Here is a 119,103-nt window from a genome sequence, read left to right as displayed (position 1 = left end):
GCTAGCTGTCCTCTGTCTGGTCGTCTTGCACATCTCAATGCCCAACTACTTCTCTGTCTCCATTTCATTTAAGAGAGCTTGGTAGGGGAAAAAATGGCAGTAGACTAGTAGTTACTAGTTACTGTTCAAGAGAATGAGCACGAAAAGAGGAACGAAGAGAAGAGATGGCATTGGTCTTGCAATAATTGAGAAGAACTTTTAGAAGAATCTTGAAGTTGATGCAGCTCTGGCTCTACAATTGGTGTGTACGTGTGTTGTAGAACTGACAGCAGTGGTGGTGGCCATTAGCACTAGCAGCCTAAACTGTTTTTCTGAGCATTGCCAGAGCTTGCGACGAATTTTTCTGGCATTCTTACTGACTGCGAATTCCTCTCTACCTGTGCGCAGAATATTGTTAGAAATAATCTATTCCAATAAGTTATTGCATGTCAATTTCCATGATTATTTTTTTTACGAGACTTGACTCATTTTTCTCATTCCACCTTGTCGTCTCTTCCGATGTTGGTTATCTGTATATATCCAGCTAGTAACATTGGCATTGGCCATGTGAACTACACATGGGGAGGTTCCGTGATCTTAATGTCATGAGTAGTACCAACTACCAACATGGCTTGGTGGATGTTTACATGAGACAATTAGATAAGCTATTCTATGTGAAAAGGGCACTTTAATATTTCAACCATTAACTTGAGAAATCCTATAATTTTCGAACAAATGAATTGCTAGTACTCTTAAGTTAATGGATACTTAATATGGGCTGATAATTAATATGAGAGCTACTTCTTGAATCACTCGAGTCGGCATCAAGAATTAATCAAGTAGATCTTCAGGGGTTCTCCCTTTGGTAATGCATGCCTTCCCAGGTATCATGAGTAGTTGAATAATTATATTAGATGTTGAATGTTATTATTAAGACTTATGCATCATATATATATATATATATATATATATAATGGCTATGATGGTGATATGTACATCCGGAGAAGTGGATATATGGAGATGAGATCAAAATGTGCATTGCCATATTATCTCTTGAATGCAAAGGCCAGCAGATCATCACTATAATGTGAAGGAGATGAAATAAATGTCACACCCAACTCCCTACTGTCCTCCCCTACCAATATTTATGCTCATGAATGCAGTGGCACCGGTCTCAGTACAATTTATATATATGCATGCTCACCCCCATAGTAACCATCGATCACAAGAAGTGTAACGATCTACTACTCTACCACGTTCATCTCCTCTTTCCTTTGCCTTTGTGGTGCTTCTCAGGATAGTAGAGAGCAATGGCGAGGAAAGGGAGTTCTCTTCTAATGAGTTTTGTTTTATTAGGGTTGGTTTCCCAGAGCTTCATTGCTCCAATCTCTGCTCGGAAACTTGAGGAGTTCTCTGATGAGAAGAGCTACTACTCTCCTTCTACTCCACACCGTATTGATCTCTCTCTCTCTCTCTCTCTCTCTCTCTCTACAAAGCAACAACTATGCTTTCAGTTTAAAATGTTTGATATGTACTGCATATAAGAATTTAGTTTTTTTTCTTCTTTTGGTTAGACTAGAAAATATACTTAAATAATTATCTGCATGTATACAGACTCAAGCAAGCCAACTTCCCCTACTCCCACTTACGGTGGCCACACCACACCAACACCAACACCCAAGTACGGCTCACCGTCACCAAAGTATGGCTCACCGACACCATCCGGCGGCAGCTACACTCCCCCATCCGGCGGCAGCTACACTCCGCCATCTGGCGGCAGCTACACTCCCCCAACAACTACCCCATCCACCCCTATCCCTTCAATCGGCACGTGCGAGTAAGACTAACATTTCAAATTTGTCCATATATATATATATATATTCTTGTTATATACGTAGTTGTACAGTCTAACACTAATGTACTACGTACATGGATGTGCATGAAGTTACTGGAAGAAGAACCCGGATCTGATCAAGTCCCTCATCGGCTACTGGGGCACCGTCTCCCAATTCTTTGGGCCGGCGTGCAGCGTCGTCTTCGGCGGTAACCCAAGCCTGATCGACGCGCTGGGGAACAAGCGGACCGACGGTATCGGCGCGCTCTTCCGCGAGGGCACCGCCGCGTTCCTCAACTCCATTGCCTGCAAGAGCTACCCCTTCTCCACCCCGCAGGTCAAGAACTCCTTCGCCGCCGCCATCATCTCCGACGGCGCCGCAGCAGCGCAGGCCGAGCTCTTCAAAAGGGCCAACGAGGGCAAGTTCAAGCTGTAGATGAACGATGAGTATGGACGGAGATTTATTTATTTTGTTGTGTTTATTTGTGGCTTTCGTTGTTTGATCTCGTTCCAACTGTTTGATGTGTCGTGGTGAACGGTGATGTTATTGATTTGTTCTGTATTGTGTACTTGAGATTTGGTTAACTTTAAGTATATCTTAAATTTGATGGAAATAACAGGCATCTTTGCTTGGTTATGAAAGAATATGGTGACAGGAAAAAAATGAAAAGAAATTCAGGATTAGATTTGTCCTTGGATGTTTATCCTTTGTGGATAAATTGGAATCTAGTGTACGAATTGAATTTAGATGGGAAATGAGAATGGCCCACGGCCTTCTAAACAAGGCCCACGCTGCAGCCCTTACATCTATTTGAGATACCAACCTTCAACTTTTCATTTACAGCCCTCCCTAGTAAATGATGAATCAGAAAATACTCGTGAAATACAAAGTACTGTTATGTTAGAGGGATGTAGACGCAATTTTCAAACTATAGATGGCTTCCACGCAAATAATCAAATTAACTGCCACATTCCATTCCTCATCAATGGGAAATATTAAGCCTATTCTCTCTCTCGGCTCGATAAGGTGTCCGATTTCGTCCGCTTCGATCTCGCTTTCCTCGAAAAAAGGTAGATCCGATTTGAAATTTTTGCTCCTTTTCTATCCCTTGCGCTCCAAGAATTTTTGAGTTCGATCCATAATATTTGGTTTTGTTCTTGGAGTTTCTACGCTGCATGTTGTTGATCCGGACCGTGGTATATGATTAGTGTTCGCTTGGTTATTAATGAGAAGATCGCTGCATTTGATCTGTCGCTGCTGTAAAAAAATCTCATTCTTGAACCGTTAGTGTGATATCAAAAATTTGGTACGATCTTAGTGCTAGGATTCGTGATTTTATTACGCTTTGATGTGGTGATTTGGATTAAGTATTGTTGAGATTAACTATTCTGGGTTCCATTTAGATATCCCAGTTTAACTTTTTTTTAAAGGTAATTGTTTGTATCCGAGAAAGAATGATTTCCTAGCATTCTTTGATGTATCTGAGGAATTAACTATTCTCCTTAATTAACGCATTCATAATCGGTTTATGTCTTACATAATATGTATGTCATAGAGTTTCCATGAATACTACAGGTCGAAGAGCTTCTGAATGAGTATGAAAACATCTGTACTCTTCGAATTTGGATGCCAATATCTTCACGAAGATATCTCATTATGTCCAAGTGGTAAACATTCCAAACAGCATGACTGTCTTGGATGAGCTTCTGCCAATATCACTTGAGATGACAAAAAGGAATTGTACAGGCATATGGAACTTCACTAATCCTGGTGTTATCCCCACTTTAAGTGGTCCAACTTTACACTCGAAGAACAGGCTAAAGTAATTGTTGCTCCTCGAAGCAACAATGAGATGGATGCTTCGAAGTTGAGGAATGAGTTTGCTGGATTGCTATCTGTCAAAGATTCATTGATCAAATACGTATTTGAGCCCAACAGGAAGATCCAAGTTGGAGGGTTAGCTTGTTGACTTAAAACAATGTTCCTAGACTTCGACACTAACCTTTACCTAATGCATTAGCCGGTCGAACATTGAATTTTTGCAAGCATTTTTGGTCATAATGTTACTATATCACTATTGTCTTGTAGCTTTGGCTCTCTGTCTATACTGTCACCTAACTTACGAAATAGTAGTCATGGCCTTTTCTCTTAGGTATTTTTGACAAATTCTGCCTCTCTCTCTTTGCTGTTTATGATTATATAGAAAGTATTCTGGATGGCTTTATCATGTCTGTGGCCTTTACATGGAGTATAATGTATACACTTTCAAGCCATGCAATTACAAGATCTCGCTAAGTTTGGTTCTGGTGGAAAATAGTACACGCAGAACAACATTCCAGTTTATAGGGAGATGAAAGTTGTAATATAATATTGAGCTTCAATCAGAGATATGCTGATAGGTTTAACTGGGTTTGTAGACCAACAAGCTTTAAATAATTTCATGGGTGTGTATATGTGTGTGCGCGCGCATGCATGTCCAAAATTTTCGACTACTGAAATTTACATACTTTTTATACTACACGTAGTACAATCTGTAGAACCATTTTAGTCTTGCAGTTTCAAAATAGATTATATATATATATATATATATATATATAAGGCAATGATGTAGGTTTTCATGACCACACAAACTAAGTAGAAGCACTCAGCTCTTATGCCACAATACTGAGTGTCCAGATTCATATATATAGCATACAGTCAAGTGGAAATCCTTACAAGATATTAAAAGAGAGGCTCTTAGTTCAATCTATGTTTGCACATATTCTTCCTTAGATTCCTCATAAAATCTTGCCATGAGCTACTTTAGAGCAGTCAGACTCTACATCTAGAGGCTTAAATTTGCAGACACACCATCTGTAAGAAAGATGAAAAGGAATTAGAAAAAGTAGTGGATTTTCCAGAAGGTGATATGTGACAAGAGTAATGATTTGCATTAATGCAGAGCTGGTGACAAAAAAGATCCATACTCAAGTTCACTAAGGCTGCGAGTAATGCTGATTGGATTGCAGTAGATTCACTTGCAGGAAGTTCCTTGAATCAAACAACGGCATTTCACATTCGTTTGCCGATGACAACATGTTCATGTGGTGCTGTGCTCTCTCATTTTCAACTATCTGTTTCATCACAAGCTCCTAGTGAAATTATTGCATAAAGATAAAGGAAAATATAATTTCCTCATTTATCCTGAGAAGAAAGAGATAGAACCTTGTTCCTTAGGTACATGTTGACATTTTGCAGCTCCATCTCCTGAGAAGAAATTAGATTTTGCTCAGTAACCAAATATGCTCATAAGAACTGAGACCAGCATAATTGTTGAGTCATTATTATTTACCCTTTTCTGTGTATACTCGATTTCAGCGTACAACAACTCGTTCTGGGGAACAATGATCCATCAGTATGAACATGTGAAACTATGCAAAAGAATAGAAGAAAAAAGAAGGAAGAAGATCAAATTGAACAACTATTGGTGAGATTGACTATCAGAAGCCTACTACCTTTCTGGTTCTTATTTTGTTTACACCTTTTTCTAGCCTGGTCTCTAGGTGCTTCAGATGTTTAAGGTCCATGGTGCTAATATTCTCACCCAGCATATTCCTACAAAACTGCAGTTCTTAGAACCACCAATTCTAGAAACTAAGCATAGTTTTCCTTTAGCAGATTACCTGTTTGTTTTCTGTAGGTTGGTAATCTCCTGGCGCAACTTTGATGCTTCTTCCTGGTAGTACTGAAATGACAACATGACGTTGATTTCAGCAGAGCATTACTTTTGCACACAAAAAAAATAACAATTGGTATATCCAACGATATAAGGACCAAAAATAAAATGATGAAGAAGCTCTATTACCTATAACTATGTCCATGCAAAATGAACACTCAACTTCTCATATCTGAATGTTGTAATTGATATGGTAGAATTTCACTCTCAATAAAATATAACCACGATTTTTGTGTTTCTTTATTTCTCTTTCTTGACTAGTGAACTATTTTATTGTAGCTGATGCAATGAGTCAGCCATTACATATTCTGTAGTTCTTTTTTTTCCTCTCTCTCTCTCTCTCTCTTTTTGAGAAAGTACAAATTCTCTAGTCTGGTACTGGAAATTCTTATCAAGCTGGATTACTTTGCTGTGCAAATCCATAAAATTTCAGTTATCACACTATTCTGAAGTGTCCGATATGCATGAGGTTTTTCTAAAATTCAAAATAGAACTAATATGTGAGGAATGAGCATTTATTTGTTAGTTGAAAACACGTAATATATGGTATTGACCTTCATTTACAAATTAAGTAGAAACGCATACAGATCTAAAGTAATTAATACATTTCAAGTTAGAGGAAGTGCATAAACTTGATTGATGGTTATGTTCCCAATTTCATTAAAATAAAACTTGCTTGATTTTAGTGAAATTGGATTGTATTCGCGTAGTTATATGAACATATCTGCAGCTTCACTGACTTCCAAAAATTCTAGGTTGACACTTTAAAAGAAACTTAGCATCTTAAATTTCCAATTATAAGAATGGGAATTTGAAACCTACAGTTCAAAGAATAGGAACACATAATGCTTGTTGATCTAACTAATAAGGAACAGGAGCACAGAATCCATGGTTGGTTGAGCGAGTTAAATTGAGTATAAGCCTTAACCTGTGCTACCATTAAATGTTTTCTTGTGTGTTATGTAAAGTGACTTTTTTCTTTGTTGGTTTTATATTTTATTTCTATGGGAACTCTTTATAAGGTTTGGTATATTTATGGTATTCCATGTAAGGTTCTATCCACATTAGAGCACCTTGCTCTTTGGAACTGCATGTTAAAGACGTTCCTTCAGGAACTATTAAGTTACTATGTCTTCTTTTTAATTTTTCAAATGAAGGTGTAACAGTTCTTTGCGCATCTACCTTCGAGGAAAAGAAAATGAGGCGATGCATATATTAGAATATTGAGGATTAAAACAACTGTTTTCTAGCAGCTCGAGAATTATGGAATGCCATATCTGCAAGTAGACAGAACCCCCTCGGTCTGTATTGTTGTCTACTCTTGGGGCCATTTTCTACTATGAATTTTCAAAAACTCGCAGTATCTCCAACATAGAAATAATACCTGGACCTAAGATTGCTATCTCTTATGGAAATTGGAAAATGAGGTGAATAATATTTCAGAGAAGTTTGTGACAACTCGCATAAATACAGGTGGAAAGAACATAATTCTTCTCTACATGAAGATTGAATCACTATTTCTTAATGATTTTGAAACTAATTACAATACAAATAGTGAATGAATTCCATTAAATTTCTAGTCCAGTTCTGCAAAGTTTATGTAGGCCAATGTCTTCAATATGAACTTTAAAAAATGAACACTTAATCACCCTGAACAAAACTAAAACTTAATCACTTGTGTACATAACATAAGCTTGTTGATCATTATTAATTAATTTCTCAATTGTAGACATCTTATTTGTTCAAGTCAAATTCAACCATTGCATTGACATTTGAATACGATCTGTTATAACAATTAGCTATTCTTACATCTTAGTGATCTAAAAACACCCAAAAGATGTGACTTTTGAAAGACACTCAACGAAACTTTGACAACTGAAGGAGTTTATTTGCTTTATCGTAGTAACAATCAGAGTATTGGAGAGATGAACAAAATAAAATGAAAAAAAATATGCAAGTCACACCAAGTGTGATATCTTCAAGAAAAATATTTTTTCCACTGGAGGTGCATATGCACTCAGAGAATCCTTTCTCTATAATTCTTTTTAGATGAAATTACTCACAGATGATAGGAAATAGTCTTATGGGCTCATTTTTAAGCGAATATAATCATTTTCATGAGACATTTTGACTAGTAGGGGTAGCATTAGTCATCTGAATATGCATGAAAAAGAATTAGGTATAAGGTTATTTAATTATAGCTTATATTATCATCCTTCTAGGCCATCAAACCAGGAAGCTATAGCTTTTACAAGGTAATGAAGGTGTAAAGTAAGTGAACTTTATATCATGTTCAGGAGTTTCGTATATGTGTATGTGTGTGTGTATACATACTACTTAATGGCGTCTTCTCATAATATATGGAAGTATAGAAGTTTGGATCAGAGGAAAAGGATGTGAAAAAATGATGAGAAATTTGAAATGGAGATGCGTGTTAATTTATATTAGGTCTATGAAGTTTTGTAGGCCAAATTCGTCCATTAGCTACTTTACTTGAAGAATGAAGGCAAAATAAAGGTGCTCGTTATAATTACATCCGATCAAGTTACAGGTACTCTATTTGTTCATGGAGGAAATCTTATAGCATTTCTTAGTTCAATCTTAAATTCACATTTCACAATGCAGAAAGTTCGCAGGACTCTGGGTAAAGTTATGGCAAACTTTCAAGAAATTGGTTGGGAGAAGTCATAATCTATGAGCATCAACACATGAAGAAAATCTTGCAGCAATTTCTACAAGGTATAGAAGAAAAGAGAGAAAGGAAGAAACTATGGCTGGTTTGACTAACTCGAGTAGAATTATTTATAAAGCATGCTTGCATTATTTTAGTTTTAATGTCTCTTCCTTAATTCTCTTTTGTGATGTTTTGTAGGCATCATCATCAATTGAAATAAACATAAAAAAAATGTCTGTCAGAAAAGTAGAAAGTCATATTTCCTTAATTTTGAATTGGAAAATTAAATGCGGATAAAAGAGTAAATCTGGGATAAAATAGAAAGCTTATAAGATATTCAAATGGTCAATATGGACTTCATTTTCTTTTTTCGCCACATAAAACAATTCTCCATTTTCAGATTATTTCTGTAAGAATAAATATTAACTGAGAATGAAGGAAAGTTATGAATAGAACTCCTCTACATTATTTTTCATGAACATAAATGTTCAAATGTTGCACTAAACCAGTGATAAACTAAACTAAGCATTAATTAGAATAACTGCTCTATATTTTTTCCTTACGCACAAACTAAGTGGGACCTAAGCGATGAGAATGGCTACTTATACATTTTATATTCTAATAACATATCAAGGGTTCAGTTGAGAAGACAAATGCATAACTGTAGGACAGAAGAAAATAAGGAAATGACTGGTTACTGTGGTTGGCTCATAGTATAATATGTTTTGGATCTTACAAACTTGGGATTCGGGGAAGGCCTGTCTTATGCAAGTTGGCCTAGGCGGGTCGTCAAATGCATGCCAGTATATTAATCCTGCATACTGATGACTCTAATCACATTTGCCTAAATCCTATGGTCTTCTATATTCTTTTTGGACATGATCATAGTCGTCAGATATATGATCCATACATTAGCACACATTAAATGGTCACCTACTGCACTCCTAATTTGATTGTACCGGTTAGGAAATACAATAGTGTTATTGCTCCAAAATCTGTAAATCTGAGAATATTTCAAAACACTTATAACTCTCTACACATTTACCAACAACTTTTTCAAATTAAACCAGGAAGAGGGCTTCTCTAGTACTCTACTACTAATCGCTACCAGAAGGTATCATAATAAGAAGTGGTGCACTAGTCATTCCAAGAGAAAGTTGCAGGTTTGTCAATTAAATGCTATCATAACTAAAACATGGAACGGGTACAACGGAGGGCATCAGAAAATATTCAACCATTATTTAATGCAATTCCCTAAGAAGAAGCCAAAAGAGTCCATGTATCATTATTGCTTCAAAAATCCATAATCTAGTTTCCCTGAAAGGACCAAAATTCAATGTCTGTATACTCTAGCGTTAAGGACTGGTGAATAGACATATAATGGGATCACTTAAACTCAAAGCGCCAAGTTTCTGTCCATGCAAACTTACAAATGATACATTAATATATGGATGAAATATTACAAGATGTTACCTGGGCATTAGCTTCAGAGACAGAACTTGAGGAGGTACCACTGCAGGCTTTCTTATACCTTTCAATTGTAGCTTTCACACTGCAGTTAGACACAATACTGTTGTTATTGTTGATGGAATAACCAGTAAATCTTTAGGAACAACTAATGCAGCATAAGTTTATATTTGTAAGAAAAAATTGATGACCAATTAGAGAAACTTCTAATTAGTCTCCAAACATAGTAGACAATCTCGTGATATCTGAAGCCAACTTTTCTTTTCTATTCTTTTCTTGAGAAAGATATCTTAGACCAACTTGATCAGCAGATCAGCTGATAATGTACATCTTATACTGTGCTGCTTTTCTGAAACATTTTTAGCATTTTATTGAACTTGATTTCTTTTCTTTTCCTTTAGATGTCTGATGTAACAGGCTTAAACAAATGACAGAAATCAATAATAGTTATCTCATGCAGAATTTAGAGCACATCTCGTATTTGTATTAATATTGCAAAGCTTCTATAGATATGCCACAGAATAGAATATGTATTCCGATGTGTGTTATTTGGCAATCTCGTGCTAGATCTGTGATATTTAATTTGTACTTCTCGTGGTCAAATATATCTGTGAGTTTTTTGTTTTAAAATGTCAAACTATCATATATTTATGTATGATCCACTAAGAGGAAGAGGAAGAAACTGAGTTATGGAATTTGTAGCACAATAATTACCTTCTATGTTATAAGGCAGGAAAGCAATATTTTTATTGAAGTGGTGCATCCTCCATGATTGTCAAGTTGAATTAATTTGGAAACTAACTTTGTTTGGTTTCTTTGTCAGAAAGATAGAACTACTATATGACTTTTTATTACAAATTCAGCAAATGAACAATATATATAGTTGTCAATACATAACATTTATCCTTCAAATTTCACAAATAATCGGAACCTACTAATATTATGAAAGCCGGTTAAAACCCGTGAACAAACAAGCATAACCAGATGCATCTGAAAAGGATTTCTGATGTATCGCTTCAAAATCTAACTAGCAAGGATCATGCACCCAAGAAGAAAGTGCCAAATTTTTGTTTGACAAATCTGATTGTCTTAAAGGCTGAAAGTGGAAAAGTCTTAACATTTATTTAATTTGTCCTACCCTATCTAAAACAAAGCTAGTTTAGGCACGGTTTTTCTTATGAGATAGATGTGCGTGGTTAGGTAATGAAATTAGTTTGGAGACTTTATATTTAGGACAGGAACCCTCTAATTATTGTACATATAATACTTAGTCAAATAGGGACACTCACGGTAACAGTACAGCAAGAAAATCAGTGTCAATTAAAGGCTATGAAACAAGGGACTTCGCAACCAAGTAATATGAGGTTTTCTATTTAGCCTTGCTTTTGGAGGAAGAGTGCAAGAAATCAGGATTTATGAACATAAAGAACAACACGTAGTGAGATTTCAAAGTCCTCTTGATCTACTAGGAAAAAGACTTCCTTCAAAACTTTTGTTTTCCAGCTTCCAATTTACAATTTTATCAAAAGTAAAATCTTGGTGGTCTATTACCTGGCTTTTCTAAATTACTCATTTTAAGCATTGCAAATTCCGTTCCCCTATATACTTGTTAGGAACAGCAGGAGCATAAAACAGAAATTATAAACTAAATTTTAGAAAGATGTTAATTATGCCTCGTTAATTTTCTAGCAAGTCAAAAATCTAGAGTAGCTATTCTAATTTCTTACTCGTTAATTTGATGTATGATTGTAAACTACAATAGTGGTATAACAATTACATTATTAATGTGATATAAAGTTAAAATAAAAGTTTAAATAAGAAGTAAAATTAACTCAAATACTTTTAATTTGATATATAAATTTAAATTAAAGCATTCTCATTTTTTTATAGAATTGGAATGCATACTTGAGTAAGAATAAGATAGATGAGTGATAAAAGAGTTGGGAGATAGATGAAAAAATTGAGCGAAAATTTTTATTTTGTGAAATGAGATAGGTGGATAGTAAAAAAGATAAGAGATTATTTTTTAAATAACTTTAATCAAATCGAGAGTAAAATTATAACTGAGCTTGTGTGTGAAATAATTTACATATTATTTTTAATCTAAAGTAGAGATAATTTTAAGTTTGCTTACAAATTTGGAGCAGTATTCTTTGATATAGAATAGAGAAAAAAGACAAGCTAGGACCAAATGAGGGCTTAGAGTCCTAAAGCTGACCAAATCTTCCTTGGTTATAAGAGTATCTCAAATATCACGAAACATAATATACAAGCAATGCTCGAGTTACCATACTAATAACCATTGTTGTTGAGATATTCATCTCACTTTGAAGCTATTTAGATTTAATTTGATGCTGCTTGAACAATGAATGGAACTTGTACAAAAGGAATAATCTGAGATGACTTAACTTTAAATTGTGGCTGTATATGGAGGAAGAGAGAGAGAGAGAGAGAGCAAATAAAGGAATCCAAGATTTATCTCCATCATTATTCTTTTCGTCCAAAATTTTATTCCATGTTAAAATCACATGACCAACAAAACCACCCAAAAGATATTCCCAGACCAAATATTCCAACTGATCAAGATGGAGAGATATCATTGGAGCTGGGTCTTTTCATCCCCAGCTCGACTCCCTTTGACTCATTCACCGTAATAAACTCTACATAAAGCCATCATAAATTCATGACAAACATAAAAAATACTACAACATAAATGCATTTGGGCAAAAAAGAAAAAGGGGATGTCATTTCTACGCTGTAACCAATAGAATAATGATATCTGTCCTATTTTGCGAGGACCAATGAATTGAACCTTAGTTTCCCCGAGGATACTATTGGCTCCCTGCTGCCACGCTGGCGCGCGATCCCACGATATGATTGGTCCGACCGCCTCCACAGCCACGTGGTGGCCTCTACCCTTTACCCACTGGTACGACCACCGATACGTACCACCGCGCACCCCCCTTTGCCCACCTCGATCCCCTCACGAGTCACCCCATTGGTCATTTTCCCGAGTCCCCGTACCATTCTCTCACTAGGCCTCTATCTCTCTCTCTCTCTCGCTATAAACGCCTCTAGAGAGAAAAAGGCGAGCTGGGTATTGCAGCAGAGACGGTGTCAGGAAAATCTCGTGATGGGCTCGGTCGCAAGATTCGCAGCTATCGGCAGAAAACTATACGTGTACACAGAGAGAGAGAGAGAGAGGAAGGGCATAATGGGAATAAGAAAATAAAGGCACAAGGAGAAAACCCTAATCCAAATGCAAGGAAACCCTAGCTTCCCATTGGTGGGCTCTAGAATGAGAAAGGAGAGAGTTAGCAGGAGGAATAAAGGAGAGAGAGAGAGAGAGAGAGAGAGAGAGAGAGTAGTCTTTACCAACCCAACTGCTCTCTAACAAAGCTAAAGGGAAGGAAAGGAAGCAAATTGCTTTCTTGCAAATGAGGTGATGAATCTATGCAGAAGCAGCTCCCAATTTTCCTCACACACCATAGTAGAAAAGATATTTATATATATAGGGGAGGACCATGTAAGCAAATATAATCTCAGCTAGCCTGTACTAAAATCTATCTAACTATCTCTCCCTACCCATTTAGATCTCTCTCTCCTCAGAAGCACCAAAATAAACAAAGACAAGTGATCCTAAGAGAAAAAGAATGACACCCATCTAACCTTTCATATTATATATATACCTTTCTACGACTTTCATTCATCTCCAATTAATTTGGAGCTTGTTCGTAAATATGAAATCTACTCGACGACTTGCTATTTTGTTACTTTTTGTTGGTTGTTAGGTAGGCTAGTTATCAAGTAACAAAGGAAAAAGAAAAGAAAATTATGGTAGATATAGAGATGAAAAGGAAAGAAGAAGAAGAAGAAGAAGAGAGAAGAATGGGGGTATGATTGACCTATTGTTTGCGTACTCGTAGAGGCGGCCCCGGCTGGAGAAGATGATGAGGGCGAGCTCGGCGTCGCAGAGGACGGATAATTCGTAGGCCTTCTTGAGGAGGCCGTTGCGGCGCTTGCAGAATGTCACCTGCCTGTTGGTGGTGTTCTCAATCCTCTTGATCTCGATCTTTCCCCTACCCATCTTTTTCTCCGACGGCCGCTCCAGCCTCTCTGCCTCCAATCCCTTCACCTGAAACAAATTAAATTGAGAGAAGATCATATATATATACACACATATATAGAACTCACTAATGATGGTATCTATTACTAGTGGAGCAAAAAACGAGTTGATCACATCTAGTGTTCATCTATTTGGGCTCTTGCCTATATAAGATTGGAAGGAGGAGGAAGAAGAAGATATGAAATCGAGTGGTGAAGGGTTGGTTTTTTTGGATGTCTCCGGAGCACAAAATCTCTCTCTCTCTCTCTCTATCTCTCTTACTTGTCTTCCTCTTCTTCCTCAGCCTCCTACTTCTCTCATTCTATGGTTCTATGATCTCTATCAATCATTAAATGAAAAAAGAAACGCTAGTTAAAGGTGAGGCATCCATTACCATCAGTCCCATTGTTGGATGATGGGTGGGGACAAGAGAGAGAAAGAGAAAGAGAAAGAGATGTAGTGAGAGAGCGAGAGGACTTTGCGCCTTTGAGGTAGACAGGGACTACTAATGAGGAGTGTGAATAAGAGTTGGGATTTGAGCTAAGCTGCGCTAAAAACTCAGCACTATTGAGAAAATAAAACAAAGTGGAGAGAGAGAGACAGAGAGAGAAGAGAAAGACTTTCATTGCAAGATTTTTATTTTTATTTTTTTAAATTTTAAATCTTATAGCGAGTGGAAATTTAATTAGGAATGTGACATCTATCTTTATTACACCAGCCTCTCCCTCTTCCTCCCTCAACCAGTTATTTGTTTTAACTCTTGAATATGAGTATTGTCAATTGTGAACGGCAACTCCCATATCCCCAAATATTGCCCCACTTTAATGTAATGTATTAGAATGTAGGATTAATTCACTCATCCTATAAGATTGCTAAACAATTGATCGCCTTTAAATCATTATCTTGAGGACCTAATAAATTTAAGACGACATGTTTAAGAATATGAATTTAATGATTGCTGATCAATTGCTGCAGCGACGATAAGGACATTTCATTGCTTGATCCTGACCTGCCTCAAACCGTTGGATTTTTCCCTCGAGTAAAATGCCAAACTAGTTCTGTCTTCATGGATGGCATCATGAAGCCATCAAACTTCCCACTTACTTTTAGATGCTCAATGGTATTCCACTATTCCATGAGCTTTTTATCTTGGAGATGATTCTCCATTTGATCACATCTACTTATCTATCTATATATGTATTTATGTAAAAGAATCTAGTCGATGGAATAAATGTTCTCATCATATTTCTCTAAAGTTTTTTATTTCATACCCACGAATAACTTTTGGTTCATATGACAATTGATCATCAAGAAAAGTATTGCATATCTAAACACCGTCAGTTGTCACTTACAACTAAAAATCAAATTAGTGGAAAATGTAGTGCTAAATACACTTATACTAGGGAATCATACAGGAAATGCGGTGAAGGGAATATTGGGTGGTATTACATCAGTGTTATATCCATCATTTGGGTAGAAAAGGAGTGGTTCTGCATGCACCTTGTGGAATATTCATCACCGATACCTCGGTAACACAGCGAGCCAGATCTTTTCATGCCAAAAGGTTTGGAAAAAGGATGGTAGCGCATGCTACTTTCAGCTTGGTGAAGAAGGTGATCAACTCCACTCAGCTTTAATATATATATATATATATATATATATATATATATATATATATATATATATTTATTTATTTATGTGAAAAGAAATAGTAGAGCAAACATGGACTACTGAAACAATTGATCTCTTTCCATATGAACAGAGTGGAACAAAGGGATCACTTTTTTGTGCAACATAAGGTAAGTACTGTAGATTATGCAAGCTCGTAGAGGACCTTGTGCTATCCATATGAACAAAATGGATCTTTTAATTTATAGATCACCAGGGAAAATTAAATACCAAGTTTCTGATGATGAGAAATCAAAAGAAATAAGCTAACTTTATGTTCAAATCCATCATAGAATGATATTTTTCATGCATCTAATTGGTTCATAACTCGCAATTGATAAAGTGTTATCTTTGCTGAATGCAACTATATCTACTTTTTTTAGATTCAGCTAAGATATGCCAAAGTATCAACTATCCTGCTTAGATGCACCAACCTCCTTACTTGTTTATGAGTTTTGGATGGTCTAATAAAGAAAATGATTGAAGTTCTTCTGAGTAAAACGAGCAAAATCCTTTCCCAGCGATCCATGCTTAGAGAGTATGAGACAAGATTGCCTAAGAGGTAAAATCCAAACAGTTTTTCCTAACTTTTTTTTATGCTTAAATTCGATATGCCAGTTTATTAGCTTCTATGTGTTTCTATATTGTCACCGTGTCTGCATCTTTTCTTAACATCTTTATTCATAGAATTTAGCTGGAATTATTTTGTTAACTTCCTTTTTATTTACAATATTAACTTATATGTCTGGATTTTTTATATGTCAGTTGTTTTCCACAATGACATCTTGCAATTTTCTGTGAATATGATAGCTGAACAAAATTTGGTAAAAGATATTGACAGCCTTGAACTTTAAAAGACAAAGTCAGAACCCGCATTCCCTCATCCATAGAGGCTAATTTCTCCATGAAGATATTCATAATTATCTTTCCTTCTAAGCTGACATAGACACAAGAAGTGAATCCTATAGTTTAATGCATCAATTTCTTGGAAAAGAATTATGTCCTAGTCCAGTAAAGAATTCTATAAACTTTAGTTGAGACTAAATATACCAATATACACTATTTTTTCTGATTACGAATTGCGTCTATCTATAAAGTAGGTAGTTAATTAATCCATGATTTCCATAAACACAAAGTAGTTCATCGTATCCTATGATAACCATGTGTGTGACTGATGCACAGGAAGTAAAATAAGTGAATGGATATGGGGAACCATCAGTGAGATACTATTACAAAATTTCTCAATATATCAACTTTAACATCATATCCTCCAAGACTCATTTTGCCTGCCTTCAGTCTTCTGCCGATTTGAGGGGCAGACGTTATTACTTATTAGCTCGGTTGTTTGGTCAAGGCTCGTCTTATAATTAGCACAAGTTTTCTTTACGTTGGATAGAAATACAATGGTGCTAAATGCATCAAAATTGTAGGAAGACTAATGAAAAGAAAATTCGTTATGGGAGCATTGACGCCTACCGCTGTCGTAAAGGTTACGGTTGAATGCTCTTCCTACCTTTCTATTTTGTACTGCTCATCTGGTGTGGTTCAACTTCAAGATAGCAACAGGTCGAAGAAGGTGAAATGAACATAGTAAAAGGATGGAGCAAAAGAAGGGGAGGAAAGAGACTAGTTAGTGTCTGAGAGATCTACGTGGTCCATGGACTTGTTTGTTTCCTTTCCTTTTCAGCATAGGGTCCCAGGTGCTTAAAAACTTGCCACTCCCTCCCATCTCTTTCCACCACTTGCAGAGTTGCCACCACCTCTTCTGCCAATTTGACATGCCAGAGTTCTACTAGGAATATGAAAAGGGCAGCTCACATGTATTGGAGTTATACAAGTGATAGAAACCAATGTGCGAAAATGAGTTCAATGAGTTATACATGCAAATGACAGCATTATAAAGGATAAAGTGCACCAAAAACACATTATTTTCTTTGTAGATACCAAATCCAATTCTCCTTTTTAAGCTTTTTAGTTTTGGGGATTTGAAGCTGTGATGTGGTTCAGTGCAAACAACCCTTGACTATGAGCAAATTCTTACACAAGAAATCATGTTAACAATCATATATTTTTTGGGGCATGAGAGTAATCACAAGTATGGCACTCTAGAACACAGATCCTAACACCTAAGTTAGACAAACAACATGCTCTGTCCATTGAGATAATCAACAACGCAAGGGTGACAGTTGGTTTGATTCAGCCTATCTTGAACTCGGCGCATAAGGGAAAAAAGGACTCAAACTTCCTCACTACTATAGTAGGCGAGTGTTGGCTTCGATATTATGGATTCGCGATTGGCTATCCGACTAATTACAGTGAGCTTCATTTATGTGGGAATACCAACTTATTATACTATACATATGTAGTGTAATGGCGTTATATAATTGGATCATCAGGAAGCTAAATTTGTTGGAGTTGGCACCAAGTTGGGCATGGAGTTTTGGTTGATTATACTAGGCTATATCCAAGCCTATATTGATATGGGCACACTCCTCTTGCATGTCATGGCCTCATAGGCATAGACCATATAAATTTGCTCATGTGGATTTCCCACCTGATGCTGCTGCAGCATATATATTTAAGTTGGGATAGATCGACTTCCGGACTACGGGAGGAATAATGTAGAAGATGTGGATGCAATCAATCCACTCTTCCACAATGGAAAAAAAGAGGCTTTAACACAATGGATCTATTCTCTTCCCCTACAACCTTTTCTTTATGTTCCTCTCATGAAGGCCAACATGATGCTGTACCTGCTATTTGCTGCACATCTCTATCCCTTTTAAAAGTTGGCCAGCTTCCAAACTATACAAAGAAGCAGCACATGTGTGCTTACAAAGGTACAACTTGACACTTTGAGGAAAGATCTTTTCTTGTTGAATTGATTCCCTAATTGTGTTGCCTCATTTTTTAGTTGCATGGTGTTTACAGTGTAGGTAAAGACTGACTTCAATCTCTGCCATCCATATTTGTTGGATCCTTGATATTTACAGAGCTTTAAAAAAAAAACACTATCCACCAGGCAATTTTTCTGGAGTTTAAATGGTTGTCTCTGTTAGTAGTATTATTTTGATCCACAAATATCAATTCCAAAATTTGTATCATGAAATCTTCAGTACCCAAAACATCAATACTACACACAAGGATCAGTAACAATATGCCAACGCTTCAAATCAGTTTAGTATTTCAACTTCAAAAGGAAGAATGAACCCTATCCTTACAAGAAGTAAATAGAAGTAATTAAAAAGTTTACAGTTGCCTATTAAATTGCTTTGCTAGTCCTAAGTCTTCCAATTATGAAATGGCACAGCAGGTTAGACCATATCAGCTCAAAATCTTATCCAGCTGAGATACGTTCTGATATTCTACTGAAAAGCAAGGTATCATTATGGTAATGAACTCTAATTGGAAATTAAGCAGTACTAAGCCTGACAGTATTATGGTACAATCGCTGATACAGGAGGATTATCGTCAACTATGCAAATAGAAATCAGATGATGTTTTCAAATATAGATTCAGCTCTCTTTGGATTTCATAACAACTCTTACCTTGATTAGTTCAAAGAATTGCAATGACGTGATATACCCATTGATTTTTACCCACTACCACTGACAAAATAACATATAAGAAACTAATATCATAACTCTGAAAAAAAAAGCAGCATAAGCATGATGTATCATTTGCTCTAATCTATCTTATCTGGCGTTTTAGTTTTCCTCAGATATCAAACGTATTCATCTTTAAAAGCTTCTCGGCCTAATTAGAATTGCGCAGTCACAGGCTAGTGTGGAACGAACTAAATCACTGCGAGAATCTAAGTATATTATTAGAAATTCTTTTGAATATCTTGCAGATAGATCAGCAAAAAGAACTTCATTAGAACCACTTCGTCAAAGTATGAATTTCTTTATAGACTTTGATAAGCCTTGTGCAAATGCTCATACAAAGATTCTAGATATTTTTATATATTTAGATTATTTTGAAATACATTGTCAAATACATAAAATCATATTAATCGATTTTGAATGGAATGAAGTATTTGCTTACAAATTTTTTCTTTCTCAAATATAAAAAGAGTCATACTTCAAATCTACAATTAACATATTGTAGTTGTACCCTCTCAAAAATTTTAAGGCCATACCAACTCAATTGACTTTGGAATAGCATGACTAGAACACTTTAAATAGAGCTTTTTATTATGTTTCTAAAAATGCAACCGATGAGTAGAATATCTTACATGACGAGAGTAAGAATATATCACATAAGAAGGTGGAGCGTATAATACGAATAAAAGTGCAATGCATATGATTGTGATGGTTGTCAGTTAAGTTAAATAGTCAGTTATAAATCTATTATATATGATAACTTATATTGTGGTAATATTTACAAAAATACTACAGACCCGAAGTATTTTTCTCTAATTTTTGATAAATTATGAAGTCATATGTTAATTATAGACTGACAAACACACAGTGCTTTAGTAAAAAAAATCATAAATATCAACTATAATTAAAGAAGCTCATATTGTATAACAGATCCTAAATTTAAATCTCATTAGTAAGGGATAACTCTATACCTTCTCAATTGGAATGTATTCTTAAGTTTGAGTCATTCAGCATAAGTACTTAGTAGCTGGGTCTTAACTCCTTAATAATAAATAAATAGAGAAAAATCGAGAAGGATGCCTACGTGGGAAGAGCGTAAGGAGTGACGTGTTCTTTAGAGATTCTAGTTATTTCCGAGATTCTAAATGGAATCACTAATTAGATATTATTCTCGGTTCCACGCAAGCAATCACGCCACGCTCCAAGAGCTACGCCCACTCGTGCCTCTCGGTAGGAGAACTAGTGGCCCACTGTCGGATAACGTGGCTTAGATTGATTGGTTATCTCTCGCGGGGCCCGGTGCTACTCGAGCGGAAACAGTTTTAAGTATCGGCCTCGTAGGGAAGAACAAGCGACCGGGCAAAGAGCAGTCGAGATTTTTTGTAACCGCCATAACCGGCCGTGACGGGAAACGGGGATTCCGTCCGTACAAAAAACAGGGGCCACGTGGCGGTCCATTTGTCGGCACTTGCTGCTTTACGACTCATTGAGTCCATCCCCCCCCCATACTGTACCTTTATTAATGTATTCGGTAACGGATCGTCTGCAGTGGGAGACCAGGAATTTGCTAAAATTTGGGTTTCATCTACATACAGGACTAGGAGCCAACTATTGAACGAAAAGTAGTTGGATAGCAAAAAAATTCCTGCATTTGGTGATGCAGACGATCCGCCGTGATACTTTTTCATAGGATATTAGACGAAGTTGAGGGTCATGGAGATTGAGTAGTCTTCTTCGGGTAGATTGTTAGGCGAAAGAAAAGGGTTAGGGTTCGGTTTCCAACACCAAGATAAGAGGAGAGTTCTCGATTAGATCGGAGGAGGAGCCATGAAGATCCAATGCAATGCATGCGACGCGGCCGAGGCGGCGGTGCTGTGCTGCGCCGACGAGGCGGCGCTTTGCTGGGCGTGCGACGAGAAGGTGCACGCGGCGAACAAGCTCGCCGGAAAGCACCAACGCGTCCCTCTCCTCACCGGCGACACCGGCTCGCCGTCTGTCCCGAAGTGCGATATTTGTCAGGTTACCATATCTTTCTATGCATCTCTACATCATCCTTAAAATGTTTATATGTATCGTAAGAGTACTATTTGTTAATGGTTTGGGAATTGGGTTTTGTTTCGATTTCTTTGGAAATTGCTCTGTTTGATGCAATTGCGGCCTTCTAGTGGACTGTTGAAATTTGGAATTTTAACTGGATTCGCTGTTATGCGGAAGTAAGTAGTTCTAGCTTATAATTTTACCAAGAGTTGACTGGGATTAGATGAGAAGAGGGATGAAGATGCCTTTTCTATTGATTCCTACAAGTTGGAGAGAGAGAGAGAGATCTTGAATGAGATATTCAATTCCAGAGATGAATCAAAATAGAAATCCTTATTGGTTCTACCTCCTCCTTTTTATGAACGAATGTATCTTTTTATCGAAGGATCAGAAGATATTATTGGCATTAGTTGATTATGTAGTATTCTCAGTTCTGACTTTGTAAACCTTCCCTGGCACCGTACTGTGGCAAGTGTTTATGAACTCATCAAAAGGAGCGCTGATTCTTGTTCTCTGTTATTACTCATGCAGTTATGCTTAATTTTGAATAATAGGCTTTTGGCTTTTATGATCAAGACATTTAAGACTCATAATTCGTTCTGTGGGATTATAGATTGCAGCTGAAATGAGGATAGTTTGCTTCATACTTGGGAATGACTTTTTTAGTGTTATTATTACTTTGATCAGTAATTGGATATCTTAAATGGATAGTTATGTATTGTGCTACAAGAATTGATGTGTTATTCCATCTGTAAATTACATGGAGGGAGTTCTGGTACACAGTTTATATATTCTGCTGGGTCTACAAGATGCAGCTCATTATCATTCTTTGCAGAATCACATGCCCACTTATTGGAAAAGAAAATGGATTCAGAGTTATTGTTGTCAGGTCCTATTTTGTTCTCAATTAGATTTATTCTTACTTCTTCCTAGATGTTGGGCGGCAGACTTCTTTGAAATGTTTTGGCCGCTTTTCTCTGTCATTTTCAGTGAAAATTACAGATGCAGAAGCATTCTTGTGGGCTTTAGAATTTGTTGTCATTTTGAAACCAATTTTGTCTGAGGTCTAAAAGTTTTCTTTTGTTTCAGGAAGCTTCTGGCTATTTCTTCTGTTTGGAAGACCGTGCCTTGCTCTGTAGGAATTGTGATGTTTCTGTTCACACAGCAAATCCTCATGTTACTACCCACCAAAGGTTTTTACTAACAGGAGTGCAAGTTGGACTTGAAATCACGGAACCAGTTTCTTCTATTGCTAATGAACAGTTGAATGCTGCGGATAAACTTATAGAATCGCCATCTACATCTTTAGGAAAAAGAAGTCATATGTCGTTACTTGGTGAATGTAATGCTGCAAACTCCAACAAAGTAGGCAGGAATGGAGATTTAGCAAGTAACATATCATTCTCTGGTGTTGCTGTTGCTGGAAATCTGCCTAGTTGGCCTACCGCTGATGAAAAACTGACCTCTGTGGTTGGACCTGTTGAATCATCATCTAAATCAGTGTCAAGAAGAAGTCCTGCGGCGTTATCTGGTGAGAGTACTGCAGCCTTTTCCAACCAAGTAGACAGTGGCGGAGGTTTAGCAAATAAGATGTCATTCTCAGGTGGTACTGCTACTATGGTTGGAAGTCTGTCTGATTGGTCTATGGACGAGTTTTTTGATTATGCAGAATTTAATCACAACTTTGGGTTCATTGAGCGTGGCTCATCAAAGGTCAGGTCTCAGTTATCTTACCTCTTAGCTTTGAAGAGAAACAAAAAGTATGACATTTTCATGGTTAGGATTTGGAACTTGTTTTTGTTTCTTTTTTCCCAGCATTCTGTTAACACTTCATGTAAGAGCTATCTTTTATAATGTGTACTTGAGTACTTCCTCCTCCTAGATCTTGAATCTTAATGTTTATTTTGTGCATATAATTTGGTATGAATCAATTTAAAGATGCCACAACATTTTGAAGCTCCCTTCATGTTCTAACTTCTATTGGTTTAATCCTGTTTACTTCCTTTTTGAAAGCTTAGAATGGAGATATCTATTGACATATATGAATTATGGCAGTGCTTAGAACATTTTAGGCTGCTGTTCTTGCTTGAGTGTCATTTATATTGCCAAATTCATGCGACAAATATTAGTCTAGGAGGTCAAACAGTAGCTCAAGTAGTCTTGGAGGTGAAAGAGCAGCTCTTGTTTGTAGCAGACCATCACTTTTGGATTGAGAACTTGAAGACATCTCTAAGCATTCTCCTTGTGTGACTAGAGTTAGTAGTTCATGATTAAGTACCCGTATCTTAAGGTCTTTTCTGATACTATTCTTGGGGTTTAGGTTCTCCATTTAATCTTCGTATCACGTATATTAGTAGATATCAACATATTTTGAATGATCAAGACTGGTTCAATTATCAAGCTTATATGTCATCTCTGTTGGGGTTGATGAAGTTTCACAAACTGACCTTGATTTGAGAGGTCAATTTTGACAATATTTTTGGAATTTGGTCACTTGGTCTGACTGGCTCCTTTACAGGCTCTCTACACTGATTTTAAATCACTGAGTGGGGAATTCAAACTTTAGAACAACCTGCCAAGCATATGTTATAAGTTCTATAAATATTAATAACTGCCATTTATCAGACTGCATACCTCTAATTTTTTTAAGGGTTTGGCAAACTTTCAGATAGAAACCATAGGGTTAGATTTCTTTCGAGCTTTGGCAGTTATCATATTATCATAGATTGTCTGAACCACATGAATCACACCATCTCAACCTTAACTTGTGTATTCGGGGCCTTGGAAACCAAGCTTATAGAAGGATTTTCAGCCTACATTTGAGGTTCAAGTATGATGAAGTCGAGTCTTGAAGATTTTCAGCCTACCAAAGGTGGTCATCAAGCAAGTTGTGTGTGGAGAATCTCAGCCTGTGAGTTGAAGAAGTTTTTGTCTTGTTCATACAAGACAAAGGGATATGGCTGTCAGCTAGAGGTGGATGTGTGAGATCAACTCATGTGTCCGTGATACAAGTTGTGCTCCAGTTCGGCCACATTGTTGTTCTAGTGAGTTAGCTCTGTGGAATTGGTCCCGGGTTCCCTGACAAATGGCTTTTCATGTGAAAAGGAATATTGTGTCTCCTAATATTAATACATTATGAATTTCCCCACAAAAATAGGAACTTGTTCTCTAAGTGCATAGCGTATCAGATCCTCTTGAAAAGGAATTACGCATTTTTATGATATTCTTTTTAATATAGAAGGACCTTCCTTATTTGCTGATTTGGAGCAACTTTGACAGGCTGACAATGCTAAACTTGGAAGTTCTGAAGGATCTCCAAATTATCGTTCTGCTGATGAGGACGTGGTTGCTGATGAATATTTGGGCCAGGTGCGTGAGACACTATGGACGGTACCAGAGATTCCATCACCACCAACAGCTTCAGGGCTTCATTGGCAAAGAAACTTACACTACCCTGCATCTGAAAAGGTTGCCTCTGTGCCTGATATATGTTCTCAGAGACATTGCAATACCCAAGGTGATTGGCTTGAAGAATTCTAGGTAATACTGGCAAGACAGGAAAGCTATACAAATGCTCTTCTGAGAGCTCTTATGTAAGTTTTGCTATCACTAATATATAGTGATCATTTCTATTAACATCTAATGGTGTAGAATGTGCTTATATTTTGCACCTTGGATTAGCCTGTTGATTCTCAACCAGCACTGCCTGAATGGTTAGTTGTCTTGACCCAATTGAACAATGGATATTCTTTCTGCTGAGGGTACTCTTTTCGATGACAAATCGGTGACTTGGCAGTTGGGATGTTCTCGCAGGCTCTCTCAGGTAAGTTAGAAGCACAAAGTCACCGACCTGGGTTGAGTTCTGCTGCTCTGAATAGCACAAGTATGCAAATAATGAGATTTCAGGATCATATTTATTCAGGCTTCACTAAGTATGGTGTGATCATCTGCGTAAGCAGTTGCTCCTGCAGGTGTTTGAAGTTCTGGCGGTGGCATCTTGTTAGCTCTTAGCCTGAGATTTGTTAGAGTTGGTCTCAGTTAGTGATAAACGTGCAATTCTTTGAATGAAATGCTTATTGGATTGAAGGATTCAGGTGCACTGTGATCGTGATACTAGACCACCTCTATATTTTCTTCTTATGTAGCTTGAAAGTGCAAGATATTGAATCAACAAAATTTGTTCGGATATGAGAAAAAAATATAGAACATGGCATGATGGAAGTTAGTCGGCTAGGATTACATTCCAGATGTTGATCTCAGCAGACTTATTTATATATGTTGGATTGGGTTTTAGATCACGTTCAAAACACCTCTTCAAGTGTTTTGTCTTTGTACCAGTGTGCATAGACATCTTTATAGTACTGTTATATCTTTCTCTCTTTTTTTCTCTTGTGAGAAGAAGTGGACTGGATTTGTGCTTGTGTGTGCGCGCTTTTATATGTGTATGTGTATATTATTGGGAATTTAGGGTGACAAGAAGATATGGTTGTGTGTTTCTTAGTAACAATAATAAATGATGATTTCACGAAGGTTGGAACTGTCTGTTTATTACTTTTTTTTTAGAAGGAAACATCACCTTGAGTAAACTCCATGAACGGCGAATCGAACCTCAGCGTCTGAAAAGATTACCTGAATAATCCTCCACACTGAATTACCAATTAATTATATTTTATTCTTTTGGTAGAAATTAATTAGATCTCTAGGATTATTTTTGTTGAAATAATTAAGTTTTTCTGGGCGTTTGTATCAAAAGGTCGTATATTTAATAAGATTGCGCTCTCGTGAATATTTTTCATGCAAGTTAAGCGCACTTCGTTATACAAAGTCATGTCACAGGGCAATTAGCAATGTTTATGTATACTCGTAAAAAGAAAAAAATGGTAAGAAATCGTTCGAACTTAAGCATTAGTTTGCCGTATTTGTTTCTTTAGTTGATGATATATATAAACTTGTTGATCAACGGCCGCTATCTATTGCTAACAAGTAACAGTGTAACACCCTTTTAAAAACCCACATCCACCGCAACTCTGCAAACCGGCCACCGCGAAAGTTACATTTCGGACTCGGATCCTTCTAAACTCGAGTCTCTGCTCCCTCGTCCTCAGCAAGGAAATGGCTTGGAGAAGTCTCTGTCTTCCGCGAGATCTCTATCGTCGTCTCCGAAAACCTAACCCTTTTCCTCTCTCCTCTTTGATTTCTTCACCTTCTCGTCCGCCGCTCCAGTGGAGATCCCGCAGTGATGCAGCTCCTCCCCTCCCAGCACCGTTTCCGAGTCAGCGCACTAACGCGGAGAATGGGAGTGGAAGCGAAGCGAAAGGAGGAAGCGGATCGACTGCCTTCGTTTCTTCGTTGAATCCGACTGAGGTCGCTAAGTTTGCTGCCTTGGCTGAAACCTGGTCGGTTTCTCTCTCTTTGTTTGCTTTTTATATTCTTCTTGGTATCTATCGAAATGGTGGGATTTTCTTTTTCAATAAAGGTTTGATATTTCTTTCGGAGGTTGATTGAATTGTCTGGTATTTCGAGCATGTTTGGTTACTAAACCAAGAGTAATAAAGGCTTCATTTTTTAGTTGTGGAAAATGTAGATCGTGCTGATAGGAAAGAGTTTACCGGGAGCTATATATCACCAGTTTACCTTCTTTCCGCTTCCTTCAATTTTCCTGTTTTTTTATATTATTTTTTAAAAGATGCAAACGGTATGATTTTGAACTTCTTCAGTTATTTCTATGTAGATAAGTATATAAAAAGGAAAGAAAAAAATCAATAAATTGGGATTATGTTCTTCAATAGGAGAACTATTGACATCAACCTAAAAAGAAAAGAGTTTGAACTAATTGAAATATAATAATTAGTGTTGCCTGTAGGAATTCTAGGAGCCTGAACTTTCCAAAAGTTACGGTTTTTAATGTACTTCAGCTTATCTAGATACCAATTCAAGGATCTTCTTAGCCATAGTTTGTTAATTTCCAAGTTCTGCTCTTATTTTTCTTTGTATTATGCTATTCTAACTCGAGCTGTGTGCTTCATTTTGCTGCAATTCAAGGATCTTCATTTTGCTGCAATATGATCATGCACGTGCTTCTGTACTATTTGTTTGGGAGGAACTTTATCTATCTTTTGCTAGTAACTCGTTTTGTTCTTTTACCCTCTAAAATCTTTCATCATGGTCATTTTATAATAGTGAAGGAAAGGGAACTATGAGAGGATTAAAATATAGAATCACTTTAACTAAAGGCTAATAGTGTTCACACTATTTCTACTTGTTGTATATATTACGGTACTTATAGATGGAAACTAGCTAGTTTCTGATTTGACCCATTTGAGATTACTAGGTCAGTTCCTTAGTTTGATAAGTTATTGTCTATAACTGTTGAGATCCGATCCACCAATGAGATATCAGTTCCATATGAAACACATCGGGCTTGAAGTGCAGACCAAAAACCAAATGAGATTTTGGTAAGCTGGTATTTACATATAATCTAAACCTGATAATTTGGATCATATTTCTACCAGGATAGCATGTTTAGTAAAATTCATGCCATCCCTAGAGTTCTTACTACTTGTGGATACGTATTGCTTAATATCTATCTGATTGATAAATCTTAGCTAATTTCTATTTGTTTCATACTTGCAACTGCATTCTGATGAATATCTTTTGATGGATTTAACAGGTGGGATTTTGAAGGTCCATTTAAACCATTGCATTTAATGAATCCTACTCGAGTGTCTTTCATTCGCTCCACTCTCTGTCGACATTTCAGGTGCATTAAGAACCTTCATCTGCATAGGTTACTTTGCCAGATTACTCTGTACTATCTGTTACGATAGCAAGAGCAGTTATGTAATGTGAGAACATCATGTCTAATTTATTTCTTCATGTTTTTGCTCTTTAAAACTGTTGTCAAAATTCTTGTTGAGGAATTGTAGAATCAATATCCTATAGAATATACATTCCTACTTCAGTGTCCCAGCAACACCTTATTGTTTGCTTTAACTACATTCTGTTGGAATGGATCAATCATTTGTACTACCAAAATTTCTCATCAAGGGAGATTGTTCCATTTATGAAGAGGTGCTGAGCTCTATCCTGATGGTAAATTATTAGACCATTCAATAACTTGTAAACTATAGAGGAACTGGACCAATTACTTCAATTGTATGAATGCAATACTCCACCCACTGACTTAGAAGGTAATTGATCACCACAATTCAACCAAAAGATAAGCTAGATCATGTACTTTCCACTGTACAAATTGCATAGATGGACCTACTGATGCTTGCCTAGCCAACACCAGATCTGTCTTAAAATTATGCACGAGGCACCTAGAGTTTCATTCGAGAGGATAAACAAAGTTATTGGTGTTTTGGGACCATTGGTTGACATTTTTTGTATATCTTTTAGTTATGTGACTCGTGCTTCAAGTATTCGTGGAAGATAATCTAGTACTAATGATTCAATGTGTACATACTTGTACCAATGGATGTATTATCAGCATAAAAGTTTGTCAACATAGTCAATCATCAACTTAGTTTTCTTTTGTTTGATGCTAACTTCTTGCCCTTGTTTCCAGGAGAGATCCATATTCTGCTAGGCCTCTTGAAGGATTGAATATTATTGATGTTGGATGCGGAGGTGGCATTCTCTCAGAGGTACGTTTTTCTTGATAAGGGATTGGTTTCTTGAAAATCATCAAATTGGTATATTTGTCAAAGCATTCATTCTGGTTTTTGTAGTTTTAAAGATACTCATAAACTGTCTTGCAGTATTTTAAATTGGTGCTTATAAGTTATAAATGCTAGGTAAATATAGATCTTCCCTTGTCATCATAAGGCAAGCTGAAATATCTAATGGTTAAGTATGTGAGCAATGGGAGTCTGAATTTCACCACTTGTAACAATAGTGGTATCCTGGCGCACCACAAGGCTCCCACAAATGCAGGGACTCTTACTCTCCTTGTTGGAGAAGCTGTTGCCATGAGTCCACGACTCCAGCCTGCAACCACAGATAAAGCCTTACTGTTTGGATGCTGTTTTGAATCCTATTGCTACACTAGCTTCTTTACTGCTATGCTATTTATCATGGTTCAAAATATCATATATTTCAGCTGTCAATTTCTATTTTAAGATTCCAAAATCATTTTCCCAAGATACTCGTTGCTATATGACAATGCTGTTTCTTCTTTCTCAGCCTCTAGCTCGGATGGGAGCTATTGTTACAGGCATTGACGCTGTGGATAAGAATATTAAGATCGCTCGCATTCATGCTGTATGATTAATCTCATCTTTATTATTGAATTATGTCTCTGTCTGTCCTGTGTTTGCTTCTCAAAGTTAACTTAGTGAGCATAAAAGAAGATAATAGGATACTAGCTATTACCATTGTAGTCTTGTTTTTTCTGCATGAGTGAAGCTCAGACAAAAACCAAGATCACATAGCAACCAGCCTGCCAACTAGTATAATACATATTCAAGAATACAACAACTATAACTCCATACTCAACAATTTGAAATGTAAAGTGATAAATTTCTTGGACCAATAGTTTAAGAATAATCCCAGGAAGAAACTTTCAATGTTACAATTTCAAATTCTGTTAATAGGACATTATGTTGTTGTGTCCAACATTTTCACATGCTAAAAGAAATGAAAATTGTAGTGTTGTTGCAAGATGGAATGAGAATAATATCACTTATATAGAAAGTTGGCATTCAGATATGTAGTCTGAAGCTTATCTGGGATTTTCTTATTTAAGAAACTATTCGTCTAGGTTGCCCAAACTGCTCTGATCTTGCAAAGGGAAAGCATTGTCATCTCATGATGAGGACAAGTGATGTAGAAAGATGCTGTGAAGATACTTTTTGATTCCTTTAATCTAAGATTTTGAAACTTTACAAAGGTATGATCAAGCATAAAGAAGGGTTGTAAAGAAACATCTTTCTTCCCTGATCAATGAAACTAGAAAATGTCTCTCATATTTTATTTTATCATTACCTAATTAAACCTACATCTTTTCATCTTTAGATTTTCGGACCCTTCTGGTTAGGATGCTAATCATGGTTTTGTTGAGACTGAAAAAGAAATTAAGAATTTTGACTAGACTTACCTAACATATGATTTTCAATTTTCATATATATAACGAACATATAAACATCATACATGTGTCTCTGCCCCAGCCTTAGATATTTCATTAGGTACCTGAACAACAAGGTGAAGTTTTTTTTTTAATTTTTTAAATCAAGCTTTAAGCAATTTGTGATGTCAAACCTTTTTTTGGCTTTGTTCCGCTTTCTATCTTATGCTACTTCCAAGTACCAACTATGAACATATAGAAGTTATGATATTATCAAAATTATAAGAAATTTTCCATATGGACTTTTTACTATTCATAGCATGATATTTTCTGAGTTTATGTTACAGTAACATGGACCTTGTTATCTTCTTTTTGTATACAGGAAGCAGATCCACTGACTTCATCAATCCAATATTGTTGCATGACTGCTGGTAAAATCTCTCTCTGTTACTCTTTATTTGTATCTGCATGTCGAAGAGGTTTGGTATTGTTGCATGACTGCAATTCGGTTTTTATTATCCTTGAATTCTCTGGACCATAATTTAGTTGTTACCATAGTAGCGGGCTTCATTAGTGATACATTCTTTATTACTCTTCTCACTTTCTGCAGTATTCCAGGAAACATTTGTTGCTGAGCATTAACATCTGATTCTTTAATATGCACATTTTCTCATCATATGCCTCATAATCTAATGAGGCATAGTGATGTAAACCAGATATAAGGAAAGCAAACAATTCAAGGTAGAAAGTCCAAGATGAGAAAATATATAGATTTTAATAGTAAAAACAGCAATAGACTAGAAAAATAAAGAATAGAAAAAAAATATCAGATCTAATATCTGATTTTAAAAAGAAAAAATTGATATGAACTGCGACAGTACCTGATAGTATCACGCTATAGTACCCCAGTGGTATGGAACTGCCACAGTACCGAAGTCCAATTCAGCACTGAAGAGTAACTAAGGAAGGAAAAAGTGATAGATTAGGTACCTACTAGACTCATTCTAGCTTGTTGGAATTTCATTGAAGGTCTTGGCATCACACCAATATACACTTCACACTTAGGAAGAAGAAAGAGAACATATTTTTTCTTTATTTCTATGCACCATACATTCGTTACAAAAGACCATATCTATATTCCTAGTTGAGTTATGTCAAAATAGACCATATCTATATTGGAAACAGTAAAATCTAACCAGCTCCTAAATTATTAACTCAAAAGCCTCAAATTGAGCCCAAAACAGACCCAATATAAAAGTTATGAAAATACATATATATATATATGCCAAATAAATGACGAAAAATAGAAAATTACCTCTAAGACTCAATAAAGACACCTAAAGACTAGCAATCAACTCTCTAATCTGAAATATGCCTTTAGAGTTAAGTATTTATGCTCCTGCATCACATAGTCTTGAAGTTGCATTGTTAGTAGTTTCAGTTAGCAAGGAGACAATTCTAGGCACCTTTTCTGTGAGCTAGAAAGTTGGAACTTTACTTTTTACTTCATCAAATTTTCTCATTCCAAAATCCCAATAAGGGCGGCTCCAAGTTCCTTCTACTGTTATAGAGTTTATTATGTTTGGTTGAGTCACTATACCTTGAAACAGTTGTATATCAATTTCATCATTCCAGCAGTCAATCTAGTTTATTGCTTTTCTAGTGCAATAGTTCTATTATAATATTTTTGCTGTAAAAATTTGCTAAGCTTGACATGCAAATTACAAAAGGAGTTTTATACTCATTGAACTAGTCAAATTTAGAATTTAGATTAGCAGTAATTTACCTTGATATGTGTACACGATAAAAAATCTTATTATGTACAACTTTGTATGTGCAGAGGAATTGGTCAAAGTTTATTATGTTCGGTTGAGTCACTATACCTTGAAACAGTTATATATCAATTTCATCGTTCCAGCAGTCAATCTAGTTTATTGCTTTTCTAGTCAGATAGTTCTATTATAATACTTTGCTGTAAAATTTTGCTAACTTGACGTGTTGCAAATTACAAAAGGATGTTATACTCGTTGAACTAGTCAATTAGAATTTAGACTAGTAGTAATTTTACCGTGATATTATGATAGAAAATCTTATAGTGTACAACTTTATATGTCCAGAGGAATTGGTCAAAGTGAACAAGCAATATGATGCTGTGATTGCTCTTGAGGTATGTTGTCAACTGGGTAAGGAGTTTCTTCTCTTGCACTCTTTTTCTCCCACCTACCTTCTACCGACTCCAGTAACGACTCCTCTTCCCCCTCCCTCCCTCTCTCTCTCTCTCTCTCTCTCTCTCTCTCTCTCTCTCTCTCTCTCTCTCTCTCTCTCTCTCTCTCTCTCTCTCCCTCTCTCCCTCCCTCTAAGATATGCGATGGGGCTTGAAGTATTAGCAAGTGACGGAGCAAACATGAAGAAAATGATTTACAAACAATCACATCAAATATAGTGATATTCTTGTAGCAAACAAAATTCAATATAGTGTAGTTTACTGGGGAAAGCTACAGTTATAGCAACTTTCGTTAAACTTGTCTCTGGTATTGGAACAAATCCTCCCGGAAAAGTCAGAAATTCCACATATTAACAAACAGAAGTTGGTTTCTGTTATTACATCCATCTCTAATAATCTTGTTAGGCATAATCCAGTTCATTTAGTAAATTTTCTTCAAGAGCATGTATTATAGGTGCATTATGGTAATTTTATCAGCCTAGCCCCACTAGTATTTGTCCTGCCTTATGGATATTCTCGCTGTCCAGTGTCCACAGAGTTTTTGGATTTAGTTGTATTATTAATTTATTATATCTGAAAAGAACCTGGTCTCCTTCTAGTATAGGCAAATAGTAACATCTCGACTTCTAAGAGAACAGTATTTGACTGTGTGATCATTTATCTCTGGTATTACATTCATGTTTCTAACTAGCATGCGATGTCCCACATATGTTTCAAGTGTGTTATGGATCATCTTGCAATCTAGGAAGATTTCAAACTTTGAGGAATCATCTGAAAGAATCTAGTGCTTTTCTGGGACGAATATTCTATAACATCTTAATATTTTATAAGCCCAATATTTGACTCCATCCCAGAGTAATTGAGTAACATGTTGCATTTAATAAGATACTTGAATCTTTAATAATCGGGCTACTCTGCTGCCGTAATATTCAGGTTTGCTGGTCACGGCTAAGTACTTAGTGATAATTGACCGAGTTGATATTGGATTGATATTTAGATCTTTTATATGATGTATGACTTCTCCGACGGGTTGTTTTCTGTAAAAATGAAAACAAAGGATTGGACTGAGCTTCATGCTAGGTCCTTTGCTGTAGATATTGAAAAGAAAATAAAAGAAATTGAGGTGCATGCTTGAACAGACATAGTTTATACATAATTTAGGACATGATCGCATTCCAGGTAATTGAGCATGTTGCAGACCCTGCAGAATTTTGCAAATCTCTTGCAGCACTAACAGTTCCTAGTGGCGCCACTGTGATCTCTACTATCAACCGTTCAATGAGAGCATATGCTACTGCCATAGTTGCTGCAGAGTACCTTCTTAATTGGGTTTGTCTCTTTTTCTCTCATAGCTATTTTGCCTTCATTTACAAAGGTATTGTAGGAGAACTGTTATGTCGTATTCTACTCTTTCATAGTATCTTAAGCTACAATGATCTGTATCTGATAATCCAAAGTTGGAACAGCCAATAAATCTACCTTATAATTTATTCATTCCCTTTTATATCCAACTAAAATTAGGTTATTTTCATGTTAAACTATGTACTATGCATGTTTCTCTTTTAGCTTCTAAATCAACAAAAAAGTTTATGCTAGTTCTCTAGCTCATTAAAGAAACTTCCTTTTGAGTTTGGAGAAGAGCATTTCGACACTATTGCTAGAGTTGATATGCATATTGACTACGTCTTGCCAAAACCTGTTCATCTTCTGCCTGAAAATGACATTTATGTGTCTGCGTTTGCCTCAATCTTCTTTGAGCATATTCATGGTGGTCGTTACTAGAGCGAGAAAGGTCACATGTATGATTTGATTATAAGGTGAAAAAGAAGATACTGGCTGCCAACAAAGTTTTGGGTCTGATGTAGTGAATTTGGTGCTGATGCTTGTGACAAGGTTCACTTTCCTGTTACTAATCTATAATTCTGCATTCCTTATCTTGTTCAAGTAGTGCTACCATGTGGGCTTTTCATTAATCCAGCAATAGGACAATGTCCTTTTCCTGTTTCTACATGATGATTCTTTAGGTCATCATCTATCTTGGTTATATTAGACTTACATATTGTAATTAACATTTTTAATTATTTAAATTTAAAAGAAATTCTGAAGCTTTTCTGATTACGGTTGGACTGTTGGATCGATTAACATACTCATGATGTTAACTTCTTACTATTTATGCTTACCTACTCCTAGAAGCGAGCACAAATTAGTTCTCTGAGGCATAACTTGATTTTTTTTTCCAACTGTACAGCTCCCAAAAGGCACACATGAGTGGTCCAGATTCCTCACACCAGAGGAATTAGTCCTGATACTGCAAAGAGCTTCAGTCTCTGTAATACTCAATTTATTGAACAGGATTGGACAGCAATTTGTTTCTTGAACATACATTTCAGCTGAACCTGGTTTCTTTTGCGGATCTTTGTTTTTCAGGTACAGGAAATGGTGGGGTTTGTTTATAACCCGCTTACTGGAGAGTGGTCTGTGTCAGATGATATTAGTGTGAATTTCATTGCTTTTGGTGTCAAGCAGACCGAGTGAGACATTTAAAGCAATAATCTATTATTATCTGATATCCCAAATAATTATTTGCAGTGGAGCATGTTAAATTCTTTGGATATATTGCAGGGCTGCAGCTGAATAACAGGCAGTTCATACTCCTGATTTCTTACCTGACATGCTTGTCCTGATAAAAGACGCAAATAGATGTAGAGGCTCATCGCAACTCCTTAAGCTGGTTGACGGGATATTCCACTCGAAATGCTTATTGTTGTCTTCCTCATACAATGACTTCAAGGTCGTATCCTTCTCAACAATTTGTATTGGCTCTTCTTTTCCATTTGAGTCAATTGATTTTGTAATTCTCCATACTAGTGGTCTTACAGATGTCAATAAATGAAAATGTCAATGTTGCCTCTGCCTATAGGATGAATAAATAAGAAAATAGTTCAAATATGTGGAATAGCCTGAGAATTTTTGGTCATTGCAGCAATTTGGGAGACGGGTTTTTTTTTCTTCTTTCCCATTAAACATGAATCTTGAACAATTTTGTTTGGCAGGAATTTTGGGTTTCAAACTCACGTCCTTTCCTTTCCGGAAACAACTAGAGAGCATTGCCTGCTTGGGTTTGGATTTTCCAAGATGATTGGCTCTCTCCTCTCTCCTCCGCCTAGCCAAGGGCCAGGCAGAAGAGAGAGTCTTCTCTCCCCTAGTGGACTTTCCCGTCGACAAGAGGTTTTTCTCCCCCGCCTCCAACGGTGTCTCTACTCTCCCCTCCGCTTAGCCAAGTGCTAGGTGGAGGGAGAGTGGTTCTCTCCCCCAAGTTCACTGCTGTCTTTTCTTCCTTCTCCCCTCTCATTTTTCCTTGCTTACCTCCTTTTTCCACCCCAATTATCATCAACCTCACATCCCCTCTCTCATTCACGCTATTGTGGTCCTTCTCATCACGACTCCCTCCCTAGCCATCTGCATTGACACTGTCGAAGCCGAGCACCGTGGATTTTGCCTCGAATCTCCCCTCAGACTTTCGTGTCACCATGGACTGGGTTGAGAGTTGTGGGATCTCGTCGGTCCATGTCTCCCCCCACTTGCAATAGTCACTGCCTCACTTCTAGCTCCGTCGCCTCCTAAAATCTACCGTGTTATGCCCTAGTTGGTTTTCTTCTTCTCTGAGAATGATTGCCAGTATGGTTGTATTATGGTTTTATTAGGCAGATCGGTTGCCTTTGTTTGTTTTCTTTTCTTCTTCTATGTTCCATCTCTGGATTCTCAAGATTTCTCAAAGGAGCCTTTCAAGTGATTTGTTAATTCACTAGACTTTGTCGCTGCCGAGCTTGAACTTCTATCTGAGTTTGTTCCTTGATGGAATGCTCAGCTTTTTAAGACTTATGTTGTTCTAAGCGTAGTGCCGTCGGCTGGCCAAGCAGGAGGTTGCTCCTAGAGTGTTTATTTTAACTTCTGTAATACAACAAAATATGGGGTTTGTTCTTAGAGCTCTTGCCCTATTTTCTCTTCCTCAATAAATAATGTGATCCTACAAGGTCACCGGTGGGCTTGATGCATTTTCCAGTTTAGAGAGTTATATTAGCATCCTCAACGAAGTTGTCCGGCTGTCAAAATATATGGCAAGACCTGCACGGCTGATTCTTAAACAGAAGCGGTCGTGCAAACAATCAAGCATTTCCTACCAACACAAAATTGACGGGTCTTGTCTAGTTTTTGACTGATTGGACAGCTCCAATCATATGCTTGTAACAAGTGTTTATTGGTGCAGCTCAGTAACAAGTGTTTATTGATATATGAAGGACAAACAGTTTAGTATTCCTGCTCAACAGAGTGCTGTATTACATTCCAAAAGCAAAAATTCAGAACCTCAGAAATACTAATAACTTGTCACAGACATACAGAAACAATGGGATGAAATTTCCCACCGTCAACAATTTTCACACCATACGTAAAAATATGGGCATACATCTAATTGCAACATTTTGCATGCTACATAAGCTTAACTACGAATCATCTGATTACTGGAAACAAGCACTCTGACCCTAGACTGTTTTCAACATAGACAAACTTAATGAAGAGTGACACCGACATTACACATCTTTTTTTATTTTTTTATATACAGCGAACTCTTATCCTCCAAGTAGTAGATGTTTAGGCACCATCATCATCTTCAAGATTGTTCACACGTTCACATTCATCTATCCATTCGCTATATCTGTCAGAAAAAGAAGTTCAACTCAGAGACTTTGCTATAAGCATTTATAACAAAGAGCGCAACATGCTTCAACTCATCAACTTACATGTCTATAGGCTCAGTCAAGGCTGCAACAAAAGAAAAACAAGAAATAATTAGAATTTTAGATATTTAAATAAATGCCTTCAAACTGGAACAATAATAATTGCTACACAAAAAACAGATAAACTTCAAACATGTAATAATTTCCAAGCTACTAGGTTGATTCAGTGACTTTCTTACTTCCGCAAGTACTATAAATTCATAACCAATATTCTTATACCTAAACATTGACTTCTTAAGATACTAACCTCTACATGTGGCTAGATTATAATAATGTTTTTAAAATCAGTTTTAGCAGCCACCATGCTATGTGGGTTGGCGTCGGCATGAGGCAGCCAACTGCCATTGCAGGCCGCCTAGGCACCGAAAGGTGCTAGGCAGGCTAGCATTTTGGACCAGCAGCTACTGAAGCACGTTGGAAGCGGGTCAGATGTGGATCGAGTTTAATAACTAACCACTAGCCGACTATATATTTTAAAAAAACAAAACTCTTTTGTTGCTCTCTCAATCGCTCCTCTTATGTGGTGGCTAGCGGAGGCAACAAGCGGTGGTGAAAAATGACGGCAGCAAGCGGCAACGCTAAGCAAAGGCGACAAGCGAAGATGGCAAGCTGTGGTGGCGACCAAACAATGATTTTGTTGAAGCCGTGAATTGCCTCATCTCCTCTTCTTCTTTTTCTTCTTTTCTTTCTCTAACATTGTAAACCACCAACTCTTTTTTTCTATGTCCTCTTTCTCTGTGCTTTAACCGGTAGGAAAAAGACCATGTGCTCTCATGTTAACATTGGGAACCATCAACTACTAATGCATTTCAGACCACTAGCTATTAATATTATTTCAAATCGTGATAATTTACTACTAAGATGTTAATGAAATATGTATACATACTTGTGAACTATAAATTTGTACTCTATTATTTTTATGGTTGTGAATTGCACTATTAAAATTTTATAATTATTCTTTATTTTTTATATATTAAGATTGCTAGAACGCAAGACGGTGGGATGATCGCTCGCAACTCGTGGCTGCCTTTCAATACATTAGATTATATATAACTTCAGCAAATATTACCTTCTTGGTCTCTCTACTTCTAGTTTTTCATCCCTCTCACACACCCCATGTATTAGAACAAGTTTAATAGGTAAGATGGTCTAGGTACACCGACAGATCCCCTTGTATTAGAACATGGACTAGCTTCAAGTTAACCCTGTTTTCTAAGGGAGCACAGATATTTTACCAATATTTAGCAGCATTGTAGATGAATGGGAAAAAAGCCAACCCAAACAGTTGGGACTAAATGCTTTGTTAGTATTGTTGGGAATAAAAGATGTGTAAGTACAGGTTAATAACAGAAATTGCATAGGAACTATTACATCCTATTGGCAAACTTCACTTAATTTTACAAATTACTGCCATTTTTCCATGTTGCCCAACAAATGATGGTTTAGTAGCCTAATCTTGCCAAGGTCCATGTGTGCGCTTTTGTATTGCTTTAAATTATCTTTCCAGAGTTGAAACAAAAATAGGTACACTAAGGAGTTAAATGAGACCAAGCCCACAAAGTAAAACAGATATAGTGATAAGGGATTATAAGAGCACCATGTCATGAAGATCCTAAAAATATGGATTAGTAATATTCAAATTTTTATCAAATTTTCAACCAACAGATTTGAACATACCAGTAACCGTGGTGCTGAAACCTTCCTGACAGATCCTACATGTAGCCTCGCCAATCAGATTCTTCATATCACTATAACAACAAATAAATGGACAAACACTGTCATTCTACATAGCAAACATTAGCACTAAATATCAAATAGAAAACAGGATAAGGTTGGATGCTTACATGCGACATTCAACACTACTCCCATGGTTGCAAAAAGGGCAACAAAAGACTGTATCAAGCTTGTCCATTCGCTTCTTAGGAGGTGGCTTCGCCCTTGACTTCCTCTTCCCCATGATACACCCTTTTTTGGTGTTCCTGTATCACTGCTCAAGCTCAGTAAAATTCCACAAATATAGAGTTTACAACGTTATGCAGACACAATCGTTATGCATTGCATGAGGTTTTCAGAATATTCCCAAGCTGAAAACTGGCACTGTGATAAAGTGAAGACAAAAATCTAATTAAGCAAGCAATTTGAAGAGAGCAAAAGACCATCAACATCAAGTGAACTTTTGTTACATCACGATCCTAAAAAGCTCCAATCAATTGGTCTAGCGATATAAGAACCGCAGCGTTAACAACAATAATTTTCTATATTAGATAAGCATCACCATTGCTTTCCCTGCAATCTAGGTTCATATAAGGCACAAGTCCAAAAGAAGAATAATTCAAGAGAACCAATATAGTTTATCATTCTCTGCCAATTGGCATCAACCTCCAATATGAGTTCCCAACAAAAAGAATAATTGCATGATACAGGGACTTCCCATAAATCAACCGTCTCTCTCATGAGCCCTAACTAACACCGATCACTTCAATCAAGCTAGATACAGTAATCCCAAATAAGGCCTCATCTTGTTCTCTCCCCTATAATAAAGCATGAAACCTACGATCTAAACAACCTTACAGAAAACAAACAAGCAATACATCTACGGCAAACAAGAACCCTAAAATAACAATTTGGACGAAACTTTCGAAACCCTAGCCGCCTCATATCCTAAATCAATAAAAATCGAGAAGATATCATAAATGTCAAGGAAGTAATTAATACGAAAAGAAACTGATTGCAAAACTCCGAAGCCCAAAGTTTTCCAAATCAACAAGAAAGTTTCACGCAATTCTCTCAACCAAAAAAAAATCGAGAAAAAAGCGCACGAAACCCTACCGACATGGGCTAGAAGAAAGCAAAGGACGATCTTGAGGAGAGAGAGAGAGAGAGCGGAAATCGTTACAAAAATTACCTGGAAAGAAGCAAGAATCCGCAACGGCGAGGAGAGCGCGAGGAGATCGAGCGAACGATCGAAGAACGAAGAATAATGGTGAGTCTTGGCCGACTTATATAGGATAATAGGAACCCAGGGGCAAAACCGAAGATCCGACCCGTCTTGTGGATATATACTCCCCTTATATTTGGCGTAATATTATTTTGTATCACTTAACCATCTTCTACGGTTCTACTTATGATAAATATAAATTAAAACACCATTAAATTATATATATATATATAATTATTAAAATATAGTCATTATATTTATTAGAATATAATCTATTCAAGGAGAAAGGTTTTTGTTTAAACAATAGTATCCCTCTCTTTCCTTGTGTCCTTAATTAGATATGGATACTTGTTCTTTAAATTATATTATGATAATAGAAGAGTATTCTAGTTTATAAAAATAAAGAAATGATGAGAATATAGATGGTCAACTATTTTTTGAAGCCTATCTTATTTCGGATAGAGAACTTAACAATTTCATATTAGTCATAAGTAGAGGGCCGTTAAAATTTCACATCAGTTATAAATTAAAAATAGTTAAGTTATACAAATTAAAATAAAAAAAATTATGCAAAACTATAGAAAGATAAAAATAAGAGGTCGGAATAAAACGGAGAAGAGTAGACACTGAGATCTTAACTACGATTAAAGGAAAGAGGAATGCCATGAGAGTCCAAGGCGATAGTGGTAATAACAATATATGCATGCAATAGAGGATGGGAAGGGGAGAGAAGTTAAAGTAAGAGATTTCAAAATGTCACCCTCACTAATGGTCCCTTCCCCTGGAGAAAAAGACTTATAAACTAATTTATTTAGGTTATAAACAGATTTGTAGGGGTGAAAATTGAGTTTCTTCTGTTATAAATTAAATGGGTTATTTGGGTGACAAACATGTTATTTAGGTTACAATCAGATTACTATGTTATAAACATATTGGTAGGTCAGATAATAAATAGTTGAATTGGTTTAAATAATAAACACGAACACAATTAATTGGACTAGACGAGTTAATTTATTTACGAGATGAATCCGATTAGGCTAGAACTAAATATGTTTAAAAGCCAAGTTATCATGTTGTGTTATAGAGTCGATCAACTTTTATCATCGGTAGTGTTTAAGACCAAACTAGTTATTAAATTGAATGTAGCAATAACAAGATGAACTTATTTATCATTCGTTGATACTCACGAATATATCTGTAAGATATTTTTTGCTCAAATTTAACTCGTAATATACTACTTTTTATAATTAATTTTTAATCTCCGTGACTCTCGAGATTGATTTTTTTGTCTTACTAATCCTCGAGATGAATCTATCAGTATGCAAAGAAGATGGAATTTCAAGAAAACAGTTCAGCACCTTCTATTCCAAACTCTCCTAAAATTGTGATCTTAATTTTTTTTTCTCAAAATTTTAAAGTGAAGATAAGAATGATACAACAGAGATACATTACAGTTAGGTCTGACACTCACTGATACGTTCGAACTCACTTTGAATTACTATAGCATGAAAAATAGTCTGTGGTTAGAACCATCTTCTAAGGTCTGGCTCTAAATACCATAGGAGTTCAAACCACTGTAGGCAGAGTTAGAATAATAACATAAAAATCCAATCTTCCCCTTTGAGTTTCTTTATAGAAACTTCATCAAACCTGTGCTAAAGTTTATATATGAAATTCAATTTTATAACAAACACATTGAGGATTACATAATCAAATCCAAAAAAAATAAAATAAAGATACACTTTTTTACAAAGATTAAAAAAAAAAAAAGTGCCCCTAGAACCCCTAATATATACTATTTTAATACCATTTGTAAGGTTAAATTCAATCAGTGACAAGTACGTGCAAAGTTCGTACGCGCACACGAGAGAGATAAGTTAATTCAAAGGAAGTAATTAATTAGATCATCTTTTGACGTACGTTTTCATTAACGAGTATCTAACGATTGCAATGTGGTATAAAAAATATATAATAAGAAGATTAAGTACTTACAAAGGACCTAGCCATATTAATAACAACTACTCAAGCCTGCATTAATTTCACACTATTACACATCTAACAACACACCCATTCATAAAAACCAGAAGCCATGCCATTTAATAAGAAGCATACATCTACAAATCTAGTCTCCTTCCTCAGATCTACTACTTTGTGCCAAAGGCACTGCATAAAGATCCATTTGGGTATATAATCCCCATGGCCTTGATGTTAACTACTTACTTATATATTAGAATTATTCCTCCCAAAGCTCTTCAGAAATGAGCCACTCTTGGTGATCTCACGCAGTGGCTTGTTGGTGAAACGGATCAGGTTGTAAGCCCAAGCTCCGGCCACCGTCCCACATATCGGCCCGACGACGTAGACCCATATTGCCTCGTACCGGCCAGCCACGATCGCCGGGCCGAGGCTTCTCGCCGGGTTCATCGATGCTCCTGATATAGGCCTGACCCCCAAAAGTTAACATACATTACAACAGCTTTCTGCATGCTGAAATAGTGTATAAAAACTAAGTGGTACTCATAAAGAATAAGAGTTGTAAGAATACCCTGCTATGAGTACGTTGAGTAGGATTGTAGCTCCCACGGCAAGCCCAGCCAGTTCTCCAATCTGGACGGGTTAATATTTCTACTCAATTGTACAAGAAATGGTTGAAATTTTACTGCTGCAAGCTAGTTTAAGCTACTGCATGGATGGATATAGAAGTCACGTACTGCTCTGTTATCAGTTGCCACGCCGGAGATAACAAACATGAGGTAGAAGGAGATGATGAACTCGAGAACCAACGACTGCACGTCGGAGCCGGTCGGGATCGTCCCCGGGAAGTGCTCGTGCCTCCCGCCGAACATCAACCGCAGCGTGCCGCTCGCGAGGGTCGATCCTAGCACTTGGGCTATAATATAAGACGGCACCTGCGTACATTATGTAAAATAGTAAAATCTCGCAAACGTAAGAGTTTTTCCACACACAAAAAAGAAAATTAATTCTTTTAGACCTGTTTCCATGGAAACCTTCCACAAGTGGCAAAGGCAATGGTGACGGCGGGGTTGAAGTGACCGCCGGAGATGTGGCCGACGGAGTAGACCATCACCATGACGACGAGCCCCCAGACGATGCATACGCCGGGGAAGGTGATGGTGCCCTTGCTTAGATTAATCGTCACCGACGCGCAACCGGCAAATATCACGAAGTAAGTCCCGAAGATTTCAGCAATGATCTGATCGATCGATCGATCGATCATGGGAGTAAATTGTTAAATAATCAGTAAGAGAGCATGGAGATCTATAGAAACAAATCAAGTAAAACATCTTCTTAGTGGATGACAAATTGCACAGGGGAAGAACTCTCACCTTCTGCAGGAACTGAACAGAGAAGACAAGCCCACAAGCTTTACTGTTAGAATTCTCATAACCATCTTGCCCTCTTCTTCCCTCCTCCACATCCCTCTCCTGCACTCCATTAGCTCCAGAGTTCTCTTCTTTCCCAGTGGTACCCATCTCCAACCCCTCTCAAGCACAGAGAGAACTCCCCCAGCTGGGTACCTATTTATGGCCACCAGAAAAAGGAGGAGGAGTAGGCGAAGAAAGACCCAGCTGAACTTATTGCTATCTCTCAACTTGTGGGCATTCCTTTTCCCCTGTGGTTATCTTCTCTGAATTGACCAGTGTAAAATTTTCTTTCATCTTGATTAATAAATGGTAGTCATGGGTAGGAAGGGAGATGAAGAAGTGGGATTTTTATTTGGATACGGTTGAAAGGCGTAGAGAAGAGGAAAACAATAGAAGAAGGGGAGGAGGAATGCATTAAAAGCTGCTACAACAACCCACCAACACTAGATTCTTTTCTTCTTCTTTTTTTAAAAAAAAAGGAACAATGACCATTAAAGTAAATTGGGTTGGATATTAACGGCGAATTTATTACTGAGACTTATTCAAACATATCCAAATGTTAAATTATATATCTTATCCTTTCAAGTTGCATTTAATTTGTTCTCATTTTGATATAATTATTACACTAAGATAGTCCGAACTATTACATATTTTCATATACTCAACTCCTTAACTTTGCTCCCTTTTTTTTCCTAAATCAAGAATAATAGATCACATATTACTTTTTAATAAAAAAAAATCTAATGTGTAGCTAATGAAACGAGTATTTTAGATGTTTTTAATAGTTAAGAAGTTCAATACATTAAGAAAAAAAATGAGAGTGTATGTTGTCACAGTTGTGTAAAAGATCTAGATATAATTCTTTTTTATTTGAAATTAGGAAGGTATATACAAATAAGTTGACATGAGTAATGTGATGTGCAAGAAATGAGATTAAATTAAGTAGAAAGTTAAGCAAAACTTAATTCAGACGTATAACTAACACAAATGTTTGGATTTGGTTTTTTTGGTTATTCACGGTAAACTCTACGGCAGCTCATAAGTTGGAAATAATAATTAGTTGCTGTTATATTAGATACACTATTCTTTTCTTTTCTTTTCTTTTCTTTTCTTTTCTTCTTAAGAAAAGAAACACTTTTCTTCTGTAATCTTTCATGCAATGGATTCTATCTATTTCACATGCGTCATGCTAGTTCTACCAACAATAAGCTTCTTTATTATGTCCATCCTTTGTTTTATTTCCACTTGTCAGAGAGGGTGATTCATGTTCTCTTCTACTACTTTTTCCTTGAGAAAAGAGAGGTAATTCTTTCATACCTTAGTATATTTTGCTGAAATGATTGTTCTCATTTAATATACAAGTTTGTTGAACCAATCAAAGCTTAATTGCCATTCTCCTTAATTCTTTTAATTTTTGCTGCAAATAGTAGCAATCATATTGTTTCATTAGATTAGTGTTTAATATCATTCACTAGATTGACGAATCATAAATAGTGTGAGAAGTTGGTAGTAGGTTAATTACAATTAACCGGTGAAAGTTTGATCCTAAAACATGGGAAGCTCATATGATTCCATAATGGTGAAATGGTTTAATTCCTGCCTAATGAGGTTTAATTTCTAACCACCCTATTGTATATGTAAACTAAACTTATAATAGTATTAGGTTGATATGTTGTGTATAATGATATCATCATGATGGTAATGCATATAAGTAATCAAATCATTAAAATTTATATAAGTTATTCATATTGCAAACTAATTAATCCTACTATAAGCAGGGGTTAGCAGTTAGGGTCATAAATTAGTTGAGATAACAAATCCGAACACGATCTATTTAATAATTAAGTTAGATGAGTTGACTCATTTATAATTCGAGCCTAATTAAACTAAATTCAAACTTGTTTAAAAGCCATGTTGCTGTTTCGGATTATTTAGGTCGAGCTAGGACCCTTGTCCATCAACAATGGCACATCTAGTGAGGATTAAGCATTCTAGGTTATCTTTTGATTAATATTAACTCATAGGTTTTACGTGAGTTAAAACCACATGGTCATCGAAGACTCCCAATCACAAAGCCTTACTCACGTATTATTACTATTCAAACTAATTAGCGTAGTATACCCGGTCGTCCTCTCTGCATTACTGCACTTTTAGTTTCCACAGTCGCCGCCAAAGAATCTTTCCTCAGAAGTCTTCATATCCGCCACATTAATCGCCGTCTTTTACCGGCGACCGACAACCCCCTCTCCCCTTCCCACTTTAATGGGACCCCCTCTCCCCCTCCCACTTTAATGGGGAGAGTGAAGCGTGGGAGATTTTTCTTCAAAAGAATCCAAAATCTTAGCACACTCATAACCACCCACTTCTTCTTTACATTAATCTCTTTCACACAAATCCCTTCTTTCTTTCTATTTTCTTTCTTCTTTTCTCTTTTGACTGTTACTATACACCAAGATCACAGTTGAATCCATCACCAGTGGAGACGCATAACTGTACTTTTGCGTGTCCACACTCTACAGTCTTGATTTCTACGTGTTAGATTATTAGACATATATAGAAGAAGCGAAAGTGAAATGTCCAGGCTTGGCTTGGCTTGGGTTATAATTTTTCTTCCATAAGATCATGAACTCAGACACTAATTATAGACTAAATAGAGAGGTTAACTAGTTCTCTCTAATATAAATGTTTAGCAATTGGGCTAACCCCTCTCGAAAAATAGACCATAATGCTTTCGTTACTAAATATCAAACTCAAATGTCTACGGGTAGGGCCAAGGAACTGTCAAAGTTTTCTTGTTACTATCCTTGTTGGTTCTTTAGTGACTCTTTTATAGTTAGTCAAAAACTGTTAATGAGTCAAGTTCTTGTGCCCCACTAGTCTCTCTCTTTGATAATCTAGAAGTACTTTTAGGTAGATATATGTGTCTATCTGTACTAGAATCTGTTTCACTAGCTGGGCCAATAACACTTTGGCAAGCCTAGCCATTCTTATTCGTGTTTGAAAAGAATGGGTTGAAGCACCTTCATGCCTTTGTAACATTGAGTTTGAATTAATTTCATTAGTCTATGAAAATCTACTTGGATTATGAATTTAGGTTACATTGTAGCAAAACTTTCTACAAGTTTGTGATCGCATTATACGATTTGGTTAAGGAATAGGTGGGGAAATTATTTAATTGATATTAGAAGTTTTGATATTGAATAGGGTGTGTAGGTCACAAAGTGTGTTACACACTACTTTCTTTATCTTAGGATATGATATTAAGTAAAAATGACCATGGCAACATAAAAAATTAAAGCTCTACTTTGTGGACATTTTGACCAATCTATTATTTATGATTAAAAAAAAAATCAATCACTTTGCTATAGTTTCAAATTATTTATTAAAGTACTAATAATATTGTTATGTGAGCTCTACGCAAGCAAGATAAATTAAAAAAAAAATTGTTTCATAGAATATATATATATATATATAGTAGTATATTTAAGAATAGTCAGTTTTTGTGAAATATTTTATTTTCCTAAGAAGTTGTATTAAATTAATAAAAGTTGCTGGCAAAGTGAATGAATTTATAAACCATATTTTCCAAGAGCAATTTATCTAAGAAATCGTGCGGCTACTTTTAAGGAGAGCAATAATAAAAAAAATTTTAAATTTATATTTTATCTCCTTGTAGTTTGGTCTAATTGTACAAACTCTTTTTTTTTTTTTAGCTTAAGTACTTAATTTCTCTGTTGTTTGAACTAAAGTGCAACCCCACATTTATTTCTATCATATTTGACGATACCAACTATTGACTAATTTCTCACCCTAGCTATATATATACGTAAGGACACAATTATCACTTCACTAGAGGTTAAATGCCTCAATTGAAAGTATAATAAGTTTTATGCAACTGGGCCAAACCACTAGAGAGCAAAGTGTAAATTTTCCCCAAAAAGATTAACTCCAACATCTCTTTGAGAAGCCATGATGGTATCCCCTCCATTCAAACTACCACCACAACATTTTTATTATTACTTTTAAAAAAATATTCAATGTATTCACCAATTTTGTAGTATATGCATTTATTATAGTGATCGCAAAAGAATCTCCTTGTCCATAAATTTGAATCGAACCTGACCCGCATATTCTCTCACCCATAGGCTATGATCGAGTCCGAGCTTTCAAAATAAAATTTGACCCTAACTCAACCCGAAGGGTTACTAGATTTCACATGGGCTTAAAGTTGGTCAGATATTTTTTATCCGAATTCAATTTGCCTAGCTCATGGCCACCCTGCTTTGTGAAGAAGATACTTGTATAAATTGAACAAAGCATTCTGACCCATTTCATACTTCAATGTCAAGAACCCCCTTTAGTGGCAAGAGTAGAGGTCTTAACCACAAATTCTAGATGCCAAGCTCTTATTCAGCCTCACAATAAGAGCATTTGGGAGTTTACACAGGAATTACAGAACGTGAGAATGACTATCCATTTCGAAAGCTTTGGTTCCATACTAATAGGGAGAAAATATACTTTAATCCTTTTATAGTTAGATCAAATTCTTAAGTGTAACTTTTATTTATATCACTTAACTATGTTTTAATCTTCATAAAACCATAAATTTTTCCGCCAAAACTGTAAGTAAAGATAGCTTTTTTTTAATTAAAATTGTAATACATTTAACCATTTTGCTTTGAATATTTGTAATATATAAAAGTGTAAAAATGAGAAAAAATGAGAAAAAAAATTAGGGTCCAAGAAGCACAAGCATAATAATTTTCACAAAATTTTTAATAAGTTGCTCTTAGAAAAACAAGCACTTTGGTCTTTTTATATTCAAATTAGCTTATGTTAAATAATACATATAAAAAGTTAAGTAACCAAAGCTCGGCTCTAAATTTTGGTCCAATCAAAGGATATAAATAATATTTTCCCTTAATAATAATAATAGCGAAGTTTGTTATTTTAGTTCTGAATATATATATATATATATATATATATATATATATATATATATATATATATATATATATATATATATATATATATATATATATATATATATATATATAGGTAGTATTTTTCAGCTGCAGTAGTCATGAACGTCATCATCTTATGGTACATCATGGTGCAGGAGCACCTCATGCTTAACCAGTCGCCAGCTCATCCTACACAGCTTGAGATCTAATGACCGTTGCTCTTGCCTCTCTAAATTCAAACTTTTGAACTCTCCATGACCGTTGAGCAACCCCCAAACAAAACCATCTATCCCCTCCGCCCATTTCCTCCCTTTCTAACAGAGTGAAACAAACCCATCTCCTCCCTTATAATCTCTCAAACACGCACGCTCTACCTAAAAAATCCCAACTTAAAAAAAAAAAAGAAGGAAAAAAAAGGAAATTCGAGAATGGTGTCCAAAACGCCCACAAAATCCCCGAGAACTCCCCCAAAGAACAAGCCCAAGCCCCTCTTCCACCACCGCCGTAAGAGATCTTCGTCCCCACTGAAGGCCCTCGTCGCTGCCCCGTCCGCCGTCGCCGCTTCGATCGACCGCTCCCTCCGCTCCTGCCGCCGTCGGCTCATCAAAATCTTCGCCCGTCTTGCCGTCTTCGGTACCCCGAAACGCCACAAGCAGGGCTTCCGCCGCCTCCAGTCCCCGACCAAACGAGACTCCGCACCGCCGCCGCCGCCACATCCCCTTCCACCTTCTTGGCCCAAGAAAAAGACCATCTTTTTGGATCTCGACGAGACTCTCATCCACTCCAAGACCGATCCACCTCCCGAAAAATACGACTTTGTCGTGCATCCGATGATCGACGGCCACGTCATCACATTCTACGTGCTCAAGCGCCCCGGCGTCGACGAATTCCTTAGAAAGGCGGCCGCGGCTTTCGAGGTCGTAGTGTTCACCGCGGGGCTTAAGGAATACGCGTCGCTAGTGCTGGACCGGCTCGACCCGGCCGGGGAAGTCATCTGCCACCGGCTGTACCGGGACTCGTGCAAGGAGATGGAGGGGAGGTTTGTTAAGGATCTGTCGATCACCGGCAGGGGATTGGACATGGCGGTGATCGTCGACGACAATCCGAATGCTTACATGCTTCAGCCGGAGAACGCGATCCAAGTGACGCCTTTCGTCAACGACCTCGGAGATCAGGAGCTAAGGAAGGTGATCAGGTTCTTGGAAGTGGCTGCTCTGTTCGAGGATACCAGGGAAGCTATCAAGTACTTTCTCTCGGACTGCGTCGAGGAGAGATGAAGGTGTTTGAATTGGGCATTTTTCTGTTTGTTTCTTTAGATGTTATAACTGGATTGGTTTGGGACCGAGGTCGAACAGGTAATGTGCGAGGGGAAGGTGAGATTTTGTTTTGATAATGGAGGAGATTGTTAAGAGTGAAGACCTTCAGGATCTTCCTGAATGCAAATTATACGTTCCAAGTGTATTGGCAATTAGAGATTATGGGCCAAATCTATTATAGATTTGATTGAGATTTAAACTATAACGTGGCATCCAGTTTGTACCACTGTAATTTGTCTAATAACTATGAATTCTGAAGATAGTATGAATCCCCTACAGTGATTGTGTAATCTTGAACCAAGGAGGCAACTCATTTACTCATAGCAGATGAATGTTAGAACCTGTGCTTGTGTCAAGAGCTCCAAGAAATTTATTAACCTTAGATGGGAGTGCGATGAATATCATGATGGCAAATTATTTAAACATCTAGTTCCAAATTCCAGTATGCGAGTTTGAGTGTCAGTACCATCAGAGATGTAAAATGACATGAAATTATACTTGTATTCTATTAGAATAAAATTAAAACCACGGATTTCTGCCAAAGTTTATATTTTGTAACAGTGAGTTTTGATATGCTTGCACTTGGAAAACCATCTAAATATAGATTGCAACTGCGACTTCAGTTTTCATTCTCTATCAGCTCTCTTTCAACTATCAGCCCTTCATAACAAGGGGCATTTTCAAGATATATCTACATACCATTATAGTGACAGTGATATTAATAAGTACCTAGTTCACTGTTGCCATGAAGATTCCCTTGCCTTTTGATAAATTTGTGGCTCATAGCACTTACATTTTGGGGAGTGTGATGTGCAGAAAACCATCCCTGCATGTAAAGATGGACATTTAGAGTATCATGCACTAATTCATAATTATTCATATGTTTAACAATCCAAGCTCTATAGTATCACAAAAGAAGATCAACACAACCTTAGAAGGTTTATGTGATGCTTTCATCTTTGAATATTTCAATGTAAATGAAGAAGAGGAGAACAAAGTTACACTGCTATAGACTAAAGAATGTTTACAAGACATAAAAGAACAATTACCTATATGAGATGGAAGACAGAGTGATGAGCATTGGGGAGATGGATGACTTACACAAATTTAGCTGCAACAGCATCCTTGTTCACGTCATTTGGAAGGGGCCAAACTACTCGATATGGACCTTGTAAGATCTCTCTTTGGTGATACATTGGATTAGTTTTGGAACCAATTTGCACTGCCTGCCACCTAATTAATCGTTCACCTATTACAGTCAAGCTAGGAGCAAATGACACAGAAATCAGTGTTATCTTACGATATAAACAAAAAGTAAACATATTTTGATCACAGAAAGTCAAATAAGTTATTTCTTATCCCAGGGGTTGTCGCATATGGCTTTTAGGTTCAAAATTTGTAAATTTTAGGCCCAAGAACAAACCACTTTTCAAATAGAAACAGAAGAAATGTTGCCTCGCTATATAAGGCGTTCTCACACTAAACTTGATCTATCTCTGATAATTAACAAGTGAAAGAAACAAACATGCAACAAATCCTAGGTTGCGTTCCAAGCTTCAATTATGAGAGCCAGGAAAGAAAACAATACATGCAAATTTTAAGAATTGAAGGTTCCTTGAGAAAATATAGCATTTTGGATAAGGGTATAGATTATATCCAGAAAGAAATATTAATATTTATTTGTGAAGCAAGAAAATGTTATTTGAAAAGAATGCTGTAAACTGTAATGTGAAGAGATCATTATGTTTAGACATTCAAATTTAGTGGAAAGTTTAACTATGATGAGCTTAAGTGCTTAACTCACTTAAAAACTAATGCCTTAATAGATTTATTTGGACAAGAACTAGACCACGGAAATGATTTCTTGGAGAAAAAGAATTATCATACTTTTGGTCATCCACTTGGACTTGTATATCAGCGATACTGATGCCAGCAAGTTCTACCGTGACAACATATGATGACCCAGATTCTGCAACATCCATTCTTGGTGACCATGCCATCCCTGAAACAACTTTAATGGTTAAAATGACGCTTCAAGTGACATCCAATTCATGTCATGACATCTTCACTCTAGTATAATAAAGCTCATGGTAAAACCAAAAGCTAACAAGAGTACAAGAACAATGAATATACATGATAAAAAATAAACAAAATAACTAAGTTCACGGGAGTTCTTGTAATTCTTAATTATCTCAGATAAGTAGAAATGCTCAGAAACATATACTTGAAACATGGCAAAGGCAAAGCTAGAAAGCGCTGAGCCTGAGCCTAGTAGTTTGGATCTTATTCAGTGGATCCTTCTAGATTATGAAGAAACACGCAGATCCAAAACAATAGGCTGGTCCACCTAAATACAAGAGATTAGATAGTATCAAAACAAATTTGAAATGTAAGAAATGATCTTGTCAAATACTCTAGAATTGCCAAATATTTTTATAAGAATTGACATGCAGTGGAGAATGGTCCTTTTAAAAGAACATAGAGTACTAGTTTAAGATATCATTTGTGGAAAAAGAAAACCAAATCCACAATTCAATTTTCTTTCTTTCTGTTTCTGCTAATCATTTTAGCCCCTACATCTAGAATAGGGGTGCTTAATACTTGTAAGAAATTTCTAGATGGAATACATCATCCCTTCTCCTGTTGTAGTTGCTCTTCCTATCTGGCTACTCCAACTTAGTAGGGCATCTATTACTTTTGCAGCTAAATTGTATGTGCGTTAACTGTGTCAAGTTCCTATTCTAATTTTTACATGTGCCTGAAGTTACTAGCCTTGGGATACCAACTTAAGCATGACCAAAAATATAGTAATTTCCAATCAATCCCCTATTTCTTTTACATACCAATACAATCAGATGTCTGTTGCTCTTTCTCAATCTTTGCATCTCTAGCAAATTTAGGAGCATCACATGAAGACAACACGGAATTCTGCTTCATTGGTTGTTTCGCACTTGAAGAACACAAGGTGGAATCATTAACCTGAGCCTGTCTTGCGAACTTGGGCTCTCCGAAATGCATGTGAGAAGAATCTACACTCCCACAACAAGAAGAATTAAGAGGTCGGCACCGCTGAGAAGAAGCCCCAGGCTCAATTTTCTGAAGACATTAGGCATCAAAAAAGATCGAAATGGTCAGACATTTCAATTATAAGAAAAACCTTAAATTATGTAAAATCTCCTAAAGCTATACTACCTCATTGCTAGACTGCTGCATATAATAAGCTTGTGATGCCGACCCTTGGCGGGCAAAAAGCAGTCTATTGTCACACCTTGACACCATAGAGTTAAGAGTGCTGCTGCAGTTCTGAGGAGAAACAAAAATTTAAATCGAGAGGATGCATGGGGCACAAAGAAGGCAAGCAAACGGTGCAGGTGATGAGTGATGATGGCAAATACAACGCAAAAACGTAAGGGTCCCTTATGCAAAAGTGGTCTTCGACTAATAAATCTAAAATTTGAGCCGAATTATCTAAAAGGGGGCAGTATTTTTTGCCAAAAGCTGTAGAGATATGCGAAATGGAAAACCATAAGATGAGTAATTAAGGATTACTTTCACAACAATCGGTTCTACCAGGAAAAGTTCTACTAACAAGCATGTAGCAGGCAAGCTTACGGAAGGAGAGCTAATTCCAATATGTTTTAAGATTAGAAGGCAATACCATAGGGAGGAGTTGGGATATGGAAGCGGGGATCTCATCGGCGCCCGCTAGATGTTCGAGGATATGCGTCAGTCTCCGCCGTGCCGTCGAATGTTCCATTATTCCTACAGACTACTACAAACACCAGAGAGAGATCTTTTTAATTGGACAGACGTATGCGGTATGCCGGGGTCTAATAAAAAGATATTTCCCGGTCCTGTAATCTTATGTGAACGGCAGCTGTCAAAAATCTCTCTTCTTTTTTCTTTCTCCTCTTATTTTGGCATATAAATATCTTCGCTTTAATTATGTTGTGGAAAAGTTCCACCACTCGATTTACAAATTCCTCCCTTTTGAGGTATTATACCCTTCAAATACGAATTCATACTGTTTAACCCTTAACTACCATGTACACCGAGCTTATACTCAATAAAAAATCTCCTGATAATCGAACAGACATTTACAGGTCCTAAATACTTCAGAAGATAAGCTGTATACTTTTCTTCTTTAGAATATATTGTGATAAGAAGCGCTAATTCTAGGGGTGAATGTAATAGAATACCCCATCTGAACAAGACAACAATAATTGAGCAAAATCAAGTTCATCAAGGACCGTGTTATACGGTTTAGAAGGTAATCAATTAAGATACAGTGGCATGCAGTACTTAGGAAAATCAGAACTGAAGACAGAGATGACACTAACGACACTTGACAACGAGTAAAGAAAGTTCTCTTTTAACCCTAAATAGGTCCTTACGAAGTTTGCCAATTTCGACGGTAACGTAGATTTCCTCTTGTCAACTATTGTGTAATTATGAGAGCATATTCACAAATTTGTCAATGATTTTACATCTGTACACGATCATAAACTGTACAGCAGAGCAAATAAATATCAAAACTCAAGACCGCTGTTCAACTGAATGGAGATTGATGGTTGGCCGACATTGCCGAGGGGTGTCTCCACTCTGATAACTACACCTGAGCTCCCTACATTCCCATTCAATTTAGATCTCCCAATCTGCAGTGCATGACATAATATCTATTTAAAGTATCACAGTATATAATACTGTAATGCATTTGAAAACAGACAATCAATCAACTGACCGATACAGAAGCAAAGGCAGAAGGATGAGCCATGTAAGAGTAGCCGCAAACTACACCGAGCTTTTCCTTAAGTGAATGGATGAGCTCTACATGCAGTCCACGGTGCCTTCCACCAAAAGTAGGACATATGCTGAGATTAGAAGCAAAAACATTAAACACAACTGAAATGTCCATTATTAGTGTTTGACAGTAATAAGACATGAAAGTGAATCAATTAAGTCCATTTCTTTCCACTACCAGCAAGATTAAATAAAAAAACCAATGTAGCTGAAGAAGCAACCAGTGTGATCTTGTTGTATGAATGGGCATGAGATTGAGGGGGTGATATTGAAGGCAAAGCTTTATTGAAAAAGAGAGACCTACATGCACATGGATGCTGAATAAACATCAATCCAATCACAGCTGTAATATCAGCCAACCATGCGGCTTCCATTATTTGGTCAGAGGTATTAAAATTAAATTGTGAAAATTTAAGAAAACTTCATACTAAGTATCTAAATAGTTAAAACTGAACATATACACAAGAATTTAACTACCCAATAATCTCATGTTGGAACAAAGATTCATTTTCCAGTTGCATTTTGCAATTGTGCCTTCCAGGCATTAGCTCTAATCAATGAGTTACATCTGCCTAATGTATATGATATTTCATGATTCTTGCATCCAGAAATATATAAAATCAAATGAGAATAAACGCATAAACAGATCAAATTGAAACAAAGTGGCTTACATACTTAATGGCAGAAAAAAGAATGCCAGGAGAAATATATGCAAGATCTTAGAACAATATTCTTTTCTTTCTTCTTGTTAGAATGTTAGTGCGTATGTCAAGAAATGAGTCAAGGACACTAAACAAAGATTCAAGCAGATCCGAAATATATTTACAGTCAGAAAAGAGAGGATAAGGAGAAACCCAGATACATTCCAAAGCAAGAAATTATCTAATGCAGTTGGCCTCCCCTATAACTTAAGTAGAATAGAGATGCCAACTCTTTTTTCCTACCTAAACAATTGCAAAAAAAAAAAAATCTGAAATATGTTACTCCACCCAAAATAATTGATGATTTCAGTACTCTTTCAACTACAGGTCTTCGGTGTTCAAGGTAGGTTTTACCCATCTATCTTCAATTTTCAGGCAGATCGTCTTAAATTTCAAGGCCTAAATAGATACCAGGTTAAAATTAAAAAGTAAAGACCTTTGCTCCACTCAAGGTCAATTTGAAGAGGATATAGATGACATGATTTTGTACTAACTAGTACAAATATGGCCCCTAGAAAGTTGATAGAAAAGCTAAACTTGAGAAGCTAAAATACATGCTCTGCCATCTCTTGGTGGATATGCTCAAGTATTATGGTGCTAGAATGCAAGAAGATTATAATAACCTCAGTTTAGCATTTAATCTGCATACTGCTGAGGCAGATCCAGGGGGTAAAATGGAAATATAGACGACATGCTCAGCAAGTAAAACAGAGTTTCAGCAACATTATCAAGAAATATTAACTCATCCAAATCATCTAAGAAAACCAAAAATATTTACAACTTCAGATCAGAAGATAGCTTAAGGACAATATTCAGCACACCATCTAAAGAGGCCTTCTATTTCTACCAAGCTATTTTTAAAAGCAAAAACATAATAATGGTTTCTAATGTTCACTCAATCAATTCTCATTTTTCCTAACATGACAATGGTTTCTAATATTCAGTTATTCGCTCAATCAGTTCTCCATTCCTTGTAGAAACAACATTGTGGCCATACATGAGCAAACTATTGAAAAGAGAAGAACCTGTCAACTACCTGAACTGCACAGCTGGCCGCAACATGAGACCAGATCTTTTCCATGCCACAGTTTGCACAATTCCAACTGAAAAGGACTTATCAGGCCATTGCACAACTGGAGTGATGCGAGTACCCCGTCTGTTCTGCAGGAGAAAGTAAGAAACTAGTATTTTAAAAAGTTATCTGCATTGCAACGCTCATTTAACAACGATCCGAAGTGGGAAAGATAAATTCTTAATTCAGAAGGCAAGAAATACAAGGTGCAAATTGACATGGAAAAGAATAAAGAAGAATATTTTGTTCTTCAATATATTTTAGTGGTGGTGTTGGCAAATTAAACTGCATCTTGCAATGTCTTCCAATCTGAAAAACAAAAATGACTTGTTCTGTATTTATCAAAGAGTAATTCCAAAGATTGATTTACTGACTTCAGCCAACCTTGAAAGAGAAGCTGACTCTTATATCTCGAGGATACTGAACTTGGGCTTGAAGCAATCCACCAAAAACTGGAAGAAAAGCACTTGTAGTTAACCCCTTCCCAGCCACATATGTAAGTTGTCCATTGGGTAACTGCATGTCCATGAATGACTGAAAAACAACAAGAGAAGAACAAAACAGAAAGAATAAATTAAAGAATGAACAAGTAGAAGAATAACCGTTTGTAGAGCATATGGAAATCCAACAAAAAGACGGAATCATTTAATTATCCATCATAAAGAGTTGTAGATGAACAATATACATGAAGTTGGGGGGTCATCTAGCTATTATTTTGTTATACATCCAAAAATTTGACATTTGATTTATAAAGATGTACATAACCAGAAAGACATGAACAGAAAGATTAAGTAAATATCAGAGACAGAATTGCTGTAGTGATGTAATCTTTATGTCTTATCAACTATCAACACTTCTAAAAGTGATAAAAGATCAACAATAATCAAAAGTGGTAAGGTGAGAGCCTGTGCTAATGTGAAGGAATTCTATATTCTCTTTTCTGTTACCTCAACAAATAGAGGTCAATATTGATGACAGGAAAATCTTTTGCAATAATCATGAATTTTCAAAACAAGATACTAAAAACTTGTATAAAACTTCCTAATTTAATGTTATTTTCATAGTTCAACTCAAACTATTATTATGAATGGTTAAGATGGTTCAATCAACTTCTCTGGTGCAAATGGGCTTTATTTGCCAGAGGTAGCTAAAAAATATCGGCACTACTTTTACACTAATAAATAAATAAAAATACAAGAGGAGAATGACCTACTAAAACAAAAAATAACATTGTATTGCTTCACAAGTTATCTTCTTGATAAATAACCTTGAATACTCTATGTAAGTCATTTTAAAACACTTAAATCAGTGTAATATGTATATCAGCTCAATGAATGAGGTCAGAACAAAAACTCAGTAGAAGAATTGGTCAACAAGCATCCATACCATCTCTCTGAGCAAACTAGCAAAATCAAGTAACAACCTATAAGACCAAAGAGAAATGTACTAAAACTTATATACAACAGTAATATTCTGAAAAGAAGCAATAAAGCAACTACATAACACAAAATAAAGCACTTATAAGAGAATAAGAGAATGAAAAGACAAACTTACACAGGAAAATGGGTTGAGACAAATCATTGACATCAACAACGATCTTCTATGTTTTGACCACAGAGCCGGACAGAGAGAATGCATTCCACTCTGTTGATAAATAGCTGTGGCATTATGAGAAGGTTTGTAAAAGGTGCCAATGAACTATATGCACAATCATGACAGCATCCAGTGGAATTGATCATACGAGGATTGAGCAAATTTCATAATAGAACAGATGTGACAGCGGTCCACGAAGATATAGTTCAAACATGCTAGTCAAGGAAGCTTTAGGAAATAGATATATCAAATAATTGTCAAACTTTAATAAGTCATAAGAGGATCTGCCTAATTTATTATTAGGTTATGCTATTGCAACAAAGAAGAACCTTCTAAAAATCCAGTCAGGCTTGCATGTCTGAATTAAAAAGATGACAAGATTTATAAAGGAGTCCACTTATAACCAGGCCAAACAACAAAATTAAGAATCAAGTTAAAATCAGACCAAATAAAATGTTCAAAGTAGTTGCAAAAAGTATAGGAAGAAGTGAACTTAAGTTAAGGACATGGAATCCATTACCACAGAAGCAAAAGAATTTGAACAACTTTAACACTTGCAAAAGGCAAACATTAGCTACAAAGCAAGCTCGATAATTGTGCTAGTCAATAGCAAATAGAGAAAAAGCTAAGAACATTCACTATGATTATTGGTGCAACGGTACATGTCAAATCCAAATGAATATATACAAAAGGAATAATCACAATAAGTGAATGTGGAAATTGGCGATGGCCTGGATTTGAGCTGTTATGCATCCGGACCATTCGCATCTATCACTCATCTGACCAAACCAAAGACATTGACATTGGTTTACCTTATAGTTTTATGTTCTATCAGATGTGTCACCTAGATCCCATTCCAAAGGAATAGCTAACCTGGTATTTCTTCTGGGATCTGACACGACAGATAGGATCAAGCTCAAACTCAAATTGGCAAGTTTACGAAGTTCATTGCCTTCCCAACAATAAGGTATAGTAAGATCTAACACCACAAGTTTTACCATCAGATTTGACTAGAGAGTAATTCTTAGTTTTTCACAATTTTTATTTATGCACAAATGCAAAAGAAGTAATGGCAACACTGCAACAGAGAGAAAAAAGTCGCAAGAAATTGATTTGTCTGCAGCCAATTAAAACTAAGAAGTGAAAAACAGTAATATCCACAAAAGATCTAGACCATGCACGACAAGCTGTGCTCTTACTGAGTACTAACAGCTACAGTTATGTTACTAACGTGAAATTCATACCTTCTGATCAAAGCCATACCAAAGCAAATGTTGCTTTGATAGATGAACTGGGAAAAGAAGTGTTGTATCACGAACAAAAAGAACAGGTCCCAGCTGGACAAGGAAAAGAGGAGAACTCTCATTTCCAGAAATGGAACTACCATGTGATGCCTCTGCTCTCCATAGGTCTCCTCTTGCAACTAATGAACTTTCAACAGTGTTCGTTCTGCTATCATATGTTGATGTCACATTAATGCTCCCCTGTATCCATTGCATATTCATCAGTGATTCTGGCGAATCTTACCAGAGAATATACCTGAGTGGTTTTCTGAGAGAGTTGTAAAGAAATTTATCATCAACAGACAACAGAGCCTATGGAAAACTAAGACTTCAAGAACTAATACACTGTCCAAGTTGCATAGTTTATCATCAACAGAGATTAAAATGGTTAAAGTTTAAAGTAACCTTTCTCACAAATGTTTACATAAAAAATAATTATGACAAAAGAACCATCTCCTACCTGTGGCTTGCCGAAATTTCCCAACCGTCTCGAATCGAAACCAATCCCCTCCTCTTCCTCCAACTCATGCAAACCTCGATTGCTGAACCGCTCCGCCACTAATCCAAACTCCTTTTCCCCACAACTACTCCGCATCTGCACGGCCTCGTCCTTCCTCCTCCGGTCGAGATCAGCCCTCACCCAGTCCGCGGACGCCACTCCCTCGTCCAACCGGAACGGCACCGGGAGCCGCCGGGTGATCTGCTCCACGAGTTCCGCTGCAGCGCCAGCGAGGCGGCAGCCGGCGTCGCGGGCTACAGCGGCGGCCGCGGAGGGATCGAGGGGACCGATGACGCGGTGAGACCGGACGAGGAAGGAGAAGCCGTGGGCGAGGCGGCAGGCGAGGTCCTGGGCGCGGCGCTGCACTGCGTCCCATGCATCGAAGGATCTCTCTGCCGACATGGCGAAACCTTAGAGTTCCGATCGGTATTTTGGAACGGGAGAGAAGAGGATTACGGTTTAGAAGGGGAAAAGGGAAGGAGGAGGAGATAAGGGTCCGCTCAGCATTGGGAGAGGCGGAGGAGAGGGGGGGAGGAATTATAATTAAGATGTGATGTGTGTGGGAGTGGAAGAAACAGAGCAGAGAGTGCCAGTCGTATAACTGTGTGGATAATTGGCATAGAATAATAAGTTATTCCTGAAACACGAGAATAAACAAGGATTATTTGACCGCTGTCGGAAGTTAAATAGGGTGAATTTCTTTTTACCGATCAAAGTTTGCACACCAAATAATATACCTAAATTTAAATAAACTATAAATTTATTAATCCTATTAGTTCAATTTTAGTCTAGTAAATATCACGTAAGATAATAATATGTACACATCTATAAAAATTATTTTCCGAGTTAACTCTAAGTTCATTTTCTGTTCAAAAGTGTGGAAATGGAGATAAACGAACAACGGTTCACTTTTTCTTCCCTAATTTAACCAATTATATGCGACTACCAAGTCAGGCTGAAAAGTAATTGATTTATTTTGGACTCCATGGATGCCAAGCATTTCAGATATAGGGAGGGAGGTTAGATCAGATCGCTAGATTCTTTTAGGAATCGCTATATCTATCTAATAAATCAGGGATTCCATGCCAAAAACTCAACAAGCGATCACCTTTTGTTGATCTAAGATGAATCTCATGCAATGCAGCTGATAACATATTTAAAACCAAATCAAGATTCCTAGAGACAATTCACTTAACTAGCTCAGTTAAAACAGATAAATATCCAAAAATAAGTAAAGAACCCTATCAACTTTTAAGACAATTAGAAGACCTAAAAGATCTTGTATTTCCTGGACCAATTAATCCGAATGCAATAATCACCCGAGCAGCAAAATGCGTGCCGTGCCTTCTGCAGTAAATTTGCTGAATTTATCACTCATATCATACCGCAGTTATCGTCCCTGTTATGTCCAAACAGAATAAATGACAGAATGCAGAGCTGTAAGCTGAGATAAACTCAAATCTAATAACTTTACACGCCAGATTGTGATTCAGAGTTTAACTAATTTCTAGACAGGAATTATTAACTCAAAGCAGTATGTAGAGTAACAGCACAAGCTTAATCTGGAGCCTACTTATAGTTCAAAGAATTACTCGCAAGGCTCTAAAACAAAGAATTGATGAATGAACAAGACAATACACATTTTCAAGTACGAGAAATTGGGTACAAGCAACGAAAGGTGAACTAGCATTCGATTGGTATAAATAAAAGAATGCCACAGAACAGCAATCTCTTCAGCAGATGGTACAGTCTCGTCTTCATTTTTTTTTGATGTCCTGATACAATGTTGCCATCATTTTTCCCTGCCATATTCTCTAGAAAGAACTAATTTGAGCACAATTGTGGCATAATTGAACTGTCTTCCCTAAACGAGAGTTAGAACATATCTGTTTTAATCCATGGGATGGCTTCCCTCTTTCGGCACCAGTGTCAATAAGTAAATTGAATAAAGACTCTCTCTCTCTCTCTCTCTCTCTCTCTCTCCCCCTCTCTCTGACTTTTATCAGGCATCAGCTCTAGTCCTCGACCTCCCAAGAGTGAGCTCCAGATCATCTGATCCACATTCCTCATGTATTCTCTCTCCCTCCCATGCTTTCACGAGTCCTGTCCAGTGGTTATTGTCATTAATGCTGCTCCCAAATGCAAACTCATCCGGAACACCACCTGACATGTGAACATCAGTATGCCCAGAGCCACCTGCTATTACAGGGGAACATGTGCCGCTCTGCCCTGGTGTGCACACTTTTGAAGACTCCCTTCCTGTCATTACCTCCTTGCAAGGACCAAAGGGATTGGATGACACAAGACTCCTTGTAGGAGAAGATGGACCTGCGGATGAAATCTGCATTGCTGCAAGCCATGCTGGATCAGGACCAACCTGATGTCCAGGACTTTGTGGAGTCGAATTTGGTAGAGAAGTAAAATATGCACTGGCCCATGGTGGCAGGGTTCCTGACACATCCCAGTCAGATCCAATTCGGGGTGTAGAAGCAGTTGGGGAACTCAAAGGAGGGGTCACAGGGGCACTAATGGAACCACCATTAAGGAAGAGATGGTGTAGTTGTGAGAACTTAGATGAGGAAGCAGAGGAGAGGTTTTTGGCCCATGGAATGGGAGAGCTGCCATCAGTACCACTGCCAAAATTATTGGCTTGCGCTATGTAGGAGGAAGATGAAGAGCTGGGGAAAGAAGAGGATGAAGGGCTAGGGTTGTACGACAGATGTGGGCTTGGCTGGTATGATGACCATGGACTCGGTGAAGCAGAGACTCCATTTACATCTGTTCGCTCTGATGGAGGCTTGCAACCCTGTAACAAGAAGAAATGAGTAGGCAAAATTTGTCCTTTATGTTGCAGCTTCTGCACAAGTAGTTGCACAAATGAAGAGATGCAGATAGTCATTCAAGAGCTAAACTAGATGCCAGGAGAGCATTAGAATGCTTCTTCATGGTAAGCTAGGAGAAACCCATCATACTGTGGACCCTAGCAAATTTTAGCTAAAATACATAATGGAGTGTCAGGCTCTCAGCATTGGTTTTACAAAGTAGACATGCATCATAAAAATAACAGTCAGAACGAATAATATGCAATTGAAGATCATATTGATAACTAGTCAGAAATCACATCAACATCAACATCGTAAAGGCTATGTAAACATCAGTCTCTTCCCTAGCTAAAAAGATCCTACAACACAAAAGGCAGTTACATTGAGTAGGTCTATATTGAAGTGTGAAATCACAACTGCTTGCAATAGGATTTGATATAATTCCTAGCAATGACCAACAATATAATTGTGAAACAGAAAGCCAGCACATCAATTTTTAAAAAGTATGAGCACAAAGGAAAGAAGACTACATTTTTATATTGAGCATCAAGTGTCACTATCTCATGGATCACATTGACACACCATATGTCAAAAGATGATGCCAAAAGCTCACATAGGTACAGACAAATCCCCATTTTCCAAAAAGACAATTTTCCATTCCAGTAAAGGTTGCAATACAAGATGAATCTTTCCGCTACTGCCCTAGCATCAGAATAGCCAGATTGCATAATTCAAAGCTCTCTTCCCAATGTAACAGACAAACAATACAATGGCGGAGTGATAACAGTTTTAGACCTCTATTTCTTACCCTATCATAAATTTAAACTTGTGCTTTAATTGGAACAATTATCAGTCAAACAATATCAAGAGTTTTCTCTAAATTAACTATTCTATTAATTAATGACTCTTCATTGCCTTTTCTTGCATACGACATCACATCAGATTTTGCAATGATCCAAAATCAGTGCACCATATGAAGAATCTAAAGTAATAAGCATCTCAGAATTTGCTTTAGCCTAAGATTTTAAAAAGTGTCATATAATTGGATGATCTGGACCCATATTGCTTTTAAGTCTTTCCAATATTGTCAGAAGTCTCATATTAGCTGGTCTAAGTGCATTATATGAAAGTCAAGGGATCTTCCTAGTTCATAGTGTCCTAGTAGCAAGTGAACATAAATGTTGAAGATTGTAGAATAGGGAGGCTCATCGTAAGTCTCAAGGGTCCAGAATTCCTCTGGTTTACTAAATGGTCCTAAAATGTGTCTTTCTATCTCTATGAAGAAAGGGGAGACCCTAGTGGACAATTAAGGCTCTCAAAAACAAATAATTCCATCTATATCATATTAATTAAAAGTTCTTAAAGTTTTACTATTGATGGACTCTTAGGCTTTAATTTCTTACAACTTTGTGGCTCAACAGCTCCTTTAGTTTGTAGTTTTGAGCAAAATTGATAGGTAATCAGTTTAATCTAAAATGGATTGGTTTTTACAGAAAACAGACGAAACAGATTGAGATGGAACAAGGCATTATATCAGCCCACTCGACTATTTCGCAGCCCTTTAGTGCCCATTTCACTGAAGCAGCTAACCAAAATGATCGTGCCATTGGAATGGTTTCACGGAGCCACAGTATAAACAGAAAACAGCTCAAGATGGAACAAGATCTTATATCAGCCCATTTTGGTAGTTTTTCGCCATGTTGACTCTTTCACAGTCCTTTTTTTTGCCCATTTCACTGAAGCAGCTAACCAAAATATTTGTGCCTTGGAATGGTTTCATGATGCCACAGTATAGTAGTGATATGGTAAGTGCAACAAACTTACATCGTGCCAATTTCCAAGGTATGCCACCAGTTCATCCTAGTCTAACAAGAATGCCCTTGGCATGGCTTGGCAATGGCACGCCATCAGTAGAAGTTTTTTATGGTATTTTCTGATATAAAATTGCCAAAGCTACCTAACAGATCTAACTTAATCATGCACCGGCATTGGCATAATTCCTAGGAAATTGACGTGGTGAGTGTAGAACAAGGGAAAGGAGTATGATATTATCTACTATCTAATAGATATGTTGATGTTATCAAGTATAGGTATTATGGAGAGAATACTAGCATGAGAATAATCAGAGGAGAGAGCATTGCATATAATCTTGGGGTTGCACTACATTTTGGCATCAAGGCTTTTTGTTTACTCTATTTAAAGATAAATTAAACTAGCACACTCAATGTGAGAGCAGATAGTGTGTATTAATTGCTGATGATATCATTCTGATTGATGAATCGAAAATAAGATTGAATACAAAATTAGAAGCACAGAGAAGAAATTTAGAATCTAAATGTTTTACAATAGAATGTAATTTTAGCAAATTAAGGCATCAAAATAAAGAAGGAACCATTCTTGATGGATAAGAGATACCTAGAAAGGAGTATTTCCATTACTCTATCTATAGCCCAATAGGGAGGAGATATTGATGAGCATATTGCCAATAAAATCATAGCAAGATCATTAAAAATGAAAAGGTGCTTCTAGCATGTTTTGTGATAGTCATATATAACTTAAGTAGAAAGAGAAATTTTGCAAGATGGCCATATTACCTATAAATTTTATAAATTCGAACATTTGACAACTAGAGAACAATACATTCAAAATGTTGCAATGAAAGTTCTAAGTGGATGAGTGGTGTTCAAGAAAAGATAGAACAAAGAATGTCTACCAATAGAAGATAGATTATGTGACAATAAATTAAGATGATTTTGACATGAACTGCGGAGACATGTAATACACCAGTGCAAAGAAGTAATTTATGCAGATAAAGGTTGCACAAAACTAAGTCCAAGTTTGAGTCAATAGTCTCTGAACACTGAGGAAATTAGTCGGAAAACACATTATAACGCTTAATGGGCACAAATTTGATGGTACTAAATACAAAATAGTCATACTAAAAGCTTCATTGTTGCTGTGTTTTCCAAATTACCCCTTTCCATTATTGAATCTGACCATCTCTTCTTTTTCTTTTTCTTTTTTTTTATTTTTGCTTCAAATGATTGTTGGAGTGTTCATACGTTCAATAGGTTAGAGATGATATAAGTCAGATACGGTTCAAACCAAGTTAAGCCAGTGGTATTTTTATAATTTGCTAGATAAAACTAAGCTAGCAAGGACAGACTAAGGTCAAAGCCTGCTACCAAGACTCAGTATGTTGTTATTTTAACATTCTCGACGAATGCAACGGTTGATCCAGAACTAGCGGAAAAGGTACTATTTGAACAAGATGAAGTGAATATTGCAGAGTCTGTAACGAAGAACTATCATTCAACTTCTACTATACTTCAGAAATGCAAATCTATAGGAGAAAAAAAAAATAAACAAAATTGGAGAAAAGGCAGCTGAGATCACCTTCCGGTAAGTAGTTCCGTCGGGCTCAACGGTCCACCCCGCCTCGTCGCAAAGAGCCTTGAGCACCTCGTTGTTGTCGCAGTGCTTGGGGAGTTTGTATCCGCCGTACATCCTCAGCCCAGCGTAGATCTTGGCGGCGATCGCGCGGCGCCGCCGCTCCCGCCTCTTGTTGTTCTCCCTCTCCCTCCAAGTCGGCATCCTCGACCCCGACGTCATCCCAAATTCCCACGAGAAAACCTAATCGACTCCCCTCTGGAGCTACCGATCCGATCGAATCGCTCGGGAATCTTTGGACTCTGAGAAGAGGAGGCGCAGGCGAGCTCGATCTGAGGGAGAGAGGAAGAGAAAGGGGGGGACTATGTAATACAAGTCGGAGATCAGCAGGATTTAGGGGAAGAGGGAAGGAGAGGATGCATTGAAATGGACACTCGGAGGCCGAGAATTACATGTCTACCACTGTACGGGGATGAGAGATTGGTGTGTGGAGTAGAGGGTATAATAGGAAGGGCGAGTTGATGACATCGTGATGCAGTATGGACCCGGAAATTTAGCAGATGTTGCGAACTCGGGCACCATGTGCTTGTCAGATGGAAAACGCTTCTAGCTCTTTATTGCTACCGTTTTCAGTTTCTAATACAGCACATTTACTTTTCTTTTTCTTTTTCGATCATCGTTTCTGAGCAAGTAGCTTGTAGGTTGTACAATGAGGTCACTTTGCCCGTATATAATTTTAATAAAAAATTGTCTTTATTAGCCAATGGTAGAACTTAGGAAGTCATAGGTTTGATTAATGGATTCCCTCGACGAACAGAAACTGCTTAAAAAATATGTGGACTATGCCAATGCCGGACACGCTAAGTGGCTCTGGCTGGGGGCAATATCCTCGAAACCACCGTTCCGAGAACCAATCACCTCTAAGATCGCTCTGCAGTGGCAGCCCAATTAAGCCATCATATTTCATAGCTTTGGCGTTTACAAAACCACGTAACATACTGTTAGCAAATATTTACAGTATTACATGAGGCCTTACTTGATTTCATTTTGAACTGCCTCCTCAACAGACTCAATTCTCCCTATTTGCTCTTGGACTAGAGTTCGCTGAGAGTCAAGATCGCTCAACATCGACCTACTCTCTGATGCACATTTAGATATACCTACCTATAAGGTGGTTAAAGTCCATGAATAGGATTGCCATGAGGATGGCCACCCCCAAATTCCTTCCAAAATAGTCCCCAGTCTAGAAATTCAAGTCAATGACCTCAAAATGGACAGGATGTTTAATTAATTATGCCCGAGTCTTTATTCAACGAGACTAACAATGGGGGTGCTCAAAGCCAGTTCGACTCAGAACCTTATTGTCAGGGTAACATCTGAACCCAATTGGGTTAGCAAAAGCCTGGTCACCAGATTCTTCCGTTTGTTGGTGAAATCACGAGATAGGCTGAGTGCTCGGACACCGCAAGCACATCAACCACTATGATCCTCTCCCTCCAAGCTATCAGGATACCGCCCAAAAGCACCAATCGATGGGACACAATCTATAGTCACGGCCAAACTTTGGCATGCACCATGATAGCTATCGTTTCGAGCCCAGTATGAGTTTCTAACAAGATAATAATGCTCACCTTGTCGTCCCGGATCGATGAACTCCATATATCTATCATGGACCGAATCCTTGAAGGCTCCCTTGCAATCCCAACAAAGAATCTTAAAACATCCTCGCCTGAGCGATACCAGGCACTCTTCCAAACTAGGATTAGCATTAAATGAATCCATATCGGTAGCACTTAGCGCCTCGCTAGAAAAGGCCAAGTGAACTCGAGCAACCACCTCACTGTGACTGTCAGCAGGAGGGAGCAGCACCAACCATGGGCTGTTATGGAAGGTCAGCTCACCCTTCTCCGCCGAATCGGCCACAGACCAAGCCAATGCCAACAGTCGATTGCAACGGCCACTAGACCCCAAGACCATCTCAAATCCTCCAATAGCACACTTCTTAAATCTCAATGATGACTAGCAGAGAGGTAGGCGAGTGACGAGGAAACTTGGAACCCCGAGCCCCAGTCAAAGTGATAGGGCTCTAGGGCTCTTTGAGCCCTCACCCACATTCATTGCGAAGGAAGACGAAATCGAAGAGTCTTTGCCCTTGTTTGTCACTTAGGAGGCATTGGGAACTCGGAACAACATTTACTTGATGATTTGATGTAGTACGAGCAACAACGAGTGTTGTTCGACACACAGCTGAATGATTGCGATGGACCCCTCGACCAAACATTAAAATTGTTAAATAGTAAACCAAAATTTTAATTTATTTTTAAGAAAAATGTACTTAATTATCTAATTTCATCTAGTTTATAAAAAAATAAAAATAATTAAGTCAAATAACTGAGCAAAACTTTTTACAAAAACATATCACAGTGAGATAAATTTAGCCGAGGCATACCTCAGTGAAAATTTTCTTGCAAAAATCTCTAGTCTAAATTTTCTCCCACATCAATGGCCAGCCACCAAAGGAGCGCAGCTAGAGTTGTACTCCTCGAGAAAAGAGGACGAGCGATCGAGTGTTTGTTATTGTTAGCACATTAGCTGGAAGTTCTTTGTAGTAAAATGAATTAAGGCCTATGTGCACTTACCCTTCGTTCGTTATGATTAGTAATTGGACTTATTAGTGTTTCATTTTATTATTATTATTTTATTTTTTACGATGGTTGACGTAGATATCAAACTTTTGTATCGAGATAGGCTAATCTCTATATCTAAATTATAATTGGCGTATATGCTCATAATCCATGCTACTTGTGATAAGCGGTCGAGCCTAATTGCATGAGACCAAGTAATTATAGTGAAGTTGTTTCAATAAAGTGAGATTTCTTACTTAATGACTGACTCCCATGACAAAAGAAGACGAAACGTTTAAAGAAAAGCAGTGAGTTTATCATCTAGATCAGTCGAGGAACTCATTTTCATATCCGGCAAAGAGACATATACGAATACGAATAAGAATACGAATGCCACCTTAATCGAACTCTATATCAGCTCGTGGATCGTGATTTATAACGTTCCAAATGGCTACGCGTTCAAACTTAACCGATTCAACTTAGATTGGCCCCCCTCACCGCACGTGGGTTCTTTGTCTCGACTCGACCGAGTCACTGCCCGGGTCCACCACCGAGTCATGGGTGAGTCATCATCGCTATTTGTTATTTACGCAACACTAGGCGTCCACGTAGGCTGACCTGTTTCTACTAATAGGAAGCGAGCTCGATCGCTTAAGAGGGAGTAATGAGAGAGTTTTGGATTGATGGCGAAACAAGATGACAAATAAAATAAAAAATTATTTTTAGTGAGAAAAAAAAATATATATATATATATATTACATATCTAAGTGACTAAATATCACTCTTGATATTTAGAAGAAAATTTAATTATAATTTCTGTAATGGGTTAGTAATACTTGATCACGAGGTTACTATTAGTGATCTTAAACTGATGCTTTATTAAAAAAATTTTTTTAAGGTGGAGTATAAAGTTGGGAATCTCGTACACACATTGGGGGGTGCTGATGGAGTTGGAAAGGTGCAGTTAGTACTCTTCCTCTACTTTAATGCACACTTGATGCGTTGATGGCACAAAATGACATCAACTAATTATATTTATCCACCCTCCCAAGCGTGCATATATTTTGATTGACATCACATCACATTGGCTGTTGCAGCTCCCAATGGCAAGGGCCCATGATTTCTTTTACTATTTTATAAGTGTTTGGATAAGGTTTTTAATACTTAAGTAACAACTAACTAAGACTTGGATTTTAAGGCCCGTTTGGTTACGAGATAAAGAAAATAATAAGAGTCAAATAAAATAAAATTTATTCTAAGTTTTAAAATAAAATTATTTTATTTTTTCTTAAGATATTTACACAATATAAACACCATCGTAACATCTCATATCAAATTATTTTTCTTACAAAGATATTCTCATATATTATACTATAAGTATATGACTATTTGCTAATTATATTATAGTCATATTGCAATTGAGTAATATATTCTATTATATTAGTATCGGAGAGGACAAATTAATGACTTGCGTTTTAGGATAACTCCTCTAAAGTTGTAGATGTCTTTACATGAGAGCTAGGTTAATAGGAAGTTGAAATAATATTTTTACTCCTATATATTAAATCATATGTCAATAATAGAGGGGGTACTTGGTCATTTCAATACATTCTTTTGGTGGTGAAAGTTGGCATCAGCCATTCATTCATGTACAGTCAATTGTTGGCATCGTTAAAATATAATTAAAAAAAATAACCATTATATTTTAGTTTGAACCACATAAGAGGTTAAGTAGTTAAGTTTAAAATACAAGAGGTTATTTGTAATTAGATCAATCCATGGGGGTGGGGACTGAGAGGCAGGGGAGTAGATAAAGTATAATTTGTCCATCATTTAAATTTAACCCTATTTCAAGCTGCTTAATAAGTAAATTCAAACATCTCGACCTCAGCTTGAATTGATTATTGAGTAGTCTATATATACTTTGTAAAATCAAATTAAACATATAACCAAATTAAAATTTATTTATTATTTATTTATTTTTATTTTATATTGACATATAAAATGAGTCTTATCAAACTGGCTTGTGCTAAACTTGAATTACACTTTAATTCTGATCAAGTTTTGGCTCGTTTCAAAAACAAATACAGTCAGAAAATATTTAAAAAAAAAAGAAGACTAATTATACACCTTAATAGTATTGCCAACAGAGTAACATGAAAAAATCTCTGGGAGAAAAAAAACAACAACAACCTTGTGGAGAATATTAGCTCCAAGGAACACTTGCACACTTGTCCAGAGCTAGCTAGCTAAGGGGTGTCTTCCACGCTCAAACAAACACACAAGCTGTGATCAAATCTGCAGCTATGTTTTTGTATCTGAATCCCAACAAGACAAACAGCGAGGCTAGCTGCAACTATTTCATAAGGCATCTCCATTAACCCCCACAGGAGCAAGCTAGGGTTTCCTTGGAAGGAAGAACCACTCTTGAGTCTTGAGTTGCTTTCCTAAAGAAACCCCAAGTTCACACTTCAAGGGATTCCTCCACCCACAGTTCCCTTAAATTATCATCTAACCTCCCCTTGTACTTCACTTTCTTAAACTAATAAGAGATTGGATCGCCACTGAAGTGGCCAAAGAGATCATTCAATTTCTTATTAGTATCCCAATCTATGATTATGCTGGGATTCCAACTTCGCAACACTATAATTCGTTATATATATATATATATATTTTTTTTTTTTTTTTTTTGTTGAAGAAAAGAATACAACAAGAACCGAAAGAAATACGATCGAAACGTGACGCCAATTTGACTACGCCAAATAAACTTGATACGCACGCTCTCCTCTTTGTCTTTCCTCTCTTTTGTTCTCTCTCTCTCTCTCTCTCTCTCTCTCTCTCTCTCTCTCTCTCTCGCTTTAAAAGGCCATATGCTCCCTCTCCAAACCTTCCCGAATCCATCAGAACTCCTCTCTTCCTCCTTATAATATATCTTCTCCATGGCGTCCTCCTACACGTTCATAAATAGAGCAACGGTACTACTTGTGATACTCTTCTCTCTTCTATTGTTTACTCCCTCTCTACAAGCAAGGAGGCTGCTACTTTGTGACAGACACGAGAAGAACGAGTCATCTTTGCAACGTAGTCTGGTGTTAGTTATCATGCCAAAGGGAAGTCTACCTCCTTCTTCTCCTACCAAAGGCGGCAACGGCGAGGTCGGCACCGGCAATACGGCGCGGATCTTGGGGTCGGTGCCGAGCCCCGGAGTAGGGCATTAGTTAGAGCTTACACTGTTGAGGCCGGTCTTCAGTTTGCTAGAATTTTTTTGTTAGGCTGAGTGAGTGCATGACAAATTAATATTTCTTCCATTTATTTTTCTTCACTTCGTTTCTATAGATTTCTTTTTCTTTTAATTGGTTTGGATTGATGTATCTATTGCGTATATGCTGAAGAAGAATGAGAATATATAGCTTTATATAAGAAAGACAAAGTAAACCTTTTATTTTAAGAGTACTATTGGACGGAGACAATCTTATATGAACTTATGTGACGTGATCATCAACTAAATTACCACGAGAAAGAAAAAAAAATCTTGGCATCTTTGGTTGGATAGAAGTGATTTGATTTAGTTTGGGGGTTAGGAGATGCTGAGGTGCATGTGAGTCCAAACAGATGATGCCTAGCTAGCTAGTAGTTAATTGTCCAAAATCCCATTTTGGACGTCAACCAAATAATTAAACTATACTTTGGTGCAATCTATCCCATATATGTAACTCGATGGCATCAATCTTTGGGTTTAAGATTTGATTGAATACTTTGTTAAAAAAGATTGACCTGTCACAAGGTTCAACCGCAGAAAGGAGAGATGAAGGGATGGTGTTCAGCAAGAGGAAAGAGGAAAGATTCCCCTAACAAGCAAGTTCAAGTGAAGTGTTTTGGAGGTGATTTTATAATTTAATTATATTTATCCTTTTGATTTAGCATATAAAATTAAGTGTAGATATTTTTTTATAGTTGATGTATATCTTATTATAATGAGAAAATGTGCATACTTTATATTTGTCATGCACACTAAGATCTATTCGTACAAATTAAATATAATTAAATTATAAAAATCTTTGTTTTAGAGTAATCTAAGTTTAATAAAAATATAAGACCTAGAGGAATTAGAACTTAGGACTTCATGCTATGGATTTTATGGATTTGATTGTCACAATTTTCATATATGAGAACAATTTATTCCCTTTTTTTTTTCAATGTCACATTGAAGAGGTAATGCTGGTACTTGTTCTTCAGACATGATTTTCTAGAAAACCCAAAAAAAAAATGATGTGCCTAGGTATATAATAAGAAAAAGTAGCTGATTTTTATAGCAACATAAACACATTATTGATGGAGCAATATTGCAAAATTATACCAAAAATTATGTTTGATTGCGAGATATTGCAGAATGATTGCAATACTTTTCTTCTTTTTCTTTCTAAATTTTTGATTTTTAACTTGGAAAAAGCATTAACAAGCTAATTATCGTACCGCGTAGGCCCAACAAATGCTAACTTTAAAATAGACCCATCACTAGTTCGGTGGCCCATCTAGTACTTGAAACCCTGTAGATCTTGCTAATCCAATGCCGACATTATGGGTGCTGACAACTAGTTTCTTGACTAGTTAGCTCAGACACCATTGCCGACATTGATGATGACTCTTAACTACAAAGGCTTAACGATCAAGCATGCTCCAAAGTCATTGCCGACTGCGTAGAAGTCTCTGAACTACAAAGGCTTCGCGATCAAGCATGCGTCAAAGTCATTGCCGACTACGTCAAAGTCTCTTAAACTAATACACCGCGGAACAGTTGGTAATCGTGAAGCAAGGGGACACCGTACCGCTTTCAATCCATTCTGGGAGTATGTGGTCTCCATTTGCTCTTTGGTGGCTTCCATCAAATCGAAGAGCTTTTTATATCATTTGGGCCAGTGATTTCGCTTTCGGAAGTGAGAGATGGATTGCTGCTTCTGCTCTGGGATCATCTCATCGCGACCTACTCCCTCGGTTCTTCTCAATCCTCGGGTAAATCTTACGCTTTCCTCGTTGAGTCAGTTTCTTTGTTTACTTATAAGGCATAAATGCATGGCATTTCGGCAGTATCAATTCGAATTAGAAATCCAGCCTTTCTCGCTATACTCGCAATCATGTCTAAATAATTGACGACAACTATCAGAAAAAGGGTAATACTTGCAACAAGTATATATATTTTAGTTGGCTTGCTCTATTGAGCCTTGTCCATTTAAATCGCAGTAAATTTCTTTCAATAGCATCTCTTTACCTGAACAAAGCTCAGTAACTGTCCTAGTATGTTGGTAATGAGGGACTGATGTTTCTCAATTTACAACTCTTACTGATTATTCTAGAATAGTGCAAATGAAGTAGCTTGCTACTAGGTTTAATTTTGTACCGACCTCCTCTTGAAAGAGTTCCAATTTTACATGCTACCATTAAAATTTCTTTTGATAGTAATTATTCAGAATGAATTAAGTACAGGTGTACTACCTTTGAAACTGGTAAAACCTTCACGGGGTTGCAAGTCCCTTTGTTTTGGGGACACCAATTTTGTATGCTACTTCTGCAAATGTTCTTACTGTTTAAATAATGTTAAATTACAATCGCTGTAAGTTCATAATATTCTCACTGGTCAAATCATCTGCTTAGAACTTTGTAAACTATCCTCATAACAATTTATTGTTTTCATTTCAGGGGTTCTCTTCTCGTATAAATTATTCTAGCAAATCGAATCACAAATTGCTCTCGCTTGGTTCTAAGCAATTTACAGAACTTACGTATAGATTGGACAAGATTGTATACTCAAAATCAGGTAAGGCAGTTGTATTTGCTGAGTCCGGTCGACAATCTTGGGATTTTGGCAGATTTTTCAGAACATTATATTTTTTTAACGGGCCTCCAAATCCTATCAAGGTTTGTTTCGTAACTACTGTACTACTTTTAACATAAAAATTATTGAAGCATCTTATTTTCTTGAATATGGGATGTTTTATTGCTTAATGATGATTGTCATGTATGAACTATCAAGTTTATGGAGTCCCTGATTGCAAAATCGTCAAGTTCAAGCTCCAGTGAACAATTAAAAAAAGCAGAAACTTCTGGTGTAATATTGGTTACTGGAGCTACTGGTGGTGTTGGACGCAGAGTAGTTGACATCTTATGCAAGAAAGGATTACCTGTTCGAGTACTGGTATCTTACTAGACTGAATTCTTGCATATGTTTGAAATGGTCTGTTGCTGTTTTCTTACAAACTACGTTAATTATTCCCTTTCCTATTCATTAGAATTTCAGTTTGTGTGGTATTCCAGGCCAGAAATGAGGAGAAGGCCAGAAACATGTTAGGACCAGATGTAGACTTGGTGAGCTAATGCATCTACTGAATATATTATTCTTTCAAATTTCATCTCACATGTACCAGAAACTTGAATCTTATCTTATACAAGAACCTTGTTCAGAGAATCTTTAGTTTTTGTCAATGAGCATCTATACATTTGCAGAGCTTCTGAAAGTTGCACATTTTTAAAGTTTTAACATTTTAAGAAATGGGAATAACATGATGTTAACCGGAACAGGCTAATCAATGTGAAAAGAGTTCTCTTTCTTTATCATATTGTTCTAAAGAGAGTTTGTAGAGCTTCGGAAAGTTGAACTTTTTTAAAAATTGTTAACGTTTTAGGAATATCATGATGTTAACCAGCAACAGTGGTGCCCTCCCTGATGACACTCTAGTTGCCGGACAGGTCATGAGAAAGACACTTTGATATTAAGAGAATTTTAGTCTTTTTATATTAAGGTACTTTAGTTTATTTCTCTTTTAAGGTTTTCACTTATGTAAAAGCTTGAAATGTTGTTGTTTGAGGAGTTTGTTACTTTATTCTTCGCGGATACTTTTTTTCTACATCAAACACTGATCAATGTGAAAAGAGTTTTCTTTCTCAACCAAATTGTTCTAAAATAAATAAAGCTCATGCATAGTAGAATAATTGATTACCTTCACTACAGCTGTACCCTTTGACTCTTTGCAATGCTACAGGTTATTGGAGACATTACAAAGGAAGATTCACTCGCTCCTGAATACTTTAAAGGGGTTAAAAAGGTCATCAATGCAGTTTCTGTTATTGTAGGTCCAAAGGAAGGTGATACTCCTGACAGGGCAAAGTATAAACAAGTATGTCATATGCATACATATTTTTATGATGAATGAGAGATATTAGCTCACTATTTTTTTATTTTAATTTAGCATAGACTGAACTTCACTTTTTGATTCAATTCGGTGCATATCAACAAAATGTCTTTAGGCTGACGAAAATGCATTTTTCTTACAGGGAATTAAGTTCTTTGAACCAGAGGTAGCAATTCATTTTTCCTTATCATGTATCACAAGTACATTTCTTGAAGATATATTTTCCACCTTCCAAGTGATTGTTTTTCCTGGATCTTTTATGTTTCAAGTTTTTTAACTTCTTGATGCTACTGCTGTTTGTTAATTATTATCAGATAAAGGGAGATTCACCTGAAAAGGTAGAATACATTGGAATGCAAAATTTAATCAGAGCTTTAAAAGGTTGTGTTGGACTACATGATGGGAAATTGTTATTTGGATTTCAAGGTAGTTCTGATTTCTAACTTTATTGAATATCTGAAACTCAAATTTGTTTCAACTTATGTATAAAGTTTCTAACTTCTTAAGTGTACCTAGGATCCATAATTCATAGATATTAGATCTCTTATGAGCTTTCTGAAAGTTATAGAACAGCCGGCCAAAATAATTCCCATAGTTTATTTTAGAACTTTCGATCTGTGGTTGCATATCGCTGTATGGTCAAAATTACAATGAAGTTCAATTTGTTATGCATTTTCATGAAGTCGTAAATTCAAAAATATACAATGCTCATAACTTTTCCATTTAGGTTCTTTGCCTTATCTCTCTGATCTTATTCTATTGCTTCTCATTTGTTATCGACACTTTCTTCGAGGTAAAATAATTCTCAGAGAAGCTGACCTGAGACAAAGGTGGACGAAAGGAAATAATACGCTGGCCAGACCCATAATAGTTGTGGTGAAGGGTTTGTTGATGTGGAATTGTGGATGTAGCTCTATATAGGAGGTCTAGATGAAACTGCAATTTGCTATTGCTACTCTTTAGCATTTGAACATGCTAGAAAATGCATATTTCATGAATATTTGTGCATCTAGTCCTGCTTTGTATATCTGGTTTGTGATTTCTTTGTTGTATCTTTCTCTCCATTATGATGACTTGTATAAGTTTTCTATTAGCAGTCATTCTATGACCCTCTATTTGTAGGCAATTTGTCAGGAAAGCTAGTGTGGGGAGCTCTAGATGATGTTGTCATGGGAGGTGTTAGTGAAAGTAATTTCCAAGTTGACCCAACTGGCAGTGAAATTGGTGGTCCAACTGGGTTATTCAAAGGTTTATTCTTCTTATCCATATGCTTTTGGTGACAGATAAATACCACTTTTGAACTTTATAATCTTAAATATTTTTTTGTATCTGAAATGACTATTCTTCTCTCTTGCTTGTCAGGTGTTGTTTCTACTGCAAATAATGGTGGATTTACTAGTATTAGAACAAAGGTAATGTTTTATATTCTATGAAGAACTATCATAACTTTTCTTTTATTTGCTTACTTCTTCGTAAGAATTATATGATAGAACCTGATGATTTATGATGCTGATAGCTTTTCAAGCAACAGTGGTGCCTTTTGTAGAACTATTATATCGTTTCGTATCTTTATAATATTTTTTACACTTAATAGTTCCTGACTTCAATGATTGCTGTTACGCCCATGCTTTGCAATTTGAAAGGTTGATATGTTGCCACCAGAAATGGTCATCCATCGATGCTTGTAGTTGTATAATTGTGTCATAATGGACCAAGGAGACAAGGACATAATATTTGAATGGTGCCTTGTGTAGAACTATATTATCATTGCAGATCTTTGTTATATTCTTTGTAATTGTCATTATAATGCCATGATTTTTTTATGCTTGTGACTTGTGATGGACCAAGGGGTATAATATTTAAAATATTGACCTCTTACTTCATGAAGAGCTACTTGCTTGGAGTCCCTGGACCTTTTGCCAGTTTCCATGTCTGCTCAATTATATCAGGATATTTGTTCCATTTTGGGGTCAATTTCATTCTTTGGACCTGTCATCATAAAAATGCTTCCAGTAATATCATGCTACTTTAACTGATACACCATTATCTATCACCCACTCAAGCACAGCATGATATATTTTTCTTGAACTAATACATTAGCATGGTTACTTGTGATTTACCGGGGACCTTGTAGTGCATCTTAATAGTGTTTGCGCCAGCCATTACATCTTGATAAGAACAAATATTCCGATGAGTGCAGAGTTTTGCTGTACCTGAAGACCTTTCACCATATGATGGTATTGAATTGAGAGTAAAGGGTGATGGACGTCGTTACAAGCTTATTTTACGTACCAGCTCTGATTGGGATACTGTGGGATATACTGCAAGCTTTGACACTATTAAGGAACAATGGCAGACGGTAATGTTATTGTACCACCAGAATCGTTTCTTTTCAATTACTTACAGATTAGTCCAATTTGTTATTTCTTTTGTTTTACCAGATAAGGATCCCTTTTCTTTCATTAAGGCCTATATTTCGAGCTCGGACTTTGTTTGACGCCCCCCAATTTGATCCAAGCAAACTAATGTCTCTACAGGCATAATTTTCTTCATTCCTTTTCAATTTAATGTACTTTATAGCTATTTGCTTCACTAAAGCCAGTGCAATATCATTTTACAGCTTATGTTCAGCAAGTTTGAATATGATGGAAAACTCAATCCAACTTTCACTGAAGGCCCATTTGAGCTACCATTTTCCAGTCTACGAGCATACATGAAGGAGCCTATCACTCCAAGGTTTCATTTCTTCTCTAAGACTAACATCTTAACTATATACTTATCATTGGTTTATTGGAGAATGGTGAACATGTAAACAGATTTTGTATGACCAACTTGCATTCATGTTTACAGCAGTTCACTTTATAAAGCAAGATATCTTGACATTATGTGATGTATAAGTCTGAAATGGCTCCGTCATGCAGGTTTGTGCATGTCAGTTCTGCGGGAGTTACACGACCTGACAGACCTGGACTTGATTTAAGCAAACAACCTCCTGCAGTGCGCTTGAACAAAGAGCTAGACTTTATCCTTACATATAAATTGAAGGTGATTTTCTTTCTTATTTCCAACTTCATTCTTCAATCTCTATATGTATATAACTGCAAAATCTAGAGCATCATGCTGTTGGAATTTCGCACCACAAAATTGACTTGAATTTGGTTTTTCTTCTTTAAATAAATCCAAATGCCATAAAGTTAGTTTGCATACTCACAATATAGTATTTTAAATTTTTTAATAATGCTCGTGTTCCACATGATACAATTGAAATAAAGACAATGTGAAACCTTTTGAGACGTGTATGACTTTATAAAATCATGTAGTAGTAGGTTTCTCAAGCATTCTAGTAGTAAATTTATATATGGAGGTGGTGCATATAGCTTGAGGACCTTTATAGAATATTAACTAATGGAGAATTTCAATGGTGTCAATAAAATTAGTGAAGTAATCATTTGATACCTTGCATAATTCATATTATAAGCGATCTCTTTCCTTAGGAGAGCAAAGGCCACATAGAGATGAATTCCCTATTGTGAGAAAATAAAGTTAGATGATTAATATCCTTAGACTTGTTAGGCAGGTGCAATTGCAGAATAAAGCAATATTGGGAATCAAATACTCATCTTAATAAAGCCATTGTCTTGGTCTTAGAAGTTGGTTGATGGAGAAATTAGATTGATAGAGTATGATCAATAACTCCTCCATGGTCTGTGATGCCTTTGGCATAGTACATACTTGTTTCTTCTGTTTATAACACATCACAAGCCTTTTCTGAAATAAGATAATTTAGACTTCGACACAGGAGAAGATGTGATGGAAACTAACAAAATCTTTTTACATGGACATACACTTGAGCGTATGACCATCCATGTCCGTAATTATTTATGTAGATACTTGCATTCATTTCTGTTTTTATTTGTTGTATATTTGTGCATACATATATATGTCCTATGGACATACACCTATCTACATGCATGTGCAAGCATGCAAAATACCTTAGTTCTATGTTAATTATATGACATTAGTAGAGCTGTAGCAATATGTCATGATCTTGATTGACCTACATGATGCTTATATTTCTTAATTTTGACAATTTCTTGGTTCTGAACTATATATCAGGGTGAGGATTTGATAAGAGAAAGTGGCATTCCATATACAATTGTTCGACCCTGTGCCTTAACTGAAGAACCTGCAGGAGCAGACCTTATATTTGACCAAGGGGACAATATCACGGTACTTTAAAACCTAAGCATGTCGTTTTATTTTTCGCATACTAAGTTTATCATAGGGTTAGATTCAGCTGCATGATACTTTTTGCTTATATTAACTTATTACAAAGAGGTTTTCATCAGACAATCTCATGGAGGTGCTAGAACCAGTTAGTAAGTTACACTTTTCTCAATAGCAGGGCATCTAATTGTAGATGTTGTTAAGAATGGTAATGAATCATATCTGTTTAATCACAGGGAAAGATTTCAAGGGAAGAGGTTGCGCAGATATGTCTTGCAGCTCTGGAAAGTCCATATGCATGTGGAAAGACTTTTGAGGTTATAATCACATATTTATTGCCTCTGTGTATGTCCTGAAATAAACATTTGATACAAGTATTTAACATCTGATTAAAAAAATGAAACATCTTGGATTCATGTGGAAAGTCATAAAACTAGAAATAATTCTGTAAAATTATATTTGCACTGGAAAGGATGAGAAAAAACAAATGAGGAAATATGTGCATATAACAACTAGGACCTTGTTATGATTACTTTTTTCGTAAGATCGTCACCATCAATCTCATCTGATCAACTGCATGATTATGCAACTGTCAAAGTTTCTTGTCTAAGCTTATCTAAATTGGTAGAAGGAACTTCATCTGTCTTGGTTTCGCATATTTCAATTTTCACCTATGACTATTACTTTGGAGCAACAAGTCACACTTTACCTCAAATGAGTGATTTTCTCTCATATTCTTTTTTTGGTTCTCTTCCTTGGCTTAGCACAAAGCTTCGAATTTCATCAAGTTAGCTTATCTTATATATGATCATATATTGCAAGCAACGTGCTCTCTTTGCAGAACATTTGTGTACATCTCAATGAAATAAATGTCCTCTATCCTGCAGGTCAAAAGCACTGTGCCATTTAGTGAACAATACATCATAGACCCTGCAAATCCTCCCTCTGAGAAGGACTATGATGTCTACTTCAGCACTTTGAAGGATGGAATTACGGGTAAAGAAGCTTTGGAAGGGAGTACTGTTCCAGTTTGAGAATTATACAGAAGTTTCTGCTGTCAATAATGTCCACTAGTTGCCCAACTCTGGCAGCTTTAGACTCCACCTGATGTAAGTGACACTTAGCCCACCAATTTTATAGTAGACATTTGTATTCCTCTTTAACGTCTATCATGTTTCAAGCCATTTACGCTAAAGCATGTAGCTATGTATTGAACTCAGAAATGAGCTGCAAGTATCCCAGAGGATGTTCTATCACGCTTCCTCTGTATTGCTGACTTTTCATTCTCCTTTTGGTCATACTTGTATTTACCTGTTAGATGTTCTTTTGCATAAGCTCGGTAGGTAAATTCTGATAACCAAGTTCCAATAATTTGCTCTAAAGAAGCAGCTAGGTGAGCACTTCTATTCCTAACATGCATGACCCCACAGAATGCTCAAGCTTGAGGTTGAGCCAATTCATATATCTGCAAGCTAAACTGGAGCAGCAGGAGCATCTCCTTAAAGAACTTTTTACTTTCTTGTATAAGTATATTGTTATTTTACAAACTTACGGTTATTGTTATAGTACGGATAAGATAATTCAGATTAGATTTTCCTCTGAGGTTCTTGTGATGCCATTGTTCCAGTTAAAAGAGATGACCAGTTAAGATCTATTGTAACATGCTTTGATTGTTATACAATGGTGATAGGATCATAGGAAGGTCCATGTTCAATGAGTTAGGTCTTGCTTTTATTATCTGTTCTCTTTTCCAACACATATGGCATACAATGTAAGATAAGCATAAGTATGATCTGTATACGAAGCAAGATTATCTTGTAAAATAATTTCCTTCTGAATAGGGTAGCACAATTTCTCCTCTTCCTTTTTCAGTTGCACCAGACTGACAACATGGATGATTCATTTTTATATGGATAGAAGATGGATGGAGAAGATGATGCGCTATGTAAAGGTCTGCGGCACACTGTTAGCTGATCAATGGATCAGATGATAAGATGAGCAATTTTGGTGACATCATGTAATGATACAAGAATAGGCATGGATTCTATATAGTTATGGTTTACTTGTACAAATCCTGAATATTGATGATTCACTGGGTTATATACTTGTAAAATATTGGATTGAAATATTATTATGTTACATGCCTTACCTTTTCTGTAAGGAGAATTAAAGGCAGATTTTTGTAAACTGAAGTATTTCAATGTCATTAAGACTTTATCGATGTTCTATTTTCTTGATAGATTTTAGATGCACTATGCATGCAAAGAGAGGTATACTTTTGTTTTCGGAGTAATTGCATTAACCCTCACTACACTCAGTATCACATGAAAGAAAAGCAGTTAAGAAAAAAGGTATGCAGCCATACCTGTATTACTGAGGAGGATCCTTCTTATATTTTCTCTATCCACAGAGGAAGATAAAGAGATTAACAAATGTTGTGTTGTGGAATAGCAGGGCAATTCTCCTTTGGCAGAGCTGCGGTAAGCATAGAGTTCTGCCAGAGGAGAACCGCCCTGTAATTCTCGCGCCACATCTGCCGGTTCCTTTCTCTCTCCTCGCCCGAACCATTCTCAACTCTTCCATCGATCACTTGCCATGGATTTATAGTTCTATGTCTCTTGCATCAAATCTGGATATGCTACAGGATATGCTTCTAAGTTAGGATAATTCTTCAGGAGCTTCCTTCCCTTTTTAGCCTTTCAGCTTTTCCTCCTGAGCTGCACTGGTCCTCACTGCATGTACTGTAGAAGCATAAACATAATTAGATACACTCAATACGCATATGATTGGTGCCATGAGATAAAATCTTTGATTTCTATTCAAGATCATATTTATCATGGAACATCCTCAGATTCTCTTACTATTATCTCCAGAGATATAAATATCAACTCTCTCTCTCTCTCTCTCTCTCTCTCTCTCTCTCACACACACACACACACACACACACACACACAGTAGTCTTAGGCACAGGGATCGCAAGCAAAAGGAATAATCTTTACTCATGGAGAAGACCCACTGGTGACTCCGAAGGGCCGCGTAACATATCTTAAAGCAAAGAATTCGGAATGTCATGTTGACTTCAATGTGACAGGCATAAGTAGTGAGATTTTTCTCATAAATACCACTATGAACAAAATCAAGAAATTTCTCCCATAATATACTAACTCTTATAGCATTTTCCTACAACAATGTACCAAGAGAAAAAAAAATTTATCATATGGTTCGAAAATCGAAACATAGACATATCTCATATCTGCATGCAATGCATGCATCAAAAGTTACCAGAAGGAAAAAAAAAATTAAATCACTGAGATTATATGAGGAAAGAGATTGTTGACAAGGAAAGGGAACATGCTGTGGAACCTCGCATCTCGCTTTTCTGGTTTCATCTCTCGTTCCCTTAAGAGCAACTCATCTACTGGACGAGATCGAGCAGATGTCTTGTGCTAGAGAAAAGGAGACGCCATGAGTGGACCAGTGACTAAATAAAATTGTCTGTGAGAGAACACAAATAGTAATCTTGGCATGTTCCAGGTTCAAGCAAGAGAATAAACTTTAACAAGAGAGTCAATATTATTGATGTGATTTTTGTCCAGTTGATCCCAAGTGCTGAAATGATGATAATTTTCTGAATATATACTCATCTTAGTTTGTTGCATTGATGGAGAATTAATATTTTGTTAGGATATGAACAGTTAACTTCTTTAAAAAAAACACTATTAATCAACTCTCTTCACTTCAAAAGACTTCCAAGTTATCTTAGTATGATCATATTAATTTACAATTTATAGATAATTAGTTGATCAGAAAGAGTAAGTTGCGAGGTAATGTGGACAGTAAAAGTTTAAGCTGATCAAATTTTTATCCATGGGTCCACTATGCAATAAAGACTAAGAATAAAGGAGGAGGTATTTCTCTACACAAAGCATCAATTCATCTGGAGATCGGATGTGCGTTCGGATATACCACAGCAGTGGGCTTAGAAACCTAGCTCTCCCTTCCTGCATAAATACCCAACACCATGAACCTCCTCTCTGCAAAAATACTTGCTCAAACACATCAATTATCAAGTAAGAGATGAGCACCAATGTGGAGGTGCATTGCAGGGCAACTACTTCCTTGGCAGTCAGCTGTGCCGCTCGACGACGGTGGTGGCTCAGGTACGCAGCTCGCTGCCAAAGGAGATTTGCCCGGCAATTCACCTCCACTGCACCTTCGTCGATCTACTTGCATTATTTTCACAAGATAGCTTATTTACTTCTAAGGTCAACGTATTAACACTTGACGCGACAGGATATAAATTTTTTATCTATATATAGTTTTTTCTAAACTATAACTTTTATTTTTTGCTTATATAAATTATTTGGAAATATTTTTAGTACAAGAAAAAGAAATCTGAGTTTTTGCAACAATTTGTTTTTAATAATTGATATTTTACACTTTAAATTTAATATATATATATATATATTTTTAGTCATTTATATATATGCATATATTAACTTTAACGATCATATATTATGAATATTTTATAGTTAAAACTAACGACAACGACAGTTCCGAATTTTTTTTAAAAAAAAAAAAAACCAAGTTTCAGGGGCAATTATAATATAAAAGTTTTCAGGGATGATTATGTAAAACAGGAGTGAATTTTGCCGGCAAAGCAACTACTAGTTACTATTTTTAACGTAACGGCTCCCGTGCAACTCACGTGCTCTCTGTATAAAGATTTGGGTTGTGAAGTGGATAGAGTCTACGCATTCTCCCTCTCTATCAAACTGGGGGAGGGATAGAGACAGATAAACTCTTTGGGGGTAGTAACGAGGATGGATTCCCTTCTCTTCCCAAACTGTGGCCTGCGAGCTCCGCTCATAAAGATCGGTCATTGCAGAGCTATTCACAGGAAAGGTAACCATGTCTCCAAATCTTGGTGTTTTTCTTAGCTCTTTCTATTTTTTATTTTTTATTTTCTCGACGTTTTATATGAAGTAGAAGGTCCTTAGGTTTGTAGTTGCTAAGATAATTCTTGATTTGGTCATGGCTTCAGTAATCTATCCCAAATATCGATTCCTTATGGGTTCAGCTTACTGTTGTATCCATGTGGTGATTATGAAGGGCTTGGTTAGATTGCTGAGTTGCTTCTTTGTTATGATCTTGACTATGATTGTTCTTTTTATAAGGTAACTTCTGATATTGTTAAAGTTGGATTTCAAACAATGTTTTGTTTACTTGTCTCTGTTCACATCTGCCTACATTTTGATATATTGTTAGACATTTAGGGCTTCGTAGTGGCAATTTTGTATATTTCGATAGGAAATCATACTACAAGAAAGTGATAAAGAATTAAACAACTGAGGTATAATCTTTTGATGCAGCTTATTGAACTTGACAGAGAATGCAGATGGGGTTGTATTCTTTGCCACCCGGCGAGGCTTACCACAGTCATCTATATCAATTGTTAGATCTGAGGCAAACAGAAAAGGAACACCCCGAAGAAATGCTCGTGTTGATAGGACCGCAAAGGAGTCTGGTCAATTGAAAGATCAAACAAATTACGATAGTGAGGTATCTAAAACCTCAAATCAGGATGAGATAATTTCTTTGTTTAGAAGAATACAGTCTTCTATCTCAAAAGGTGGCTCAGTTCCTAAGAGAATAAGCCTAAACAGCCTGAAGGAGAAACAGGAAGTTCAATCTATTCAGCAGAATCCAAAAGGCAAGCAAGTACAAGGTATGGTATTGGAATTTAGGAAAACTTAATTTCTTTCGATCCTCCTCCTTATCTCAATCTCTTACCCTCCTTGTTGATTGTAGTAGAATTGTTTAAAACAGTTGTCTCTATCTATAACATTTTTCTTCTTTTACACTGAGCTGATGAATAGATTACTAAACAAGGCCTCTATATGCAAATCTATTGAGGAAAGGATGTTTTTTTCCCAGCTTTTTCAATGAAATTATATTAGGTGGCAATATGAAAAATTATGGTAAAAGTATTTAGTCTTGTGACTCCTGGTTTTCCTCTTCTTGCAATGGGCTAAGAAGTCTAAGCAAATCCTTTTCTTTCAAAGATCTGCTTATGGTCATTAGCTGTTCCATCATCTGGGTGACACCCGTAATGAAATGTAGTATATTATTGCTATTATTTTATCGGCTCCTAAAAACTACTCTCTTTGGTGTTCCATTGATGAAGCTGCAAGAGGAAAGGATGAAGTAACTTCCTTAAAGGATGCCACATCTGAGGATGCACAACCAAAGGATCATGCAGTTCCTGGTAACGCTAAATTGTCAAGACCAGTCTCAATTTTTGTAAAGAAGTCACCTATTCCACCTCCTCCATTAACACAAGAAACGAGCAAGGATGTTCCCGAGGAACAACTGCATGCAGCAGTTCCAAACGAAGCATCTGAATTGCAGGAGTTGGATAACATGAAGCTCCCTGAGCTGAAAGAAGTTGCAAGAACAAAGGGAGTAAAAGGTTACTCGAGAATGAAGAAGGGAGAGCTGCTGGAAGTTTTGAAGGTCCTGGTGCAATCTTCTTGACGAATCAAAGCTTTTGAATTACTGTCAACTCTACATGAAGTAGTTAAGATTGTTGTTGGCAAATTTGTTTATGTAAATTTGTTTCTTCTAGCGACGAATAGCTTATGTTGTTCTCAATAACTATGTCAATTTGGTGAACATTTTGTTATGTTGGATTCATTGATGCTACTTCTTGAGGATATGAAAAAAAGTTGATTGTAAGAGTTAGTAAGTTGTTTTGTTTGAGTTAATCAAGAGAACGAATGTGAAAAAAAGATGATTAATACCCACAGCTTGCACCAACAGTAGCAGATATAAGAGGGCAATGTTGTATCATTAACTTAATGCATCTTTTTAAGATAACTACTTTTCAGATCTAGTTTGCTATTAGCTTCAGCTAATAGCACGACTGGTATTTTTCTATAGAGTTTCATGATAGCAGATGATGCACGAGATAGATAAGTCACACGTTTATAACATGTAACGGTTATAGGATAACAACAATTTTTAGTTTGAATAGGGTTATCTCAACAGTAGTCCTAAATCACTTTCGCCCCGGGAGGAGAAAGAAAAGAAAAGAATAGATATACCCCCATTAATATTTCATTAGAAATTTTGCTAGAAATAATCTTAAAAATTTTGACTAACTAAATAAATAGACACAAAAACCCATGTCCACTTTCTTCTATATCAGTTAATCTTCTTCTTTTATGCCTCCAATATTTTCTAATTCCTTCAAAATCGACATTTTGTAAGAGAGGAGGAAAAAAGTAATTTATTGATATAATTATTAATTTTTAATTAGTATTATTAATCCGTTGTAGTCTAGTTGGTTAGGATACTCGGCTCTCACCCGAGAGACCCGGGTTCGAGTCCCGGCAACGGAAATTCTTTTTTAAAATAATTTTATTTAACCAGACTTGATAATGGTATTTTGGTCATTTTACTTCCATGCGTTACATACTTTAGGGTTAGGGCTTCCTCCTTTTTATAAGTGTTATCCCCTCCGAACGCGCGAGCTATTTGTTGCTGCTGCTCCTGCTGCTGTTGCCGTAGGAAAACCCTTCGTTTCCTTCGAAAAAACCCTCAAATGGTAACATCTCTTTCCCTTCTCCGATCTCTCTCGTGCCCATTATTTCTCTCTCTTTACCTCTATCTCTTATATTCGAATCATTTCATCTCCTTCGGTTCCATTGTAGGCGTCGGAGAAGAAGCTTTTGAACCCCATGAGGGAGATCAAGGTGCAAAAGCTCGTCCTTAACATCTCTGTCGGAGAGAGCGGTGATCGCCTCACCAGAGCCGCCAAGGTTAGCAGATCTCATATTGATTTCTATCTTTGACTGTCCTTTCTTTCAAAATCTCTTTTTGATGTCTTCTTGTATGTTTCAACGAGTGTGTGGAAGAATTAGATTGATTCGTTGACTACTGTGTAGAGTTTGCATTGAATGATTTTGTTCTACTTGTTCACTCGTTCATCTAGTTTAACTTGACGGCTTGTTTTAGATAACGTGGGGACTTTCAATTAGTATTAAGGAAAATAATAGATCTGTATATCATGGCAGTGGTTTGTTGATTTATCAATACATTTCTACTTCCTATTTGTCTCATTGTGTTCTACTTCTGCAATTTTGTAAAGTAGAAAAAGGAGAATAAGATCATTTTGCAGTTGGCTCTATTATCACATTTGAATTTTTAGATGTTATATTTTTTTATTTGTAATTTAGATTTGGATGAATAGAACTGTGACATTAGCTTGGTTAATCCATCATTTGTCCTGGACGCACTGGATTTATTTAATTATTTTGCTCACTGTTTCTACTACTTTCAGGTGCTAGAGCAATTGAGTGGACAAACACCAGTTTTCTCAAAGGGTATTCTTGCACTTCTTCTGGGTTTTTAATGCATGGGCTATTTCAAGTTTTTGCTCGTACTTTACTGTGGCTCTAATTATGCAGCTCGATACACTGTGAGGTCTTTTAGCATCAGGCGTAATGAGAAGATCGCATGCTACGTCACTGTTAGGGGAGACAAGGCAATGCAGCTTTTGGAGAGTGGATTGAAAGTGAAGGAATATGAGCTGTTGAGGAGGAACTTCAGTGAGACTGGATGCTTTGGCTTTGGCATACAAGAGCATATTGATCTTGGTATCAAGTAAGTTAACGCTCCTCTAGTGTGACATGAAAATAGTACTTCTGTAATTATGGTTCATTTTGTGGAGATATATATACTTGTAAAATTGGTTGTTGGACATTGATGTAGGGCATATTTCTAAGTGGGATCTAATTATGCCTTAACTAATTGAAGAGCCAAGGAAAATGAGCAATTTTTGCATTCCTTTTTTGCCTTCTCTTTCACTCTGTCGTCGTCCTCTTTATCTCATTTCAATTAGACACTGGACTACCTTTTTCTCTTCTCTGAATATCAAATATGAAATATATAAAGGATAACAATAGATTCCTTCAGTTGGATGATTAGGGTAAAAGTATTGTTATTTATGCAGGAATACGGTGATTATTTGGAGTCCTCTAGGAAAGTAGTAGGAATTTTAAAGCCCAATAACTCTAGTTTAGTTTATTGTAACACCACAGCAAGAGTACAGTGTCATACAATGCCCTCAATTTTATGTCATATCCAAAGCATGCCAAATGCTGCATAGCTGTTATCAGGCTTTATTAATTGATTGCAAGTAATTATTTGTAAAGGTTCTCAGCTATGAAGATTGGCATTATTATGAGTTCAATGAGATGTGTGTTAATATTTCCAATTCTTGAATAAAATAGATGAAATGGAGTTATTATTTTGTTTCGTTACATTTTGTGTGTTCGATCAGCCCATCTTCAGGGTTCATAAATCATCCTTCTTATGCTGTAGTATGTGGGTTTGCTGCTTTTTTATGAACTGGTTGCTACTTGTTTATAGTTTTATTGGAGTCCAGTTTTTGATAATATTTGTCTTGCATTAAAATGTTCTCCATGATGAGCTGAAGATAACTGCATTTGCTTGGTTAAACTTGTCCAGGTGATTGTAGTAACAGTAAATTCATTTGAGTTTTCATATTCACTTAAGTTGTATATTTTTTCTACTCTCCTAGGTATGATCCATCAACTGGCATTTATGGTATGGACTTCTATGTGGTTCTTGAACGTGCTGGGTACCGTGTTGGCCGTCGCCGCAGATGCAAGGCTCGTGTTGGAATTCAGCACAGAGTCACTAAGGAGGATGCCATGAAGTGGTTCCAGGTCAAATACGAGGGTGTCATCCTCAACAAGGCGCAGAATGTGACCTCTTAAAAGGCTTCACAACGGTGTAGTCATTAGCGTTTCTTCATCGAGTTTTTCTCTTATGTATTCTGAGAGTAGATGTTTATTGAAGACTAATGCTTTGCAGTTTTTGACTTGTCAACAGTTTCTGTTCCATTGATCTATCTTAATGCTATGACATCTATATATGCTATTTTGGTTTTCTTAAGCTCGGTGGTAAAAGTTCGGATGAACCACTTTGCTAATTTGATCCTAGTATTTATAGAGCTTTGCGTTGTACGTTGCCTGTGAAGCAAATCTGTGTTGGAATTTTGCAAGTACAGAGCCAGTTATAGATGAGAATGTTGGTGGCCAAGCCAAGAGAAAGTAACTAGCTTTCTTAGTTCATTCCATCCTAGTTGCCTGGAACTTTAGAAAATGGATGATAACTTGCAACTCTCATTTGGATGTTTAGTGTTATCTATGTTCCCTGTCTAAATTACTATTTGGATGTAATTCTTGGATAAAGAGCAGTCAATCTTGAATAGGGCTCTTATGCTCACGGTCACGGTTGATAAAAAGTAGAGAGAAGAGAGTAGTTTTAAAAAATGAGTTTGTAGGAAAAATGTTACGACGATCTGATCATTAAGTAATTCAACCGAGTTGATCGAGATTAAGTTTGATAATTAAAATTATTTTAATTTTAGTTAATTTCAAGCTCGAGTCGAGCTTTAGCCCAGACGATCGGATCATTAAGTAATTATAAGCTTTAATCAATTCGATGCTAATTTTCAGTCTGATTAAGTTTGAATTAAATCAATCTTAATTTTAACTTAATAAAACTTAATTCAACTATAAAATAAAATATTACAAAAATATAAACTAATAGAAATCTCCAGAAAAAGATACCTTAAGATTAAAAACCCAGAACTAAAAATATAACAGAAGTATAATATGTAATATATAAAATATTGCTCATATTATATATATATATATATATATATATATATATAAAAAAATTATTGAGTATAGCTTGAAATTATTTTTAAAAAAGATTAAACTCGACTTAGCTCATTTTCGAGCCGGATTATTTTGACAGCCTAAGGATTCACATCTAACAAATTGTATTAGATCATCAGCATATTATAGCGCAAAATTGAAACTTGTGACTTTTGCCATGACAAAGATGACAGTGCTTCTTATATATATATATATATATATATATATGTTCAAACACATTAACGAGTAAACAGAGCTCAAATAGAAAGATACCAAATAATTGGGAATCGGAGGACTGCAATCTTCTGTAGTAAGTGCTATCGTTATAAGAGTGGTTTATAACTTGGATTGCGCCACCTCTCCCTCTTCCTCCCCAATTACCTTCCACACCTCCGGCATCGTCGCCATCCTCACCTTCTTATACACCTCCCCGTTCCACCCCCTCATTGCCATCTCCTCCGCCAACTTCACCGCCTCCTCCACCACCCTCTCCAACCCTCCTTCCACCGCCCGATCAACCAACCCCCTCCTCACCCCCTCCCGTGCCGTCATCTTCGCCGCCCTCAGCAGCACGTCCCGCCGCGTCCCCGCGTCCCGGATCTTGGCGCACAGCACCTTATCGAAGTAATCGACCATCGAGATCTTTAGCCCTATGTCGATCTCGCTCATGTAAAGGAATCCCCGGTCGGCGCGCATCAAGAGGTAGTCGTGGCTCAGGGCGAGGATGACGCCCGCGGCGGAGGCGTGGCCGGTGACGGCGGCGACGGTCGGCATCGGGAGGGATACGAGGTCGGCGACGAGGCGGCGGTGGAGCTCCGTCATGCGGCGGCGGTCGGCGGCGGAGGTAGAACCGGAGTATGCCCAGGCGAGGTCGAAGCCGTTGGAGAAGAACTTGCCCTCGGCGGCGGTAACGAGCGCGGCCGGGCGGTTCGGGTCGGAGGCGGTGTCGGAGCGGATCCGCGCGAGGTGGGAGCGGATCGAGGTGAGGAGGGTCGGGTTGAGGCGATGCTCGCCGGAACCCGTTAGGGTTAGGACGTACACGTGGCCGCGCTTCTCCAGTGTGCACATCTCGATTGTTCTCTCTCTCAGCCCTGCGCTTGGAGAATGAAGAGGGGGAGGAAAAAGCTCCAGAGAGTAGGTAAAGTCAATCTAAGAATCTTCCAACAAATTAGTCATGGAAGGTATTCTTTTGATTGGTTCTATCTTATGTTGAGAGATTGGAAAGCTATGCCTTGACTCTTAAAAGGAGTGGAAAGTCCAAGTTGCAAAATTGGAAGATCAAAATGGAAACGTCTGGTAGTTATTAAAGATTATGCTCTATATTTGGTCGAAATCTCCATTGGCATTTTGCAAGTGAACCTTATTAGACGTTTGGGTTGACAATTAGTGAATTTTTTTTTTACAATATAAGCTCTATAAGCGCGTTATTTGATCTTATTGTTGACTTGTGCAGCAGAGTTAATTCGGAGGCTTTACAATTTTAATTAAATTAAATTTTCTAATTTAACATATAAACTTGAGCGTATATAATTTTTATAGTCGTTGCATTAAAATACACACAATATGTATTATAATAAGATATATATAATTTACAGTCTATTATTATATATAAGACCCAATAATTTCAAAGAGGCCAGTTGGATAACGTGACATGATGTAAAGAAGAGATGAGGATATTAGTTAAATTATGTTTATCTTTTTAATCCGTGGTTATCATGTAGAAAAGCTTGTGCATTCTGCCCCGATAAGTAGTGCTTCCCTTCTAAGCACAATTAAGTCCATAATCAATATGCATCCAAGTGCAACAAGCAATTCTTGTACCCCTGGCCCCTGCCACGAGTTATCTGTCAGTTCCGATCAGGTAATCAATCCTTCACTGCCAAGCCAAGACAATGCCTACTTGAATAAGTTCTCAGACATGGAAAGAAACACTAAACACAAAAGAAGACTCGAGTCGTACGTTGATGTAAACTCCATCAGTGAGTTATATTTGCAAGTTGCAACCTCTCCTTGGGTTGGTTATTCACCTGCGTAGGAACAGGGAGTGAAGAAAGCAGAAAACATTGCTAGTGTTAGCGCCTTGATCTAACTAGTTGCCAGTGGATCAAGTCAGGTAGATCTCAGGTGGAGCCAAGATTTTATCTGAACAAAGTTTTAACCAGTGAGCTCCAACACCCACTATTGTTAGAAAATCTGACAGCCAAACCCTCCTTAACCACAACATTTACACCAGTACACAAGTACAGTTAAAACTACAACATAAAAATACAAGCATTGCCTCCTTCAGTTTCTTCAAAGAGGATATGGTCCCCAGCAATTCTACTCCTACTTGCTACATTAATACTGAAACAGCATTTCTTCACAGGCGGCCAATGTACATGGTTATAATATTTGCCGCAGAACCAGGAATCCTTGGGGTCCAGCAGCATTTGGTTCAGCTTCCACAATGCAGGAATTCTCAGATGATACAAGTTTGAGAGCATGAAATAAGCATGTGCCCTGCTCCAGTCACACTTATCAAAAAGAGGTAAGACTAGTTATCTCTTATGTCCCAGTTAGGTGGGAGAAATTAAGGCCGAATTGTCGCCTCACATGTTCGGGTATCAGCTTGCTCACAAGCTCAGGTGAAGTACCTGCTAACTGCAAAATAAAAGAAAGATCATAAATTAAGGTTTCTGAGATTGAAGTTAGTCAGAAGATTATCCATGATTAGATGAAGAGTTCCTATAGTACAGAGAAATGAACATAAGCTACAGAATTAAGGTTTCTGAGATTGAAGTTAGTCAGAAGATTATCCATGATTAATAACTGGACACTCAGAAACATCATAAATTATGATGAAGTACTCAGCAAATATCTCCACTTGTTCATGTGTACTTTTACAATGGTAAAAACTTAAGATGCTGCATATAAGAAAAACTACATATGCCGAAATACACAATTATAGCAACTCCAACAAAGGGCGGTCATTATCCCAAAGCAACTACTGATGGCAAGCTCTAAGAACAATTAGATAGTAGTTATAGAGGCACGGACAATCAATGTGTTTAAATAATAAGCTTACCTCTTGCTTGAAGTTAAAAAGAGGAGGAAATGGACGTCCATTTGGCAACCGTGCATTGGGTTCCCGTAGCTCATCAAAAAAGGAATGAGCACATGCCTCAAGCTGTAACGAAGAACATTTTATTGCATCAGCAGCACTCAAACGTATACCTTGAAAATTCACAATTTCCTATAGATACCATTTCTGGGTAACATTTCAGCTCAGGAAATACAAAATATTATAATCGAACAACCAAAAATTCATTAGTCAATAATAAACGTTAAGGAATCAAGATGACCTATGATCAGACAAAAGTTACAAAATTACCAATAACAGTTGATTTTAATTATGTTGCCTCACCACCTTACCAAAGGTCATAAAAGGAGTGACATTTTCTTTTTTCACTTTGGCCAGAAGGAAATAATTCCATGTAGGCATACCCTTGAAATGTCTTGTCACTCAGCACAAAATGGTTGGACATGACTTGCTTACACTTCAAATAAACATATATTGTGTAACTTAGAAAATAAAAGCTCCTAAAAATTCACCTTTTCTGGTCATCCAACAAAAGGAATCAACTAAGAGGAAGGGTGAGCACAGACAACAAAGAGATAAGAAACAAAAGTCTTGAGGAAACCACACAAACAAGCATTCCGTTGATTAGTTGATATGAAATAAGATAATTACACAGGAAATGTAATGTCCTAATCATGACAATAAAAAAATAAATAAACCAAGGAAATAAGTAATTGATAGATAATGATTGGATCAATTAGGAGAAGAAAGGGAATCAAATAAAGTTTAGCGCTGAAGAACCTAATAAGTTGAGGCAGATAAACTGAGACATTATTATTGACAGGACCAGACAAAGACTTTTCCTGCTCCCACTCTTTTATGTGTTGCAATTACTAATTAGAATTTGCAACTAATTTGCTGCAGACAAATCATAAAGAGAAGAAAACTCACTGCAGTGCAACGAAGACTAGGTGAATATTGAAGAAGACGTGATGCAAGATCTATTGCTTCTGGAGGCATTCGTTTGCGGAAAACCTGAACCAAAAAAATTCTGTTATTATTCATAGGGAATGGGTGAACTAATAAATTGCATAAATAGAACAAAGTATCCATATTCAAAAAGAAAATATTGATACCACATGCCATGTTAACATATCAACACATAAAAATTGGCATCTATTTATCAGGCTTTTAATTTGTTTATAATTGCAGATAAATTTCCCAGCTGCCCTAGTTGATTAAAGGCACTCAAGATGTCCCAACCAACAGCTAACATTTCCCAACCTAATCAACTGGCAAGGTTAGGACTACTGAAGGTTGCAGTTTGGCTGAATCAGGGTTGATAGCTTTGAGAAGTCAATTTATAAATACTGACATGCTTGACATAAGAAAAACTTGATAAAACGAAACTAGACAAAAGCCCTGATAGCAAACTTTAATGTTTCCAAATGAAAAGGTAACCTTTGGCTGAAATTTGCTACTATTTTGGATAAAGCCTAACAATATAATCATTGAGCAACTAAAACTAGATTACTGATGCTAACTACTAATATACTGTTTTAAGTCAAAAGAGAATAACTGAAATAACAATATTTAAGGGTACCAGTGTCATTGTGCTAACTGCTAATTCATTAGAACTTGGCTCGTTTAAATAACTGGATGTCAACATCACAACATTTCTGTAAACTAAACTAGAAGCCCCAAGATGAGCTACATATGATGTAAATATAGAATCATGATAATGAAATAAAAGGATTCTTAATTTTAATAAGGCAGCTTGTGAGAAGCAACTTAGGAACTTTGAAATGCGCATGTATCAATTTTGAGAAAATTATATACCACTCATAGGAAACCAAATTTATTAATTCATAAAAAGGAAAGAGAATCATATGGGCTAGAATTGTAGTGTTCTTACAATTCCAACCACTGAAAGGATGAAAGAGGCTTAATGGAATGTATCTCATGCTTACCTTGTGCCATGGGTGAGCTTTTATCTGAGGAAATCTAAACTCTGTATAGTTAGGGTTCATACAACGAATTTCTTCACGGGTTGGAGTACCAAGAACCTGTATAAGCATATTATATAATGTCAATTTTTTCTTGGAAACCCCATAAAATATAAGCACTCACATAGGCAATACATTCTGTACCTTGATTATCTGAACAAGCTGATCGACAGCACTTTCTCCAGGAAACAGTGGCTGAGGAAAATGGGAATAAACATTATTAGAAGCTTAAATTTCAAAATCCTGCCTCCAAGAAATGGTTAAAATCGGCAAACTGAGAACCAAGAGTAAACACACACCTGTCCAAGAAGTAGTTCAGCCAGAATACATCCTGCTGACCATATATCAATTGATGTAGTATACTCAGTTGCACCAAAAATGAGTTCCGGAGCACGATAATAGCGAGAGCATATGTATGATATGTTTGTTTCACCCTTAACCTGTTATGGAAACACAAAGAAAAAGGTATATTAATGACAAATGAAAACGATAGGTACATGCAAAGCTGAAAAAGAAGACACAAACCAACTCTGGAGCAGGTTTCAGATCTAACAGTTAAGACTTCACAATTAGGGCAAGAATTCATGTTGGAGAGAAGTGTTTAAGGTGGTAGAAAAATGTAATCATTAAGTAAGGAAGGTAATTAGAAAAAGAAGATCTAATACACTCATATTTTATGTTTTAAGGATAAAGAAAAAAAATTAAATTTTCACAAGCATCAAAGGAATCCAAAATAAATAAAATATTAAGAAACCCTACGGACGGAATATGGCGATTTATGTTATAGCATGTGACATCTACAAACTAAAACTATCTGATCTCCATCATTAAAATAGCATTTAGACAATCATCAAGATACTCCATCATATCTTCAAAAAAATTGCAATGACTCTGTTGAGACAACATTCCACGCAAAACAGTTTTTTTATGCGTCTTGCTATCAATATAGCACATAGTGCCCAAAAGAAATCATTATTTACAAATAATCCATATTAGAGTTCAAATATGCTGCATATTTCATATACAACTGATGTACCAGAATCTTTGCACTGCCAAAATCACAGAGCTTCACTTGGTGTGTGAGAGGATCCACCTGTAAGATGTCCATTTGCATAAAAGGCAAAAGTCAGGACCTCTTTTGCCTAATATAATATGTTGTATCATAAAATTGCTCATTTTAAACACACCAGTAGATTTTGTGGCTTCAGATCTCTATGACAAACTCCAGGAACTGAATGAATATAAGCTAAGCCCCGAAATATCTGCATTTCAAAAGACGAACAACAGTTATTCCATGCAACACATTAAGAAAATAAAAGAAAATAAACTCACCTGATACATATAAAGCTTCACATAGATAAGCGGCATCCTCTGATTTACGTTGCTATAATGCTTCAGGACACGATATAAGCTCTCAGGGACATACTCCATAACCAAGTTAAGAAAAAGCTCGTCTCTGTTTGTGGTGGAGAAAAAACAGTGCTTCAAAGATATGACATTTGGATGATCCATCGCGCGCATCAACTGCAGCTCACGGTTTTTGTATCGCCTGTCCTGCAGTACCTTCTTTATGGCGACTGTCTCCCCTGTTTCCAAACATTTTGCCTGCATGAAAGTAATCAACCATAAAAACATGCACGAAGGTGAAGACTTGAAGGAAACCAAACACAAATATTAAGTCATATACCTGGAAGACGATCCCGAATGACCCAGTTCCCACAACTCGTTCCGCCATGTAGCTAATCACCTAAAACGCATGGAACTAAAGTTAGCATAACAATGTTACGATCTCTCAACTCAGTTATTACCATTTACAAAGTATTGTTCACTGTACTCACCCTTTTAGGTTCACCATTCTTTCCTCCAATAGTGGTGGAGATAATATGACCAGTAACCGGACCATTTCCCTCGATAACAGATGCGTCATGCTGATAATAACCACCCAAAAAGCTTAATAAAAATATATGAAAGAAACAGCTAGTGCTATATGACGAAGCATCAGATGAACGAAACAAGCTCAGTGGCAGAAGAAATTTCTCAAGAAAGAGCGAACAAACACCATGTAATCAGTTGATAAACAACCAAGACAGATCTAATAGAAAGCGAGAAGAAAGATCAGAAACCGAAACAAAAAACACCAAAAAATCAAAAAATAATTAGAGATATGACCCTAAAGTGCATCTCTTCGCTGTGATCACGACAGAGATCCACCGGGAAGAAAACTTTTCTTACCAAAAGTGCCTCACGACTAACAAACAGAAGGAAAACGCGAACGAAACCACAGATCCGGAAGTCAAAAGAAGCGATCTAAACGAGGAAGCAAAAAACCCTAACAACCTCGAGGTCAGGGGGAAGAGGAAAGAGATACCCCCAAATCGGAAACCGAGAATGACGCAAATCGGGCAAAAATTGACGGAAAACAGGAGGCGATAGCCGGAAAAGTACCTTCTCTTTACCCATCTCCGGCTGTTTCGGATCTACCATCATCGCCTCCGGCTCCGCCGGTTGCTGAGACCCCATCGGCAGCGAAGCCATGTGAACGACAGCAATTGCCCTCTCTCTCTCTCTCCCTCTCCTCCCTCTTTCCTTTCTAACCCTCCAAATTCCCAAAATGCCACTCTTTTGTTGCAAAGTTTATTTCCACAAAGACTGCTACATTGGTCTTAAGCTTGTAACGGCGTAAAGGGCCCTCGACTTCGGGACAGAGCCGTTAAAAGAGAGTCCCTGGAGTTATGCCAAATTACGGAGATGTCCCTCGAGAAGGGGAAGGGTGGGGTCTTATGCCAGCTTGGCAGGCAGCTGATTGTGATCACTCACTACTATTTCGCTCAACTTGCAGGTTGTCCAGAAGCGTGAGGGTGGGAATTAGTTGTGTTGACCCTCCAGATCACTATACAGTAAAGTATAGCATAGTATAGATTGGTGATATGTATCAATTGTTATGTGACTTTGATTTGATTAACCCCAAAAGTGTAATTGTAATCCGATAAGGAATACATACATACATACATACGTAACACAAGGTAAATATGATTTGGTACAAAACACGCAATCGATTTTTATAGCACTTCTAGACTAACATGTCTCAAATGTCACTTTTTTCCTAATAACAATGCTATATACCAATTTATGCCTGCGTAGGGGACTAACAACTTTGGGACAGAGTTGTCCCTAGAATTCTATGTGATTACTAGAGGGTGATCGCATACTCATTTAGCATCCGGTAGCAATTACTTACCCATATTATATATCAGTGTATTGATTGTGTCGATTCAACCGACACAAAAGTGAACAATGTATCACAACATTAAAGCAAGTGCAACCAAATACGATACACGCGCAATCAACGTATTGCCACATTTTCTGGTAACAAGTTTGGATTGATCTGCAAAGATCTATCTATACTGAATATTATTCTTTTATTACAGAGCTTGTCTTCGCAACAATTAATGTCTTCTAATAGTAAACTAGTATAGTCGAAGCTCTTAAAATCGGAACAGAGCCGTTAAAAAAAAGTTTCTAGTGCTCAGTGAAATTAAGGAGATGCTCCTTGATAAGGGGGCTTGTACGTTGTAAGTTGTCGTAGATGTGTTAGTGTATTAATTGTGCAAGTTTTGATTGTGCTTAAAAGCAAAAAAATTAAAATCGTAACATTAAAGCAAGTGTGACTACGTATAACGCACACAATCGATGTATTTAAAAAATGTATCTCATATATGCACTAGAGCAGGAGTGTGATAATAAAAATTAGACAATAATACTGATACGAGAAAACCATATACCGGAAGATAGTGAAAGATTCTTCTAGGAATCAAATTATAATATTGCTATGTGGATATATTTCATAAATGGTGACTAATTATTGAGAAAAATGCTGGATGGGCAAAGATGCATTATTGGGATCAAAACTTAAAAGTATTTTGCAGGCCCGGCCATTAATTGTTGCGCGTCAAAGGATAAACTAAAACTAATAAAGTATTGCCAAAAAGGAGTGACTTTTCAAACTTATTGGATGGGATCATGGGACTACGGGAGGCGTATTTTTTTTTTGGATTCCAGATATGCCCTTTGCTAACCGACGAGGATAAAAGCGGAACGGAACGGAGAGGGCCGGTCAAACACGCCGACCGACGTCTTAGGGTCATGCTATATTTTATGTTTACCATTTTTGCCTCTCTTTTTTTTCTTTTTTCTTTTTTCTTTTTTGTTCACTCGGAGAAATTAAATATTAAGGATTAGAAATGGTCAGCAGCCTAAGACTTCAGATCGACTGCATTTGTTCTTTTCTTCCCCTGACCACCAGGAGTGAAGATGACAAACTGCATTTAAAGGATAAAGTTTGATTATGAATTAACCTGAAATAATTGTTTGTTGCTGTGTGATATGATTGATGTCTTCTGCTTAAGACTAATCGTTCGTACTATATCATATAAATATTTATTCTAAACAAATTAAGTTCTTTTTTTTCTTGGTAAGGGATCAATAGTTATTTTATAGAGTTAATTACGCTTTAATCTCTAGACTCAACCGTAACTAATTTTCACTTCCATACTATTTATACCTTCTAATTCTAAAGTACTTGCCCTGAGCCTTGCAAATGATTGTTTACTTTGGGACAAAGTTATTAAAGAGCGGCTTTATAATTTTATGAATTACTAAGATGGTCATATACTACTTTGTTGTCCTAGTCGTTGAATATGTATTAGCGTATTGATTGTGTTGATTCTACGGTTTGATTGTGAGATTGTGAACGTAGCATCAAAGCAAGTGCAATCGATGTACTAACATATTTTTAATAACATGGTTAAATTTATCGACACTATATTACAGAGTGTGTTTCCACAATGACAATGCTACATTAGTTATATGGTATGATTATTGTTTAACCTAAAATAATTATTTGTTGCTATATGAAAAAAAAAATTTAAACTTTTTAACTCTATTACTATGTTAGATAATCAATTAGTTCAAAAACTTAATAAACTAATAACATATAGCAAGACTTTTAAACACATCAATTGTATCAACAGTAGAGCTACAGCTCAGGGAGCTTGTTGAAATGGATTACGTGGCCTTTGTAATGTGGAATCAAATTGGATCTAGAATTTACTTTTGGCCATGCCTTTATCTAATTTCCTGCATCTTCTCACTCTATTTTTATGTTTATGTTGTTTATTTCTTGGGACTTTTTCAACTTACAAATAACTTGGGCTAAATTTTGGAGCCCAAACCCAAGATTAGAAGACAATTTAATGGGCCATATGATGAATCCGGCCCATTAACATGACTAGACTTTTCTTACATTAGTTTTAGATTTTTAGAATATCAATATAATTGTACTTAGACCTCTTAAACTTTTGTGCATTGCTATAGAACCCCTTTTTAACCCTTTTTCGAAAGCATACTAATCCGTTAGCTAAGTAAATTTCCGAAAAGCCCCTTTCGCATGATTAATTTTAAACACTCTTGGGGTTATTTTATTTTCTGAATTAATATAATTATTTAAATTTATTCTTCATGAAGAGAATAAAATCTATTTAATAGTTGAAGAGGTTAAATTATACGCGCGCGCGCACACACACACACACAACTTTGCAGTCTAATATTGATACTACTAGAATGAAGTATTTGACATTTATACAAAGCTTGGTCGAGCTAAGCTTTCTTCCATCTTAACTCAGAAATTCGTTTAAGACTCTTCTTAATTAGAAGACCAAGCTTGATCAATAAAAAAAGTCTAATAAATGGTAGATTCATTTGATCCTTTGCCATGCATGACCCAATCTAAGGATGAGATTTTCTCTAAAACCCCACTTCTGCTACACAAGTTGATGGCAGCTGAGCTATCAGAATAATAAAGCTACGTTATATCCTTCCAGATTGTCGAACTACATCACATCCAAGTAGTTGGCCTCTTTGCATTGAGATCACTAAGATGATCTCAAGCCTTTTGTTACACTGGCAATGAGCTAAGGATATCATATTGATCCTGACAAAAGAGTAAATGGGTAAACTTGGATTATTCTCTTCTTACAAACATCCCACATGGTTTTGATAGCGCCAGGCTAACTGCTAATTATCGAGGCCTTAATGCTTAGCATCATGACCTACATAAAAGCTTAAGTTGTTAGGTAAACTATAGACCCAGATTAAGTAGGACTAAACGAGGTCTTAAACTCCAGATTTATAACAAATCATATTATATTAAATAGTTATTAAATAACAGACTAATATTGTTATAAGCAGGAATTGTCCATGGAGAAACGAGTGGACATTGACATGAGCTTTCGAATCAGGTAATTTTACATCATATGGGCTATGGCAAAGACTTACCTTGACCCATGAATTGGTTTAATTGGGATTCAAGAATGTCGGTTTCAAACACAGTTGTAATGCATGATCTTCTATTCTAACAATCCTTTTTTTTTTTTTTAATTATTTTTAAGAATTGTGAATTTAACGGTGTTTCATTAAATACCGACATAATCACTCGGATTTGAATCGAAAAAAGCAGTATCCCATCGATAATCTTATATTATAATAACCTGGATAGACTAAAGAGTAGGATTAATTTGTGATCACTATATATTTATCTACCTACTCTTACATGGATTGCAAAAATATGTCAGCCTCTCATGCCAGCCATGAGATAGATAGCCACTTGTTCTTGAATTGTATGTGAAAGCGTACCCTACTCTAATTAATGGAAAAGATATCAAAGAAAGGCCAGGGAGATATATACTGGCTACTAACCCAGACCCCACATGAATGATTAATTAACAAGGGAATAAGTCCAGATGTACTGCATGACATACAATCTGTTATTAAATGTCTCAGCCTTTTACTGGTTAATTTCTTATATTACCTACTAGACTAAATCTTATGAGAGACTCTCAGACAAAGGAGAACGAAATTGTTGCTCATTATCACGGAGATTCTCTATTAATTTTATGGCACAGTAACTTTTTTAATTATATAAGATCTTTAAACTAACTTTAATGGTAGTCATCTGTTTAATTTTTTCAGTAAAAATGTCATGTAACTAATCTACTCTTATTTTAGAGGAAATAAATAAATCAGTAAGTGTGATGTGATTATTTGATGTTGAAATCTTCAAATGAGGTCATTCCTTTTAATGAAAATAAAATTTCATCTTTAATAATTAATTTTAAACTTTCCTACCTAGGAATAAAGATTAAGGTGCCATTTTAGGAGATAGAGTACAAAGAAAATAATGGAGAAAGAGAGAGAGAGAGAGAGATATATAAATAAATCCAAATCTGGAAGATAATTGAATTTAAGATGAAAGAGAAGGTGTCTCTCTCCTTCTCCCAAATCACCACGTGGGGTATTGCTTGGCTGCCTTGGGGCCTATTTTGACTATACCATATGACCTCTTTGAATACTTATTAATAATAAGATACTTCTTCTATAGGCTATGCTGAAAGGGATTAAGAGATATTAGCAAGATAGTTTAAAGTATAGTATGAAGAAGTTTGAGCTTTTCTGCAACCCTGTGAAAAAAGAATTGACGAAGCTACCTGGGCCCGGTTCTGGTTGTCTTGTTTCGTTTGGATTCTCCTTAACTACCTTTCGGTAGGGTAATATATGTGTGTGTGGTTACAAAGTCTAATCGATTCGGGTGAGAACCAGCCTTGACACTAGATCTTGTCTGGCTTTCTCTTACTCGTACGTGTTACTAGTAACTAAAGAAAGAAGTACAAAAGAAAAGACTATGAACGCCATGCATGCTAGAAGGGAAGAGAACTCACTATATATACAACACTGGAGGTAGAGAGAGAGAGAGAGAGCTAGAGGTAGTTCCTCATCTCAATTCAAGCTTTTTTAACTAAGTGTAGAGGTGGTTAATTTAATAATAGCTAGCCATGGTCTTCTTCTCCATTAACAATAGCTTCTCCATTAACAATAGCTTCTCCATACTCGCTTTCCTCTCTCTACTTTTCCCTGCGGCCCTGGGGCAGTTATCGCCGGCGTTCTACGCCGGTCGCTGCCCGAACGTGGAGGGCATTGTACGCTCGGTTGTGGCGCCGGCCGTGGAGAGTGACCCGACGATGGGTGCGTCGCTCATCCGCCTCTTCTTCCACGACTGCTTCGTTAACGTATACCATAATTTTTCGGATATCCATGGTAACTACTTTTATGTGGTAATTAAGATTAGTTAGTTAGTTAATTAATTAATATTTAGGGGTGCGATGGATCGGTGCTTTTGGATGACTCGGGAAGCTTGAGAGGGGAGAAGAGTGCGGCGCCGAACGCGAACTCGCTCCGTGGGTTCGAGGTGATCGACGCGATTAAATGGCGAGTGGAGGCAGCTTGCAGAGGAACGGTCTCGTGCGCCGACATCGTCGCCCTCGCCGCACGTGATAGCGTCAGCTTGGTTCGTACTTATTTAAATTTAGTTACTATTATAAATAAAACCTTATGGTTAATTCCACGTAGATTCCATAAATTATCATCCATTTGTACGCATAGTTTCTTTATTTATTTATTTATTTTTTTTGTTGCACTTTGACCCTTAAATTATCTAACGTATTATCTTTCCTATAAACTAAGAGCAATGGTTCGATTCACATATTTAAAGATGTTTTAATGAAAAGCAATTAATAACACGAAGATAATTAAAGTGGGGTCTTTTAGATTAACCCAAAATATTTATAAGTGAGCACGGCGGTGCAGCTAGGAGGACCAAGCTGGGCAGTGGCCCTCGGCCGCCGGGACTCGCGTTTCGCGAGCCAGGCGGCGGCGAACAGCTTCCTCCCCTCCCCGAGCTCCAGCCTCAGCACCCTCATCAATCTGTTTGCCTCCAAAGGCCTCGACTCCCGCGACCTGACCGCGCTCTCCGGCGCCCACACCGTCGGCCGCGCCCGATGCTCCAACTTCCGCAACCGCATCTACGGCGACCCCAACATCAACGCTGGCTTCGCCTCCTTCCGCCGCCAGAGCTGCCCTCGCGTCGGCGGCGACGCCATCCTCTCCGCCCTCGACGCCTCGAGCCCGACCCGCTTCGACAACGCCTTCTACAGAAACCTCGTCAACGGCGCCGGCCTCCTCCACTCCGACCAAGAGCTCTTCACCGGCACCGGCGCCGGCATGGACTCGCTCGTCTGGCTGTACAGCACCAACCCCGCCGCCTTCGCCAATGACTTCGCCACGGCTATGATCAAGATGGGCAACATCGGCGTCCTCACCGGGGCGGGAGGCGAGGTGAGGTTGAACTGCCGGAGGGTGAACTGACTACGTACGCTACGTAGCTTGGATTGTGTTACGTATGTTGTCGATTTCTATCTTAATTAATTTACGACATGGCATTTTTTGTTTGATTAATAAAATCCTAAGGACGAGTTGTTGATATCCCATCCCTTGTTCTTTGGATTGATCTTAGAGGTGCTTCCAGTTCCAGCCCATCAGATGGTGATGTCTCCGTTAAAGAGCATCATTTATGTGATCATGTCCATCATAAAGTGAGCCCGGCCCCCATCCTCCCATGTGCATGCATATGTTTGTATGCATGGCTTATTGGCTTCGTATGATTGTACGGAGGTCATATCATGATTAAGGTTTGATTATGACATATTTGTCAAAATGAATAGAATTCATCAACTAACACACACACACACACACACACACACACACACATCCAACCGTTTGGAATCATCCATATATCTAATTTAATTAAAAGAAAATAGAGATAATTATATCTAGATATAAACCCTTTCATTTTTTTTAATATTTACAGAGCAAATATTACTATTAACAAAGTAATCATAAATAAAATGACTATTGTACTACTCATATTGTATTCCTTTATATATTTTAGTTAAATCATGTACTAAGCTTGATATATTATTTGTTTTTCGAGGTAACACCACAATTGTACACTTGCTAAGTGCTAATCACATCTCGTGAGAGACCGATTCTAAGACCATGCTATGCAATTATTAATTTCTGTAATGTTTTGCTTATGTAGTAGTAACTTTGAGTTTTAGTTTTCAGGTTTTTTCTGTGATCGCGTGGATTAAGCTCTAGTAATAAAAACTCTTTTTTTTTTTTTTTGGAATGTGGGAGTAATCCATATAACTGCGGTTTGTGCACAAGAGTTCTAATCTATGTGCCCGCTTATGTAAGAACTGAGTCTTGGGTAATTATTATTTACATAAAATGATATTAAAGTTGGTCTATTTTAATAGATTGTTTAGATTAAATATATTTTACTCTCTTGTACTTTATTTTTTATAAGAATTATTTTACCGTTTTAAACTTTGTTTTGCATCTTGAACACAAACGTCGTTCAACAAAGACGACAAAATTCACAAGGGTAAGTAAGATGACTGTCGTCCAAAGTACATGAGATGTATTTAACCTAACTCTATTTAGCTTCTTATTAAGGTTTGCTTAATTCATTTTCCTTTTTTTTTTTACTTTGTTGTGATTTCTCAAGAGTCCATTAATCACATGAGATTATGGTCTGCTGCTCCTGATGTCGTGTTATTTATGAGCCCCAAAGCAGTTAATGTTACAATAAGAAATTAAAACCTCTGTATACTTTAGTTAACTAATAACTACATAACCACAAAGACAAGTTACCATATGAAAATTGAAGAGCCAGGAGTCGGTAGCTTAGAAATTGTATGATATGAAGCACATAATTGCATGTCTCCGCTTTGTTGCCATCACTTGCAGCCTCACATTCTTATTTAGACTTGCACACAAGCAAGACGTATTAATTCAGATCATGATTAGTTAGTACATTATTGTGAAACAGGATCCTTATAAAACTTGATTATAGATATCATACGGTGCTGCATCTTTTTATAAGTAATTAAATACTTAATCAAAATTTCCGATGCTTATAAAAGTATTAGATAGCATTGTTGGAAGAGGGCTTCCGTCACACTAAGATCTATTAAGAAGTACTAGCAAATGAGCTTATATTAGGCAGCACCTAGAAATAATGTTATTTACCCAATGGGCTGGCCTGCCATGCATATCAATAAGGCATATAGTAATCACTAACCAGGTCTCAGAATATACAAGTAAGAAGATTTTGTCCATTGTTGATTAATAACAAGATAATGCATGCACAAAGTGACTGACCACCTTCAACATTCCGCACTTTGATAATTTGAAGATGTGTAAGATGCAACAAGACTTGCTCAGGCACAGCCTATGTTAAATCATTAGAAATTTGTCAAGGATTCAGTCTAAACTTACTAATTTAGAGACTATAAGGTCTTACAGTAATCTATATCCAATACTCTCCTACCCATCCTCTCTCTCTCTCTCTCTCTCTCTCTCTCTCTCTCTTTCTAGATAAGCTGAATGTTCTCTATCCTCGCAACTCACTCTAGTAGAGTTCGATGCTTCTCTCAATGCTTTTATAAACCAAGATAGTGGTGCAATGTCATATGTACTTGTGGATCTCAGTAGCTCCATAGTAATTAATATATACCAAGTCCAGCTTCTAGCCATGTTGTTGTTCTTTTGGTCAGCACTTGGCTCTCACCTAGCCTCCTCGTACTTTGTTCGAACACTGGTGATTGAATTCGTTCCCCCATGGATGTTCATTTGGTTCAAAGAAGCAATCCGAGCCCATGCTCTGGTTGTAGCCCGCCATGTCGATTGTTATGAATTCGAGCACCGCGGCTACTCTGACACATTCGACGCCGCTTCGGTACTTAAGTCACAAGTTCTCGACCTCTGCCGCGGTCGTGAGGGTCTCTCAGAGCACCGCCTCTCGCGGCTACTCCTCCAACGTCGACATGAAACAGACGCTGCACGACGAGCTCGACGGAGCGACCGTGTCTCGTGGAGCTTCCGCATAAATGGAGTCTGCTGTCCGCATCAATCGGGAACGGCAGCGCCGGGCGACGTGTGCGATACCTCAAGCTCTCGTTTGATCTGGCGGTTGAAAACAATGGGCCACGGAGCATTACTTCCCTCTCGTTCTTGAGATTGCGAGAGAAGAAGAGGTGAAGCAGAGGACGAGAAAGCTCTACACCAACAGGAGCTCCGGAGAGCGAGGTTCGCTGTGGTCGTCGGTGGCGTTCTCGCATCCATCGACGCTCGAGTCCCTGGCAAAATATCCACCCTGAGCTTAAAGCCAGCTTTACAAAAGACCTCAACAGCTTCCGGTCCAAGGAGGAGTACCACAAGAGAGTTGGAAGAGCTTGGAAGAGAGGGTATTTATTATACGGATCCCTGAGCGCCGGGAAGATCAGCCTCATCGCGGCAATGTGCAACTTCTTGGAGTTCGACGTGTACGACTTGGAGCCCACGGCGGTGACGAGCAACTCCCAGCTGCGGAAACTACTGGTGGAGAGCGAGAGGAAGTCCATGATCGTCATCGAGGACATCGACCGCACCATCGGGCATCTAAGTAAGAGGAATAGAGTGCTGGAGAGTAGTAGTTAGGAGTTAGGAGGAAGACTTGGAGGAGAACGGTGGTGTCACTCCCAATGGAGGGCCAAGGGTGGTTAAGATTTGAGCATATGATTAGTTAGTGGCTTGGGTTTCATCATACTGCTAATAACCCCAAAAGCACCATCTATTATATTTCCCCCTGTAACCGATCCCCTAAACTGTTGCAAATAATTTCCCCCCTTCCACCAATTTCCAAAACATCTGCATTAGTGCAAAAGTCAAGGGAGCGATAACAATTATCCAGAATTAAAGACTAAACGCAAAGTCGAGGTAAGCAACAAGAGTTTCTAACCTTTAGCTCTCTATTATTGGAAATGCTCAGAGGAGTAGACGTCTTTCTAATCTTCTCGATAACTGCCAATAAATAACATAGAATGGCAGAAATTATCAACATACTATTGCCTGCATCACTGAACTAAAGGCTAAGGAATAACAGTATGAAAGACAATATAGTACACCAACCCGTGTGTCGAGCAGTCGGTCCACCGAGTGTTCCGTTGATTCCAAATACTTGCTCATATTTCACCCTTTGTAGGAACTAGGAAGGTCCCACTGGAACGTCCGATGTGATCCTAATAATTAAAAAGAAAGAACATATTCTCTTCCATTTCACAAATGACATCAATTGCCAAACAAAAACAAAAGGAAAGGCAGCTAAATCATCGCCGACTACATGCAGAGGCATCCAACATAATGGCTCCTCGTACAGAGCAACACAATCCCAAGCTACATTTTGATGATCCACGTCCATTTGACTACATACACTGCGTAGTAATAAAAGTTGCAGCAACTATTGAATCAATAATGCTTCGATAACCTTAGAAGTAATTAGTCAGTAACTGAAAGCATCTGCATCTTGGGATATATATAGACTGGGGCGACTAAGCATTGCTTTTCTGATAATTTCATTAGATAGCACACTAGGTGGGAAGACAAAAAAAGCATATTAATAACAAGTATAACTTATCAACTGGAAAAATAAAAAATCAGTAAATAAAATTTGGTGCTGAAGATAATTCAAAGACATTGATGGAGAAGTTTCAAATTTCATTGTTTCAACAACAAAAGCAAATGACGGTAAGAATCTCTGTGCCAATCAGGGCACCATCTGTATCAGCCAAAAGAATTGGTAGGGATTGGTTCTCAAATACAACAATGATTAATTATTATAACTTGCAAAATCATGATGTAACAGAAAGTTATGAATCAAAATTGTCTAGTAAAACCAGCCAACTAATGGTTCAGAAGCCGGAATGTTATTATAGCAAAAGGACAGCTCATACTGAGATCCCTCTCCATTGGAACACTTACAACCCCACAGACTTTTCAATCTTCTGGATTTGATTCAAAAATATCCAAGTCATCTGCAAAAGATCCCAGTTAAGTTGAAGTCCTTATGTAGGAGAAAATAGAGTATGTTCTGTACAAAGATATAAAGCTGATTTACCATGACATGTGGAGCAATCCTCACACAGTAGACAGGAAAACCAGTGTAAAATTTGAATGGCCCACCGCTCTTTAAGGTCTTCATGGCACAATCCAAAGATCCTGTGTATGGATATTTCCCAGTTGCATCCGGCTGCATCTTTTGAATTTGTGTTTTTACATAATCAAACGGTAAGCTGCAAGCAGATGCAAAGAATCCTGAAACAGCACTTGCCCCTGCAAAGTGAAAGATTGGTAGCATCATATCAATCCACAAGTGAATTTTAAAACTACTACTATGAATCAAGTAGAGGTTATATCCTTGTATTGCATTAACAGCCAAATGAGTTTCCAAGTTCCCAGCAGAACGAAAGCACTAGCAACTAATAATGGTTTAAGTAGCAAACAACTCTTTTATGGCAGGGCAATCGAATTACCCTGATGTGATCTATGATTTCCAAAAGATTCTACCATGATAATGTGCCCATATTCCAAGGGCACACATGTCCACAAATTTCTCAACTAGCTTAGAAGATACAAACCATACATGCTTTGGAATAATAGCATATTCACTGAATGGAGCAATATTTGGCTGCAAAGGATAGCCATAATCATTGTGCATTCATTAGTAACCTATTTACCAAGAATCATATAAAGCATTAAAACAACAATAGATGCAGAGGAGATGATACAATCAGTAAGCCTTACTAACTGTTCATCAAAGACCCATTTACCAAGAATCGTGTCTTAATCCCCACAATCTAACAGGAATAGCCTCTGCAAATTAATCTACTGACCTCCAAGCAATATTTGACAATGCATATTTAATTGAAGTTCATGCAAACAATCAATGACTAACAGTCAATTGAAAGTGCCATTATTACCATTAAAAATGAAAATCAAAACTGTAATAACAGCTGATTAGATTTTTCTCTTAATGTGCATTTAGATCTACGATAAAATCATGATGCTTTGTGAATTTCAATGCTTTACAAATCGTGATTTCAACCCCTTGCTAGCTTATTTTGATTGTGCAGTACTCATAAAAGTCCCAAAACTAACAAAACCAAGATATGATGATAATTGAAATTTAGTTCAATTAACATTTCTCTCCTTAGCTCCCCACAATCAATCATTAATTCCCAACATTGAATACCTGACATCATCCCAAGTCTCAGTATCAAAAGTTTATTAGAGATTAACATGATTTCAAGACTAAAATTTTCAGACAGCCCAAGCAGCTTACCAAGTACAGTACTAACTTCTCCAAACCCAAGTGAATCCCTGAAAAGCTCGACACTTTGATCATATGAGGCAAGCATTCCCATATTCAATGCCATGGCTCGCACTACAGTAGGGCCTGCACCTTTCCAGAGTGCCAGAACCCCTTCATCAGAAATGATACGATAGAGCGCATGAAAAGCATTTTTGTAGTGTCGCCGTTGTGCTGCTGGTAAAGTTGCATCAGCCTGCATTCTGATGAGTGCTAAATCAGCTGGACTACCAACAGATGCTCCAATTGCTCCAGCTGTCAGACCTATAAAAGCTTTCTGAAGTAGTGGCAGCGGTTTCCCATCATTGGCCTCAATTGCTTTATTTGTCAAGACCCTGAGTAAAAAAATAAGTCAACTGTGAAGCATCACCATATTAAGAAGTATGTTGCCCGAAATTATTACATTGCGATTGTTGCAATAACACGAAGCAATAGAAAACTAGGAAATAGTGGATCTAGAGAAAAAGAAATTTAATTTCCTTGATTTATAGCTTTAAGAGAAAAAAAAAATCCACCAAATAGGTCATGACACGCTAAAAAAGAGAAATTAATTCAACATGTTATGCTTATAAGCGACAGATAAACCAGAACCAGGACCTCCTTGATTTTTTTCTTTTCCAACCAACACAGGATTCTTTACACAAGTTCAATTCAAAAGTTCTCCTTTCCGACCTGCATAAAGGCATTAATACCTGTCCTCGCTTGCATTTCCAGAAAAATAATGTTGAGTAATCCATGCCACAATTCTAATGATAGCATGCCACACCCAAGATGGCTGGGTATGTATCTGCTGATATTTGCCAGCACTTGAATCAGACCTCAGATTATCATGTAATGATGTAAGTGATTGCATGGTCACAAACATATTCCTGCCCATAACTTTACTATGTGTAATAGGTTTTTCTGCTTGAAAATTCACGAATACATCTAGTCCAAGAAGAATGACGAATCAGTGTTTTATCTAGTCAATTCCCATTAATTTGACCAGGACTTCCTAACCTGAACTTTCCATTCAGGTCAATGACCTAAAAACAAACTATACATTTAGTACAAAACCAACAAGTCAAACGCTAGTTAGATATACACTATTAATTTATAACTACTCATGCCAACCCAAATTTCATTTGATTTTTTAGCCAAAAACAGATTGATTTACCAGGATGTCAATTTGCCAGATTCTTGCACAATGCATTTCTCGAGTATTTAACACAAGAACCAACAGAATGCTTTTGCAATAATGGGCATTTGCAGAAGAAAAAATATGTATATACCAACCTAAAGGATCCCAGTCGTGCAGTTGTGTAAGTAGCTTGCCTTAGTAAACCAGCTGACAATCCCTGCTCCAGAGTAATACATTAGAAAGTGGAACATGAATGATGACTATGAAGGTAAAATCAGTACTGGCTACATAAACAGATGTAGCAGTCATGATCATGATGACCAAAGAAGAGGCCATTATTGGACAAGTAACATAAACTGAAATAACATACTCTACATTACAGGTTCCAAACTGAAATAAGTAAATAACAAAGTTATAGTAATGAATTTTGTTGAGAGGCAGAGAGCATCGAGCTATTGTTGGAAAGAAAAACCTAAATACATGAATCATGAGATATTAAAGTTCCCAATAGACCGTCGATTGGGAAACCAGCCTAAGAAAATTACAACAAAAATTAATCAAGTCTGTGTTGCAATTAATAATACAGCAAACTGAAACAACAATACATTACAAAACCTGGAATAAGTGAGAAAGTTGATAATATACTTTTTGCATGTAAAGTAACTTATCTTGCAACAATTTTAACTAAGTCAACAGCAACATACACAAAAAAAAAGCTTTAACATTAATGCAGACCTTACATGAAAGACACGTGTAAAGGAAAAAAGCATATGCTGTCCACAAACCAAGAATTAACATGAACAGTTGGTTACTGGATGTTGTAATTGGATGACTATAAACAGTTAAACATCAATTCCTGAGAGCCACATATTAGCTCATTTTTGGATCCTCTGAAAGAGTTTCTCCAATGCATCCATCATAGAGTTTCCAAACAGAGGATTTTTTAACCCATTCAAAGTGCAGATCAAGCTAAAGCAACAATTTCCAAGGTCCCGACTCAAGCACAAATTCATCCACAAAATATTTCCTGAACCAAATAAAAAGTGCATGCCACTGTATATACTATTACATAATGAATATCACAATTTATGCTGTCTCCTTTTTGTTTGATGTACTAGTTCTTACATTAGATTTAGGTGTCCTAAGAGCTACTTTTCACAAATTACAATGTTCAAAGTTTTATCAAAGTGTGAGTACCATCATGGCACATTTGATAGCATCATAGCAAGGCCACATTACTCACTATATGCTTGCAAATAGGCATGCCTCATTCTCAAAACGAGCGACTAGGTATAATTATAGCAACTAGCAAGCGTAAAGGTATGATTTCTAACATAGACGAAATCACGCATATTCAATGGCTTACTCAATCACAAGGAATCTTATAGAAGAAGATATCTGCTTACAGACATGTCTCATTCTCACAGTCAGCAAGATTGTAATGTCAAAAAGGTAGTGCCGATCTTTGTCTCACATAATAGAATAGTATCTAATATCCATGGAACTACACATACTCATTGTGTCATTCAATTACAAAGAACAAATATTTAGAGGAGAAGTGTGCTCCACTGAACATTAGCGGTTGTTAGTTAATGTTCTATTCTACTTCACAACATTGTGGCAATGTCAAACTGAAAAACAAGTAAAGCAGCTCCATCTGAATACGCACAAGAACTAGAAAAATATATATATGCGGCTTCAATGATTTTGAAATAAGAAACCTTGTAAAAGGACCCAAATCCTTCTTGGGCAAGCATGTTCTTCGTGATCTGGGCTGCTGATCCCTGACCCAATTGGATCCTCACCTGCAAACAACACAAAACAAGCTCAAGACCCATGAACAAGACTAACTTAGTCTAGATCTAAGATCCGCCAAAGAACATAAAACGCTTCCTACGATTCCATCGAATAAAATAAAAACCCTATTCCCAATTCCCCTGGATCTACCGAATTACAAACAAAAACAAACAATAAAGCTTCCAAAAAAGAAAAAAGAAAAAAGAAAAAAGAGGGCAATCTTTCTTCACACCTTAACCATATCGATCGGCTGGATGACGCAGGTCGCGAGCATCCCAGAGGCACCGCCATTCGCGAAGGGCTTGACGGTATTCCAAACACCAGATTGACTCTTGGGCTTCGCCTCTCCCATTACGCACGAAGGAGATGAGGAGGAGGACAACGACGAAAGGGGAGAGATCGAGCCCAAAGAGTTTGGAGTTTGAGGAGGCGAAGTGAACGAAGACCTAACTTTACAAACATACTAAATATGTACTTAGAAAATATCGGATGCGAACTCCTCGCTTGCTACGCCCGCGACCTTCGAACCCCACCCTGAGGTGAGGACCCACTAACCTTATTGGCATGTGTTAGATCCGATACGTGTGGACGAATTTAATCTTTGCTTAATTTTACCTCAATTAAAATTATCTATCTAGAACTATAGAGAGAAAATATTAAGTTTTTACGTTGAATAGTTGAGAAATTAAACTTATCTCTCCACATTTGCAGGTATCATTTGAAAGATACGGATGGAGAGGTAATTAAACTTTCTTACTCTCTTCTTTCTCCATTGGTTTTGACACTGAGATTGGCCTATTATTTTCATCCTTCAAAAGCTTCAACTCTTTTGAATTGGGACACAAAGGAAGAGGAGGAGGGAGGTCAAACCGAGCAACCAAATTTGCTGAGGAATGAAGGAAAATTACTAAGCTAGGGTAAGCCCATTTTATAGGTTTTATCTTGAGAAAGGAGGAGGAGGCAAATTTATTTTCTACTCTGAATTATTTAGTTTATATAAAAATAATTTATTATTTGATGTGTTTATAGCATGTGACATTTCTAGTCAAATTAGCTTACAGTAACTAACAAATGGGTCTAGTTGTGCGTTTCCAAAAGTCAAGGAAGGCGAATTGTAAGTTTTTATTCTTAGTGGAGGATAAAGTGATATTATTGACTCTTAAAATACATAAGAGCAAAGTGTAATTAAGTTTTTAATCTTATAGCGAGATAAAAATATAATATATAGAGAGAAATGTAGTGACTATTAATTAAATTTGTTTTGTTTTATTTTGTGATATACACGAGGGATTACCATCATAGTTACTAATAAACTATATATTATGCTCAAATTAGGCAGGATAAAAGATAGCTAATCTTAATTTATTATTACCATTATTATATTTTGAACTAAAATTACTTTACATCTATGAACTTTGTTTATTTTATTTCACTGTATCTCTTGTAATTTTGACTGAGCGTTAACTACTAGATTTTTCACTCAAAGTTAATGATGTTTGTGTCTTTCTAGTTTAAAAATTATTATTAGTTCGAACAAAACTTATTTTACATTTCTAAACTTCTATTTTGTACCATTAAGGTTTCCTAACTTTATATTCAAATATATATATTTATTTAATAAAATTAGGGTCATTTAGGGTACCTTGTTATTTCTATTGATGGTATTTGTATTCATAATTTAGTTAAAAATATAAGAAGTCATAGTTTAAAATGCTTGAGTTTACTATAGCAAATACTGAAATTAAGGTTTTTTTGGACTTAATTGATTTTACTTTTAACTCACGAACACTTCTTCCGCAAAGAATGTAATCGTATGTTATATCTACATTTTATATTGTTTTTAAAAGTGTTTTATGTCTGCAAATATATGATTATATAAAATTGCACTCACATAATAAACTACCAAAATGCTCAAATTATCTTTCTCTTCAATTAGTTTTCTAACAAATATAAAGGGGACATAGCCTTGTTAAGTCAAGGAGCAAATCTAATTTTAGTCATAAATATAATTAGATTTGGAAAAGAAAAGACAGCAGAAAAGTAATTTTAGACATATAAATACAGGCCCCTTTATTATATTATAGACGCATAGGCGAGAGTATCATGTTGCACGAGCTAAAGTGTGTCCTTTTATATTGGTGGTCCCTGATGTTTGTATAACTTATGACCCAAATAATTTGCCTTTTATTCCATTTAGAAAGAAGAAAAATCTTAGATATGACATATATTATTAGTTTATTATAAGATTAGACATAACATATAGTTATGTCTGTTAGATTTGTTATCTAACACCTCTCAAAGAGTAATATTGTCTTCAATTGTTGCTCATCGAGGGCCACGACTATTTAGAAATTAATACCGACAACATAATGCATTCAAAGTGTTTTTATTTTTTATTTATAATAAATTATAAGTTCGGAGATTAATTATAGACAAATAAAAGAAGAAGAAAACAATTATAGATGGAGAAAAAAGATAGTTGGTGTCGAACTGATACGGATGTATAAGTTGGTTACATGGGTAGATACATACAACCGGATTCACTCCAACAGGTCATACACGTCGTCATGACCCAAAAGCCACAGATAGTTTATTACACACGTGCGTAAACACAAAGCGAACACCTAACCGGTGCTCTAACTGCTACCGGTTTTAACCGGTCAATAAGCGAGCGAGTGCAACCCGTGCCACCTCGGCGCTCTCGCACCCCATGAGCACCTCCGCCACCGTGGCCGGCGTCACCTTGGCGTTGGCCAGTAGCTTCTCCACGTAGCCCCATTTCTCGTTTCCTCCCACGTTGATGCCGTCGAGGTAGTTGGTGACCAAATCTCTCAACGCCTCCACGCCGCAGTAGGAGAGGTTGACGTGGACGTCCAACCTCCCAGGCCTCAGCAGAGCCGGGTCAAGCCTCTCCTTGTGGTTGGTGGTCACCACCATGATCCTCTCTTCTCCGCAGCACGACCAGAGGCCGTCCATAAAGTTAAGTATCCCCGAGAGGCTAGGCCCTCCATTAGGAGTAACACAACCGTCCTCGTCTAAGTTCTCCTCCCAAATACTACTCTCCGGTATTCTATTCTTCTTCCTTATATGTTGGTCGTCGCCGACGGAGATGGTGCGGTCGATGTCCTCAATGACGATCATGGACTTCCTCTTGGTCTCCACCAGTAGCTTCCGCAGCTGGGAGTTGCTCGTCACTGCCGTGAGCTCCAAGTCGTACACGTCGTACTCCAAGTAGTTGGCTATTGCCGCGATGAGGCTGGTCTTACCGGTGCCCGGGGGTCCGTATAACAAATACCCCCTCTTCCAAGCTCTTCCAACTCTCTTGTAGTAGTCCTTCTTGGCCCGGAAGCTGTTGAGGTCTTTTATAAGGCTGGCTTTAAGCTCCGGGTGGATTGCCAGGGACTGGAACGTCGAAGGATGCGAGAATGACACCGAAGACCACAGCGACCCACGCTCCCCGTGGCTTCTGTTGGTGTAGAGCTTTCTCGTTCGCTGCCTCACCTCTTCTTCTCTCGCAATCTCTAGGACAAGAGGGAAGTAGTGCTCTCTCACCCACTGGTTAATGGACCGATCAAACGAGAGCTCGAGGTATCGCACCCGCGCCCCGGTGCCACCGTGGCCGATCGATGTCGAATCCTTCACGCGAAAGCTCCACGATACCTGTTACACAACCGAATCACCTAAAAGGTCAAGTTATTAAATGATGTGCCTATTTCATATCTTAACTATTATAATACAATACATATAAAAACTACGATTGTCTGTCAACTTAAGTAAGTTCTTAGAGGAGTTGGTAAAGCTATAATGGTATCAGAACAGATGTCACGTGCACATGCACATTTAACTCTAAACTATTGATCATTATTATTATAAAAAAAGTCTCTTACCCTCTTGACATCCCTTAAAAGAGAGGGTTTGAAAAAAATATCAAATAACTATTTTACCTAGATTTTATTCTCTTTCTTTCCTTAAAATAAGATTAAATATAACTCTTAGAGAGCCTAAGTATAAGTAGCCCTTTAAAATATAAAATATTTAATTTCCTCGTTGGTGAGTTAACCATCCCTGCTCTTATTGATGCCATGATCCAATTAATTGACTTAAAAATTTAAGTCGTTAAGAAAGTAACCGACGATATATGTCGTGCTCTAACAATACCTTCCTTCCATTGACCTCTTCATGAAGCGTCTGGTTCATGTCAATGTTGAAGGAGTAGCCACGGACCGCGGAGCTGTCGGATACCCTCACTACGGCGGCGGAGGACGAGAACTTATAGCTCAGGTACCTTAACGCTCCCTCGAAGGTGTCGGAGTAGCCATGGTGGTCAAACTCCTCGATCACGATAGACATGCGCCACGACCACGAGAACCCGGCACGCATTGCTTCCTTGATCCATACGAGTATCCATTGCGGAAGGAAGTCAGCTACTAGTGCTCGAAGGAAGTAAGAGGTAGCTAATAGCGAGCCAAGCGAAGACACACTTAGCAACATTGCGCTTACACTAAACTTACTAGTGTTGCTAAGTTGATTGGCAATGGAGATGTCATGCTGCCACACATTGGCTTTAAAGGCAGAAATGAGAGCTTAGGCTTTGGAGAGCCATTGCATGTTTTGTACAGGAGAAAGGGGAATGGTAGGGTCAGATTCCGTGTGTCGGAATTGGTAAAAGATTCCTTTCTCTTACTAGCTTCCATGCAAGTTGTGTCGAAGAGCACTTGTTTTTACTACTTTTGGTAAAGCAAGACGGACAGGAGCTGCAGGGTAAGGAATGAACTTCATCCACGTGGCGTCCCCGTTCTCAGTGAGAGTGACCATCGAGAGACCCTCATATCCGCTTCCAAGAGAACGCGTTGTCGTGACGTGCCCAAACTAATATGATGAAGCCACGTGTTTCATTGGAAAAACGATTCGCTGCAAATCCTTTTGTAGGTGGAAAAGCTTGTAGCCAATTGGAGACCGCCAAGTACGTAACTTTGGATGGAACATTGAACATTGAACATTAATGCTTCACTTCCCGTCTCTCCGTACTAGCGTAATAATTGCACCACAATCTTTTTATAGAGAAAAAAAGAAACTAACTATTCATGCACACTGGGAGTGGGGGATGATGCCACGTTAGTCCCTTTTCGGAAAGTTTGCCTATCGTGTATTCACATGGTGTCACGTCAGCATTGCAAGTGGACACAGGATTTTTACTTTTCTCCTATTGACCTGTGACGTACATATCACCAGGAGTTCAACATATCGTCTGCGACCCA

General features: G+C 37.1%; 18 protein-coding genes, 2 long non-coding RNA genes and 1 other non-coding gene across 31 annotated transcripts; 10 read left to right on the top strand and 11 right to left on the bottom strand.

The window, feature by feature from the left end:
• Window positions 1–1,178: 1,178 nt before the first annotated feature.
• Window positions 1,179–2,458, top strand: LOC140781855 (protodermal factor 1-like). Its single transcript, XM_073128126.1, has 3 exons — window positions 1,179–1,431; window positions 1,594–1,816; window positions 1,925–2,458. Exons 1-3 carry the CDS (start codon window positions 1,290–1,292, stop codon window positions 2,247–2,249), a joined length of 690 nt encoding a protein of 229 aa, XP_072984227.1. The 5' UTR covers window positions 1,179–1,289; the 3' UTR covers window positions 2,250–2,458.
• A 1,987-nt stretch (window positions 2,459–4,445) lies between these two features.
• LOC140780972 (floral homeotic protein AGAMOUS-like) lies at window positions 4,446–14,309 on the bottom strand. Of its 3 annotated transcripts, none has more exons than XM_073126745.1 (9): window positions 14,170–14,309; window positions 13,576–13,805; window positions 9,677–9,755; window positions 5,477–5,538; window positions 5,309–5,408; window positions 5,146–5,187; window positions 5,019–5,060; window positions 4,781–4,927; window positions 4,446–4,667 (listed from the first exon to the last, which is right to left on the bottom strand). In XM_073126745.1, the coding sequence occupies exons 1-8, from the start codon at window positions 14,179–14,181 to the stop codon at window positions 4,790–4,792; spliced, it is 705 nt and encodes a 234-aa protein (XP_072982846.1). In that variant the 5' UTR covers window positions 14,182–14,309; the 3' UTR covers window positions 4,446–4,667; window positions 4,781–4,789. The 3 variants fall into 3 exon arrangements, with proteins under 3 accessions (XP_072982846.1, XP_072982923.1, XP_072983003.1); XM_073126822.1 differs by lacking the exon at window positions 14,170–14,309 and adding an exon at window positions 13,940–14,085; XM_073126902.1 differs by lacking the exon at window positions 14,170–14,309 and adding an exon at window positions 13,884–14,008.
• A 6,459-nt stretch (window positions 14,310–20,768) lies between these two features.
• On the top strand, window positions 20,769–25,614 carry LOC140801788 (B-box zinc finger protein 22-like). Of its 2 annotated transcripts, none has more exons than XM_073157073.1 (3): window positions 20,769–21,067; window positions 22,175–22,798; window positions 24,365–25,614. In XM_073157073.1, exons 1-3 carry the CDS (start codon window positions 20,876–20,878, stop codon window positions 24,623–24,625), a joined length of 1,077 nt encoding a protein of 358 aa, XP_073013174.1. In that variant the 5' UTR covers window positions 20,769–20,875; the 3' UTR covers window positions 24,626–25,614. The 2 variants fall into 2 exon arrangements, with proteins under 2 accessions (XP_073013174.1, XP_073013182.1); XM_073157081.1 differs by lacking the exon at window positions 20,769–21,067 and adding an exon at window positions 21,466–21,974.
• Window positions 25,615–26,057: 443 nt separating this feature from the next.
• Window positions 26,058–35,325, top strand: LOC140801800 (ubiquinone biosynthesis O-methyltransferase, mitochondrial). Of its 2 annotated transcripts, none has more exons than XM_073157104.1 (10): window positions 26,058–26,481; window positions 27,756–27,845; window positions 28,656–28,734; window positions 29,273–29,350; window positions 30,535–30,583; window positions 32,270–32,319; window positions 33,556–33,705; window positions 34,625–34,705; window positions 34,804–34,907; window positions 34,999–35,325. In XM_073157104.1, exons 1-10 carry the CDS (start codon window positions 26,198–26,200, stop codon window positions 35,012–35,014), a joined length of 981 nt encoding a protein of 326 aa, XP_073013205.1. In that variant the 5' UTR covers window positions 26,058–26,197; the 3' UTR covers window positions 35,015–35,325. The 2 variants fall into 2 exon arrangements, with proteins under 2 accessions (XP_073013205.1, XP_073013196.1); XM_073157095.1 differs by having other exon boundaries at window positions 33,538–33,705.
• Window positions 35,326–36,630: 1,305 nt separating this feature from the next.
• LOC140801812 (transcription elongation factor 1 homolog) lies at window positions 36,631–40,193 on the bottom strand. 2 transcript variants are annotated; one of them, XM_073157115.1, is made up of 5 exons: window positions 40,078–40,193; window positions 39,017–39,151; window positions 38,850–38,920; window positions 37,176–37,197; window positions 36,631–37,090 (listed from the first exon to the last, which is right to left on the bottom strand). In XM_073157115.1, exons 2-5 carry the CDS (start codon window positions 39,127–39,129, stop codon window positions 37,027–37,029), a joined length of 270 nt encoding a protein of 89 aa, XP_073013216.1. In that variant the 5' UTR covers window positions 39,130–39,151; window positions 40,078–40,193; the 3' UTR covers window positions 36,631–37,026. The 2 variants fall into 2 exon arrangements, with proteins under 2 accessions (XP_073013216.1, XP_073013226.1); XM_073157125.1 differs by having other exon boundaries at window positions 39,017–39,159; window positions 40,078–40,180.
• Window positions 40,194–42,118: 1,925 nt separating this feature from the next.
• LOC140780591 (aquaporin NIP1-1-like) lies at window positions 42,119–43,884 on the bottom strand. Its single transcript, XM_073126234.1, has 5 exons — window positions 43,458–43,884; window positions 43,103–43,324; window positions 42,822–43,019; window positions 42,656–42,717; window positions 42,119–42,553 (listed from the first exon to the last, which is right to left on the bottom strand). Exons 1-5 carry the CDS (start codon window positions 43,602–43,604, stop codon window positions 42,331–42,333), a joined length of 852 nt encoding a protein of 283 aa, XP_072982335.1. The 5' UTR covers window positions 43,605–43,884; the 3' UTR covers window positions 42,119–42,330.
• A 4,845-nt stretch (window positions 43,885–48,729) lies between these two features.
• LOC140802191 (uncharacterized) lies at window positions 48,730–50,319 on the top strand. The gene has a single exon (XM_073157635.1). It carries the CDS (start codon window positions 48,889–48,891, stop codon window positions 49,735–49,737), a length of 849 nt encoding a protein of 282 aa, XP_073013736.1. The 5' UTR covers window positions 48,730–48,888; the 3' UTR covers window positions 49,738–50,319.
• Window positions 50,320–50,358: 39 nt separating this feature from the next.
• Window positions 50,359–53,596, bottom strand: LOC140802200 (uncharacterized). 2 transcript variants are annotated; one of them, XM_073157646.1, is made up of 6 exons: window positions 53,435–53,596; window positions 52,969–53,079; window positions 52,620–52,872; window positions 51,664–51,778; window positions 50,878–51,039; window positions 50,359–50,602 (listed from the first exon to the last, which is right to left on the bottom strand). In XM_073157646.1, the coding sequence occupies exons 1-6, from the start codon at window positions 53,531–53,533 to the stop codon at window positions 50,566–50,568; spliced, it is 777 nt and encodes a 258-aa protein (XP_073013747.1). In that variant the 5' UTR covers window positions 53,534–53,596; the 3' UTR covers window positions 50,359–50,565. The 2 variants fall into 2 exon arrangements, with proteins under 2 accessions (XP_073013747.1, XP_073013754.1); XM_073157653.1 differs by having other exon boundaries at window positions 50,878–51,009.
• Window positions 53,597–54,121: 525 nt separating this feature from the next.
• LOC140802178 (uncharacterized) lies at window positions 54,122–60,293 on the bottom strand. 2 transcript variants are annotated; one of them, XM_073157621.1, is made up of 7 exons: window positions 59,686–60,293; window positions 59,187–59,426; window positions 57,904–57,993; window positions 56,734–56,883; window positions 56,314–56,438; window positions 54,518–54,647; window positions 54,122–54,431 (listed from the first exon to the last, which is right to left on the bottom strand). In XM_073157621.1, exons 1-7 carry the CDS (start codon window positions 60,124–60,126, stop codon window positions 54,306–54,308), a joined length of 1,302 nt encoding a protein of 433 aa, XP_073013722.1. In that variant the 5' UTR covers window positions 60,127–60,293; the 3' UTR covers window positions 54,122–54,305. The 2 variants fall into 2 exon arrangements, with proteins under 2 accessions (XP_073013722.1, XP_073013728.1); XM_073157627.1 differs by lacking the exons at window positions 54,122–54,431; window positions 54,518–54,647; window positions 56,314–56,438 and adding an exon at window positions 56,449–56,658 and having other exon boundaries at window positions 59,686–60,273.
• Window positions 60,294–61,312: 1,019 nt separating this feature from the next.
• On the bottom strand, window positions 61,313–66,600 carry LOC140802051 (protein BZR1 homolog 3-like). Its single transcript, XM_073157466.1, has 2 exons — window positions 65,943–66,600; window positions 61,313–62,530 (listed from the first exon to the last, which is right to left on the bottom strand). Exons 1-2 carry the CDS (start codon window positions 66,156–66,158, stop codon window positions 61,727–61,729), a joined length of 1,020 nt encoding a protein of 339 aa, XP_073013567.1. The 5' UTR covers window positions 66,159–66,600; the 3' UTR covers window positions 61,313–61,726.
• A 5,108-nt stretch (window positions 66,601–71,708) lies between these two features.
• LOC140792594 (uncharacterized) lies at window positions 71,709–73,237 on the top strand. Its single transcript, XR_012109771.1, has 3 exons — window positions 71,709–71,837; window positions 72,357–72,441; window positions 73,169–73,237. It is a non-coding gene; the product is annotated as an uncharacterized lncRNA (long non-coding RNA).
• A 132-nt stretch (window positions 73,238–73,369) lies between these two features.
• Window positions 73,370–82,192, top strand: LOC140792549 (protein HIGH CHLOROPHYLL FLUORESCENCE PHENOTYPE 173, chloroplastic). Of its 4 annotated transcripts, none has more exons than XM_073143620.1 (17): window positions 73,370–73,570; window positions 74,255–74,473; window positions 74,589–74,750; window positions 74,870–74,920; window positions 75,595–75,729; window positions 75,887–75,910; window positions 76,059–76,170; window positions 76,867–76,992; window positions 77,107–77,156; window positions 77,945–78,103; window positions 78,186–78,281; window positions 78,365–78,480; window positions 78,666–78,789; window positions 79,861–79,974; window positions 80,208–80,288; window positions 80,859–81,080; window positions 81,844–82,192. In XM_073143620.1, the coding sequence occupies exons 1-16, from the start codon at window positions 73,502–73,504 to the stop codon at window positions 81,003–81,005; spliced, it is 1,785 nt and encodes a 594-aa protein (XP_072999721.1). In that variant the 5' UTR covers window positions 73,370–73,501; the 3' UTR covers window positions 81,006–81,080; window positions 81,844–82,192. The 4 variants fall into 4 exon arrangements, with proteins under 4 accessions (XP_072999721.1, XP_072999737.1, XP_072999729.1 ...); XM_073143636.1 differs by having other exon boundaries at window positions 73,421–73,570; window positions 81,892–82,192; XM_073143628.1 differs by having other exon boundaries at window positions 73,421–73,570; window positions 81,889–82,192.
• Window positions 82,193–84,658: 2,466 nt separating this feature from the next.
• Window positions 84,659–86,715, top strand: LOC140795818 (uncharacterized). Its single transcript, XM_073148612.1, has 3 exons — window positions 84,659–84,876; window positions 85,361–85,699; window positions 86,159–86,715. Exons 1-3 carry the CDS (start codon window positions 84,795–84,797, stop codon window positions 86,506–86,508), a joined length of 771 nt encoding a protein of 256 aa, XP_073004713.1. The 5' UTR covers window positions 84,659–84,794; the 3' UTR covers window positions 86,509–86,715.
• Window positions 86,716–87,301: 586 nt separating this feature from the next.
• TRNAE-CUC (transfer RNA glutamic acid (anticodon CUC)) lies at window positions 87,302–87,374 on the top strand. Its single transcript has one exon. It is a non-coding gene; the product is annotated as a tRNA-Glu (tRNA).
• Window positions 87,375–87,446: 72 nt separating this feature from the next.
• On the top strand, window positions 87,447–89,955 carry LOC140792584 (large ribosomal subunit protein uL5-like). The gene is made up of 5 exons (XM_073143665.1): window positions 87,447–87,580; window positions 87,687–87,794; window positions 88,316–88,358; window positions 88,443–88,638; window positions 89,579–89,955. The coding sequence occupies exons 1-5, from the start codon at window positions 87,578–87,580 to the stop codon at window positions 89,775–89,777; spliced, it is 549 nt and encodes a 182-aa protein (XP_072999766.1). The 5' UTR covers window positions 87,447–87,577; the 3' UTR covers window positions 89,778–89,955.
• Window positions 89,956–90,896: 941 nt separating this feature from the next.
• On the bottom strand, window positions 90,897–92,146 carry LOC140782306 (enoyl-CoA delta isomerase 1, peroxisomal-like). The gene has a single exon (XM_073128801.1). It carries the CDS (start codon window positions 91,791–91,793, stop codon window positions 91,062–91,064), a length of 732 nt encoding a protein of 243 aa, XP_072984902.1. The 5' UTR covers window positions 91,794–92,146; the 3' UTR covers window positions 90,897–91,061.
• Window positions 92,147–92,861: 715 nt separating this feature from the next.
• LOC140792575 (shaggy-related protein kinase eta) lies at window positions 92,862–98,470 on the bottom strand. Its single transcript, XM_073143654.1, has 12 exons — window positions 98,235–98,470; window positions 97,628–97,717; window positions 97,477–97,536; window positions 97,122–97,394; window positions 96,977–97,051; window positions 96,826–96,882; window positions 96,089–96,229; window positions 95,934–95,984; window positions 95,754–95,849; window positions 94,735–94,818; window positions 93,790–93,891; window positions 92,862–93,365 (listed from the first exon to the last, which is right to left on the bottom strand). Exons 1-12 carry the CDS (start codon window positions 98,322–98,324, stop codon window positions 93,270–93,272), a joined length of 1,215 nt encoding a protein of 404 aa, XP_072999755.1. The 5' UTR covers window positions 98,325–98,470; the 3' UTR covers window positions 92,862–93,269.
• Window positions 98,471–103,582: 5,112 nt separating this feature from the next.
• Window positions 103,583–105,161, top strand: LOC140782075 (peroxidase P7-like). The gene is made up of 3 exons (XM_073128440.1): window positions 103,583–103,909; window positions 103,996–104,187; window positions 104,487–105,161. The coding sequence occupies exons 1-3, from the start codon at window positions 103,676–103,678 to the stop codon at window positions 105,042–105,044; spliced, it is 984 nt and encodes a 327-aa protein (XP_072984541.1). The 5' UTR covers window positions 103,583–103,675; the 3' UTR covers window positions 105,045–105,161.
• Window positions 105,162–106,948: 1,787 nt separating this feature from the next.
• On the bottom strand, window positions 106,949–108,835 carry LOC140783695 (uncharacterized). The gene is made up of 4 exons (XR_012108171.1): window positions 108,693–108,835; window positions 108,523–108,584; window positions 107,958–108,431; window positions 106,949–107,881 (listed from the first exon to the last, which is right to left on the bottom strand). It is a non-coding gene; the product is annotated as an uncharacterized lncRNA (long non-coding RNA).
• Window positions 108,836–109,256: 421 nt separating this feature from the next.
• LOC140783689 (mitochondrial dicarboxylate/tricarboxylate transporter DTC-like) lies at window positions 109,257–114,338 on the bottom strand. Its single transcript, XM_073130659.1, has 6 exons — window positions 114,078–114,338; window positions 113,770–113,853; window positions 112,204–112,265; window positions 110,902–111,263; window positions 109,678–109,892; window positions 109,257–109,594 (listed from the first exon to the last, which is right to left on the bottom strand). The coding sequence occupies exons 1-6, from the start codon at window positions 114,195–114,197 to the stop codon at window positions 109,538–109,540; spliced, it is 900 nt and encodes a 299-aa protein (XP_072986760.1). The 5' UTR covers window positions 114,198–114,338; the 3' UTR covers window positions 109,257–109,537.
• Window positions 114,339–116,324: 1,986 nt separating this feature from the next.
• Window positions 116,325–118,497, bottom strand: LOC140799908 (AAA-ATPase At3g50940-like). Its single transcript, XM_073154447.1, has 2 exons — window positions 118,004–118,497; window positions 116,325–117,505 (listed from the first exon to the last, which is right to left on the bottom strand). Exons 1-2 carry the CDS (start codon window positions 118,334–118,336, stop codon window positions 116,498–116,500), a joined length of 1,341 nt encoding a protein of 446 aa, XP_073010548.1. The 5' UTR covers window positions 118,337–118,497; the 3' UTR covers window positions 116,325–116,497.
• Window positions 118,498–119,103: the final 606 nt, after the last annotated feature.

Source organism: Typha latifolia, chromosome 1 (genome assembly GCF_019914945.1).
Source record: "Typha latifolia isolate L0001 chromosome 1, TyphaL0001v2, whole genome shotgun sequence".
NCBI classification, from domain to species: Eukaryota; Viridiplantae; Streptophyta; class Magnoliopsida; order Poales; family Typhaceae; genus Typha; species Typha latifolia.
The sequence above is the reverse complement of the archived record's forward strand: the minus strand, read 5'-3'. Positions and strand labels throughout refer to the sequence as shown.

Coding starts and splice junctions, on each gene's coding strand:
- LOC140781855 (XM_073128126.1), top strand. CDS start 1,290: ATGGCGAGGAAAGGGAGTTCTCTTCTAATGAGTTTTGTTTTATTAGGG. Junction 1,432..1,593: donor CTCTCCTTCTACTCCACACC/GTATTGATCTCT, acceptor GCATGTATACAG/ACTCAAGCAAGCCAACTTCC. Junction 1,817..1,924: donor CCTTCAATCGGCACGTGCGA/GTAAGACTAACA, acceptor ATGTGCATGAAG/TTACTGGAAGAAGAACCCGG.
- LOC140780972 (XM_073126745.1), bottom strand. Junction 5,409..5,476: donor AACCTACAGAAAACAAACAG/GTAATCTGCTAA, acceptor GCAGTTTTGTAG/GAATATGCTGGGTGAGAATA. Junction 4,928..5,018: donor ACATGTACCTAAGGAACAAG/GTTCTATCTCTT, acceptor GTGATGAAACAG/ATAGTTGAAAATGAGAGAGC.
- LOC140801788 (XM_073157073.1), top strand. CDS start 20,876: ATGAAGATCCAATGCAATGCATGCGACGCGGCCGAGGCGGCGGTGCTG. Junction 21,068..22,174: donor CGAAGTGCGATATTTGTCAG/GTTACCATATCT, acceptor CTTTTGTTTCAG/GAAGCTTCTGGCTATTTCTT. Junction 22,799..24,364: donor TTGAGCGTGGCTCATCAAAG/GTCAGGTCTCAG, acceptor CAACTTTGACAG/GCTGACAATGCTAAACTTGG.
- LOC140801800 (XM_073157095.1), top strand. CDS start 26,198: ATGGCTTGGAGAAGTCTCTGTCTTCCGCGAGATCTCTATCGTCGTCTC. Junction 29,351..30,534: donor AGATCGCTCGCATTCATGCT/GTATGATTAATC, acceptor TTTTGTATACAG/GAAGCAGATCCACTGACTTC. Junction 34,706..34,803: donor TGCAAAGAGCTTCAGTCTCT/GTAATACTCAAT, acceptor TTTGTTTTTCAG/GTACAGGAAATGGTGGGGTT.
- LOC140801812 (XM_073157115.1), bottom strand. CDS start 39,129: ATGGGGAAGAGGAAGTCAAGGGCGAAGCCACCTCCTAAGAAGCGAATG. Junction 37,198..38,849: donor TTTCAGCACCACGGTTACTG/GTATGTTCAAAT, acceptor CTTTTGTTGCAG/CCTTGACTGAGCCTATAGAC. Junction 37,091..37,175: donor TTGACTGAGCCTATAGACAT/GTAAGTTGATGA, acceptor TTTTTCTGACAG/ATATAGCGAATGGATAGATG.
- LOC140780591 (XM_073126234.1), bottom strand. CDS start 43,604: ATGGGTACCACTGGGAAAGAAGAGAACTCTGGAGCTAATGGAGTGCAG. Junction 43,020..43,102: donor GAAGGTTTCCATGGAAACAG/GTCTAAAAGAAT, acceptor TAATGTACGCAG/GTGCCGTCTTATATTATAGC. Junction 42,554..42,655: donor CTCAACGTACTCATAGCAGG/GTATTCTTACAA, acceptor TTTGGGGGTCAG/GCCTATATCAGGAGCATCGA.
- LOC140802191 (XM_073157635.1), top strand. CDS start 48,889: ATGGTGTCCAAAACGCCCACAAAATCCCCGAGAACTCCCCCAAAGAAC.
- LOC140802200 (XM_073157646.1), bottom strand. CDS start 53,533: ATGGAACATTCGACGGCACGGCGGAGACTGACGCATATCCTCGAACAT. Junction 52,873..52,968: donor TGCAGCAGTCTAGCAATGAG/GTAGTATAGCTT, acceptor TAATGTCTTCAG/AAAATTGAGCCTGGGGCTTC. Junction 51,040..51,663: donor GTCCAAGTGGATGACCAAAA/GTATGATAATTC, acceptor ATTTGCTCCTAG/CTTGACTGTAATAGGTGAAC.
- LOC140802178 (XM_073157621.1), bottom strand. CDS start 60,126: ATGTCGGCAGAGAGATCCTTCGATGCATGGGACGCAGTGCAGCGCCGC. Junction 59,427..59,685: donor GAAATTTCGGCAAGCCACAG/GTAGGAGATGGT, acceptor CAATGGATACAG/GGGAGCATTAATGTGACATC. Junction 56,884..57,903: donor GTCTCAACCCATTTTCCTGT/GTAAGTTTGTCT, acceptor GTTGTTTTTCAG/TCATTCATGGACATGCAGTT.
- LOC140802051 (XM_073157466.1), bottom strand. CDS start 66,158: ATGACGTCGGGGTCGAGGATGCCGACTTGGAGGGAGAGGGAGAACAAC. Junction 62,531..65,942: donor ACGGAACTACTTACCGGAAG/GTGATCTCAGCT, acceptor TTCTTGTTACAG/GGTTGCAAGCCTCCATCAGA.
- LOC140792549 (XM_073143620.1), top strand. CDS start 73,502: ATGGATTGCTGCTTCTGCTCTGGGATCATCTCATCGCGACCTACTCCC. Junction 73,571..74,254: donor CGGTTCTTCTCAATCCTCGG/GTAAATCTTACG, acceptor TTTTCATTTCAG/GGGTTCTCTTCTCGTATAAA. Junction 77,157..77,944: donor TTACTAGTATTAGAACAAAG/GTAATGTTTTAT, acceptor CGATGAGTGCAG/AGTTTTGCTGTACCTGAAGA.
- LOC140795818 (XM_073148612.1), top strand. CDS start 84,795: ATGGATTCCCTTCTCTTCCCAAACTGTGGCCTGCGAGCTCCGCTCATA. Junction 84,877..85,360: donor CAGAGCTATTCACAGGAAAG/GTAACCATGTCT, acceptor TGAACTTGACAG/AGAATGCAGATGGGGTTGTA. Junction 85,700..86,158: donor AAAAGGCAAGCAAGTACAAG/GTATGGTATTGG, acceptor CCATTGATGAAG/CTGCAAGAGGAAAGGATGAA.
- LOC140792584 (XM_073143665.1), top strand. Junction 87,795..88,315: donor GCCTCACCAGAGCCGCCAAG/GTTAGCAGATCT, acceptor TACTACTTTCAG/GTGCTAGAGCAATTGAGTGG. Junction 88,359..88,442: donor AACACCAGTTTTCTCAAAGG/GTATTCTTGCAC, acceptor CTAATTATGCAG/CTCGATACACTGTGAGGTCT.
- LOC140782306 (XM_073128801.1), bottom strand. CDS start 91,793: ATGTGCACACTGGAGAAGCGCGGCCACGTGTACGTCCTAACCCTAACG.
- LOC140792575 (XM_073143654.1), bottom strand. CDS start 98,324: ATGGCTTCGCTGCCGATGGGGTCTCAGCAACCGGCGGAGCCGGAGGCG. Junction 96,230..96,825: donor TTGGCAGTGCAAAGATTCTG/GTACATCAGTTG, acceptor TTTCCATAACAG/GTTAAGGGTGAAACAAACAT. Junction 95,985..96,088: donor CTGAACTACTTCTTGGACAG/GTGTGTGTTTAC, acceptor CATTTTCCTCAG/CCACTGTTTCCTGGAGAAAG.
- LOC140782075 (XM_073128440.1), top strand. CDS start 103,676: ATGGTCTTCTTCTCCATTAACAATAGCTTCTCCATTAACAATAGCTTC. Junction 103,910..103,995: donor TCCACGACTGCTTCGTTAAC/GTATACCATAAT, acceptor ATTAATATTTAG/GGGTGCGATGGATCGGTGCT. Junction 104,188..104,486: donor CACGTGATAGCGTCAGCTTG/GTTCGTACTTAT, acceptor ACGGCGGTGCAG/CTAGGAGGACCAAGCTGGGC.
- LOC140783689 (XM_073130659.1), bottom strand. CDS start 114,197: ATGGGAGAGGCGAAGCCCAAGAGTCAATCTGGTGTTTGGAATACCGTC. Junction 113,854..114,077: donor AGCCGATCGATATGGTTAAG/GTGTGAAGAAAG, acceptor TGTTGTTTGCAG/GTGAGGATCCAATTGGGTCA. Junction 109,893..110,901: donor AGAAGTTAGTACTGTACTTG/GTAAGCTGCTTG, acceptor TTCACTTTGCAG/GGGCAAGTGCTGTTTCAGGA.
- LOC140799908 (XM_073154447.1), bottom strand. CDS start 118,336: ATGTTGCTAAGTGTGTCTTCGCTTGGCTCGCTATTAGCTACCTCTTAC. Junction 117,506..118,003: donor AAGAGGTCAATGGAAGGAAG/GTATTGTTAGAG, acceptor GTTGTGTAACAG/GTATCGTGGAGCTTTCGCGT.